Source organism: Rissa tridactyla, chromosome Z (assembly GCF_028500815.1).
Source record: "Rissa tridactyla isolate bRisTri1 chromosome Z, bRisTri1.patW.cur.20221130, whole genome shotgun sequence".
Classification (NCBI taxonomy): Eukaryota; Metazoa; Chordata; class Aves; order Charadriiformes; family Laridae; genus Rissa; species Rissa tridactyla.
Genome location: NC_071497.1, coordinates 34,248,909 through 34,393,087, shown reverse-complemented (window position 1 = coordinate 34,393,087; position 144,179 = coordinate 34,248,909). Strand labels below are relative to the sequence as shown.

The 144,179-nt window shown below is 43.0% G+C and overlaps 1 protein-coding gene across 2 annotated transcripts; it reads right to left on the bottom strand.

Moving 5' to 3' along the window:
* Positions 1 to 30,928: 30,928 nt before the first annotated feature.
* PIGG (phosphatidylinositol glycan anchor biosynthesis class G) lies at positions 30,929 to 122,528 on the bottom strand. Of its 2 annotated transcripts, none has more exons than XM_054186508.1 (13): positions 122,300 to 122,527; positions 117,851 to 118,056; positions 116,494 to 116,703; positions 114,845 to 115,033; positions 113,162 to 113,300; positions 110,873 to 111,085; positions 103,510 to 103,727; positions 100,583 to 100,864; positions 88,606 to 89,063; positions 80,995 to 81,186; positions 77,533 to 77,842; positions 66,405 to 66,568; positions 30,929 to 32,498 (listed from the first exon to the last, which is right to left on the bottom strand). In XM_054186508.1, the coding sequence occupies exons 1-13, from the start codon at positions 122,457 to 122,459 to the stop codon at positions 32,273 to 32,275; spliced, it is 2,967 nt and encodes a 988-aa protein (XP_054042483.1). In that variant the 5' UTR covers positions 122,460 to 122,527; the 3' UTR covers positions 30,929 to 32,272. The 2 variants fall into 2 exon arrangements, with proteins under 2 accessions (XP_054042483.1, XP_054042484.1); XM_054186509.1 differs by lacking the exon at positions 30,929 to 32,498 and adding an exon at positions 63,979 to 64,072 and having other exon boundaries at positions 122,300 to 122,528.
* Positions 122,529 to 144,179: the final 21,651 nt, after the last annotated feature.

Sequence of the window (144,179 nt, the reverse complement as noted above, 5' to 3'; positions counted from 1 at the left end):
GTGGCCATCTACAAGTAGCTAGAAGCACACAAATAATAAGGGTTCATTACTGCTCACTGATTTATATGAGAAGGGCCATGAGATACATATGCCCATTATCCATTATTTTTCTTTTGGTGTTTGTTTGAACCGCTAACTTGCCTGAGTAATAAAAAGCACTAATAGAGGCCACCAAGGGAGGAGGTGCTTAGCATAGGTGCAGGCCAGCAGCACTTCACATTCACTAAGGACAAGACTCCTTCCACTGCTTGTGCATGTCAGAGGAGTCTCTACAGCTCTACATCGCCAGAGAGCAGGCTACCAGGGCGACAGGATTGCAGGCTGGTCTTAGACGTGTTCCTGCTGGTGAAGCAAAGTAGAGCAGCAACATGCAAAACAAGCTCCACTGCTGATTGTACCCTTTCATTTGTATGCTCAACACTCTTCCAGCAATGAATCATCAGCCCAAGTTCTGCTCAGCTCATCATCGTTGCAATGCTGCAATAGCACTGAACTGGGGCGAGGGGGGTGGACAGGGACATGAATTCATCACCAAATGACCAAGAACAGGGAATGCTGGACGCCCGTGAAGCTGGCAAAATTTTACCCTGCTGATGTGGAAAGTGCCATAATACACAGATATCCATAGCAGAGTTGAATAAAGGAGAGATACTTAAACCATGTCAAGGTATCTGCAGTGCAATGTGCACCACAGTGGGAAAGCAAATTTTAGTCAGAAGTTTTTTTAGAGAACAGCAAAATTACCCAGCTACAGCCATGCCACCCGTAGTCAGGAAAACTCTTCATGTCAAGGCAAGGGAAGGCAATGCATTCCGTGGTGGAAAGGAGTGCTCCATCCTTTTCCAATCATCAGGACAATCTAGGGAAAAAACACAATGCTTTAGACAAAAAGCCTCATACATTCCCCAAGCAGAAAGGCAAACTCTGTTCCAGGTGCATGCAGCTCTTACCTGAACAAGATGCCTGGAATTTACATCCCGGTGAGAAACAGAAAGAAGCTACCAGTCCCACAGACACCTGGGACTAGCTGTGAACTCTTTCCCAGCAATCCCATTTCTGGAAGAAGACACTCCTGTGTCTGTCAAGAACAGAGCTTACGTGTGGAGATAAAGTGCATTTTTTTCAAGACTTTATGAGGACAGACTGAGGGGTTTTTTGTTAACAGCTTAGGTTTGGTTACAGGTGTTTATGTGCCAGCCAAGCAAAACACAGCACACTCGTGGAAGAACCGGAGGGACACAACCAACTCTCAGATACTGCCTACATCTGAAGTTAAACACATGCAAAGAGCACCTTGTCATAGTGCCTTTCAGGGGAACTGCATCAGGTGAACAAACCCAAGACGCAGAGGAAACTAAAGATGCACTGATGACCTATACAACAAAGGAGAAATGCACAATTTCAAAATTAAAAATCTAAAATCAAACTTGTAAGATGACATTTACACATGGAGCCTTTTGTCTCCAGTGTCAGTGGTCTTTCAGTTCCTAAAGGACCTTAGCACCTGCTTGTTGCAGAGGGCTGCATTTTGTCTTTGAAAACTTTGCCATCAAGGAAGTTTGGGATCCTTTATAAAGCCAATCCTGAGGGAACCAAGATAGTACAGTTTCCCATTTTCTCATAATGATCCACTTATAGCAGAGTGGTAAGATCAGGCAAGATCAGGTATGCCATCTTCAGAAACAAGGAAACATTAGATTTGGATGAAGCGATGATTAAGTGGAGATAGAAAAGGAGGGAAAGAACTTGAAAAGGTCAATTTTTACAAGAGCAGAGGAAATGGGGAAGCTTTACTCTAAAAGACATACAGACTGGCTGTGCATCTCAGCTAACGACTGGAGAATAATTTCCTCGTGGAGCAACCACATGGTTCCTTAGACCATGACTGCTCTTTTTCCTCTTTGTCAGTTCCAGAAATTGCAGCCTTTGCCAGTTTTGCTGCCTGGAACTACTGTGGAAGGAGGCAGCATCTCTCCATTCCATCACAACTGGGCCAGATAGTGCCCATGGGCCAAAAGCCCTGCACAAACACACTTGCTCTGGGAATTAAGACGCTTCCTTTTCCTGCTGCATTGTTGCTAGGGAGCTCTTGAGGTTCCCCTGGATACTGTGCAAGGGATAATAAAATGCTCTCATCTGCCTGAGCGGAACAGTAACTACTGTCAGCAGCTCCTTTTGCCTCCTCTCCTTTTGGCTTTTTTTGTTTTACCCCAGATTTGTTCCAAAAACAATGGTATTGCCAAGGGTTGGTATAGGCAAAAGAACATTAAACCCATGAGCCTTGTTGAACTGAAGCTGTTGTGCATGTCAGCAGCTTGGTCTGAGCCTGCTGGGAGAGGCAGGGATGTTTTCAAGGCTGTGATCAAAAACTGACACCAAGCTCAGGTCCGCCATGCTTACCTAACATAGCAGCATTTCCAGGGTGCATCCACCACATATCCTTCCCTCTTAGTCACTCTCCTTACTTGCCTGAGGCATCTGCTGCCATGCACCCCAGAATGTGCGCAGCGAATTAGTGTTTGAGATGAAGCAAAAGAGCTAAATACCTTCTTGTGAACCACCGCGACCCACGTGCTGCCTGTGAGGACTGAGGCTGAAATAGGCTCTGGTGAACAGCAGGCCTGAAGCAGAGGGAAAAAGGCCAAATTGTCTGGAATTATGAAGTAATGCCAGAAAATGGAAAGTGCTCCAGATACATCTGTTACTCCTCTGCCAGCAAAATTTGAAGAAGATGGCTTCATCCGTTAGATTTAACCAAATGAGTCAAAACTCAAACATATAGCAGCACTGAAGTCTTGTTCATGTACCTTTCAGCTTCCTGGAAACCTCACTGTTTTTATGTACCCCAATACCTCATGTTCAAATCACACCACAGATCTTATATGCAGAAACTGCACAGTGGAAAAAGCTACAAGACTAGAACACCAGGTACAGACAGCCACTGTATCAGATCTAGATGAGATCAAGTACCAACAGTGATTCAACATGTCAGCTTAAACAATAATAAAAAGATGTCTGTCCAAGGCTGTCAGTGCCCTAACACATCACAGGAATATTAAAGTCTCAGAAATGTTAAAATAATTGTACCAGCCAGCTCAAAAACCTCTTTGATACTCTTCGATTGCTCCTAGGCCCACCCATAACCTTTTCTTGAAGGCAGATAAGCACATCTCCAGACATTCAATGGGAGGAGCCATTCAACTCTTACCCTCAAAGCCTGGCATCCCTGGTGAAAACTAATTTCCTGGCTCCCTTCCAGGAGAAGTGAATTTCCTTGGAGTCCCCAGGATCACCTTGGGAGTGGATGGGGACCAAGGTGGTGTCATCCCTCACTCAATGTGGTTTTCTAAACCAGGACAGAGATGTTGAGTGACTGATACTTGAGCATTGCTTTGTTGAAAAATCCATGACAGGGTTGCCTGTGGTTCTTCTTTTGTAGCAATTTACCCTGCAGAAGAATGGCACCAGCCTCCACCTTCTGACTGCACTGGAGGACAAAGCCCAGACCTTAGAGCAGAGGTGGGATGCAGCAGTATGCTGTGTGCCAGCCTCTGTGTATTTATTAACTGTTGGCCATAACACCCACTGAGCTCCTGCTGGCACTCCAGACAGAGCAGGCTGGTTTGCTTCTGTGCAGTAGGGAAGGAAAGGCCAGGTCACAGCTCCCAGCAGGTGCTGAGCTGTGAGATACCACCTGAAGCCTAGTGGCGTCTCTCAGCAATAAAAGGCAGCTGCTGCAGCAAGATCACCTTTCAGGGGAGCTCAGCAGGGAGCATGGGGTGCTACCCTTTGTCCTCTGGGGCCAGCAGGCAGTCAGCAGCCCTGAGCTCAGCAGGAGCCATCTGTCCACTACGCTCAGGTCCACTTCAGGCTCTGGCAGTGCATTCGCCAGCTGAAAGACCCAGAGGAGGAATGGGGCTAAATTGCCCAAATCCAACCCACAGAGTTCTTCGAAACCCAAGCCTGCCTGAGCTGGCTTTTCCTGCAGCCCCTGTGAAGACTAGGCATATACAAAGAAAGGCAATTTCTTTGCTTCCAAGCTATCCTCTTTTCCTAACAACCTTTTTGTCCAGATCAGCAGCCAGAGCAGTAACAGCAGTGCGAAGGGATGTATGACTCCCAGCCCCATGTGCAAATGAGTTGGGAGAAACATACCAAGAAGTGCACAGAAAGCATCCCAGAAATTGCCCAGGTACGACTCTACTCATTGCACCTCACCTGCCTGATTTCTGACCTCACTCTCTGCTCAAACGACCCATAGCCCTGCCCTGAGAGAGCTGTGCAGACGTTTTGTTTGGGAGGAGAAGGTACTGCCAGCAGCATCCCATCTTGCTGGTGTCTGCTGCAGGAGCTGGGGAAAAGCACGTTCCTCACACATGCTGTGTCCTGGGACAATGACATCAAGAAGCTGAGGAAAAAAGGAGGATGAGACTGCAGATGGAGCTTAATACATGTTGGTGACAATATTCATCAGCCACCCCAGGCCAAGGTAATTAAAGGTGGAAAAGCACTGAGCCATCAATACCTTGCTTCTGCAAGGCACCTTGGGCAGGAAAGGATTCACCACACCTATGCCTCAGTTAGCCAAACATATCATACAAATTGCTGGCTCCTACATGTCAGAGACAAACTAACACTGCGTCCTCCCGCAGTCCCCAATTCCCCAGCTCCTTGATCTGAGACACTTAGACAAACTAGTGACCTGAAGACACTAGCACACGATATCTTTGAAGCGCCTAAACCGACTTCAGAATAGACACAGACTTAACACTAATCTTTGCCAGAGCTTCTCACTTCCACACAGAAGTGGAAGGGAAGAAAGGTGCCCAGAGGATGGCTGCTGCTGCCTGTAACTCAGCACCAGCTCATCCTCCTTCCCTCCAACCATCTTCTTCCCAGAGAGCTTATTCTCCTCACCATAAGCCATACATACCCCCAGGTGTGAACTAAGCAAGGACAGCAGGACAAGATGGCTTATTTTGTGGCCACAGATGCCCTGTGATGCTGATAGGGCCCTTTCTTATTAGGCTCTGTCCCTTAGATTATGGCCACCACATTCACACCACTCTTAAACTGTAGGGGAAGAATCAGGCCTGCCTCTTCCGCTGCTGCTGCCCCAGCAGCGGTACAACAAGCCAAGCATTTGGCCATGCACGCCAGCATTTGTGAAACCACACAGCCCCAGCAAAGCCTGGCTTTTCACCAGCCACAGGCTGAGCTGCAAGGGATTATCTCAATGGACAGACACGAGAACTGCATCCTTTGTGGCCTCCTTGCACCCACCCTTTGTTGATAGTAACTCAAAATCACAAACAAAAAACTAAACCTGATGGCCATGTTCTGCATAAAAGACATGATCCTGGCAGTGGTGAATTACATGCTACATTTCATGTCCTCTTCGCAGACCCCTGGAGGACAAAAAGGTGATGTCAGTTCATTCGTTTCTTCTTCAAACACCATCTTCAGGGTTGTGATGGCAGAAGAAAAGGTTACAGTAAAAATAAAAATGTTAATTAAAAAAAAATGTGCACAATGAACTGATTTTTTGTATTACCCCACAGACAACAACTGATGAAAATTGTTCCTGACAACACATCACCAAGAATTCCCTGTAGAGAAGGAAACCCAGGCAGGTCTTTGTAAGTGTTAGTCACACTCATGTAAGCACACCCTGATCCCCTCTCTTCCTTTATCACCCTCAGCCTTACACATCATCTCCCGTCATATCTACTCAGCTAGGCACACCCTCAATCTGTATTTCCAAGATGATACCTTCCCACAAGGCCAGGAATACATGGTGTTAATTCCTGGACATGGACCAGGGGAAATCAGTCGTATATGTACAGCATCACCTAACTTAAGCAGGTGAGGTGGAAGCATGTACTCTGGAGTCATTAGACAGAGATAAAGGCTCTCTCAATGCACAAAGCAAGGCAGGAACCTAATTTAGCTGCACTGAATTGCATTGTGGAAAAGTACAAGGTGCTTGCTGATAAATTAGGAAGATAATCTCCCTAGATAGATGAGGATTTACCAAAGATACCCAAAATGATGTGGCGTGCAAGCTCCCAGGCACAGGGAATGCACCAAATGCTGAAATGGAGACTGGCTGCTCCGCACAAGGTTGATGGCGAGCTCACCTGCAGGATGGGACTCACGTCTGCCCAGGCATAGCTGTGGTGTCCCAGCACTTGAGAGGGGAGGGCCACTCGCAGCCCTTGATGCCACCAGGTCCCCTGGGACGGCCAGCAGCACACATGTGCCCATCCATGGCTGGATCCCTTAGTGTTTTCATTTTCCTGGCCTTCAGCTGAGGGGAGGTCTGTGCTGCAGCACGTGCCATCGCGCAGCACTTGGCAATCAGCTGTACCTGCAGGCAAAGCACAGCCCTGCTCCTGCGTGGCGGCTGCTCGGAGGGTGGCTTCCATTACCGCCCGACCCCCGTAGGCAGGGAAGTAGAGCAATCCAGGTGCTCGGCTAAAAATAGGAGGAGAGACTTCGCTTTCTCCCTTTGGCCTGTTCAGTGAAAGCTCTCCACACTGATTCAAGCCACTTCAACAGCTGTCTGCTTCTTTCCTTCCCCAGCCTTTCCCAGCTCTGACCTGCCACTCTCTGCCCCTATGTTCCATACCCAGCTTCCCCACCTCTTCTCTGCCGTGCCACTTCAGCTTTTGCTGTCTTCCCTTGCTTCTACAGCTGCATCCTACCCCTGCAATTCCCTTTCCCCATCTAGATTTGTACCAGCATGTTTAGGGCATCACAGATGCAAGTGGAGGGTGCATGAAACCATCATTTTGAGTACAGCCTCCTTGCTACCATGACTTCTGATGGTGAAAGCTGGCAGGAACCTGGGTCTGGTATAGGCATCTGGACCACTGCAAAGCCACAGAGCAAACGAGGCACCAAGGAGCATGTCTCCCTGTGGCCAGCACAATTTGGGGCTATCTTGCTGCCTGAGCCCTGGAGAAGAAGGCTGAGGGGGATGGACCAAGGCACGTGGCAGCTGGGAGCAAACGCATGTTCTGTTAATTCTTGTATTTGCTCCACATTAAAATTAATTCAAATAGGAGCAAAATCTGGCCATATTTTCAGTTTTTTGCCCCATGTGCTATTATGTCATCTCTTCCAAAAGTCTTTAGTTGCACTTGTGAACACAGCACCTGTGATACTAGAAAACTGCAGTGGTGTACCCAGCTAAAATTCTTTGCCCAGAATCAGCTGCTCCATGGAAAGACACGTAAGTCTTGGGCTTTGGGTTATTACCAAGTAACACGCTTGTAGGTTGTTTCTTCCCAGCCTCCACTGAGGCTGCAGGTTGATCCATGCCTGAAAGCATACACACAGCACTGAATGTGCTGATTACTTTCTTATAATTCCTTTTTGTAATTTAAGGTGAATACCCATTTTGGTCCTGTTTGCAAAAGTTGTGGGCTAAATGCTAATGAACATTTGGGAATGCAGTCATCAGCTCAGTATGTTCCCTGCTCGCCAGCTTTGTGCCAGAGTGGCACAAAGGAGTCATCATGGCATTTCACTGCTATTAGAGTTCCTAACATTAAAATTCATAGGTAGAAAGATACCTGCAGGAGCCATTTGTATTCTGGTCCCAAAGCTGCCACATCATGCTTATATAAGAAGTGAAGTGCTGACCACTTCTGTGGAAATCAGTCCACTCTTCTAACGTTTTTCAAAACACAATACTGTCAGAATTGTGCTATAAAAAAAAAAAAAAGGAAAGAAAGACGACAAGTTTATTATAGTAACATTGGCATAATGGAATTGTTCTACTGAAAATATGAATCACTGCATATTTATTCTAGACTAACAGAATCTGTCCCACTCCTCTGCAAAAATTGCAGTGAAAAGCAGAATTTACACTAGCTGAAGCAAAGCATCCCTGGTGTAGGAGATGCATAATTACATTGAAAATGTATCTCCCAAAGGGAAAAAATATCCTACAACTTCTCATTAGGTAATTGCAGATACTGTCATGAGACATGTGTTATCTACCCAGTGACTAAATGGCATTCATCCCTCCCGGAGGTGTGAGGGTAGCGCTGCATCTTAGAGTAGCTTAATAGGTTACCACCTCTCAGGAGAAAATAAAGGGCTACCCCTGTGTGGGCTGTATGGTGCTGACTCATTAAGGCAATTTTCTGGAGTCTCCCATACAAGCTCTCCCTCATGCATAGCCCAATGGCCACCGCACACAGGCTGGTGCCTAGGCTCAGGCTAAACACGTAACTATGCAACCGGGTTTTGCTGATTTTGGAAGGAAGGGGGTTTTCTTAGTGAGGGAGAAGCTGTCGGCTGGCTTGCTTTTAGTTCATGTGAGAACGAAGGTAAATGAAAGCAGCAACTAAAAATTTGGTATCCAAATGCTCCATGCCATTGCGGAAGAAGCACGGTGCTGACAGCAGCAAACGCGGCACAGCTCTCTCGCAGGAATAGCAGTAGTCACAGTCCATCTCCAGGCCCTGTTTTGTCCTCGTTTCTCTAGCAGGCTACCTCGTTTGCATCAGGTGGGACGGTCTGGGCAGCACAGGAAACTAGGCAGGCAGAAGAAGAGTTTTCCTTTTCTAACTGGAAAATCAGTAAAATCCAAACAAGGCTTCTCTTGGACAATGAGAGTTTTAGCAAGCAATCAGGGAGAGGAGTCTCTTCAGCCAGAAAACGACTGCATTAGAAAGCAAAGGAAATAACGAGGAAATGACAGACAACCCAAGCCGAGGCAAAGGAGACTGGAACGGAGTGGTAATGGCACCACAAGCCGGTTTTCTCTCCCACTTTGGTCATGCCTTTGGAGCAGCTCTACAGTTGCAAGCTGGCCATCTACTATCACATCAAGGGCAGCACAGCCTGCAAAACTTCAGGTCTTTGGTGGGTGAAAGCCAGAATTCTGCTTTGGGAAAGTTGTCAAACATCACTCCCAAGCTCTTAGTTTAACAACTGGGAGCCTGAGTAAAAGATTGAATTAATGAACTGTAGGTAATTAACCTGAGGCTTTTTTTAATTTCTTAGTATAAGCCAGACAAAATGTTTGGGGAATTTGCAATATGATACCTACTGTGAAAAAGACACATTTTTACTGGCACCCCTATAAATCCTGGGGTTTAGCAAACGATTAAATGTTTCTTTTGGCAGTTTAAAATTCAGGAATCACACAGGTATAGCTTTTGATCTCCAAGTTTCTAGCCCTTATGCTATACATCAAAACTGGAATAGCTTCATAAATCTTTCCCTCTCCTCTCCCTGTCCCCAACCTCCCACCCCTCCACACACACACACCAAAAAAAAAATGAAAAAAAAGAAGGCCACTATGATTTTTACATCTCTGTCACAGTATTTTGGGCACCACTTTAACAACATTTCTAGATGGAAAATTTATAGAAATTTGTTGCTATTGCTAAACTTACATCCCTTGATAATAATCTAAGCTATTAGAAGAGATTTTTCCTTACATGAAAGAGACTGGAGCATTTAAATTAGCCTTAAAGTATTAGATTGAGATAATTTTCTCTAATTAACCATGCCAATTTCTTTCTAAATGACTTCCCCCAGTAAGTCAAGATATTTCCCCTCTTAATTCTGCTACTACCGTGTCTAAAATAGGTCTACACTCAGTTTTACATTGCGTTTTCCACTACAGTGTTTCTAATAAAGCACCCGATTTACAGAACAGAAGGCACAGCAATTTTGGGCTGCAGGGAGAGGTTGTCCAGCCCCTTGCATTCAGAAAGTAGTTAAAATTCACTCTCTTAACTACAGCTTGTAGCAAATCGGGAGCATTTTGCAAGCTCTCTTCCCCAACATCAGCAAAGAGAGCCACAACTGGAAGTAACAAGAAGATGTTTAAGGTGCCACGCTATGGGATGAAGAGCTGGGAACGCAAGTGGAGACGGTTGCACTTACATGAGGCAACATGCCACCGAGTGCCACACGGTGACCAAAAGGGGCAGAGGGACCACAGGCAGAGAGTGGGGCCAGGGAAAGGACAGGTCCCCTGCACAAGGACAGGTGACACGGACTTTTGCTGAGGAGGGACAGCTGAGGAAGGTGAGGACAGTCATGGAGCGACAGGTATAAAATCACTAGTCTCACATCACAGAACAAGAACCACCATTCAACTCCGCAGCAGCCTGACCCCAAAACAGGAAAAAGTATTTTTCTCCACATAAGTTAGCTGTCAGAGGTGTCAAGACCAGGATTTTAGGTGAATTGCCAGACTGCCACAAAATATTATCTCCTGCTTGTCCAGTAGAGCGTTTGTCGCTCGTCCTAGTCAGAGACTGGGCACTGGAGCTGGGTGGTCTGTTGTCCCACCAAGCATTCCTCCACTTATGTTTATAGACTTCACCTGCAAAAGAGGGGGTCTTAGCTTCAGGGGGAAGATAATCTCCCTCATCTTGCCAAGCAGAGGTTTTCAACCACCTGTTAACCATGCAAGCACTTTAATTATTCAGTCTCCTTACCCCTAAAGAGGGCTGCCACATTTCTCCCCACAGAGGGTTTTGCAGGACAGAAATCATGGACACGCATGTCCAGCTCGCTGCACAGCCTGAGTCCCACCACAGACAAGCCTGTGCAATGATCCCCTGGCATCCTGAGCACACAACCCTCTCTGCATCACGTACAAAAAGTTCAACACATCCATTTCAGTGCGTAGCAAATAAGGCACCTGCACAGGACACACCAGTTCATCTACAGTGCGTGGACTGTAAGTTTCTGCATAACAGCTCTGAGCAGGACATTGAACATCTGGAATTACAGGCAAACATCCAAAGATGGCAGATTTCAGCCAAACATCATTTCCAGAAAAGACGGCATATCTGGAAGAGCTGGAAGCATAACAGTTTTATGAGCCCTGAGCCAGCCCATCCTGTCAGAACTGAAATCTCCTACTCACTCATTATGAAATCAGTTTTCCTTACAACAGAAAACAAGACTTTTTGGCTTTTATTACAGAATTTCATACGGAGGAGGAAAGAAGAGCCATCTCTGCTCTTTCCCTTCACCCTCTCCTGCTGAGATACTAGCTCTCTGCTTTTCGTTGCTTTCACCACTGGCCTATCCTCCCGTGCCTCGTTCAAAGCCAATGGAGTCACTGAAACTTTCTCTGCTGATTCAAGCCCTGAGCACACATGCAGTCTCCAGAGAGTTTGTCAGGGAAGGATTTGCCTCTATCCAGTCCAAAGCCATCTAGATTGCAAACTCAAGAGAGGTCTCTGGAGTCAATAAAAGGAAGCTGGAAGTGTCCCCCGAGGCTCACTTTGAACCAGCACTTGCTGCCTCCTCCCTGCTTGGTGTGGAAGTACAGACACGAGCGGGCACATGGGGAAAGCCAGCTTCCACCATGGGAAATGGCAGGAGTAAGGAAAAAAGAAGGGAAATCACAAAAGCTGCAGCCAGGCTCACCACAGCCCAAACCCCAAGAGAAACCTGGAAAACAGAGAACGTGTTTTCCCCCAAAACACAAAGTTGGCACACACAGCTGGGCGGTCACTGAAGGTGGAACTGTGGAGCACATGCAGAGGGGACATCGCCCAGGTCTGCAGCTTCTAGTCTGAAATGTTCATGACAGAGGGAGAGCCAGTGTTAGACCTCTGGCTAGGAGAGCACTACAGTTTTGGGTAATAAATGGTTATCGTGTTATCTCAGTGGAATGTGGTAAGAAAGGGAACAAACTTGTGTAAAAAAGCAACTTGTATCATGCCATCTTCTCAACTCCCTCCAAGGGAGGAAAGGTTGGATCCAACTGCTTTTTAAACCTTTTCCCTTGCAAGCAGAAAATATCCTCTTCGGAGGACTTCAGTGTTACAGTACCTATTTCACCAAGAAAAGCAGAAAATCCTCTCCTAGGGAGAAGGAGTTCGCTGTGAACAAATACCATGTGTTACTGAGTAGTGTAGCAGAGCAGCTCACAGAAAATCTTTGTGCTTTCCCTTTTCATTCAAGAAGTTATACAGTCTCTCAGAGACAGTATCAGTTACTTCCATAGCTAGGAAAGAAAACTGCATAGCTCTTAGAGCACTAGAGTTAATCCTTGGGATAACAATGAAAATTTGGCCATTCAGCTAGCAAGGAAAACCCTTCTGAGCTTTTGTGCAAGGTCTTCTAAAACATTAATGCAGCCAGGCGTAGCAATAGCAGTGAAGTATTCCTTCAATGCAGCATTAGGCAAAGCCATTCACCAGCCCAAGTCCAGGCTCTGTTTCACTCCCAGATTCTGACCCCAGACTGGTAGCAAAGATTTCATGCAATCTAACTCCTTCTTGGAGGAAACCCAGGCACAGTTGACAGTATAGTTTTTCCATTATCCTCTCCAGAGAGACATACGCTCTTGGGTGCCTTGTGCCCAGGACAGTGACCTGTGATCATCCTATAGTCCTCCACCCCAAAAGGTTATCCTGTTTCAGGATACACAGTGCATAGATTCCAGGGGACATGAGGGTCATCTGCCGCAAAACGTGAATGTGCTAGCCCCAAGCAAGACAGACACAAGTCCGTCTACCTCAGTTAGTTTGAGATGCTATTTTTTTTCTGCAGACCACCTAGAGTGGTGGCAACATAGACCAAACTTCCATGCTACCCAAGCTAGGCTTTGACTTTATGCTGGTAATCATATGTGCCTTGCCAATGCTTCTCATGTCCTTGGCCTTTCTTGCCTAGGCTAAGGAGGTACTGCCTGCATGGCCTTTCTCTCCTTGAGGTAGTGAGGAGGAAAGCAGGGAAATGGCATCCAGTTGTGGCCCCTTTCCCTCCCTTCCTCCCTCCCTCTCTTGCTGCCTCACTCCAAGAAGAGACCATGCTGCTCCCACCAGCCTAAGCCAAAGCAGGACAGACTTGCCTTGCACTTCGATCAGTCAGGCTTGTTGCCCAAGGGGGCGTAACAAAAGATTAGGCAGAGATAAAGGTGTGAAGGGACATGGTGCTAGATCCCTGATCTGCAGGCAGTCCCTTCCCTGCTATCCAAGAGGCTGGGCACCCTTGGGGCCCATCAGCGGACAGGCAGCACCTTCTTCTCGCACCCCTGGCCGAGCAACCCATGCCAGGGCAGCGCTTCCCGCAGCACCAGTGCCATGGAGGGTGCCAGTGGTCCGGGCTGCCCCACACCCCCAGAGAGCTGTAAAGCAAGCCCTGAGCTGAGCCAGCAGAAGAGAGACATTGCTGCTGCATCCCTGGGCAATTCCTCCACTTTGGAGGACACAACTATTGCAAGTGATTGTGAGGAAGAAGACTGAGCCCCCCCCATTGGGGCCATCCACAGAGCTGCACGGCCCTGGGGGTTAAAGTAAGCCCACACCGCCCTGCCAGCCTTCTCCTAGATGAACTGCAAGGCAGGGGTAGCTCCTCGGTTAACTCTCCCGGAGTTAACAGAGGAGCAAGGCAGGAGTGCTGAGGCTCAAGGGCAACACCTGGAGCAAGACTGAGACCCCAACACAGCCCTCAATTGACCCTGCTGGTAAAAGCTACCCTTCACTTCTGCTTTGAATTTGTTCTGTTTTAACCTGCAGCAGCTGGGTCTTGTTATCCATTTGCCTGCTGGCCAAAGAGCCCTCTGTCATCACATGCCCGTTCCCAGCAGGTACTTAAAGCTGTGGATCAAGTCAGCCCCCGGCCTCCTGGGTGATCAGTCAAATGAATTGAACTCCCCACTCTTCCATTACAAAGGCAAGTTTTCTGGTCTCCTAATTGCTCTTCTTAGAGTATCCTCTAAACTAGCAGTGTGTTTCTCAGCTGCAGGCTCAGAGCTGGACAAAACATTTCTGCTGCAGTCATTCCAGTAGCAAGCACAGAGTTAACACCATCGCTCCACTTTTACCCTGATGCTGCTGTTTGTGTCCCTGGGACACACCTCCACCCAAATATCCAGGGTAATCTCTGTTACATTGAATATGGACTGCATTCTTCTCTACCAGCTGAAAGACCTTTGTTTGTCCAAATGCTTTGTCTGCACCCAGCCCAAATAGATTCCAGGTTATTTCATAGAGAAATGACCTGTCTCAGTAATTATTTCCTTTTGCCATATGTGTGTCCCACAACCTTCTAATGCCTCTATCCAATCCAGCAGCATGCCCCCCAGTCATCTGTCTCCTTACGGTGGAGAGCAGGATGCCCTCTCTTCCCAACAACAAGGGCAAGTTCATCCAGCAATGGGTGATGTTTTGGCACACATCCCAGGCCATGTCAGCAAGCTTTGTCCCATTAGCTGTCAAAGAGGGGCCCCTGGGGAAATGTCACCAACAAGCTTATATCATGATTGTCTGAAATACGCTGAACTGTCCAGAAGAACCTACTGGAGGGGACAGGCTTTCCAGTGCGGAGTGGAACTTCAGCCCCCAGCTCTGCACCTTGTTTAGCAAAAGCGGAAAGCAAGGAAGATGGGCAGCACGCCATGGCCATGGCCTCACCACCACAGAGGAGCAGCACTCCAGGTAGGATCCATGCTTCTGTCCCCTTGCCATGTCTGTTGTGCCCTGCCCAACAATTTCAAACCACCCACACAAGGACACAGCATCCCTCAGCTCCTTCCTCGTTTTCTGTAACTGCATCATGGCCAATGTACATTCCTCCTGTCAGCTGCTTGAGCAACTGGGGCAGCCAGGATTTGACCACGGTGGCAGGTTGCCGGTCTCCAAACCTGTGCCATTCCTTCGCCCACCATCCATCTGCAGCAACGCCGCAGTCACTGCTGCAAAGTTCAGGGTGGCTCCTTGCAGAGTGGGGGAAGGAGAAGGTGGATTATCATTCCCTCTCTGTGCCCAATTTGATTTGAATTAATTTTACTGCCTTTACAGCAGATGCCAGTAACCAGTGCTTTTGTTTGTTAACAAATGTCTGCTGTATGAACCTGTCAAACTAGAAAAGTATTTAAACACCCACTAGAAGCTGTTTGGCTTCAGTATTACTCAAGACACTCTGAAAAACCTAGCATTTGCTTTGATAAACATGAAGGCATTGTTGCAGAGCACTGACCACAACACAAAGGAGCTTGAAGGCTGAGGCAATTCTGTGTAAGGAGAAAGCCCCAAGTGCAGACATTACCCTTCGTTTCTAACAGCATAGCTGTTAGCACATTGCATAAGGAAGAGAAATCTTTAATTCAGTAGACTAGGGGGAATTTTTTAGAATAAATGCAGACCAGACATTTTGTTTTGTTGTTTGGGAGAAAATCCATGCAGAACTATCACATTGTGTGTGTGTGTGTGTGTGTGTGTGATGTGTGTTTGTGTTGAATTCCTTGGCTGAGTAGCAGTGACTTCAGTAATAAGGTGGACTTAGAAAGAGCTGCAGCAGCCCAAGAAGTGGATAGAAACCTCTGTCCTTCAGGATTGTGCGGTTACAGAGATATGAATAAACTGCTGGCTCCAAGCAGCAGGACAAGCAAATAGAAAGAGCATGAAAATTTCATCGTGCTGTGGCTTAAGCCAAACTTTCTCTCATGCACCATTTTCCGGTTTTGGGGGGCAAAATATTACAGACAAAGTGCCAGAAACTGGGATGTGCTCATGTAAACAGAGGAAGGTTCACTCTGCAGACCTGCAAGGATGGCCCTAGGACTTAGCAGGGAAAATGGGCACTAGTTTTACCATGCCTACAGTATCTCCCTTCCCTGCAGTACTTTCTTTTTGGAATAGCCCCCAGAAGCCTGCAAAACTACATGTGCGCACTGCTGCAGACTGTAACACAACTACCCGCTGCCTGCCTCCCCACACGGCTTCACCCTGCCTTTCCATGCTGGTCTGAGGTGTGGGTCCTTCCTCCTCCTGCCATCCTCTCCATGCCAGGGACTTGCCCTGGGTGGAGGCAGGCTGCAGTTAATGGCTGCTTTGGCTGCTGGTCCCCGCAGCATCACGGTTCTGCTTTCCACAGGGTCGTGCAATTGCCATCTCCTCATGACTGCAGGCTGAAAAAGCATCTCAAAGCTTGAAGGTGTTACGGCAGCCGCTACCCACAGTTCCCATCCCAGGTTGTCCTGAAACTCCCTGGGGTTTCCAGAGAGAAAAGCATTAATGGTCCCAAAATCATGAGGGTCCCAAGGGGCAGCTTTGGCCATGCCTGACAGAAACTCACTGCGGCATATACCAGTCCAGCATCACATGGCTTTCTCTGGCACGTGTCTCTTCATCCAAAATGAAGACGTGGGCAAAAGGTTGTTCTCTCTGCTGTGGCAGCAGTGCTATTTTTCCATTGAAAAGGAAATTTCTTCCTATGTACAAAAAAAGGAAACAATAAAACCAGCTGTACAATAACAAATAACAACATTATTTGCTTTGAATTGGCTGAGATTAGTGGCTCCATGTGAAGTTCTCAGATCACAGAAACTGACTCTTAGGGTGAATAGCTTTTAAATCAACTATACAGGGATGGATATTAATAATGTTATAGCAATGGGCTGAGAGAGTGCACACATAAACACTTAATCCTAATTCAGGACACATACATGCTGCCAGCTCTCTCTATTTCCTACTACTTATTTCCTTTCAACTGCAGAAGTCACATTATGATCACTTCCAACTCTAGGTATCTTAATTTGGAAATAATCACTTCAAAATATGTTAACGCTTTAAGCATCCCACACAGAACTGATTGCTCTGAGATCTCCATTATTCTTTTTAGCATAGTGAATGCACACTTAATATTTGCTAATAGGTACTAAGAAGCTCAAGGCAGAAAAGGCTTCTAAAATAACTCATGCTATTTTAAGAGGATCCAATTTAAACAAGTGCCAGCTAAAATATTTCTGGATTGAAAAGTTTTCTATAGTAACTTTCAAATGCAAAATCAGTCACCAGGACAGTTCTAGCTGCTGTCTCTTCTTGTCACAGGTCTCTACTTCTGTCCAGTTAAAAATTCCTAGTTTGAAAATAGGAAGGTGTGGGCTGAGTGCTGATTTTCATCTAAACATTTAAAAAAACATATTGATGTTTTTTAACCAAAGCTTACAGGAAATATCAAAGAACTGGTCTATCCAGGAGATAGTAGAAGGCTTGCTCCAGCAGCGGCTGGGAGAAATGAAGCTACAGCTTCTGAACACAGGATTGCTGGTCAGGCTCCTGCCAGTGCAAATACAGGCCTATCATGGTCAAAGACAGCATTCTCCATGGATCTCACAGACCTTGTGTCAGGTTGCAGCATCCCAGATAAGTGCATTTGCAAGATCAAGACCAGAAGACACAATGCACCTACTCTTTTTTCATCCTGGCTCCTCCTTTAAATTCCCACTGCAAATCACTACAAAAGCTTCTTTGTAGTAAAAAAGGAGTAAAATGTGGACTCACACATAACAAGAAGGCAAAAACTTGATGTCAGGCACACAGATGACAAATCTGTTGGGTAGTTTTGTTGTTTTGTTGCCAAATGGTTGTTATAAAACCTTGTGGGAAATGTCATATTCTCTGCCCATTTGATAGCCAGGCGGCAGATCTCAGCCTCAACATGCATTTTTAAGCACCTGCCTTTCAACAAGTGGTTTCCAGACTCCAGGATCTTAGAATCATAGAATTGTCTAGGCTGGAAGGGACCTTTCAGATCATCAAGTCCAGCCATCGACCTAACACTGACAAAAACCATCACCAAATCATGTCACTAAGCACTATGCCTACCTTCCTCCAGGGATGACGATTCCACCACTTCCCTGGGCAGCCTGTTCCAATGCTTGACAACCCTTTCAGCGTAAAAAAATTTCCTAATATCTAATCTAAACCTCCCCTGGCACAACTTGAGGCCATCATACCGCAGCCTTCTATGATTCCGGTTGCCCTTGCCCTCACTGTGTCTATCCAAGTCCACGAGTTCGTTAAAAAAAAGGTATGGATGTCCAGGTATGAAAGATACGAATCATATGCTTCAATGCTCAGGCAGGCAGGGAAACATGGCATATCCCCTTTGCCAAGCAGTATCCGCTGCTGCCAAGGGCTCTCCTGCCCACACTGCTACTGGTCTGGGCCAGGGAGACAGCAGCCGCTGCACTGCATGTCCCGGTCCCCAGCCACGGACACTTGCTTCTGCTCCTCACAGCCTGGGGGGCAGCTCACACAGCAGCTCACCATGTCCCTGCACCACTCCCCAAACTCCTCTGCCCCTTTTTCATAGCTCATTCTTTCTATTTAGGTGCATCACTCCCAGGACCGAAAATTGGTTCCCCTGAAAGTGGAAGCAGCAGATTGAATTGCCTTTGCCAAGAAGCAAAGAGGGAGTAACAGCTGCATTAGCCCCAGAGAGGTGGCTGTCAAGGAGTAACAGTCCCTTCCTGGAGAGGTCAAGGCTGCACAGGTCTCCAATGCTTCAAGCTGTTGCAGAGCAGAGCCCAGCAGACAGGAAGATTTGAAAACCTACATCCCGATGCTGGAAACTCAGAGAGATCAATCCCACCAGGGACGGGGGAGCCAAGACAAAGCAGCAGAGCACTGAACTGCAGGCTTGCACCTGCACGCACCACTTCTTCCTCCAGCTCAGCTGGACAGAGAGAGCACAGGCCATCGAGGAACTTCATACGTTGCTGCTTTAAATAGCAGCTAATCCCCAAAGTCCACACACTCAATAAAAAGCTGACCAAGGAAAAACATTCGACAGCCTGCAAATCACAAATTAATTCATTCTGATCGCTGCTGCCAAATTATCTCAAGTGGATTAATGGCAGCAGATAGCAGACAAGCAGAAAGGTCTGGGTTTGGGTTTGTTGTTCAGTTCACCAGAAGACATCTCAGCACAGGGGCCATGCAGGCACCTCCAGCTGCTCAGGCCCTCAAGCAGCCTTTGTAAGACAGGAGGCCTGGGGGGCTGATTCAGCAACGTGTGAGGGCGTTCCCCCGCGTTCAAGGGCGTTGTGAAAACCCACTGAAATCAGCCCGTGGAGAGACCTCGCTGACCTGGGGCTCTGAGTCCTACACTCCTCTCCAGCAGACACCACAGCTGCTCACCCTCATAGAGTAATAGTGCGGCTGCCTTGGAGTAAGCACTGGAGCCTGACCTCGGCCATCCATGTCTGCAGAGGCTGGTCTTCTCCCAAGGATCTCAGAAGTCCCCATGACCAGCCTGCCGCATCCAAGCTGAACTGCGCAGCGCTGTGTGAGGGCCCCAGGGTAGATCATCGTGAGACAGAAGCAACAGTGACCTGCAGGCAGCGCTAGTGCCCAGCATGGTAGATGTGGGGTTTCTGTCTTCCCTCACAACCCACCTGTGACCAAACTTCACACTCTGAAAAATAAAATCTCCCAAACCAGCACTTACCTGGAAAAACAGCAGTGTCTTTCTGTACAGCAGGAGCCAGTCACAGAAACTGGGAGCTTCCCATCTGCCATTTCAGTTGGGAAGCCTCCTCCCTTGGGACCCCCGGCGTTCTCCAGGCAATGTCCCCAGGGATCTGCACAATCTCGTGTCAGCACATCATCAACCAACTTCTTGCTTTTGCTGTCCGTACTCCAGAGAGCAGCATGCCCAGCAGCACCCTCCCTGCTTGATTGGACGCTGGAGGTCTGTGCACACCTTCGGATAACTTTGTTCCCAACAGGCCACAAGCGCTTTGTAAATCTGTGTTGCTTTTCTGTCAAGCTTTCACTCTGGACCAGGCATAACCCTGCCCACTCCACACAGTTAGAGATAAATTTTTGCCTTCACAAGTTCTGTTTGAGGTCATGAAAACACTTGGTCTTGAGGTCAGGAAATTCTTCAGCAGTTGGAAGTAACCATTGAAATGTGGCCTCACACACCAGAGGAGCAGACACATCAGAGAAATCACTCCTCTCTAGACACTTACATGAATGCGGACATTCACAAGTCTGGATGGGACTGGTGAGCCCTACCTCAAAGGACACCCGTCTCAAAGGACACCAGTCAACAGCTCCCCACAGAGCTGCAGGGATCACGGAGCCCTTCCATCCTGCACGTCAAATGGGAGGGAGATGTTCCCAGGGCTTTGTCCAGCCCATCTGCAGTGAAGCGATCTGGCTTCCACCACAAGCCCTTGCAGAAGGCCACACATCAGCAGACATCATTAGTCAGGGCTTCTGGAAGGTTGCACGTGTTTTCCTTTGGCTTCCCCCCCTGTCTTTTGCCCCTGGTATTCCCCTCACATGCACCTCCTCTGTGTACATGTGCATACAGGAAGAACTTCCCTGATTTTTACCTTAGCTGATAAAACTTGTCCTCTTTCTATGAAAGCTTTGCCACATTTCTCTCAGCCACATTACAAGTCATGCCCTTTCCAGATCCAACCTGCAAAGACTGTCCCTGTGCACATGGACATCGCACCTGGGTCCCTGCAGGTCACGCTGTGAGCTGTATTAAGGGCAGCTCTCCATGATTTCCCATGAAGGTCTCCAGCTTGCCTAAGACATGTAAATATTCACGGCACGCAGAACAAGACAGCTCAGTAACTGGTGGGGGGGAACCTCAGCTCCCATGGGCACTCAGCTGCCTCATACAAAGGAGAACAGAGTCAACAGAAGGGTTAAGAGTACACACCAGTGATACTGGGTAAGTGCTCCTGACTGCCTGGAAGCTGGAGGGATGCAGACAACTGTCCCCTTGTGTTGCCCATGTTGAATGCTCTTATCAGAGGGCTCTGGAGAAAGAGCTGCCACTCCTTATGACTCCTCCTGCACGATCAGACCCCGGACCAGCTACAGATGCCAGGCAGTACAATGCCACTGGCCTCATCAGGTACCAGACTCAAATACTCGTTTTCCTAAAGTGTTGTCTCACATGACAGACAGCAGTTGTGAAGAAGCATGCAGAAGACGATGAGTTTGATCTCTGTCATTTAATTTACTGGAACAGGATCCCAGACACTCGCTCCACTCACCATGTGTGTACGTACCAACAGGGCAGTAATTGCCCTGTGGAGGTAAAGGCACTACCAGATTACTATCCAAAAGAGGTTTTCTCCCTCTTGAAACGTAGCTGGTTTCCTTTCAGCATAGCTATGTGAAATGCAGGAGATGGACAAACACATACGCAAAAAGGCATGGACAAAGTCATGAGATGCACCCTGAAAGAAGGTGTATCATGACAGTGGTGTTCGCACAAGCTGGCTTGTGTGCAGCTGAGTAGTGCAGGGACTCAGCAGCTGCAGTAGATACAGCAAGAGGAAGTAGAAGTTGCCTGGGAGGTAGAAGGGATGTCAAAGAAATAGGCAAAATAAGCAAATACCCATGCTGTCTTCCACTTGCCGTGATCTTGCACGTTCCTGTAAGAGGGCATGTCCAGAAAAGAAGAGATTTCCCAGAAGTAATACCTCTTCATAGAATGCTGTGCTTCTTGTTTCACCAGCAAAAGCCTCTCTCATTATAGCAAAGAAATTCCAGACGCTTTAAAGACTTTTGGCTTGGTCCTTCTTAAAACAAGCTTCCCTCCTTCATTCACAGCTGTGGGAGGGCCTTTCCTCAGACATTACCTTCAGGGAGCAATCATCTCAGCAAAGTAAGAGCCATCAAATGAGTGTTCTGTAAAACATTCATGCATGAAAAAGGAAATTGTTCTGTACTATCAACTCTAGCAATGCTCAGGGTGTAATGTTTATGTATATTTGTGCATTTCCCACAGCTTTCCTAACCCTTCCCTGTTTTTTATAGAAATAAAGTATAGTTTGGGTTGGAAGGGACCTTTAAAGATCATCTAGTCCAACCTCCCTGCAATAAGCAGGGACATCTTCAACTACATCAGGTTGCTCAAAGCCCCGTCCAACCTGACCTTGAATGTTTCCAGTGATGGGACGTCTACCACCACTCTGGGCAACCTGTTCCAGTGTTTCACCACCCTCAGTGTAAAAAATTTATTCGTTATATCTATTCTGAATCTATCCTTTTTCAGTTTAAAACCATTACCCCTTGTCCTATTGCTACAGGCCCTACTAAAAAGTCTGTTCCCATCTTTCTTATAAGCCCCCTTTAAGTATTAAAGGCTGCAACAAGGTCTCCCTGGCGCCTTCTCTTCTCCAGGCTGAACAACCCCAACTCTCCCAGCCTGCCCTCACAGGGGAGGTGCTCCATCCTTCTGATCATTTTTGTGGTCCTCCCCTGGACCCACTCCAACAGGTCCATGTCTTTCTTCTACCGTTTTTCTACCTCCACGACATCAAGACACAGTGCTCTAAACACATCTCTAGCTGACAGGCTGACCATGAAGTGGTGGATAGTCAACAAACCAGGCTAAAGAGTAACAGGCAACACAAAGCACTATGGATTATAAGATATCAGCACCCTAAACTTGTAATGTGGGGCACCGCACATGAGAAATTATGCAATGTAGAACAGAATGAATGTTCCTCAAAATGAAGAGGGAGGGTCCTCAGTAAAAGAAGGCATTTGAATTGGCAACTCTTATAAATGCTGCTGGTCTCCAACTGGTCTAATTTTCCAGCATTGCTTATTCTGTTCTGCCTATCTTTCCAGCCCCCCCCTTTATTTTCTTGGTATTTCAATTCAAGGAAAGAGCAGAGTGAAGCTAGTCACAACAAGCCCTCTACAAATACCTTGAAAACAGATTTCAACCTAACGTTTTCATGTCGCCACCACCAGTAAGTGGAAGAATCACTGCCTGACCCTGGATTCACACATTTCCCAGTCTTCTTTTCTTTTTCCTCTGTGCGTTTGTCTTCCTGGTGTTTTCTATGCCCCATCTGGCTGCTTTAATCTGATTCCAAACACTCCATATGCACTGTTCTTCTCCTACCTGCACCTGTCCTCACTTTCTCCTTCTCTCCTGACAAGCCTCTCCCTCCAATGACCAGTACTGCTCAGGGACGAGATGCTGTGTGCTTCTGCCCCTCTCAGTCTGCTAAATTTGGACCCCAGCCTTGAACACAAAAGTAGCTGTATGCCTGTGTCATCCCTTGAGAGGGCTTTCTCCACATGCTTAAACATTTGCAAGATTTGGATCTTTGATTCTCAGACCCTTGAGTCAGAGAATGCATCATTCTCTTTGCACGATCAACAGCACTTAAGGCAATTAGGCTCAGAAAATAATACTCAATATGCATATGCCTACATAAAAGCAGCATGACACTGACATTTCAAATGCAGAATTAAACTGATTTGGCCTTTATTTTCTAGGAGTACTTAAGACATTTTAAACAATACAGCATCAGGCAAGCAAAAGATTTCAATTATGGGAACTGGAAATGATTTGCAAGTTAGGGCTCTCTTGGCAATGTGAGCAAAACTCCCCTGATGTCAGTGGGAATGGAGCAAGGCCATTAAACAATAATATTAAAAAGCCCATTCGAGGCAAACAGTATCTTTAGAGGGTTTTTGGGGGTGTGTCACATGTAATAATGTAAGAAAAGCTAATCGATCCCATGAAAAGAATCCAATAATTTGAGTTAAGCATCCAACAACAGGTGAAACACTTCTGGAGAAGTTGCACTTGCTCTGTATTTAGCTAAGACATTTTCAAACCATCACATACAAAAATACGAACTAATTATAATCTTTGCATCAAAGAGGAAAACTGCCCAATCTCTGTGCTTTTGTTTCAGCTAATCTACGTTCACTGCACTCTTCATGCAAATGAGCACGTTTGTTGCAAATGGAGTAAAATTACTTTGCTAATCATCTAGTATTTTTTCATCCGAATTTCAGGCTTTAAATAGCTTGTTTGTGCTATACCTGTCTGCTAGCCATGGTATAGCACATGGTATACTTTTGGTATCATCACGTTGGCTCTGTAAAATTCACACCAGGACAAGTGAGCAGGCTCTACACAAGATTTTTCCAGGGAATGCAGAAGTAAAGACTGACTTGTCTTTAACTGTCCGTCTCTGCTGCCCTGCAAGCTAGGAGAGTGCTGTGTGTCCCTTCTGGTAGCAGACAGCCCCCAGGCATGTCCCCACAACACTTTGTGAAGGGAAAAGGCTTTCATCGCCATCTCACAGTCCAAGTCCCAGGCAGGTCGGGTGGCACTTCTGACTCCCTTTCCATTGAGGCGAGAGCCCAGTGCAGACCGTGTCACATACACCGACAGGCAGCAATGCAGAGAAGGATGGAAAGGGTGTCTCATTTCTACCCTGCACTTGTGCTCACCAGCAGAAACAGGCAGCAGCTGTTCAGACTCCACCACAAGGATGCTAAGGCAGAGCTGCAGGTGTTTACCACAGTCTGAGCTAAGAAGCCTACGTCAAAAGCCCAGTAAAATTCTGATACTGAGGCACATTTGCCAGGTGACTCCAGTAGCTACTGTCTCTCTGGAGTGAGTAAGAAGGAACTTCAAGGTGCCTCTTCAGTATACATTTAAAGAAAGCTGTTCCAGGACCAGAGGAACTAGCAAAGCCTAGTTTAAAAATCCACCCTTTGCCCAAAGCATAGCTGCATGGACTGGTCAGACACCTGCTTTTATGTGGACTGGACACTAGCTAAGTCCTGATCGCCCAGTCTTTAGTGGGGGCATGCCCTGAGATCCTTGTCCATGACACGTTGCTAATACTTAGCAGAGAGATACAGGAACTCAAGTTACTGTAAAGACCTCTGCTTTGCTCCAGGTTTGGTTGAGACAGGTCAGCAGTAAGAATAAGGTCACACACATTTTGTTCCCTTATGTCCCCTTTCTCCCCCACCAGTAAAACTCTTTCTCTGAGTAGGATGCTGAGGTGAAAGCATGCTGGAAATCACCTATTGTGAGCTTATGTGTAGGTGAACTCTTGCTCCCAGTCAGACTACTGGCTTCATTTTGTGGTGGTTTTTTTTTCACTGGGGTTTTCCTAAAAATGGCTTCATTTTGTCTCACTCAAAGATACTGCATGTGTTAAAAGGGCCAATGGGGTTTGCAGCACTCTCCCCTGGCCCTGCCCACCCTGCAGAAACTACCCCACTACAGGAAAACTCCTCCCAGTTGCCTCCAGTAACTCTTATCTTGTTTTGCCCCTGTAACTCCCTCACCACAGCTCTGCCTTCCCTGAAGCGCTCTTCCCATCCCACCTGGGGATCATCTCCGCCCTCTACTGAAAGCCTCAGGAAGGAGCCCCAGGGCCCTCCCAGGACTTCCAAGACTCCCCTCCGCACATCCAGACCTGAAGAACATGGTGCTCCTAACCACCCCACAGGGACCTGCTTCTAGCAAGCCAAATCCACAAGCGAGAAGAGGGTATTTCTCCACATATTAATCTTCAACATGCTTCACACATCAGGCTGTGCTTTGTAAGCCAAAGCTGTGTCCCGTGCTGCAGGTCACCAGAGGATCTGTTACATGCCAAGTGCCTACACAAAGTGCTGTGCTGCGGTCTCCGTGGTGGTTCACGCACGTTTACCTCCCATGGAGTATCTCCACGGGCTAGATCAGTAAGTTCATGGGAAAGCAGGAGGGAAGTCTAGGAGGCATACTGCCTCGCAAGATTAAACAGGCAGTGCTGTACACGTTCTGTCAACACATCCAGCAGAACAGAGGTGTTTACATCTTCACAAAAGTGTCAATGGCAGGGCTGCAGACAACAAAAGCCCAGGCATAACTGCATCTCCAGCTGTGACAGAGCTCTCTAACAGGCCTCTGCCTTTTCTCAGCAGCTGTCTCGTGTGTCCCAGTTGTGAAAGGGGAGGACCAAGGACCTTCCTCCATTGACAAGGCACCTCCAACATGGCTTCTGTGGAGGAACGAGGCTTCTGGTGCCACTGCCAAAAGTCCTGCGCAGTGACGTGCAAGGGGAGTTCATGTGCAGACAAAATGCAAGAGGCTGCTCACCCACCCTGACACCGCTTCTCTGGGCTGTTGACTCCAGCCAAGAGAGCTGCACCGGTTGTGGTAGTGCCTTCTTAAGCATTTCTTCAAAATGAAAAGCCACCCACAATACATGCAAATCTTGCCCCAAAACTTCCCTTCTGTCCCCATGCCTTGCATTTCTCATCAGTCAAGCACCTCTGGGAGTCTACAGCCGACTGTAGGAAGTACTACGTGCAGGGACTGAGGCAGAATTGAGGTCAGTGGATGTCTTTGTCACTTTCCCTTTTAAAGGCCACTTTTCGAGAATAAGATGTTGATTTCCATGGCCCTAGGTATGATTCAGCGGCACGTTTTCTTTAATTTGATCCTGTGCCCAGCCACCCAAAGGACCTACAGACTAACTCAGCAACTGTTGTACACAAATGGTGACAAACCAACCTGTGCCAAACCAGCAAGCCTGAACAACTGCAGACACTACACTGATCTCCAGCACCATCTTTGGGACCGTAGACTTGGCTTTTTCAGGGGACCACCCCATACAAACAAGTTTTGCTGCTCAGCTATTTTGACCCACTGGGAAATCCTACAGCCTCCAAACACAACACTCTTCAACCGTCTTTCTTTTTTTTTTTTTTTTTTAATCAGGAAAACTTCAGCTCAAGCCTGCCTACCTCACCAGATATAACCAACTCTGAGGGTAACAGCTGCAGGGTAACAGGGTAACAGCTGCAACTCCTGAGCGTTTTGGACCTCATGTCTTCCTGCTGGTGACCGATGTTCCACCCATGCAGTACTGGGCGCACATTTGCCCTGCGAGCCGTGTCATGTTCTGCATCACTAGTGGTCTTTGCAGTAGACATCACCAAATATAACACACTGCAGTGGCAAAATCAGGGGCATTAGAAAAGACACAGAAGATGAAAGTTTTACCGTGTATAGTCTGTCTTGAAACTAAGCATTCTGTTGAAGCCCATCTCTAGTGGCTAGCACCCTCATTCTTAAGATGACAACAACATCATGCAAAAAAGGGTGGATTGAAAACTTGAGTTACACCTCACGCTGAAAATGTGTTCTCAACACCCTGCTCATGGGGAGGACAACCATGTTACACTGAGTGGGGAAGACAGCTGATGAAGGAACAAGGCTGTTCCTCATAGCAACCCATGCTTTTTATCAAATGTTGGGATGTAACAGGTCCTTTGGGATAAGCCAATGTCCCCCAGCAGGGAAAATGCTGGAATTAATGTTCACCGGCCTAGTTCTCAGTCTGAAGCCAGAAAACCAACTTCAGAAAGTAAGTCACCCCTGCGTATGTGTGTCCTACCAAATGTACCCGGCATGGTCCCATACAGATCATAGCAAGGCCACAACTTTCCCTTCAGGACTGATAGGTAAACTAAACATTTTGGGAAATCATCTGAATCGAAACAGAAGTAATGGCAAAATAGGACCCTTCATCATCGAATCTGGGAATCCTCAACCTACGGAGGCACTGAAGTTGGCATGGTTAAGGGCAGATGGCATTAAACCTCTCTTTCAGTGATGCTTGCTTCTTGTATCTAACATATAAATACACGGCTGCATAAAACAAAACCAAAATTAACATCAGTTTTCAGCTGCAATGTTTATCTCTTAAAAAAAAAGACAGTGACACAGACGTTTTATTTCCTGTTGGTTAAACTTTTTTATTTTCATTACAAAATCAACAGCAAAGCTCTTTGACTTCAGGAAATAGCCTGTGAAATGGCCAGTAAAAAATGGCAGTTAACTTTAAACATAACAAAACCAGAGAGTCCTTGAAAAATGTTCGCTGCAAGAGAACTCTGGAGCTCACCCAATACAACCTCCAGCCCAGACCAGAGCCAACTAAATGAGGCTGCTCCAAGGTGGGAAGATCTCCAAGGGTGGAGGTCCCAGCCCCATCCCGGACAGTAAACACCCAGACGACAAAAGGCTCCTTTGATCTCCTGGCAATGTCCTGTACTGCAACTTCTGCCTGTTGCCTTTGGGGCTGCCTCTGTGAGAAGAGTCTACCTCCATCGTCTCCACGCCCTCCCTCCTGGGAGCTGACCACAGCCAAAAGGGCTCCCCGACCTGATGGTTCCTCATCCCCAGGCTGAAACAAGGCACTAATCACTGCTGATTAAAGACTATTCATGGTTAACACAAAGGTCTGGAGATGGTCAGATGAACAAGGACATGCTGAGGATCTCTACTAACCTAATCGCTTAATCAGTAATTTATAGTAATTTATTTACATTAAAATCTAATCACTCACTAAGCAATTAGAGAATTGTCCCTAGTGTGAAGCTCCCCAGGATTAGTCAACCAAAGAAACTCCTCTCCTGGAAGACCTTGCAGACTGAAGGAGCTTACTGCCCGAAGAAGCACAGGATGGGATGCACAGGGAAGAGCGCTTAGGGATTTTGAAAAAATTACAGGATGTTTTTAAGGGAATTGACGGAACACGTATGACATTATGTAATGCTTAGGGAAAGGACCAAAGTGGGGGGGAAAAAAGGATCCAAATGGCTTGGGGAAGAATAAACATGGGAAAGCAGAGGAAAAAGTGGATTAAAAGGGATGGTTGAGTATAATCAGGTTGCTAGTCAGTGCTTTTCTCTAACGGAGCTCTTCATCATCACTGTGTGCCCCATCCTCTCATTAAATCCTATTCCATCTTTGCGAGTGCAGTCCCTCCTCTTAGTAGGTATGTGTGAACACCAGTGAACTTCAAGCTGGACTCACCAGTAAGATAAGAGGTCTGGATAACAGCAACTGAAGCATGTCTGCAAACCTCTGGTGTTCCCCTGTCTGGGTCTCAGCAGCAGAGGAGGCCACTGGGATTTGGGCCAGATGTTGGATAAACGATCTCCTCCCAGTGTTTACTCAGGCTGTACTCCAGGCTCCCAGTAGACCATTTCTCCAGCCTGCCAAGGTCCCTCCAAAGGGTAGCTGTCCCCTCCAGCATATACACTGCTCCCCCAGTTTGGTACCATCTCCAGACTTGCCCTAGTCTTGCCAGCCCCTCATCCAGCTTAAGAAAGATCTTAAATTGCCTTGCCCTAGCACTGCCCCCCAGGGACACCACTGCTCACCAGCCAGTCACGGGATCTCAGACAACTGAAGTCAACCCTCAAAGAGCTGTGGTGCAGTCCATGTTCAAGCCAACTGATCCACAGCCACTTGGGCACCAAATAGACCAAGCTGAAGGCCTTGCTAAAGTCAAGTTCTCCAACATCCAGTCCTTCTCCCTTCTCCACAGTTATCTGTCATCTCTTCAGAAAAGGCCACCAATGGGCCAGGCACAAGTTCTCCTGGTAGGTCCTTCTTGGTCATTTTCCCTCTATCCAGTTCCTGGGGAAGAGTCTCCCTCTCCATAGCCTGCCTGGGGACTGAGGAGCAGCTGATGGCCAGTCATTCCCCAGACTCTCCTTACATTTCCAGAAGACGGTGCAATGCTAGCCTCATGAATATCCACCAATCACAGCCGTTCACAGAGTGGACAGCCTACAATGAGATCAGCCAGCTCCCTCTCCTGCCCCACTGATCACAGGGACCACACTTTACTTCTCCTCCCTGTCCTGCTGAAGAACTCAAGGAAACCTTGGTTTTTCAGAGGAAGCCCTTCATGGCAACTTGCATCTGTGGCCCCTCCTTCTGTGACTGTGCAGTTGTGGAGATAAATCTTAATTTGCAAATGATTTACATGACAAATTCCAAAAAATTGCCCTGGCAGCACCACACAGGAGCGCGCACTCATCACCTGCTGCAAAGGCTGGGGCGCACGGTGTGGATGTTCTGCTGGCTTACATAGAGCCAAGGAAAATGTGGGGGGTTTTCTACACAGCAGAAATACAGACACATAGTATCTGAAATACTAATAGATTTTTTTTTTTTTTTCTTAGACCTGAATTCATTTACAAGAGTCTCTTCTTAGCTCAAGCTTCATCACGTTCTGGGTCTCTAGGACCATACTGGACATGGTGGTTACAAGCCTTGAGTGGCAGCGAGCTGCACCGACTGACAGTGATGTAGTGAAATCTAGCCGAGGAAGCTACAGACCACTGTACCTGGCCGAACCTGGCTTTGACCAGCAGCGAACATGTTGAGTGGAAAAATTTACCATGTGTGAAAACTTTATCCAAACAGAGAAGTACACAACACCCCTGCTCAGAACATATTTAAGGAGTCTGAGCCTGTGCACAGGGTACTCCTGAGGAAGCTGCAGCCCAGGCTGACGCCACCCTGGAGAAGGGAACTTTGAACACTTGTACAGAAGATAGGGGTAAGCTCAGAACAGCAGAAACCATCCCATGGGCCATTCCTGCTTCCCACATTGCTTGTCCCCTTTTCTGAGGGCTTGGGACACACTGAATGTGACAAAGAGGAGCTGGGATGAGGAAGGAAGAGGAGAAGCTAACGAGTGAGATGAGAATTTGTATTCAGGCATTTGCTTTCTCTGTACATTCACAGCAACTGCCAAAACTTTGTGTTGATTTAAAATAACATTATTTTTACATAATTCCACAGTTCAAGTCTGTTTGCCTGCAGCAAGAACCAACTCATTTCTTCCTTGCCTCAGCTTTGCCTTGCCACAGCCCAAAAGCTGATGAAGTTAAAATAGTATTTCACTTGCTTAGACCCAAAGAGAAAGGGTGGAAAAGAATAAAAATGGCAATTCTGAAGTTGAAAGCACTGTGTTTTCTTGAGGTACCACCCAAACTCATGTGTTAACTCGAGAAAAGATGCAGTCCTCCTTCCTTCCTTTTCTGTCCTCAAAGACCTAAATAACCAGAGTTTTTCCAATCCATTTATTTTCTCCTGGATTCAGTCTGGACATCTTTCAACTTCAGAGGAGAAAGGGACACTATGATTATTTAACTAAGTAATCTGAAGAAATGCAACCTTAATACACGCACAATAGTTTAGATTCCACTATTGGATAAAATGTCCAAGAGAGACACTAAAAGCAAAAAATACCAGAAGGAAGTAATAGATCTTGTGACTGTCACCCCACATTGTTTTAGGATTCTGCACCCCAGAAGCAACTTCCCCTCCACCCCTTCCATCACTTTATTAGCACCCTTTATCTCTGAGTCAAATCTCTTACAAACATACTATGTATGAACGTTAGGGAGGATTGCTTAGGTATTAACCAAGTAAGCAGACCTTATGTCGATAATCCCCATATGGTTGCTAGGCAACAGGTAACCAGAAAAATACTGAGAATGATGAAAGCGGTAAATGTGTACAACATTCACAAATACAAACTGTATTAAATATTTCATAATTTACAGTGAAAAACAATTTATTAAAAGTATTTAATTTTCAAACTTCCAACAGGTCACAGTGAGTTACATTAAGATCCAGTAGTCTCTTCTCCAGGTGAACAGCAATACGTGGCAAGGCCCACTTTTTGAGATTTACTCTATCTGAAACATAAGATGAAAAGTCTATCAGCGATCCCAACAAATGTGCTGTCAGCTACATGGGGCTTAAAAGCTTTTTATTTTCAGACTTATAACAAGAGTTAAAGTTCCCTGTACGCTTTTCTTCTGCTACACCTCTAATACATTTAAATTAAAACCTATTGGCTGCTAACATGGACAAAAATAGGACGCAGAAAAACCCCACATAAAGAATACTAATACTCAGGATAGTCATCAATGTATATCTTCTAGACAGAAGCAAGGAAAATAACATTGTTAGGAATTAATTATAACACGTTCAAGTGAGGTGGCTAGACAGGTCACTAGGGGGAAGGTGACGCAAACACAGCTTTTATTCTGCTGGTAACTTAGCCCATTAAACTGTTTTCCTGCTCATGGCTCATAACTCTCTACCCTAGTGTGGAAAACATGATCAAATGTTCAGCACAGCTGCCACCAACGTGATTTAACACTTATATATTAACAAAAAGAAACATAACATGTTAGCAGTGAATGGACTCCACAGAAGATTCATTACTTTGTTAGCCCATTAGTGTTTCTTATCTAGTGCCTGAAGTGCAGATCGAAATCCATTATAGATAATGACTGCACTCATCTTACAAAGAAAACACTGCCTTTAAACAGAAATGCTGCCTGTGCAAAACAAACAAAAAAATCTCTTACCTGGGATATTTGTACAATAATTCAATAATAATTTCAATGCACACACTAGAAACAAAACAAACAAAAAACACCCCCAAAGCTAACGAATATAAGATCTTGTGAACAGCACCAAGAAGTCCTGCATATTTTTAGGATTCTGTAGTCTAGGAAGGTAAAAAAATTGTATGTGCAAAAGATTTTTTCAGTGCTCATCAGGCACTAGGCCTGTATTTATATTAAGATGTACATTTTTAAATTCAAATCATATAATATTGCCATTCTGTTATTTGGACAGTGCTATAATGACAGCTGTAGAACAAAAGTTATCCATGAAAAAACAGTTTATTTCAACATTTTTAAAGCAAACTCAGTTTTTAAACAGGACAGGCCCTTCAAATCCTCATCTTGACTAAGATAAACAAGGTTACTCTTCAAATTCTGCACAATTTAAAGCCATTATTTTCCTTCTTCCATTCCAGTTACATAATGGACATTGCAATGCAGAACTGCGTACTGCACACTTATTTTCAATCTTGCACTTTGTGAGAGTGGTTCTGATCCATGGCTGTGAAGAACAGGCAGACGGTGGCTGTGATGAACACATGCACTCCCTCATAAAGTAGTTTTGGCGAGAAGACGCTCCATATGAACAGGTGGTAACGCAGACCTGTTACCAAAACAATGTAGATGGCAACTGGAACTGAACGCATTAGAGCGTAGCAGAAACAGCCGTGACCCACTGCCGCTGCATTCCTGGTAACAAAAACAGAGAAGTTCATTCTCAGGCAAACTTAGTAAAGACATCCATTTTCCTCCACTCTTTAGCATTATTTCACAGCACAAAGAATACTCACGGATCTTTCACTATGTGTTAGAAAACTGATTATTGATATGACGATGTAACTAATAAAACTTGTCCTTATCACCTCTTTATATCCTACAATGTGCCTAAGTACGTTAAGTGTAAGCATAGCAACTGTCACTGCAATAAAGGCACCCAGTAGTTCACCTCACACTTAGAAGGTTCTATGCTTTTATGTACTTTGTTCTAATTGTTAAAGTTTCCATCAAGCAGTTTCAAGATAGCTTCATCTCTTGTTGGCCTTCCAGTGCCTTTCCACAGAATCTGGATGGTAAAAGGCAGAGAAGAAAGAGTTCAGTACGCTCCACAAAGCTGCCCAACCCATATTGCGGATAATCAGATGGAGTCCGCTCCCCTTCTAAAGGGCATAAAACTTGCCAGCATACACTGCTGCCCGTAGCCAGTAACTTTGTACAAAGCAACATAAAAACTGTGCTATTAGGAAACTTCGCAAAGCTAGCTAACATAACATTCTCCAGAGAATACTGTATTCTTAGCCTTACACAAGAAATACATTGCATTCCTGTCACAGCAGCTTAGCTCAGCTGGGCCCACTGCATTGCAAGGAACGTCTGCTCCATATGTGACCTACATGGTGCAAATCTGCCACGCTGAGGTATTCTGGTGGGTGACAGCAGTCAGATGAAAATGGAAGTGAAAGGGTTTTCCGCACTTTGATTGTTCTCCCTCCCCTGAGGTGCCAGCTCAAATCAGTGATGCTGGGTCCACTTTCCCCAAACCACATCTGCAAAGACTAATACACACCAAATTCAGATGCTTACCTGTTAATACAAAAGGAAGGAATAAAGCTATTTCACTGGAATAATAAGCAGTGAAATTTCCTCTCCCCATCAAAATCGTTTACATCATCAGTTCCCAAAAGAACGCACTGGCCAAAAGCAGAAATGATTTACACTGAAATCCTGATCTGAGAATCTGTTCTGCTCCTCCTGGTTTTTAATTCTGATCTTATTCCAAGTAATAAAATTTAAGATGACTAGCACTTCTGTGAGATGTAAATTAGTCACTTATGACTAAGTAAGCTACAGAATGCAGTATTTTACATAAACCATTAAACTTATTATTCTTTAAATCAAAATAATTAAGATACAGTCCCGTTTTCCATCGAAGTCAAGAGCAAAATTCCCAACGCTCTCAGTGGAAGGAAGAACCGGTCATGAAAGCAGAACTGAAAAATTCGCTAAGAACAGCCAGTGTGAATCAATGCAAAACATACAATTCAGTTCATACAAAACTATTTCGCTCGCTGCTTAGCCAAGAAAACTGTGACTTGGGAGTGAACTAGGCTGCTCCCTGCTTCTGCATGACTATCTTAGTCTTCAGTGAGCCTGTGTAAATAACCAGCTTTATGTTTAATAACTGATTTTGTTGACAAGGATTAAACAAACTGCAGTTCACTCAGTCTTAGCTGTTTTCAAGATGATACGAGTAAAATCAGTATTTGTAGTAGTTAGATGATACAACTGAATAAACAGTGGAAATAGTTTTTGAGTTAGATAGGCAAACAGGCAATTTTTAAACCATTTTCTAGAGAAAAAAAAAAGCACTTCATAGACCAGCTAGATGAAGGCTATCAATGGCTGTGGCTACCACACCTAAGCTCAATGATGAGATTTTCACGGGAATCCAAAAAGACAAAAGTGAGTGTGTCCACAAACTTATACATCCAGGTCTTTCAAGAGCCCTGCATTTTAAATTTAAATTTCAGTTCATATCTTTTTCCCTAGTTTGTGCTCAGCTAACAACATATTTGGTACCCTATTGTGAGAAAGCTCCTAAAATTTATAAAATGGCTATTTTTTTTATTATGAAGGAACTGGCTGGAAGATTATTTTGAATTGAATTTCTGTGTGTTTACATCTTTGGCTCAAAAATTAGGAAGACATAATGTTTTAGATACTCACATTTTATAGTGGAATGAGAGCACAAAGTAATCTTTACTAGTAACATTTAAATTCTTCATTTTCCCATTATGATTACTAGAAAAGAATCCCCAAATCAATCAGTAAATGGTATAATTCCTTCTGTATTCTGATATAGTAAAAATAATTAACTGCTTTCTGCTTATATAGTACCTTTACTTCCAAAAGGTCTCAGCACTTCTCAACAAAACATAGACACCTACCTGCAGAAGGAAATCTTTTGACAGTTTCACATTATAACGCAGCAGTGCAATTTAGAGAAGGCAACAGAAGCACACTGTATCCACAAAGTTAAACTGTTAGTGGGGTTCAATAGCAGGATAATTTGGTTTATTTTGTAGCTGGTATAAGAGTTCACAGGCGTGTTGTTGCAGAAACAGCACTGGAATGAGTGAGCACAAGCAGTTAGACCTACTCAACTATTCTGATGCCACAGCAACGACAGTCCTTCAAGCACAGCACCATTCTTTCTTCTTGCTTCTGCCAGGCACCTAATTTGCTGAATAACTAATAGTTACTTTGTACACTCTCTCTGCTCATTCTACACACACAGAGTGCCCACAGGGTAGAGGGCTTCACCAGGCCACAGGGAACGCTGTGGCCAGGGACGAGGCTGCTGCTGGTAACACGACCAAGACAATCCAGGTAGTTCAGCTGGTTCCTGAGTTATTCCAAAAGTCACCAGAAGAGCACAGAAAGCTGGCTATGGCATGGCACTCATGTATCCTACTGTTTATGAGCTGGATCAGGCAGTAATGAATAACCTTGCAACCTCTCAGTGCTGTTTCAGTGAAAACAATGAAAGATTACAGAAAACATCTAAAGCATCAACCTGTAACTACTCCATACTGAACTCTCTTTGCAGTAGTTAATGCCTTTTCTAATTCAAAGGAGAAGAGCATAGAGGAATATAAACTGTACATACTATCTTCTGACAGAACTAGCCCAATAGTAAGGGCTCTGCACAACGCAGGACTTAAAAAAAGTAAGCACCAGGCCTCTAATACTGAGCTCATATAGCAAGTTAGGTTCTGGGGACTTTAATAGAAACCAAAACATGTTAAAGATGACATAACATATCCGAACTTCATGGGAGATTGAGACTGAAGACTGCTAGATCCAGAAAAAACAATAGCTTTAAAGATTTTTTGCACCAAAGAACACTACAGATTAACATCACCGAACACACCATATTTAGACTGCAAACATTAAGTATAGTCTACAGCACATATTGCTTTTCAATAAAAATTCTCTCTTAATTGAATATTTAATATGTAGAAAAATATGGCCAAGAAATTGTGCTATTAATAGGTTTTCTGCTTCTTTGGGTCTCCTAAATCCTAGCTGCCAATGTTTTGTCAACAAATCTTTCACCTCTCAATCGGTCTCTAAGGTGCTATTAAAATGGGTAATACAAGGTTTGTAAAATGAAAAAAATATTATGCCAAAAACATGAAAGAAAACCAACTGTTTTCTTGTGAAAGGATGTCTCCCAGTTATATAGAATACTTAGCAGATGGTTGCACAAGTTTTGTACTTTAAAAATCAAGCAAAAAACCTCCACAGACCAACAAATGCTTCCACGAAGAATTTTGAAATACACAGCTTTACATTGTTCCAACCCTTGTTCTAACCCACCAAATTAAATAAACGTTTTAAAAATATTCAAGCATACAAGTGAGGAATACCCTAGGATTGTAACTTTTCTGGGACTGGGGGACGGGGGTCATGTCTGGAGGGTTTCAGTATGAAAACACCCAGCATTTCTGCCCTCCCAGCTCTGCTTTTCTAGCCAAATATCACTGCCTAGACTACCTCTTATTTGGGATACTGAATTTGCATATTTGAAGACAATTTTTACTGCATTAGTGACACACTTCTTTCTAGGCTTTCTGCAGTTTCCGTTTGCAAGATCTCCTGTTTAGTGCTTTCTGAAAAATAGTTGTCACTTTGTTAATCTGTCCTGTATATATTAATAAAGGGCTGCAGTCAGAAACAAACCCTGTAGCACTCTAAGTGTCTGTCTGCGACATCTTAGGGTATCCGCAATCTGTAAGAAATTCCCCAGATCTAAGCAAATATCAATATAGTTAGCAGCAAGAGCAAATTTGTTACATCTCTCCCACATGCCCTACTCTCACCTAATATAATTCTTACAGGGCTATTTTAGATTATAGCACACAATCCTGCATCATCATGGAAAAACACTTTATGTTTTTAACAGATCCAAGGGAACTAAGAGTCCTTTGGAAATTTGCATGATCAACTCTGGTATCGACTATCAATCCAAACAATATTAATTCTATAGAGCCACAATTGTTGACACCAAACCCTACCAATGAACAGATGTCAAAAAGGGCAGTTGCCAGCAAGCTAAAAGGGTTGTCAAGTATATGCGACAACCATGGAAATTAAGAAACTTGGGGATGACAATTGATTTTCCTGTGCATCCTCTTTCCCAGTAAGAAAGATGGAGAAACTACAACTACCTAAGCAAGGTCAAGTGTCGATGGCAGTAAGTTACAGTGGACTGTAGTATGCGTGAACTGTAGTATAGTTCAGAAGGTTCTCGTAAAGACTTATCTATAAAAGGTCATTAAGACATGAAACTTCAATTGTCTTCATTTCAGTATCAAGAGCAGGAAAAGTAGGATCATATCAACAGTTTTGCCTGTTTTCACTGCTGGCATAATCAGTTGTGCTGGGAGCTTCCTGTCAGAAAGAGAAGTAGTCTCAGTCACCCAGCAGAGGTAACTCCTCTGACTGGCATCCACTACTAGCAAACCTGCTCAGAACAGAGCTCTAAAACACAGGGAATATATCAATTAAGTTTCAGATTCCTTTTCTTCAGTCAGGCTTGGCCCTTGAAAATAGCTCCAGAGGAACTTCATAAACTGGATACCTAACAAAGATTTATATTAGATTGCAAATAGAAATCCAATTATGTGGGCATTGAGCCAGAAAGTCCGAACAGCCACTCTGAATGGCTACTATCATCATTTAACCACTAGGGCAAGAAATCAACCCACACTTTTAGTAAAGGCTTCTAAAAATCTTGGCAACCTAACTGAAAGATGCCCACTAGATCCAATTCATCCCCTGCGTGCACTCATTTCCCCAAATACTGATCTTGTGGCAATCAACTTACAAAGGATTGCAAACTCTCTGCTTTTCAGTTTCACTTGATCAGTCCTGACCTTTCCTTATAGAAAAGAGAAAACACTTCATAAACTCAAACATCCACGTCTATTTCAGGATTGCAGGGAAAGAGATAGCTAAACTGCACTCCAGGCAACATAGCCATGTAATCTCTAGATTTCTTCATCACAAAGAAGCTATCCCTTTTCAGTAGGTACCTTTGACTTAGGAAACCAGCTTTCTCCCTATAAGCTACGATGGCTATTGATGAGTTCCAGCCATTCCTCAAAGACAGGATTTGCATGAAATCCCCAGTGCTCTGCTTGAAATGTTTTTCCTCACTACTTCTGTGGCAGGCCACACTGGTATATATGCAGCGACTGTTCCTGCCTGTTATCACTGCCTCAAGCTTTCCCATAAGGATCTGTTCAGGTTAATCCTTAGCATATGTTACCCTTTTCAGCTCTAGGAAAACCAAACAAGTTAAATCAGTCTGCTCCTGTTGACACTGGCCCAGATTTTAAAGTAACAAGCTATAACCAAATCAGTAAAATTCCTAACAAGCAAAACACAAATCATAATTATTTCAAGGCCCAGCATTAGTCAATTTTCTGCAAGTGTTCTTCCAAAATCCACTTAGCACTTCTGAAGACTTCTGGTAGAAAAAAAGCCTGAAGCATTTCACATCAGCATCATACATGCAGGGAATAACAAGGAAACTTGCACCTTAACAGAAAATGAAGCTGTATCTACAGGCTTTCCTGTCCACCTTTGTAAACAAACAGCTCTTCATCATCTTAGCTAAAGGTGTAAAGAAGAATTGTTTCCAACAATTTTTCTGGACAAGCAGGCCATAAAGAGACTTAAAATAGACTATTACGATGTTATTTAATTAAATTCAAACTTACCAGTTTAGAATATACCAGTCTAACAGGACACATGAACAGTGTCACGCAGCATTTCCGGAGACCTGAGGCGCTTATTTAAGTAATGGGTAGGAAATTATTTAAGTATGGGTAGGAAACTGGCCAACAAGGCCACACTCCATGATGGAGGCTTCTACTCAGGCTTTTACTCACCCTTTTACTTAAAGGGTGGGTACAAAGAGGACAGAGGTGCTCTCTTCACCACGTACCACGTGGAGAAGACAAGAGGCAATGGGTACAAGTTGCTCTGGGAGAGGTGTCATCTCAGTGTAAGAAAGACATTTTTTACAGTGAGAACAATCAATCACTGGAACAACCTCCCCAGCGATGTGGTAGAGCCCCCATCACTGGAGGTTTTCAAGATGCAACTGGACAGGATTGCTATACGATCTCATTGAAGCTCGCTTTCCCATGAAAGGTTGGACCAGATGATATTTCGAGGTCCCTTCCAACCTTATCTGTCCTATGGTTCTGTGAAGCAATGCTTGCTCTTCTGCTCTGAGGGCAGAGTCAATTCTTTCTTGTATTTTTCCATTACAGTAACTATTTTTAAACTTGTGACTTAACAGCTCTCTCCTCAAATTACTCCTGCCACCCCAATAACATACACATTTGAGAAGAACTTGTGCACTTCAAGAAAAGGTGCGAGTAAAAAAGATATAAAAATCCTGGATAACTGCATAAGGACAGTATTCCCATCAGTCCTACCCACATCTACCAGAACCAAGACGTCAGTTATGTTGGCTACAGAACAGAGAAGGACAGAAAACTAATTGTGAAAGAGAAACAAACCTGCAAGTTAGAACAGTAAGACAAAGCTATTAACAGGAAAAGGTACAGGTTACATCTAGAAACATTTCAACAATAAACAAATATGAAAGCAAAAGTCTATAAATACGGTCCTCTCTTTCCAGAATTGCCCCTCTGAATGGCTCTGCTCCTGCTTAAGCAGAGAACCCAGCATCATCATGCACCCTTACTAACTACAGAGAAGAAATAAAGTTGGTACTACCTTTCAATCTGAAGATTTCTGTTTCAGAATTAGGAGGAAGGAATATCCGAAGTACTGAAGAGAAAAGGGAAAGAATTCCTTCGGTGCAGTGTATAGTTCATGCAGTGTATCAGAATATTGCCCTTAACTTTCTTCACAGCTTTTTCTGGTGCAATGTGCAATGGATTAATCTTCAGAGATTCATTTTTCCTTGTGGTGCAATGAGATGACTTCTAGGATTATGCAAGGATACTCTTACTAAGGCCAATTATCATACATACTTTTTACTTTGACAAGTTTAGAGGAGTGTTTGACTTATAAATAATTAAAAACAACAATAGTCAATGTTAGCACAAAGATTGTAGAGTCCCACGCGCTTTTTTCTTGCAAGCAAACTAGATTACTGCAGGATCTGTGAACTCATACCCTAGGATCTCTGCAAAGGATGAGACAATGCTAATATCATGAAGCACAAAAGGAACAATAAATAAAAATGGTTTCCCTTGGCAAGCAATTAAGTGCAAGGCCAATTTGATTTCTGAGGAAGATATCCTGGTATCGGTAGACCCTCTTCCTCACTGGACTCTAGCTGAAGAGAATGCAGAAAAAACAGCACAGGATTTTTCATGATGTAGCTTTGGTGATACTGTAACGCTAATCTTGTCTCTGACATAGAAGATGTAATTAAACCGACAGGACACAACTTTCAGAAGATTGCAAATGTTACTTTGCAGCTGGAGTATGCTCAGTGGTCAAGGAACCTAAAAAGGAGGAAAACATGTATATCACCTGTTGGAAAGAGAGAGGGAAGGAGAGAGAAAAGGAGACAGAAAGAATGAGGGTGATAGCAAGGAAAAGAGGGAGACTGAGAGCAAAAAGGGGAGAGAGAGGAGAGCAGAAACAGCTGAAAGTGCAGGAGGGGAGGGCAAGGGAAAGAGAGGACACAGAAGTGAGAAGTAGAAAATAAGCAAAAGTAAGATAAAGGGAGTCTGAGTGAGGAGACAGGGTGTGAGATACAGGAAACAAGCAGGACTGACAGACCTGTAGTTCCTTGGTCCTCCTTCCAGCCCTTCTTGTACACGGGCATCACATTTGCTAACTTCCAGTCAACTGGGACCTCCCCAGTTAGTGAGGACTGCTGATATATGATGGAAAGTGGCCTGGTGAGCACATCCACCAGCTCCCTCAGTAGCCTTGGATGGATCCCATCCAGCCCCATAGAATTGTATGTGTTTAAGTGGTGTAGCAGGTTGCTAACCATTGCCCCTTGGATTATGGGAACTTCATTCAGCTCCCCATCCCTCTCTTCCAGCTCAGGGGGCTGCGTACCCAGAGAACAATGGGTCTTATTATTAAAGACTTAAGCAAAGAAGGCATTACATACGTCAGCCTTCTTGTCATCCTTTGTCACTATGTTTTCCCCCACATCCAATAAAGGATGGAGATTCTCCTTAGCCCTCCTTTTATTACTAATGCCTTTATAGAAACATTTTTTGTTGTCTTTTATGACAGTAGTCAGATTAAGTTCTAGCTGGGCTTTGGCACTTCTAATTTTCTCCCTGCATAATCTCACAACATCCTTGTAGTCCTCCTGAGTTGCTTGCCCTTTCTTCCAAAGGTGATAAACTCTCATTTTTTTCCTGAGTGTTAGACAAAGCTCTCTGTTCAGCCAGCCGGTCTTCTTCCCCACCAGCTCATCTTTGGGCACACAGGGACACCCTGCTCCTGCACCTTTAAGGTTTCCTTCTTGAAGACTGTCCAGTCTTCCTGGACTCCTTTGCATTTCAGGACTGCCTTCCAAGGCAGCCCCTCTCCTTGCCTTCTATCCAGCACTGGTGAGGCCACACCAGGAATAGCGTGTCCAGTTCTGGGTTCTCCACTACAAGAGAGATATGGTGCTACTGGATAGAGGTCAGTGAAGGGCCATTAAGATGACTAAGGGACTGGAACATCTCTCCTATGAGAAAAGGTTGAGAGAGCTGTGATTGTTTAGCCTAGAAAAGAGAAGGCTCAGGGATAATCTTACAAATAACTGAAAGGAGGCTGCAAAGTGGGTGGAGTCAGGCTTGTGGTGCCCAGTGACAGGACAAGAGGCAATGGGCACAAACAAATACAGGAGGTTCCCGCTCAACATCAGGAAACACTTTTTTACTGAAGGATGACTGAGCACTGGCGCAGGTTGCTCAGAGAGTTTGTGCAGTCTCCATCCTTGGAGATATTCAAAGCCATCTGAACATGGTCCTCAGCAAGAGGCTCTAGGTGGTCCTGCTGGACCAGGAGGGTTGTACAACATGACCTCCAGAGGTCCCTTCCAATCTCAACCATTCTGTGAAGTGGGTAGAAGAACAAAAGGAAAGGAGCAAGACAGAAAGAGGTGGGCAGGGCATAGAGGCAGAGGGAAAGAAAGAAATTGAGAAAGACAGACGCAGAAGGAAAGAGCAAGAGGGAAAGAGAGTGAGTGTCAAAAGGAGCAATCAAGATTGAAAGACAGGAATAGGGAAAGGAGGACAAAGAGCAAGCCAGAACGGAAGAGGGCAAAAGTGATCAGGACAGGGAGGAAAAGAGAGACAGAAAGGGAAAGAGAGACAAAACGAAAGAGTGCAAGAGTGGAGGAAAGACAGCAATTGAGAGAGAAAGAGATAATAAGAGAAAGAGGCCAAGCAAGTGGTAAGGTGAAACTGGATGTGAAAGAAAATCAGTGGGAAAGACGGTGAGTGAGAAAGTGAGACAGCAAGAGGGACAGTGACAGAAAAAAGTGAGCACAAGGGAAAGAGCGTGAGAGGTAAACAAAGGCAGCAAGAGAACTAGAAGCAGACAGGAGAGACTGTGCAAGTCAGAGCAATCAGGAGGGACAGTGAAACAGAGAGAGTGAGGGAAGGGCCCTGGGCAAGAAGTGAGCTGAGACAGGAAAAAAAAATGAAAGAGAAAACCAACACGTAAAAGCAAAAGATCAAGCAAGAGGGAAGGAGAGGCAGAGGGGAGGGGGGACAAGATAGCATAACAGAGCAGCAAGGAAGAAAGAAGGGAAGAGTGAAAGAGAGCAAGTAAGTGGGCATAGAAGACAGCAAGAGGCACAAAAGCAGAGTGAAAGAGAGCAGCCAAAACGGAAAGAGAAAGCAAACAAGGAGAGAGGTAAGAGGGGAGATAAGTGAGTGGGAAAAAGAGGGACACAAAGGCAGAAGTAGAGAGATAAAGAAAACAGGAGGGAAAGGGAGTGAGATGGAAAGATTGTGAGAGGGAAAGACAGGAGGACGGAAAGTGAGAGAGAGCAAAGAAAAGCAAGAGGCAAAGACAGTAAACAATAGGGAAAGAGGGAAAACAAATGAAAGAGAGGGGAAAGCAAGCATGAGGCAAAGAGGGATGGAAAAGTAAGCAAAAGGGCAAGAGCAAGAACAAAACAGAATGAGTGAGAGGCAAGGACAGAGAGCCAGAAAGAGGGATGGAACGTGAGAGAAGATGAGGGCAAGTGAGAGGGAAAAGAGGGAGCAAGAGAAAGAAGAGAGAGAGGAAACACACGTTGCAGGAGGTTTTTAGGCAAGAGTAAATAAGAGTGAAAGAGTGAGCATGAGAGAACGAGGGAAAGCAATGAGAAAAAGGAAAGCACAAAAGAGGAGGTAAGATCTGCAAGACAGAGAGCATACTTAAGAGAGAAAGCACACATAAGGAATAAAGACTGAGTAAAATAAAGAAAGTGGGAAAAGCAGAGAGAGAAAGCTCAGGGGATCAAGGAAAAGAGACGAAAAGAGCAAGGGAAAGCGCATGTGCAGGAGAGGGACAGCATGTGACAGAGAGGGTAAGCATTCATGTGAAAAAAAAGGAAAAGCTACGTAAGAGATGGGGCAAGAACACACAAGAGAAGGGAAGAGCACATGCAAGAAACTGTATAAGAAGGAAAGTACAAGAAAGGGAAAGCATGTGAGAAAGGAAAAAAGCACATGCAAGAGGGAGATTTGAACAAGGGGGAAGAGCGCATGGCAATATGCATGAGAAAGACGGAAAGCTCAAGAGATCAAAGAAGGAAAAAGCAAAAGAAAGGAAGCAGGAGAGCAAGATGAAAAGAGTGAAAGAATAAGAGGGAGAGAGTGAGCAAGAGAGAAATTGCAAGAATAATAAAAAGTACATATGAGTGAGAAAGTGTGCATGAGTGTGGAAAACTATGCACACGAGCACAGGGAGGTGCACGCAAGATAGAAAAGGGACACACAAAGAGAGGGAAAGCCCACAAGAGTGAGACGAAAAGCACACACAAGGAGAGAAGAGCATGTGTATAAGGGGAAGCATGCAAGAGGGGAAAACATAACAGAGAGGGAAAGTGTGTGAGATGGAGGGACAGACAACAATTGTGTGTTCACGAGAGAAGGAAAGAACGCTCAGGATAGGACAAAAAAGGGGAAAAGCAAGACAGAGCGGGGAAGCACATCTGCACAGGGGACAGGGAAAACACAAAACAGGGGTAAAGGCCACAACACAGAGAGAGCAAGCATGTGACAGACTGAGAAAGTACAAGCGCACACAAGGAAAAAGAGAAAAGTGGGACGGAACATGCAAGAGAGAGGAGACATGCCTAAGAAGACAGGAACACACATGCAGGGAAGTATGGCAGAAAGAAAGAAAGTCTGTCACAGAGGCAGAGGGAAACCACAACATGGTGGGGGGAAGCTGCAAGAGAGAGAGTACCAGAGAGGGAAGGGGTGTGTGAGACAGAACACAGGCAAGACAGAAAAGGAAAGTGTGCAAGACAGAAAAAGCATTGGGGGGGGGGGGGGAGTGTATGGAGTGGGGTGAAGGGAGAGAAATAGAAAGCACATCAGTGAGAAAGGAAAAGTACAAGAAGCAGAGAAAAGCACAAGACAGAGAGAAGAAACAAGCATGCAAGAGAGGGAAGGAGCGTGTGACAGTAAGAGAGATGGAATATGCCCCCAAAAAAGGGAATGCACACAAAAGAGGAAAACAACACACAAGAAAGGCCAAGACGGGAAAACATGAATGGGTGAGACAAGGAAAGCATGCAATACAGAGTGAAACCATGAGAGAGGGACAGTGGGAGAAAGGAAGAGGCATCATGAGTGGGAAGGGAAGGCAAAGCACACAAGAGGTAAAGCTCAAGACTCCAAAAAAGATGGAAAAGCAAGACAGCAACAGAAGAGTAACAGAGCGAAAAGTGCACAAGACAGAAAGCTTGTGTGAGAAGGAAAGCTAAAGAGAGACATAAGAAAAAAGGTGCATGGGATTAGGAAAATATGCAAGACAAAAAGCATGGCAGAGGGAAAGGTACAAGCACAAGAGTGGAAAAGTATGCAAGAGAAAGCAGGAAAGTTTGAGAAATTAAGATGGGAGAAAGAGCAAAAGAGAGGAGAAATGAGATGGTGAGTGTAAAACAGAGTGAAACTGCAGCAGAGGGGAAATACACGACAGGAAAATCACAAACGGGAGAAGAGAAGCACACAGTAATAAAAAAAGTGTGAGAGCAAGAAAGCCTGCAGAAGCATACAGCAGGAAGGATTGAGAAAAGTGCACAAGAGAGAAAAAGGACACGAAAGAGCAGAAAAACATGGCAGGGCATGCATGCAGGAGAGAAACCACAAGTAAGAGAGAAAGCACGTGTGAGAGAGAGGGAGTGCATGTGTGTATGCAAGAAAGAGGAAAAGCGTGCATGAGAGAGGAAACAGGTTGCTGCATATTCACAACAAAAAGCAAGTGCAAGGAAGATGTAAAGCATGTGAGAGATGGAAAGCCCAAGAAAATGAAACCACATGCAAGATGGAGACAGAAGTGCACAAAAGAGCAGAAGAGAGTGTGTGAGAGAGAAAGCATGAGTGACAGAGGGAGAGAGGGAAGACGTACACATGACAGAAAAAGGCCATATCCTAGAGAGAGAGAAAAGCATGCTAGAGAGAACGGGAGAACATGCAAGACAGAGAGAGAAAGCATGAAACAGATGTAAAGAACAAAAGAGGGGTAGAGAAAAAATGAGCGAGAAACACAAAGAGCATGTCTGCAAGAGAGTATCGAACAGCATTAAGAAGCAAGAGACAGTGAGTGGCAAAGAGTGCTGCAGAAGAGAGGGGAAGAGTGCATGAGAAGGAATGCATGCAAGGAAGAGAAGCCCCAGACCTCAAGAAAAAGACAAAGACAGGGAAGTGAGAGAGCATGAGAGAACAAGCAAGAAAGTAAGAGAGAAAGCATAAGAGGGACTCAAAAAGCATGCAAAAAGCAAAATGGGGGGACTCCCCCCCATTCCATAGGGAAGGAGCATATCAGAATTATTGAGAGCTAAAGCATGAAAGAAAGCGTGTACTGGGTCTGTCTGGGATGGAATCAATTTTCTTCATAGCAGCTCATATGGTGCTGCATTTTGGATTTGTGATGAAAACAGTGTTGGTAACACATCAACATTTTAGTTATTGCTGAACATTGCTTGCATATTCAAGGCCTTCTCAGTTTCTCATGCTGCCTCCCCAGTTCATAGGCTGGGGATGCACAAGAAGTTGGGAATGGACACAGCCAGGACAGCTGACCCCAACTGACCAACGGGATATCCCATAAGTTGTGCTCAGCAATAACAGCTGGGGGGGAAAGGAATATGGGGGGATATTTGTGGTTACAGCGTGTCTTCCCAAGTAACCGTTATGTATGCTGAGGCCCTGCTTTCCAGGAAAGTGGCTAAACACCTGGCTGTCGACGGGAAGAAGTGAATGAATTCCTTATTTTGCTTTGCTTGCACACACAGCTTTGCTTCACTTATTAACCTGTCTCTGTCTCAATCCACGAGTTTTCTCACGTTTGCTCTTCTGATTCTCTCCCCCATCCCACTGGGAGGGGAGCAAGCAAATGGCTGTGTGGTGCTTAACTGTGGACTGGGGTTAACCCACAACAGAGGGAAAGTGCATGAGAGAGGGAAAGCCTATACATAACAGAGAGGAAAAGGATGAGAGAGAACTGAAACATGCAAGAGAGAGAAAGTACAAGCAAGTAAGAAGGAAAGCACACAACAGATATGTAAATTGCACGCACAAGAGAGGAGAAACATGCACCAGTGGGACAGCGTGTGAGAAAGAGAAAGAATGCAAGAAAAAGCATGAGACAGTGATGGAGAGGGAGGGAAAGAGTGCACAAGAAGAAAAATTGCACAAGAGACACAAAAAGCCCAGGACAGCAATAATCAGCATGCAAGAGAGAGAAAGTGCACAAGAGACAGGAAAGACCCTCACATGCAAGAAAGAGGTAAAGAGCATGACAGAAAGAGGAAAGGGGCACAACAGCAGGGGAGCACAAGAAGGAGAAAAAGGAAAACTGAATGCAAGAGAAAGGGACAGTGTGCATATGCAAGAGAGAGCAAATGCCCAAGATTAAGGGAAAGAGCACATAAGACAGAGAAACTATATAGAATCTGTAAGGAAAGCAGAACCATGAGAGAGAGTTAAAGACAGAGCACACATGAGAGAGGGAGAAAGCACATAAGACAGAGAGTACCTGCAAGAGGTAAACATGAGATACAGGGAAAGCCTAAGACAGAGGAAGTGCGTAAGACAAGAGGGAAAAGTGAGAGTGTTAGCAAAGTGCAAGGCAGACAAAGCACAAGAAAAAGAGAAAAGCACATGTAAGATACGTGAAGTCCAGGGGAAACTGCACAAAAGAGGGGAAAGGTGCAACGGAAAGAGCAAGAGAGGGGAAATGCATGCGATGAAAGATATGAGGGAGGGAATGTATGGAAAAAAGAAGAGATGTTCATTAGAGACAGAATGCACACATGAAAGAGGGAAAGCATGTAACAGAACAGGAAAGTTCACAGTGAGATGGAAAAGTATACAAGAGAGCATGAGGGACAGAGGAAAAGGGCTGCATGAGGAAGGGAAAGTGTGCCCAAGAGAGCGAAAGCACTGGAGAGAAGGCAAAAGAAAGGGAAAGTGCATGAGATGGGATACACAAATCAGAGGGATAGCATATGAGAGTGAAAGCACACAAAACAGGGCAAATATGACAGAGGGGTTGCAGAAGTGAGAGAGTTAAAGCGTGAGAGAGGGCAAGTGTGCAAGAGCTCAAGCATGCCAGGTTAAACGTAACAGCACCTGCAAGAGAAGGAAAGCACAAACTGGAGAAACTGATACAGAAAGGATGTAACAGGGTGAATATGAGTCAAAAAGCTTGTAAGGCAGAGGGGGAGAGCTTATTCAAGGGAGGCAAAAAGTGTGCAAGAGAAAAGACTATGCAGTAGAGGCAATGAGCATGCAAGAGACACAAAGTATGTGCAAGACAGGGAGAGCGCTTGTGAGAGAGGCAAAGTGTCCAAGAAGGGAAAATAGAAAGTGGAAATTGTGAGAAAGGGGGAGGGATAGTGAGCATGAAAGAAATGTAGGGGCAGTGAGAGAGAGAGAGATAAAGAGATGTAGGGACAACGAGATAGAGAGATGCACAGAGAGCAAGACAGGGAGAATGAAAGGAACAGTGAGGCAGAGGGAGAGCAGTAGGGACAGTGGAAGGGAAAGAGGGGAAGGTATGGGGTGAGAGGGGAGGTGGGGAGAGAGTGAGGGGCAGTGGTGGGGGGAGAGACCAGGCGGGACAGTGGGAGAGAAGGAGTGAGGGGAATAGACAGCACCAGCAAGGAGGGACGGCAAGTGACAGAGGGGGAGGGACAGACGCTGAGAGGGAGAGAAGAAAGAACACAGAGAGAGGAAGAAGGGACATCACATGAGAGGAAAGAACAGCAAGGGCAGGGAGAGACACAAAGGGACAGGGAGGGGGCAACAGTGAGAAAGATGGGGACCATAAGACAGAGAGATACAGAACAGCAAGAGAGACAGAAGGACAGCGTGTGGGGGGAAGGGCAGTGAGTGAGATAGACAGGGACAGCTAGTGAGAAGAGGGACAGGGAGACATGGGGGGAAAAGGACGGGTGGGGAGGAGATGGGGACAGCAAGGTGGGGGAGCCAAAAAGAGAGACAAAGCCAGAACAGAGGCGGGGACGGGGGGGATAGGGACGACTGATGGGAGGTGCTAGAGGGCCAGTCAGGGTGGAAGGGGAGAGACAGAGTGAGTGACAAGGCAGGTGGGGGGGGGGAGGAAAGAGTGAGGGGCAGACGGCCTGCAAGAGAGAGGGAGGGACCACGAGACAGACAGACAGACGGGTCCGGGGGGGACAACATGTGAGAGTGACAGAAACTATGTTTTCTGTCAGCGAGTGCAAAAGTGTGTGAGAAAGAGAGGGAAAGGCTGTCTGTGAGAGAGTAAAATGGTGGGGAAGCGAGGAGGGGGGGGAGACAGAAGGGAAGCGAGAGAGGGAGCGCTGGGGAGAGAGGAAAAGGGGAGGTGCTTGAGAGCGAAAGTGGGGGGGCCAGCGAGACAAATAAATGAGGGACTGAAAGACAGGTATGCAGAGCGGGGGGGCGACTGGCAAGTAAGACGGTGAGATGAGGACTCAGCAAGAGACACAGAGAAAGCACAAGGAGAGACGAGAAGAACAGGGCAGAGACGGGTTGTGAGCAAGAGACTGAAAGCATGTGCAGGAGGGAAAGCGCAAGCTAGAGAGGAAAGGGGTGTGAGCGATGCAAAAGCATGCAAGAAGGGGAAAGAAATCAAAAGAGAGAGAATGAGAGAGGTAAAAGCATGAGAAAGATGTGAGAGAGGGAAAGTGCGTGAGAGAAGTGACAAGCATGCAGAAGCTGGAAGGCAGAGTCGGGTAGGAGGCTCAGGGAGAGGCTGGAAGAGAGAGAAGGGGGGAAGGACCGAGGGGGCGGGGTGAGAAACCTCATTAGAGAGACGAAGAAAAGCACATTCGAGGGAATTCGCGGGGGCGGGGAGGAAGGCTTGAGAGTGGAGAGAGAGGGTAAGCTTGGAGGAATAAGAAAGACTGAGAGAGCAAGAAAAGGCAATGCTAGAGAACGCATGTGCAAGAGAGGCAAGGCTGTGACAGAGGGACGCAGTATGTGAGGGAGAGAGAAAAAGGTGACAGGAGAGAGGAAAAGCATGTGATTGAGGGGGGAAGTGTGTGAGAAAGGGAAACCGACAGAGAAAATGCGTATCAGAGAGAAAGCAAGGGAAAGGGAGAGGGAAGGCAAGAGAGAGGGACAGAAGCAGGGAAGCAAGAGAGAGAGAGGGAGAAAGGAGGGTAGGTACAGGGAAAGATGGGAATAAGGGGGGGAAGAGAAAGAGGGAGGGGAATAGGAAAAGAGAGAGGGAAAACAAGAGGAAGGGAAAGCAAGAGGCAGGATAACAAGAAATCAAAAGGGACAGCGTAAGAGAGAGAGAGGAAAAGAACACGGAAAACTGACAGCGGGAGTGACAGTGCAAGCATGAGAGAGGAAAACCATGTGCCTGGGAGAGCATGCAAGAGAGGGGGAGAGCAGAAGAGCAAAGGGATACAGAGAGAGGGGGATGTACAAGAGAAAGCTGACACACACAAGACAGTGAAGGCACACAAGGAATCTATCAAAAGCAAGAGAGGGGGCAAAGTGTGTCCGGGAGAGAGGGAATGCACATTGAAGAGAGAGAGCATGAACATCCAAGATGGGCATATGACAGAGAGGAAACATACAGCGAGACTTTGAGGGTGGCAGAGCACTGGAATAGGCTGCCCAGAGAGGTGGTGGAGAGAGAGAGTGGGGCAAGCCACAAAACAGAGAGGCAAAGCAAGTCAAAGAGGCAAACCGTGTAAGACATGGGAGTAGGAAAGTGTGTGAGGGAGAGAAGGAAAGCAGTATGAAAGAAACATGTCTCAGAGAGACAGAAGAAAAGTGTGAGAGAAAAAGTAGGAGAGGTGGAGAAGAAGGAACGAGGCAAAGCAACAGAAAGACAAAGGAAGACAGGGATAGGAGGTGGTGAAGGGAAGAAAAGCACAAGTGAACGTGCAAGGAAGGGGAAAAGTGCAATCAAAAGCGAGGACTGTGTGAGAGAAGCAGAAAGCACATGAGAGAGGGAGAGCAAGATAAAGAAGTTGAAAGCAACAGACATGGAGAGAGAAAAGCACCTGAGAAAGAACAAACATGCAAGACAGAGAAAGCACATGAGAGAGATGGCAAACGAGATAGAGGCAAAGGGAATGTAACAGGGAAGGCATGTCTGAGAAAGAGAACGCGTGTGAGAGATGCAAAGCAGGACATGCAAATGGAATGACAGAGACATAAGCGTGCAAGAGAGAGGGAGTGTAAGGGGGACAGGGAAGGGAGAGAATGGTGGAAAGAAGGAGGGAATGGGAAAGAGATGGAAAGAGCTAGAAAGAGAGAGGGAAACAGAGAGAGGGTGGCAAGAGATACAGAGGGTTAGCATGAGAGGGAGAAGAAAAGCACAAGTAAGATACTGACAGCACGAGCAAAAGGGAAATCACATCAGGGAAGCAGGAGCAAGTAGGAGATCACATCAGAGAGACAGGAAGTACACCATAGAGTGCAACAGCATGTGAGAGAGGCGAGGCAAGGCAAAGCACATGCACAAGAGAGGCAAGGCACATGCAAGAGATGAAGCATGTCAGACCAGGTGACCAAGACAGGGGGAAAGCTTGAGAAAGAAATCTGAGGAGAAGGAGGAGAGGCAAGCACATCAGGGAGAGAGAAAACATGCCTGAGGCAATGGGAAAGCAAGAGACACAAAGAGGAAGGGGTAGCAAGAGAAAGAGAGAGGGATACTGAGAGAGAAGTAGAGACAGTAAGCAATAGAAAGAGAGATAGCAAGCGGCAAAAGTAAGGAAAGCATGAGCAAGAGACTGCAAGCATGAGCAAGAGGGAAAGTGCACGCAAGACCGTAGAAAAATGTGTCAGAGATGGAAAAGCACCCAAGGGAGGGGGAAGCATGAGAGAGAGAGTGCTAGAAAGTGAAAGTGACGATAGGTAAGTGAAAGAGAAAGTAAAAGCACACAAGAGAGGCAAAGCATGTGAGAGAAGGATAAAGGACATGAGAGAAACAGTGTGAGAGGCAAAAAGCATTAAGACAAAAGGGAAAGCATGTGAGAGTGGGAAAGTGAAAGAGGAAAGTGAGAAAGAGCAAAAGCAAGGAGAGTGAAAAAGAGAAAGAAGGGAATTGAGGAAAAAAAGGATAGTGAGAGAGAGAGAGAGCACAAAATAGGGAGCAAAAGTAAAAGAGATGAAGCATGAGTGAGGGAAAGTGCAAGCAGAAGAGAAAGGGACTGTGTGACTGAGAGAAAGCATGCTAGAGAGGGAGGAAGAAAGGGAGAAGCAAGTTGCCCAAACCACGACACGAGTACAAGAGAAAGAAAAAACATGCAAGACTGTGAAACTACAGAGAGATGCAAAGTGCCTATGACAGGGAAAGGGCACTCAAGAGAGGGAAAGCCAAGAGAGAAGAAAGCAGGTGACAAAAAGTATGCAAGAGAGGAAAAATTATACAGTGGAAAAGTGTATCAGAGAAAGAGCAATAAGAGGGCTAGTGAGAAGGAGAGGTGAAAACAAAAAGGGATAGAGAGTGAAAACAGAAGAAAAGTAAATTGAGAGGGAGAGAAAAAGGTTGGGGGCGGAGAGGGAGAGAGTAAGAGAGTGAAGCAGCGGACGCAAGAGAAAGAGACAGATAGCAGGGGCCAGAGCATGAAAGGGAGAAAAAAGAAAAATCACGTGGGACAGGAAACATGAGCAAAAGGAAAAACTGCAAGCAGGAGAGATTAAATTATGCAACAGGAAGAAAGCATGCAAGACGACGAAAGAATGGGAAAGCAAGACAGAGAAGAGGAAAGCAAAAGAGTGAGAGGGAACAAGAGAAAAAAAACACACGAGAGGTAAAGCACACAAGAGACAAAAGGGAAGCATGAGAGTGTGTCTAAGAGTGAAAATGCAAGATAGACAGGGGTAGTGGGGAGCATGCTGTGCAATAGAGAGAGGGATCATGAGCAACAGAGAGGAGAAAGCATGAGAGACAGACTGAAAGCATACATGATGGAAAGTACATGCAAGAAAGGAAATGTTTCAGAGATGGAAAACTATGGAAAGGATGAGGAGAACAAAAGACAGAGTGGCAAAGCAACAGGGGGAGAGGGAAAGTGAGGCAGAACAAGAGAGGGAAGTGCAAAAGAGAGGAAAAACGAGGACGAGGAGAGTATGTTCAGGAGAGAAGACAAGCAAGGGGCGGGGGGTGATAGAAGGGAAGTGCATTGGAGAGAGAGGAGAAAAACCTCTTAGACAAATCACGAGAGAGAGACAAATCAGGTGTGAGGTAAGGCAACACAAAGCAAAGCATGTCAGAGAGAGGTGCAGCACAAGAAAGAGGGAGGAAAAGCGCAAGGAAAAGTGAGCAAGTGGAAAAGTCTCTGTGAAAGTGAGGGAAGAAAGCATGCAAGACAGGGAGAAAGCAAGAGACCATGGGAGAGAAGAAATATGTTAGAGGGTGTGCTAGTGAGCATGACCATGCAAGGGAGACAAGGAAAGCAAGAGGGAGAGAAGCACACACAACAGGGAAAGCTTAACAGAGAGTGGGAATGCATGTCCAAGAGAAAGGCAAAGCACATCCAAGTGAGGGAAAACATGTCTGAGAGAAATGGAAAGCTCAGGAGAGGGAAAGCAAGAGAAGGAGAAGTGAGCAATCAAGAGTGAAATAGTGAACAACAGAGTGACAGCACAAGCAAGAAACCACAAGCATGAGCAGGAAAGTGCACACAAGAAAGAGGAAAACTGTTGGAGATGGAAGAGCATGCGGGAGACAGGCAAAGAGAGTCCATGAGAGAGGGGAAACAGGTTGGGGGGAAGGCAGGTGAAGACAGGAAAGCAGGCAAAACAAGGTGGGTGGGAAGGGCACAGGACAGAGGGAGGGAAAAAGCAAGAGAAAATGGAAACATGAGAAGCAACAGATAGCAAGGAATAGCACAAGAGAGGGAAGAAAAGCAAAAGTAAAAGAAAGCACAAGTGGGAAAGTGCAAGCAAAAGAGGAAAACTGCAAAAGCAAGAACATGTAAAAGAGAAAATGTCTGAGAGAAGGAAAGCACATCTGAGAAAGGAGAATAACTTGGAAGGGAGGAGGAGAGAGAGAAATACATTGGTAAAGTGAGAGCAATAGTAAGAAATAGGGAGATGGGGGTGGGAAGGGGAGTGGGGAACAGAAGAAATAGAAAACACAAAATAAACATGCAAGACCGTGAATGCTCACAAGAACATGAGAGATAAGGAAACCGAGAGAGAGGCAAAACATGTATGAGAGGCAAAGTACATCAGAGAGAGGAAATGTGTGTTTAAGATTGTGAGAGAGGGGAATGGACTGTGAAAGAAAAAGCTGATCAGAATGAGAAGGAAAGCACACCTGAAAGAGAGAGACAATTTCTGTGAGAGGGGAAGAACAGGGCCAAGGAGAGGGACAGAGCAGGGGGACATAACAGAGAGGGACATAGGGATATACCTGGGCAGACAGAGGGAACTAAGACAGTGAGAAAGCACGTAGCAAAGCAGGAAAGCATGTCTGAGGGAGAGAGACAAATGAAAGGACAGAGAGAGGGAGTACTAAGAAAGCCCAAGACAGGCAGGCAGAAGGAATGTCAGAGTAAGACTGGGGTGTAATATGTAAGGGAGAAAGAGAACACATTTGAGACAAAATGGAAAGCCCAAGAGTCAGATGGGGAGATAGAGAGGGATACCAAGAGCAAGGAAGAGGGACAGGGAGTAAACAGAAATAGCAAACAATGGAGAGAAAGCACAAGTGAGGGATTGAAAGCATGAGTGAGAGGGAAAGTGTGTGCAAGAATGTGTCAGAGATGGATGGAAAAGTATATGAGGGATGGAGAAAATGAGAGAGGCAAAGCAAGGGAGAATGAAAAAGACAAGCATAAGAGAAAAACATGTAAGAAGCAAAGTGTGTGAGGGAGAGAGGCAAAACATATCTGGAAGAGAAGGACTGCTAGGGAGCAGGGACATAGAGAGGAAACGCACATCTAAGAGACGGAAAGATGGGAGACAGAGCAAAAGAGACCAAGGAAGCACAGGAGAGGGGACAGAGAGAACTGGAGACAGAGATAGGTGGGGGAGAGGGGAGGCAGGAAGAAAGAGATGAAGAGTGAGACGGAAAGTTCAAAAGAGAGAGGAACAGTTGGAGGGGGTGGTTGAGAGGGAGGGATAGCGAGCAAGAGAGAGATGTATAGCAAGACAGAGTGCAGGATAGCAAGCGAGACAGAGGGGCATAGTGAGAGACTGAAAGCTTGAGTGAGATAAAATGCAAATAAGAGAAAAATTGAGATTGAAATGCATAAGAGGGCAGGAAAGGATGTTAGACAGGAAAGCAAGAGAGAATGAGAGCAAAGTACGTAAACTGAGACACCACCAGCAAAAGACATAAGACAAAGCAGCACGGTGTATATGAGAGAGGGAGAGTGGCAAAGCATGCTCCCAAGAGGCAAAGCTTGCATGCACGAGAGGTAAAGCATGAGCACATGAGCCTGAGAAGTGTGAGAGAGAGAAAGCATACATGCATGCAAGAAAGAAAGGCAAAGTGCACGCGCAAGAGAGAGGCAAAGCACAAATGAGGGAAAGGCAAAGAACATGAAAGGTAACGCACACATGAGAGGCAAAGTGTGCGAGACAATATGCATGCAAGAAAGACAACATGCACAAGGGGGGAAATGCATGTAAGGGAGGAAGTGTGCAAGAGGGGAGAAGTGCACACAAGAAGGGGAAGCACATGAGCAGAGGGAAGTGCACACAAGGGGCAAAGTGACAGAATGAGACAGGGAAGCAGAGAGGTAGAAGAAAAAAACCATGAGAGAAGCACAGCACATAAGACAGTGAAATGCAGGAGAGGCAAAATATGCAGGAGAAAGAAAGCATCGGAGAGCAGGGAAAGCGTAAGACAGGGAAAATACATGCAAGAGGCACGTAGAATCATTTAGGATGGAAAAGGCACTTAAGATCATCGAGTCCAACCATTAACCTAACATTACCAAGTCCACCACTAAACCATGTCCCTAAGCACCACATCTACACATCTTTTAAATACTTCCAGGGATGGTGACTCAACCACTTCCCTGGGCAGCCTATTCCAATGCTTGACAACCCTTTGGGTGAAGAAATTTTTCCTAATATCCAATATAAACTTCCCCTGGTGCAACTTTAGGCCATTTCCTCTTGTCCTATTGCTTGTTAATTGGGAGCAGAGACCAATATCCACCTTGCTACAACCTCCTTTCAGGTGGTTGTAGAAAGTGGTAAGGTCTCCCCTCAGCCTCCTTTTCTCCAGACTAAACAACCCCAGTTCCCTTAGCCGCTCCTCATAAGACTTGTGCTCCAGACCTTTCACCAGCTTCGTTGCTCTTCTTTGGACATGCGCCAGCACCTCAATGTCTTTTTTGTAGTGAGGGACCCAAAATCGAACACAGTATTCAAGATGTGGCCTCACCAATGCTGAGTACATGGGGATGATCACTTCCGGAAGTCCTGCTGTCCACACTATTTCTGTTACAAGCCAGGATGCTGTTGGCCTTCTTGGCCTCCTGGGCACACTGCTGGCTCATATTCAACAGGTTGTCAAGCAATACCCTCAGGTCCTTTTCCGCCAGGCAGCTTCCCAGCCACTCTTCCACAAGTCTGTAGTGTTCCCTGGTGTTGTTGTGACCCAAGAAGAGGACTTGGCACTTGGCCTTGTTGTATCTCATACAACTGGCCTCAGCGCATCAATCCACCCTGTCCAGATCCCTCTGTAGAATCTTCCTACCCTCAAGCAGATCAACACTGCCATCCAACTTGGTGTCATCTGTAGACTTCCTGAGGGTGCACTCGATCCCCTTGTCCAGGTTGTTGATAAAGTTATTAATCAGAACTGGTCCCAATACTGCGCTCAGGGGAACACCACTTGTGACCAGCTGCCAACTGGATTTAACTCCATTCACCACAAATCCTTGGGCCTGGCCACCCAGCCATTTTTTTACCCAGCAAAGTATATGCCCATCCAAGGCATGAGCAGCCAGTTTCTCCACAAGTATGCTGTGGGAAACGGTGTTACAGGCTTTCTAAAGTCTAGGTAGACAACATCCACAGACTTTCCCTTGTCCACTAAGCAGACTACCTTGTCAGACAAGGAGATCAGGTTAGTAAAGCAGGATGCAATCCCCTCACCCAGATCATTGATAAGGATATACATAAGCAGCAGGCAAAGTACATCAGAGAGAAGGGCAAAAGGCACACAGGAAAAGGGTGTCAGAGAGAGGAAAATATGTCTGCAGAGAGAAAGAAACAGAGGAAGCCTCAGAGTGAGACAGAATGTGAGAGAGGGGGGAAAAGGGGGAAAGAGACAACAGAGAGAAGGAAGAGAAAGAAAGGGAAAGAAAGGGGCAGAGAGAGGAGGGCAAGCTAGTGTGTGTGGGGAGGGACTCAAGAAAGCTTAAAAGATGCAGGCAAACTGCATCCACAAGAGGGGAAATGCAAATCTAAGAAGGAGGGAAAGTAGGTCCAAGACAATATGAAAGCAGGGTATAGTTGGAGGGAGCTCTACAAATGAAGAGGAAATACTATCCAGACAGAAGGGACAGAGAGCAAGTGAGAAGGAGAAAGCGTAAGTGAGACTGCAAGCTTAAGAAAGGGAAAGTGCACGCAAGAAAGGAAAATCTGTCAGAGACAGGAAACCATACAAAGCAGAGGGAAAACAAGAGACAAAGAGGCAAAGAGAGAATGAAGGAAGGAAGTGCAAGAGAAAGAAAAGGCACATGAGAGGGAAGGTGTGAGAGAGAAGAGGGACCCAGGTAAGAGGTTGAATGTGCAACAGAGAGGGAAAGTGCAAGCAATTTGAATTTGTAAGAATTTGAGTATGTGTGTGAGAGATGGAAAAAGTGTGAGACACAAGAAAGGAGAAAATCTACAGAAGGGAAAGGAAGACAGAAAAAGGAAAAGCAAGAGGCACAAGGAGGGGCAAGACAAAGAGAACAAAAGCACGCAAGAGAGAAAGAAAGCAAGGGAGAGACAAAGCACATTCAAGTAATAGAGGGAGAGCATGCGTGAGAAGTCTGCGTGCAGGAGGGAGAAAGTGAATGCGCAAGGAGAAGAATGTATGTGTGAGAGGGGGAATCAGGCTGGGGGAGCCTGCAAGAGTAAGGGGGAAGTGTGCAAGAGGGGAAACACACAAAGGAGGGGAAGAATGCACAAAAGAGATGGGAGTGTGCCAACCAGGGGAAGAGCACAAAGGAGGGGGAAGCAGGCAAGACAGAGAGGGGCACACGTGAGAGAAGGTGGAAGTGTGTATGAGCCGGGCAGAAGTGTGTAAGAGAAGGTGGAATTTTGTGTGAGGTGGGGAGAAATTGCACATAAAGCAGGGAGAATGCGTGCCTGTGAGAGAGAAAGCACAACAGGGAGAGGGAGAAAGTATGCATGAGCGAGAGGAAAACCATGAGGGGGTATAACGAGGGGGGAAGTGTGAGGGAGAAAGCGCACAAGGACGAAAGCACATGGAGAAGCACACTTGCAAAGGGGCAGAATCACGAGAAGGACAGATTTGCATCAGGGAGGAGAGTGCGAGAGTGGGGAAGCCCATGAGAGAGAGGTAAGTGCGTGTGAGGAGGGGAAGCATGTGCACAAGAGGAGTGAAGCACAAGCGCAAGAGGTGGAAAAAGCCTGAACACAAAAGAGACGGGGAACATCCACGCATGAGAGATGATGAAAGCCCAGGCATGAGATGGGGAAGGAGCACAAGGAGGGGATGCATCTGTGAGAGGGTGGGAACACAAGAGAGAGAGGAATAGCTTGGGGGCGAGAGGAGAGAAGGGAAAACAGGTGTAAAGCAAGACAGAGACAGCCGGGCTGTGGGGATAAAGGGGGGATAGCAAGAGAGAAGCATGAACAAAGGTACAAGAACACTGTATAAAACCACATTCAGGGTGCCCCAGTTTGGCTGGGACACCTCATGCACATGAATAAACATTTACTCTTGCAAAGTCTACAGTTCGCGTCTTTGTGTCTCTCCTCAGTCAGCACAGGCCAGTTGTGAGTTTTTGTGACAAGACCGAAAATGCGCAAGAGAGAAGGCAAGTGTGAGAGAGAGACAGGCAAAGCATGCACAAGTGAAAGGCAAAGCACATCAAAGAGGTATAAAGTGCCCAAGAGAGAAGGGAAGCCTCGGAGGCAGGGGTTGCTGAGGGGATAGCAAGAGAAAGAGGGGGATGGGGAGGACACCAAGCAAGGTAAAGAGAGAGAAATCAAGTGAGTGAGAGAGAGGGACAGCAAGCAAGAGAGAATGATGGACAATGAGTCAGAGACAGAAGGGAAGCACACAGGAAAGTGTAACTTCACTTTATAGCAGCACCAAGCTTCAGGGTCCTTCCTCTACTAACAGCTGTGTGAACTAATCAAAGAAAACTTCTTAGACGCCAGTATAGACAAACCTAATCCCTTTCATCACAATTTACTAAAATTCCTTTAATTGCATCCCAGCGCCCATGATTTTTGAAAATAACATGCCACATGACCACTTGCTATCCTGCAACTCTGATGCAAGTTAGCTTTCCTCTTAAGCTCCAACAGCCGTGGTTCACTAATAATAGGAAGGGCTACCAGAAGTTTATTTACAGACACAAGACTTAAACAACCTTCTTTTCATTATTTTTTGTTCAGATTTTTAGAGGCTTTTCAAGTCTTTCTAGAGTTCTGCTAAGTCTAGATCCTGTCTAGACTGTCATTATTCTTTGAAGAAATTCTTACCCTTAATGGTAAGATGCTTACCATTAATGGATCACAGAATTTCTGCCTGAAATTGATGTCCCCTAGGCTATTCATGCCCCATGTCATTAATGTTGAGACTTTTAATAAACTTTGGTATGCATTAAATTTAATGAACTCTTTTGTGTAAGCAGCATTTGTAAATCTAGACATACAGGGTTGCAGAAAAATATTGTCTCACAATGCAGAAGTTCCAACCAAAAATAAAGGTCAAATACTGCACGCTTTTGTACGGCAAAGTGGTACTGCATACCTGCACCCTAGGTAGAGTAAGAAGCAGCTTGTAACTCTACAGATGCACTAAGAACTGAGAGGCTGTACAGTCAACTCAGCTATATGCTTCTGAGCATACTTCTATAAGTCAGATGAACACCAAATGAGCAAGAGTAGGAAGACAATGTAACCATAAAACCTCAAATTAGAGCTTGGGCAGGAATGAAAACCAATTTCAGAACCTTTTCCTTTCAAGTCAAGATCACCGACAAAGACAAAGTGACAGACCACTTAAAAATTAAAAAGCATAATGTGCTTAGTTAAAGTGACCCCTACCTAAGCCGGCAGTTCTGTTGATGAGAACAATCTCAAAGTAATGGCAATACACAGCATCAATAAAGCATTTAAAAGCTGTGTGGCCAACTCTACAATGCATTTGGGCAGGAGCTAGCACACTGGAGCACAAGTTCTCAATTAGGGTCATCAGTCATTACCAGAAAAACAAACCTCATGGTGGATATGCCAACTCTACCAAAAATTAGATCATAATTCTTTAAGTTTCTGTTCAGATGCTTAGTTCTATCTAGACAAAGGAAAAATAACCTAACTCATCCCAAATCCATGTATTTATAAATTCTGTGCACACAACTTTCCTTAACATTTACATAGAAAGTGCTTCAGCTCCTAAGACAGCTGCATAGCTGGTCCAAGGAGCAAGAGGATGGCATTTATTTTGAAAATGGCTTTGAAGCAACTTGTCATTTGTTTCTAACATAGAGGCAACTGCAGGCAACCCTACTTTTCTGGATCACTACTAAGAAAACACTTTTCAATACTAAGAGCCATGGCTGCCTGAAGGAAACTCAATAGGAAAAGTCAGTGCCTCACCAGCATCACAAAGAAATGAATGAAGAGGTATCCATCACAGAGCACTAATGACGAGAGAAATTTGCAACCATCAGTGCAATGACAGCATGTCAGGAGATACCTAAGCAAGTAAAATACTCTTGGCTTGTGGCAACAGAACCCCATTCCAATTTTATCAAATCACTCCCAGATCTCCATGCACATCAACGAACAAGTAGATACTTTCTTCTTTAAGTTTTATTTATTTTTTTATTTAGAGAACGGGATTGCTGGCAGACACAACAGATAACAAGTACTGCCATTATAGAGAACATAGCAGCAGTATATTCTTAGTGGCAAGCATTTTTTCAACTTCAATTAAAATAAGGAAGAGAGAATGGAGTGAAACCAGAAGAATTAAAAACTACTTATGTAAAATGCTGAAGGGTTCAGGGATAAATATTTGGATTGTTCCTTTGTCTTTAATGAGGGCTGCACCTCCTACCAGGGACTCAAAAAAAAAAAGTATATTGAAACACTCACTGCATGTTCAGCTTATGTCAGAAAGAAAAAGGATTAATATATTAACATGGATTGTGAATGGGGCACTCAATGAATCAAACATATTAGGCTGAAGTTGGCAGAAGCTGATGTTAACTGCTGAAGTTCCTTTAGCAACCATGCCTTCCTAATTCTGTTTAGATCAGCATTATAAAAGAATTCACAATAAAACTTTGCTGTGCTGGCATTCTACACTAACAAAGTCAAGGCATAACATTAAAAGTTTTGTAACTATTAAAATAGTTACAAAACTATTTTGTAACTATTTGTAACTACTATCCCTCCTGTAAGGCATAACTTGCATTTTCAATACCTGAAAGCCATTTGCTAATATGAAAGCACTGTTATAACTTTTGATCACTAAGGAAGAAAAGCCAATAAGCGTGCAGCTTTCTAATGCTAGGAACCATCCACCAGTTCACCCTCATACCTTACTCATTAAACCAATTAAAACACAGATTCCAATGTACAAGAAATCTGAAAACTACCATGATGCCTAACTAAAGAGTGGTGATTACACAACACTATGACCATCACCCACATGACAATTTTATTTGGGTAGGAGCTTGAAAACTGAATCCATCTGGAGTGTACTGAACAATGACATAGCATAATATAGGTCAGATTACCCAATATGGCCCTTTTTCCAGTCATAAGGATCCCAAAATGCAAAGTTCTACTTCAGATCAGACCAATATAGCGGTCACTATAAAAATTACCCTTTACATAAATCAGGTACTCTCTGGAATTTATGCAAGTCACACACAGCATACTTGGTTAAGTTTAGGTATCAGTTTAATCAGTACTCCCTGTCTCAAAAATAGTTTCAAGAGTTATTGGCTTCAGTCTCCATGGAAACTGTGCAAAGGATTCTTACTATTTCTGTCTATGAAAATCCCATCACATTTAAGCTGCCAAGTTTCTGAGGAGAGCCTGAAGAACTAAAAGTGGCAGTAATATCCATGTTACTGTCTATCACATGCCACTTAGTTATTTACCTTTCCATATGAGGAGAATATTTTATATTTCCACGTGTTTGATCAGATGGAAGCAAATTGTTGAAGGAGTTCCAACTCCATTTCCACAGCAAATGTGTTATTTCAAAACTTCCTTATCTTCTGTTCCATCATACCTTATTGGACAGATACATGGGCTACATGTATCTATCTAATGCACTTTCACCTCACAAGGAGGCTTTTAACACCATCTCCCATAACATCCTCACAGAAAAACTGATGCAGTCCAGGCTAGGAAAGTGGACAGTGAGGTGCACTGAAAACCGCTCAAATTACAGGCTCACACAGTTGCGATCAACAGTCCTCCACCTGGAGGCCAGTAACTAGCAGTCAACCCCAGGGCTTGACACTGGGGCCCATAGTGTTTGACATCTTCATGAATGACCTGGACAATGGGACAGAGTGCCCCCTTGGCAAGTTTGCAAACAATACAGAACTGGGAGGAGTGGTTGATACAGTAGATGGGTCTGCTGCCACTCTGAGGCACCTCAACAGGCTAGAGAAATGAGCTGACAAGAAACTCAAGAAGCTTAGCAAAGGGAGATGCCAAATCCTGCACCTGGGGAAGAAAACCATGCACCAAGACAGACTTGGGGTTGACCATATGGAAAACAGCTTGGCAGAGAAGGACATAGGTTGTTCCTGGCGAACAAGTTAAACATAAGCAAGCAATATTCCCTTGAGCCAACCCAGGGCTTTAGTGGGAAAAGTAGAGCCAGAAGGTTGAGGAAGGTGGTCTTTCTTCTCTGCTTAGCAGTGGCGAGATCCCATTTGGAGTTCTGGATACCGTTCTGGGCTACCCAGTGTAAGACAGACATGGGTGTACTGGAGCAAGTCCACTGAAAGGTGACAAAGATGATGAAGGATTGGAGCACCTGACATAAAATGAGAGGCTGAGAAAGCTGAGGTTGTTTAGCCTTCAGTACAGAAGGCTCAGCAGGGATCTCTCCAATGTTCATAAATATTTGATGGGCAAAAGTAAAGAAGGTGTACCCAGACTGTTCTCAGTGGTGCCCAGTGAAAGGGTGAAAGGCAATGGACACAAACTAGAACATAACAAATTCCCCTGGAACGTCAGAAAACAACTGTTTTACTGTGAGGGTTGTCATACACTGGAACGGGTTGCCCAAGGAGACCTTAGAGTGTCCATCCTTGGAGATACTCAGAAACCAATTAGACATGGCCCTGATGAGCGTGCTCTGGTTGACCCTCCTTTGGACAGGAGGGTCAAGTATTCTGCGACTTCATAAATGCAAAGTGCGGAGAAAGGGAAGGATATGCATGTCTACTTGCCCCTAGGAAGTGACGCGCCAGTGGAGCTCAGCTTCTAAGAACTCCAGCAAGAAGCTCTGGTAAGCCAACCCAACTGATGCAGCTATAAATTACATGGGCTCTGCTAGAATAAACAAAGATCGATAGCACTGAAGTCAGACTTCCCTGGCCAGGTCAACTTCCTCAGATGCAATAGCTCTAAAATGGGCTGCAGGATGCTAGAGACTTTGCACTGCGGAGCAGTCCTGGGCCCATTCATTCCACTAAGACGGTTCTATGATGAGTCAGGAGTCCTGACAACATCCTGGGGCAACCTAACAGGACTCACACAGCATACTCCAAAAAAAAACAGGGCAGCTGGATTCTTTTAGACCTTCCTATCCGGAGAAAGTGGGGAAAGGATCATCTTGCGCTCAGCACCACATTAAAAAAGGAAAAGGTTTGAATTTCACTGACCAAGGCATATTGCTTATAAAACAGTTAATAAGAAGCCTTTATAAAAAACATTCTAATTCATCCAGCATTTCTTCGGAAAGCTCAGTCTCCCATACATTTAAGAAAACACATGAAGCAGATGAACCTCTGCCTTCTGCAGCTTCAGCTTTAGCTCCAAGGAATAACAACAAAATAATGAGACAACCATTTGGCCAGCAACATCAAAACACGAAATAAAAAGTGTGCAGACCAAGTTCTGAGCATCATAACATACCAATTTAAGCAAGTCCCAGCGGTACAGAGATTTCAGTCCAGAGTTATGCACTATTTCATAGAGGAAATGACCTTACCAGTTGACCCAAATGAACCTTAAAATGGCTACGGACACAAGCTGCTTAATGGAATCTACTTACATAAGCGATGTGGGTATTACGGGTCACAGCTACCCACCTGAGAGCAGTTTAAACCAGCACTGTACCTGGCAACACTACTTAGCTGAGCTTTTAATCTGCAAAAATTCAACCAAGAAAACATCAGAACAACAACGAACACTACTAGAGGCACATTATTTGAAACAATACTAAACAAGTACAGATCCTCAAAGATTTTGTTACATAAAGTTTTTTATTATTTTGTTAGAAGAGCTTTCAAAAAACATGCTATATGATATCATTTTCTCTTCATTGTATGTTAGTGTTCATCACAGTCTGCAGTCTCTAGGGTTTAAACAACATTAAAACTTGAGCTCTTTAAAAACATTACAGGAGCTCTTATTCTTTCCCTATCCCTCCCCAGATAATGGCACTGAGGTGGTTTACTCCACTGTGCTCAGAGTCTTCAAAGGACAAGCAAAAAACTCCAGTTCCAAAGCACCTACAGTGTAATAATGAAGAATGAAAAGTGAGACTGCTAAAAAAGCCCACCAACATAAGAACATGGATGTGGCTAGTGAAACTGTCTAGCATTATTTTAAACAAAGCATGGCAGAGGTACAAAGAAATCGGGAAAACCAGTAGATTAATAGAATGTAAATAATACTTAGGGTCATGGGTCACATATTTACTAGAAGACAAGGCAGGGCTTTTTATTTATACATGATAACTCTTTTTAAAGTGAGTTAAAAGAATGGAGAAAACTTGAAGAGCTTGGATACTGGGAAGATGTATTGATGGAACAAAGTAGTAACTAAAGCTAAAGTGAGGAGCATTAGAAGCAGAGAGTTAAAACTGAGTTTGGTGTCAAGACACCAGATAGCCAAGAAAATTCAAGAAAGGATTTTCTGTGGTTATATAAATCCAGACATCAATTATTAGTTTATACCACACCTACTCCTTCTGAAGCAAAAAAATATCAGAATGAACAGAGAAAACGCTGGTTTTCTGAGACATTATACATAAAGACCGGTACTTAGACAGCATCAATCTATGTAAGACGAAAGATGACTTCAAGGTAGCTGGACTCAGACTAAGAGGTAATGTTCTACAGTGAATCTCAATCTCCACTAAGGAGTGCATTACTAGGGCAATGCAATAGCCCAGCACTGGGCTGCATAATTCTACTGCAATAAAGTAGACAGAGCTAGACATCTTTAGAGAGCAATACAGCAGACAGGCAAATCAATGAATAAGGTGAATAACAACTATACCTGTTAAAGGTGCCTGTTAAAACATAGCAGTGGACTGTGCAGGCATTTAGCCTGTTAGAACAGGTCCTTCCTGGTTCAAAAACCTCCATTAGTTTATGCATCTTGGTCAGCTGGGGATCCCATCTCCTCATGCCTTCTATGAACACATATGTGCCAACACAAGCTCACAGTCCAAAACAAACAAGTGAAAGGAGAAGAGAGAAGCCAGAAAACAAAAAGCACTGACAGGATGAGACAAGATGATACTATGTAGATACTGTGATAAACTAAACATCGTCTAAAATCCCACCTGCAAAGCCTGCTGCATAATTTTGTTCCCCATTTAAAAAATAAATAAAAATAAAATGTATATAAATTCCACAGACAATAGAGAAAAGACTCTGGGATGGTAAGAATTTAGTCACTATCAAATGTTATTTCTGTGAAAATATATCAAGTTTTTGCATTTGTGAACTGGTGTTATATGATGCACAATTTACAACTCCTATCTCTATTTTAACATACTGCATCTCTCAGTTTGAATGCCCTGGATGGTGACTGAAATGCAATACTAGAGAGTCCAGTTGGGTTTTACATGCACACTCTAAGTTACATAAGCATTTTCCAACTGTGTCTCCTTAAAATTCTAAAAGCACTAATTCATTTTACATTAGCCCATTCGCTACACAAGATACACAAAAGTACAAATATTTTAGCTACAAATGACTGCAATAACCAGTAACATACAATAAATCTGTTTTATTTATAAAATGTTGTATGTCACTATGCCAAACAAGCACAGACATTCAAAGAACAGCACATTAGTTAACTTTGAATTCTACTCTATTACTTTAAAAAGTCCTTCTCAGGTTTCCTACTTAATACATTCCAAGAAGAATGTTTTCAGGCCACACGTGCTGTTACAACAAAATGTAGTAAAATTTTAAGTAATTTAGCACAGCAAACTGAGAACTCATTAAGAAATAAAATTAGTAAAACATACACGTATATTCCCAGTGCAAAACTTCTGCAGAGAAAATGAAACTGGAAGAGTGAGGTGATACTAACTCATACCAAAAAAAGAACATGTATTTTCTTAATAGAAACCTAACTTCCAAGGAAAACAATGATCGGAACAAAACTGTACACACTATATGGATGGTATTTATATCTGCAGTACATAGCGGAGCATTAATCTAGTTCCAAACATGATTACCTGCCAACTTCAGAACTCAAGTAGCAGAGCAGATGAATGGCCCAAAGCAAAGGTCCTGCATATGTTGCAAATGCTGTAAGGAAGATAGCTGGTATCTCCACATAGCTTTCTAGTCCCACAAAACCTGCTGAAATATCCACAGTAGCAATACCATTTGAATTTCCCTGAAAATAGGAATAAAAAAAGGAAAGATATAAGTATCTCCAAAGAAACGTTTAGGATACATTGGAATAATATTAATTATTGCACCATTTAAAGACTTACTCTTTAAGCCACTTTACAGTACAGCCATATTCTTTACATCCGAATTTCAATAAAGCAGCTTACCAAACAAGAGCTTCTCTTTCGCATTTACAGACTAATGAAGGCATAAACAGCATGATCTTTTGCTTGTCTTATTTTGTCTGCAAATTAACATGTTGTTTAATAGATTACATCAAAAAAATATTTTAAAGCAAGCAGCTACACTTGCAGATTTCAGTCATGGTAATGAAAAAAAAAATGTTTTTTTCATCATGCATGGTTCAAACCCAAGATGTTAGGCCTGGTGCCAAAAACTGCCCTAGGAAATAAATATTTCTTGCCCTTAGAGACAACAGGGCTCTAATTTAGAGCTGTAGTGGAACACTACACTGCCCACCTGCCTGCCCCACAACACAAGGTGCTGCATGTAACCAGATTTAATCTAAGACAGGTATTTAAAACCTATAAAGAGGAAAACACAAGGAACATACAGCAATGAAAGTATCAAGAGCTGTCCAAGACTTGTATGTTTTACCTAGTTTTCTTATTCAGTGACTAACACCACTAAATAACAAGGAATAATATAAAATTGAAGGAAGCATTTTCCACTGAAAATGCCCAAGTATTTAACTTCATTCAAATACCTAAAGCAGCAAACACACCCTTTGATTAAGGCAGAATCTTCTTAGCTTAGCAGGTCACAGACAAGTTTCCTCAGACTACTGTGAAAGCTCTCAGACATTCTTACTCCACCTGGAGAAGCTGATTGGTTTCTACAGCGCTGGTATTCTAACAGCCATCAAACTCTCCTTTCCCCCATACAGAATGCCAGAACAACCCAAATGTAAGGACTGTCACCACCAATAGCCTCAGACCCAGTCCCAGCAGCCCATATGAGGAGCCGTGGCTCCTTCATTCCCTCCAACCTGATCTCCTCTCACCTTAGTGACTGCAGGCTTCTTGAACCGCAAGTTAGCCCAGCTATCACCAAATACATGTCTGGGTTGTCCACGGAATCCAGAACACACAGGAAAGCACGAAAAATAGGTACCTATTTCACATACCTAAGTAACAAGACACCAGGGACAGCAAAAACCCTGTTCCTGAAACAGGTCTAAAATCTAAGGGGGAGAAAAGCCATCTATATTGACAGAATGGTTCAGAGCTCATTATCAGTGGTCGCTGTCTCTGTGATTCCTACCATGAAGATATCCCCAGAACGTAAGGGAAGCCTGAAGCTGTAACAGCGCAGTAAAGTATGAATTTTACCAAGACATCATACAGCAGAAAAATCTTGACTTATGACTGCCCGTCTCTCTCATTTTGACCTTCACCATGGACTACTGTAGTAAATTATCATCACACTGCACCAGTGTAATAAGTTACTGTTATGCATTTAGCGTAATCTTTGGGAATGAAAGGAGCAGAGCAACAAATAACTAATGATGAGCAGTTAAAGGAAAAGCATATCTGTGCCCTAGAACCTATAAGATGAGACTGGAAAAGAAAGCTGTAAAACAAGACTCCTCCTCAGGTTTCAGAAGTATAGACTGAGGACATGGAAAGAGCAGAAAGGCCAGGTGCAGCACTTTGAGAGCAGGGCAGAGTGCTGCACCTCAACAAGCAAAAGTCTGACAGGGTCAGGTAGGGAGAGAAACTGCTCTCTTTTCCCCCAAACCCTGTCCACATCAACACGTCTTTTCCCCATCACATCTGCTTATTTTCTCTCCCCTCTTTCTCCTCTGTATGATGCGTGCAGAGTAGAAAAGCTGAGACGTCAGGCTCATGAAGAGCTGTACGGTGTCTTTACACTGCTTGCTCCACCTGGACATACACATGGTTGATCCTTGGCACCTTGGGGCAACTTCCCATCCCATTTTATGTGAGAAGGAGCAAGATTAAATGCAGCACCTGGGAGTCCATACCACTGGTCCTGCACAACAGGACAAAAAGATGTACTCTCCTCTGGAAGGTAGTGAGGGCAGAGGAAGGAACCAGGAAGTAGGAATAGTGCTTTCAACCTTCTCCCCAACTCCCTGTGGTTCCCTTCACACAGGGATGAATCCACCTATCTTTGACTTTGTTTAAAGTCAAAGTGGGAGGTGTCCCTGCGTGTGGCAGGGCGTTGGAACTAGGTGATCTTTAAGGTCCCTTCCAACCCAAACCATTCTATGATTCTAAAGTAATGTAGCCGTAGAACGAGGAGAGCAAGGATGCACACACTTGGATCCACACACTTAAAACTCCAACCATGCTAGATGTCAAGTGTCCAAACACACCACTCTCACAAGAAAGCTGCTGAGCCTCATAGATGGCTCCACAGCTACTATTGGAAGAGTCCTTCAGAGCAGCAAGAAGCATTTTTTTCTTCATGTTAGATGTCCAAGACTAATTCATATATTTGAACTGAATTTTCGTTGCTTATAACTTCTAATACTCCACAATTCAAAGTGTCTGCTTTTATTTTAAAGTATCGCTCCAGTATTTCAAATACTGCAATAGCTTATTGTGGTAAGGGCAAAAAACAACAGGAAACAATGCACTATTGCACAAAAGCATTCCATGATAATCCACCATGATCTAAATCAACAAAGCGCAAATGTAACAACACTGGCTAGAGAAACTACCCAGCATATTTGCTACAGTAACAGAGGAGAATCCCTCCATAGACAGTAATGAGAACAATCTAAAATCCTCTTCAAAGTTGGCATGATTTTTCTGAAAACTTTTCAGATACTGCATCACTCACTATGAGTTATTACCTGCAGTATGTCAATGACTCTCACTGAACTGAGAAGTATGGAGGTACAAGACAACACTGACATGCACCTGGCTTGTTTAATGACTGATTTAATGCAGCAGACTGTTACCGCACTTCCACTGAGCCCTTCACATCATCATACACCTTTCTAGTAATTTGAATTCTATAAACAAGCATAGAATGAGGAATTTATTTTAATTATTTGAAGCAAAGAATTTAGGTGAAAAAATGAAGTAATTGGAAAAAGTTCACCAGAAAGGTTCTGCTGCCTCCATCCTTGGAGGTTTCAAGACCTTGAGCAACCTGGTCTGACCACACAGCTGACACTGCTCTGGGGTGAACTGTGGATCTTCTGAGGTCCTCTCCAACGTATATTATCCTACAATGCTTTGAAATGTTAATAAGAGAAAGCTATAAGCCACTTTAAAATGTGACTCAGTCCATCTCTCTACCTAAAGGCAAGAAGAATTAGATATAAATGATTCTGAAAATGTACAAACCTATCCTGTTGTCCTCTGTTGATAAAAAAATACCAGAAAGTATAAAAAAGTCTTAAAAGTTTTGAGACAGTATTTTCTTTCTCCTCTTCTGCAGATGTACTGGTCTCAGGCTGGGAACAAAAAAACCACAAGACTAATAAATACATACATGGAATTTTTGTTCATTTATGAGCTTTCATCCAAGGTAACTAAAATATTTTAAGAAATATTTACAGCAACATGAATTTTTTAGGAGCTGCTATAGTTAAGAGAAACAACAAATATTTGTATTCTCTTGAAGGGCAAGTAGCAATGATAAAGATATAGTATACTTCTGGGAATTGACTGGTGACTTACGAGATGTGGACAACTCAGAGCTTAGGAAAAAACAATCAATCATTCAAGCTTGTTGAAAAATTAATCAAGAGGTTCTCAAGCTTGTAATAATATCCTGACAAATAAGTAGCATTCTGACTAGATGTATTAATTTTATATCTGTTTGACAAAACTGAAGTATTTTCAGCTTTGCTTCTCTGCATTGATTTACACAAAGCAATAAATAAAGCAAAGACCCTAACTACTAAAACAAGACTAAAAAACAAAGTAGTTTTACCCAGCTCCACATAAATAACACAAGACTTTATCCAGTCAAGTTCTGAAAACCTCCAAGCATGAAGAAAGCACAACCTGTGTGCGCAATCTTTTCCACTGCTTACTATTCACAACAATCTTGCTAAAAGTCCAGAAAAAGTTAATGTGTAGTCTTCCCATGTAAGTTAAAACTGTTTAATAAATTTGCCTTTTAGGCTTACATTGCCAGAGAGTACCAAGGGCAAGCTGGTTCTGCAAAGGAAGGTGAGCTGTCAGGAGGACTGGGAATGCTCAGTGGTATGTCCAGGTCAGGACTGGATCCAAAGACAGTGATCAGGACCAGATGCAGTCCAGGGATCACACAGCAAGTCTGGAGTGACAAGATAGGTCCAAGATTAGGCCAGGAAGTCCAGGAACCAGGTCCAGGTCCATATCAGGATCAAAAAGGTACAAGAAAGGCATAGACATACCTGCTCACACAGCTGTGACACAGCACAGGCAGTGAAGGATCAGATTAAAAGCAGCTCCCAAAGGAAGGGAGGGCCAGGCCCTTCCTTCTACCTTTTCTCCCAGCAGCTCCTCTTAGTGAAACAGATTACCTTGAACTCCACTTAAACTAAACTCCTAGACAGGAGATACACTCAGGGCCCTGGCACAGATGAAATGTGGAATGCAAAACCAACCATAATCTCAAGGAATTTTTTTTCAACCCACACTTGTTTTTTTTTCTACTTAAGATCAAGTAGATCACTCAGACACTTCATTTTTCCCCCTCTACTTTCATCAACTATACCAAGTGATCAATGAAAAACACTGTCTCTTCCTATAAACCTTGCTTACTCTGTACACTTAGGATTTTCACAGCTATACTTCCATAAAGTCTTTAAGGATCCTACGATGTTTTTTTCAAAAGAATGCTGCCTCATACATTAAATATGCTATCCTGAATGAGGCTATTTTTGCTCACTATCAAATTCAAAAAGGCCATCACTTACATTCCACACTTAGTGACAAAGAGTTACTGCTTTTGTCATTACATACCCTCTTGCCTACCAAGATTCAATAAAGGCTCGGTAACATGGGCAAGAAGTCTCCTTCTCATGATCACACCAAGACATGCAAAAAGTAGTTCTCCAAATGTCTCTCCTATTTCCAGATGGAAGGGTCTCATATTTAGTTGATATTTCTCTTCTCCTGCCTCATTTAGCTAGCACAGTTTAAATTTAGTTCCAATCTGATCTACACCAACAACAAATTTCAGTGTTTTTCAATTTCTGTATTTCAACCATAAACCTGCTATCATTTTTGCATGCTACATTGTATCATCATGCCTGTCTGGAAATTAAAAACCTAGCACCATTCTGAACCCAGACAGTTTAATAGTGGTAGCTCTAGTAACCACAAAAAGGTTACTTGAGGAAAGAAAGTGAGGGAAGATATTTATATGCCAGCAGTGCACATCATGCCTAGTAATACAGTTGTGCTTCCTTCACATCTCTCCCCTAGCATTCAAGCATAGATATTGCTCACTCCAGAGGTAGTAAAAGAATGACTAGCTGGTACCAAGACAGGCTGAACAGAGGTCAATACTGAAGTTGAGAACTTGATGGACTTCTCTGGCAGAAAACAGCCCAGTTGTACCTCCTCAATGTTTATTCAATATTTGAGAACAAACGATGCATACCCTGTCTGAAATAAAACACTTTCCTAAGTCAGTCAAAATGTAAGACTTCAGTGTTGATGGTCATGCCCAAGACAGGTAGTGCTAAATCTGGGACACCTGCAGTTTACTTAGTATGAATGCTGTATCTTCACTGGAAGGCACAGAATGAAGGCAGGGATCTCAAAGCTGACACCAAGCAAAGACCTTCCTGGTTTCCCAACAAGGTAAAGGAAAAAGATTAAATGTTTTATTCAAACAATTAAAATCTAAAACACTAAACCAGAAAGCTACATCATGAAAAGTATGTGTACTTCCAGAGTTACACCTTCCATCACTCAGCTAAGGAAGGGATGGAAAGTGCACACAAAATCATCTATGGCTTCTCCTGAGGTCACTCATCTACAGTAATCTTGACATTTACATAAATACTTAAAGCTTGAGAGCCTGCATCTGTCACAAGAGGTGCACGTAAACAGGGGAACCTGCACTGCCAAGAGAAGAGAGTGTCTGTAACACACCTGAAGGGGAGGTTACCTCTCTGTCTTTGGGAGGAGGGGGGTGGGGATGGGGGAGGGGCGCAAGGGTGGGGGCTAGATCTTTTTCAAATCAGGTATACAAAATGGCATAGAAATTGATGAGTGTTCATATGTTGTATATCTGGTATGGATCCTGCAACTATAGTTCAGTGACTGACAGTTAATTACATGCCATTAATATGACTGCCAGTTAATTACGTGTCACTAATAAGTCTATGAAACACTTCAATCCTGATTTTAAGCTTCCACAAACTGAGCAGGTTTTCCCCTGCAAGAAGTCATTCATGCTCTAGACTCCGAACTCAAAGGAAAGGGAAGGAGAAACGTAAATATATCTGAGAAAAATAACTAAAAAAGAAGTGGGTTTTGTAGGTTGTCAGGTTTTTAATGTTCCCTGGAAATGCAGAGCAGAATGCTACATACTGAGCAAACCAACATACAAGGAGCATAATTTCTGGAAGAAGTTTCTTCCATTGTTGTATCTACAGTCACAGACAGGAAAACCTATTCTCAGAACAAATTGAGAGAAATTTAGCTATTGAAGAGAGAGCATTAATTAGTTTTTGAGAGACTTTTGTAGCCTCTATAATTTTATGAGCAACTAGCTTGATCATTCTACTTTTCTACACTAATATTTTGCACATCAGATAACGCAGATAACTGCTTTCAATTGCAAAGGGAAAAAAAAGCAAAAACCTCTTAGCCTTGTATGATTCAATTTGTTCCTCTCCATGCCTGCAGAACTATTTTTTCATCAGAGAATAAAAGAACAAAGCTAACATCTGAAGAGTGGTATTTTGGTCAAACTCCTAATCTCCATCCTAGAAAGGACATCTAATGTAAATGTACTTACAGCAGTTTTAAAAGAGAACTGAAAACTTGTTCTCTAAGGAGTGGGGGGTGAAAGAAAATTCTATCTGTCTTGACCCTTAAAGGCACTTTTTCCCTTAGCAGAATTGATTTCTATATTTTTGAAACATCTCTAGGATGTTGTGAAAAATAGAAAAAAATAGAGAATCATAGAATGGTTAGAGTTTGGAAGGGACCTTAAAACTCATCTAGTTCCAACCCCCCTGCCATGAGCAGGGACACCTTCCAATAGACCAGGTTGCTCAAAGCCCCATCCAACCTGGCCTTGAACACTTCCAGGGATGGGGCAATATCCAATCTTACTTCCGATAAGAGAAATAGAGATATAGAGGTAAATAGAGTAAAACAGAGAAACAGACCACAATAAAAACTGTTGTTTCTAAAATCCCTCCTGTTTTATTACAATCCTTTTGTCATTTTATTCTGTCTTAGGCATGCTGAATAGGCACACACCTTAGTTTTCCAAGTAGACAGCAAAAAAAAATTTGCAAAAGACTGTTGGCAAGTTCTTCTGAAATGGATAAATTTTTTAAAGGGCCCAGTGTTAAACAGAGTAAGGATTTGTCAAAATTTTTGCTAAGCTGTTGCTAAATTAGAGGAATCTCTTCAAAGTTGGAGTTTACAGACATGTGATGGGACACAAAAAGGCAGCTCCTTATGTGGATCTGCTCTATATCATATCTTGGACTTAATAATAAACAAGCATGGGGAACAAAACGGGGGAAAAAAAGCTTTGTTCTGCTTTTGCCAGAAGCTTTGTTAAGTAACCATCACCATTCGTTCTACAGATCATAGAGTGACAGGAGATACACAAAGACCAATCAAGCAATCTGGCTTACAACAAAGCAATGAAGAGTTTCTCCTTCCTGAGCTTTGGATGCTGTGTTTCAGCAGCATGTCTATATGCAAGAGACTCCCTTGTCAGAGCTAATATTTAAAATATCCTCAAGCTTGCTGAAATCTGTATCATGCTGGAAGTTATTATTTCCAAAGGAAACACATCTAGAAAAAATGTCAAAATTGCCAGCAGGGTGATGAGGCCTGGGTGGATGCCCTGAAAATGGACGATATCCAACAGCACAATTAAAACAGAAATCACCTCTTCTAGGCTTCTAAAACCCCCAAATCTTCTCAATTGCAAAGATCGTTGAAAGTGCAAAAAGTTAGTCATTAAAAAGAAAAATCTTAGAGCATATTTCTATCTTCCCACTAGTATTAGTATAATACCACTTAAAAAACCCAACATGCTATCAGATCTAACTGTTACCTTTTACTGGTCTTGAATAAATACATTTTTATTGGTATAGAAAAAAAACTTCTGGCATGGCATGGTCAAATGGAAAGAGGTATTATGATCTTGGTAGCCTCTGATAGCTTATTTCTGAAGCAGCTAAACACATTTTCCAAAGTTCATGGAAATTCTTCCAGAAAAATTATTCCCCAATTTTTTGCAGCACTCAGATCAGAGATAACATAAAATTTAACCTGGAAAATTACACTTCCACAGCAAATGTTTTATTTCAGAAAGAATTTCCTTATTTTCTATTCCATCATACTGTATTGGCCGAGGATACACGGGCTACATGTATTTAATGCACTTTCACCTCACAAGGAGGCTTTTAGCACCATCTCCCATAACATCCTCACAGGCAAACTGATGCAGTAGAGGCTAGGAAAACGGACAGCAAGGTGCACTGAAAACTGGCTCCCCTGCTGGGCTTACACTGTTGTGATCAGCAGTACAAAGTCCACCCGGAGGCCAACAACTAGCTATCAACCCTAAGGCCTGAAACTGGGGCTGATACTTTTAACATCTTCATTAATGACTGGAAACAGGGCAGAGCGTCCCTCTCAGCAAGTCTGCATACAACACAAAACTGGGAGGAGTGGTTAATAAAGCAGATGGGCCTGCTGACATACAGAGGCACTTCACTAGGCTAGAGAAATGGGCTGCCAAGAAAACTCATGAAGTTCAGGAACCAGAAATGTCAAATCCAACACTTGGGGAGATATAAATCCATGCCCTGGGTCAGGCTGGGCGCTAACCATATTGAAAGCAGCTTGGCAGAGATGGACAAGGTGGGCTTGGTGGACACTGTGTTGTCTACTAGCCAGCCATTTGCCCTTTCTGCAAAGACAAACAGAACCTGGAACTGCATTAGGGAGGGCATCACCAGCCAGTTGAGGGAGCTGCTCCATTACCTCTACTAAGCAGTGGTGAGACCACATCTGGGGTCCTGGGTCCAGTCCTGAGGTCCCCACCACAAGACAGACATGGATATACTGGATAAAGTACACTGAAGCACAACAAAGATGATGACGGGAACGAAGCACCTGTCATACAAACATTGGTCTGAAAGCTCTGGGTCTGTTTACTCTGAAAAGGAGAAAGCTCAGCAGGGATCATAAAAATGTGAGGAGTAATGAAGATGTAGCCAGACTCTGGCACTCTCAGTCAGTCACTCGGTAGTGACTAGTGAAAGGATGAAAAGCAATGCACACAAACTGAAATACATGAAGTTCTGTTTAAACATCAGAAAAAGCATTTTTACTGGCTAGGGTGGTCAAGCGCTTGGACTGACTGCCCAGAGAGGCTGCAGAGTCTTCATCCTGCAGGTATTTAAAATCAGACTGGACACAGTCCAGACCAGCCTGATCTGGTTGACCTGACATTGGACACGGAGAAGCTGGACTGAATGATCTCCAGAGGCGCCTTCCAGCCTCAACTCTTCTGTGAATTGGTGGTTATGTAAAATTCTCAGCCAACTGTACCAAGAATTCATCAACACTGAAAATGGGTGCTTTATGAAAACATTCAAACCATTCTTTATTAGTCCCTTTTCCCTAACTAGGACCTTCCTGCCAGCCTACCCACCATTAAATTTCTGGCAGCTGCTTTTGCTTGGTACCTCAGTATTGAGAGTGCCCTGCCTTCAGCCTCTTGCTAACCCTACTAAGGGCTGCTCTTAAAATGCCATGATCAGAGCTGACTGCTTGAACAGTAACATTCAAGAATGGCAAAACCCATTCAACAAAGAAATGTTACGTCCTCTGAGCATGAAAATTGGGTAGGAAGGGTTGAATCATGATGATATCATCCCCATCAGCAATTCCCTACTCTGGCATGTACTTCCAGAGCAAAGTCAAGCCTCAATCAGTACTAACAGGATCAGAAACACAGTAGTAAGTACCTTAAGCTTGAGCACAGTCATCTTCAGACACACCTCAAAAGTAAAACCAACACAAGTCTCACCTTGAAATTCTGCAACAAATCAGAAAGCCTCTCCTCCTAAACCAGAAACAACCTGATTCCCAACTTAACAAATGCCCTTCTAAGACAGTCTGCTACGTTAAGTTTCCAACATTATTAGAAGTGGAAAGACCCTCTCCACCTTCAATGCTAAAGAAAGTTTTTGTGAAATTACAACCTTATTTACAATGCGGAGAACCGTGTTATTGAAATTAGTAAGGTTCCTCAGGGAAAAAGATACTATTTGATATAAGAATGGTAATTAGTCATGATTCTCATAAGAGACATTATCTTGTCGCAGATATTCCCTTCAGTCTTAAACTGTATGTAGACCTATTGTGATGCTACCAAAGGTTTTGTAAGCCTCAAGAAACAGGGACAAAAATCCATCTGCCTTTTATTGGTAATAATCAACTCAGCTGAAATTTTTAAATTTGTTATCACCAGAACAGTATTTAGGAGGCCCACTTACAGACCGAAATCACCCCTGGTATAGGTATCCAATATTTTTAACACTTTCAGAAATATATATTGAGGATAAGTTATCAAGGTATGCATCTTTCCCTGATTCTGAAAACAAAACATTAATAATACAGTTAGAAACTAAACCCGTCTGAGAACTCAGTAAACTCTTCCACTCTGAGATTTAGTTTGCATTTTACTCACAATGGACAATACTTCTTTCAAAAACTATTCCCCCTCCCACCACTGTAGCAAGGAAAGTATTCAGCTTACCTGAAAGTAGAAGAAAGCTTGGCCAAACCAGTAGTGCATGATAGTAATCTGTGCTGCATCAAATTTCAAAGGTCTCCAGATATATTTTGTCATCATTGTCTGAATCAGCAGACAAAACACCAAGACTGGTAAATTGTGAGGTCTAAATAGAAGGGCTGCTAGTAGAACCAGTCCACTATACACTTCCCATAATCCTGTACTCTTCACGCTGGAGTCTGCAGAAATAACCTGTGACTTTAGTAAATCTTTAGTGCCAGTGAAGATTATGCCAAGAACAAAGACATAAACAAAACGAGCTTCAGTAATCCCCCTAAAGAGGAAATAAAAAAAAAAAGGTATATAATAATTAATAAATAAATAACACAGAAAGATGAGCTACTTACTAATATCTATTTTACAGGTCAAAAAGTCTCTCAAGAGATATGCAAGACCAATGCAGTTCTGCCAAACAGGTTAAATTCAAAGGCTAGTACTAGCCAATTTCATGAGAGAGCTTTCTTAAATACAAAAACTCTAAAAATGGTTCACACTTAAAATTACAACAGCTCCAAATTAAATTTAGCCATTAAAACAGCTTGTGCTAAAAACGAAACTAACCTAAAATATAAAAATAAAATTAACATATTAATTTTAACATTAATTTTAACATTAAAATTAACAATTAACCAAATAAATTTATGTTACTACTATTCAAGGTCTAGATCCATTAGTATATTCATATAAATATGCCATTTACATAGCATACTGAATTTCCCCAAAATACTCCTTAGAGTGATACAAAACTTAATTTCAGTATTTAAATTGACTTAAAAATTACTATTCCCTTTAAGCTGTTAAGTGATTTTTCACAACTTATTCACACAAACATATGTTTCTTTTTAGCCAACCAAAAAGACAGTGATGGTATTTGAAGACCCTTATAACAGTCTGAAATTTCTGCACACTTCAGACATTTTCTTTTTCAGTATCTGTGGTAATTCTGATGTAATTATTACCATAAAATATTCAAACATATTCATGTGACTTAGTGTCTATGACACTTAGAAGTTCAGGAAATAGCTTTGGGTATTTGTCACTATGGAATGAGTTAAGTGAAAACTGAAATTAACTGGTTGATGAAAATTCAAACTAACTAAAAAACCCTGATTTCTCAGCAAATACACTACTATTATTTTGTTTGTGTCAGTATAATATACACTCGTCTTTTCGGTTGCACAATCATTTTTGAAAAGAACTCTGAGGAAAACAAAAAGTCAAATTACTTCCTTGCATTTTTTAATTTAGAGGTTATCTTAGTGTAAGCCATAGAAGATAGCACACATTTCAGCTGCCTCTTCTCCCTCATCCACATTCCAGCAGTTGTCACATTCAGAGAAAACACCTGTCTTCAGTAAAGGGTACAGAGAGGGGGCACTTCAGAGCAAAGATTCTCTATCTTACAGAAGAAAGTATTGCGCGTGAAAAACGCAGTGGCTGCCTACAGCTTTTTTGCTCATATCACACAAAACTACCTTCTACCCTTCACCTGGATCTGGAGCTATTCCATATCACAAATACGCTAAAGATACCTCTAGACGCATTTCAAAGAAATTCCCGGTTTTGTTCCTGGTGGCAGTTTACGTAGGCTTTTACCATTTATCGCATCAGCTATCTAATAAAGATGAAGTAGGATCACTATGTCAACACATCAGCTAACACCTGAAATTTACTAACAAGTGTCTACCATATTTTTTGATATGCTGTATTGGGAGCCTTGCAGAAGATAATGTGTTTGAGGAGTTAAGTGATCTTGGGCAAATAATGTTTGCTCTATTAGGCCTTGTACTTTAGGCTTGAGATCCCAAAACAGCCCTGCTCCACAATTCCCAGCCCGGGTGCAGAACACAGACTGACACAAAGGTCAGAATCTGTGTTTGCTAACCCTACCAGCTTTCACCAAACAGCTTACACAGAGGATCTAAAGGGTATGAAGATTTGAAACATGACAGTAACTTTTAAAGCAGCGTATAATCAGAGATATATAAAGGTCTGATGTCATTTAAGCAAATCACCATGCTCACTATTTATTTAAGGTGAAATAACAAAAAGCCTGTATCTTTCTGGTTATAATTGCAAACAATATGCTAACTATAGAATGAACAAATTCCCAGTAAATGCATTGCCTTTAGTATTTAAGTACTCCACTTAATTCTTTAACCGCATTTTATTTGTGGCTTAATTGCTGTACTTAATGATCTGTCCCACATTGTAGTATTTTCTTCTTATTCCAAGGATAGCAATCTTCTCCAAGGATTCTACTCAAAGATAAAGCAAAACTAGAGGTCATGGTCAGAGATCAGGCATGTTCCAAACACAGAGCAAAGTCCTGCTGACTAAGTAAAGATTACCATTACTTTGGTATCCAGCAGAACTAGCACACAATGTTAACTTAACACTAGTATACAACTAGAATTATCTTCAATATTTGGAGAGATGGAAAGGAATGCATGTAAATATATCTAGATATACGTATACATACAAGTGTTTGTTATAAAACATGCCTCATTAGCAAATCTGATCTTCTATATATCCTAAGATCTTCCCCTGCAGGGTTGTTTCCATCTCTGCCCATCTTGTGAAACTCTGGCCCCTGATTAAGGAGTTTTCAAAATGAGTGCGAGGGAAAGTATACTACACACAGAAGACAATTGTTTTACAAGTTCTCTTCCATGATCCCTTCCTCCTCATCAAATGTCCTAACTGACTCCGGAAGTTTTCCGCAGATCTCTTGATATTTAGAAAAACTTGAGGCTGCAAAGGCTCCAACAGTAAAAAGTATCATAAGAAAACTAAAGTCACTTACCTATGTTCCAAAAGTAGCTACTGGTGAAAAAGCTAATATCTTCCTTACAGTTACAGACTAGTTCTATAAGAAACTTAACATCCACGTAAAAATCCTTAGTATGTGCAGCACACTAGTGCAGCACACTAGTGCAGCACAGCCTATACCTCAAGAGGATTTGGTTACATCTTGAAAGGCCATACATTACAGAACACTCACCTGCAAATGAAAGATATGGAAAAGCAACTCTCCAATTACTGCCTAAGCATTTTTCACAACTAGAAAGTAACTAAATGAGCTTGGCATGCACTCTGCTAAATGTGGCAAGTCCATCTAAAACAAGAGGAGACGGTGCATTTGGAGTTTATTTGTAGCAAAAGCCGAGGATATGACTTTAGATTTTCCTCATATTAATTCTTATCTGACTGGCTTCTGATCCGTCACAATCAAAAGACACTTAACAGGGCTCAAAATTATGCACACGCCACAAAAACTGAGTGCTGGCCCCTTACAAAATAGAGTTTTATTCATAAGAATGTGATCCCAGCCTAGACATAACGTCCCCTCCCACCTCATCCCCTGATATCCAAAGTGTTAACACCTTTCTAGAAATAGATTTACATATCTGTTGATTAACTTACTTTGAAATATCTTTGCTGTCATGTTGCCATGGAAATACGACATTTCCAATAGCTGCCCGGTAACTGTAGACTCCCAGGAGCCCGAGTGCCATAGCAATTTTTGAAACCAGGGAGCATCTTCTTTGAACCAGAAAGAAGATCATAAGCAGGGAGACTGCAGCCAAGAAGGAGAGTTCAGTTTTATGTTCAGAGCTGGGGGAAAAAAAACAAACAAAAAACCCCCTTCAAACCACTGTAATTACTGCTAAACACATTTGACAGAGCCTTAGATACAGTACTGTATTTCCAAATTAATCACTGCACTGACATCTGTTATGAACTTTCCAAGAGGTATGGTAAAATATTCTAGTATTTTTAGAAAAGCAGTTTTATTAATGAGGTTTTCTATTCAAGCATGTTTAAAAGTGTAATTATTGTGTTCTACCATATGCTAGTTATTCTGTTAATTATATAAAAACTGAGCTGCATGTTGCATAATGGAAAAGGGTCTAACACTTTTAATCTAGGGTTTTGTTATTTATACATTTTGAAACAGTGCATTTTGCTTAGATTACAGCATTTCATTTTCCAGCATAATGCAGAAAAGACTTTTGCACTATAGAATTACAACTATTCTGTCTTTTTAAATACCTGCACAAGTATTTAATTTAATTTTAGCCATACAAAATATTACCTAGCCAAAATGACCAGAAATATACTTACATTGTTTAACACACACACACAAACACATTAGCACAATATGATTACCTTATGCAACTACAGCACATTGTACTGGATCAATGAACACAAGAGATAAAATAGACACAAAATTGGCATCATGACCAAGATTACACATACATTTTGTTTGTTCCCCCGCATCCTAAATAGGTAACATTCATTCCAGAATCAAGGGCATTTCATTGAGCATGCTGCCAATGTTAGGTATTTAAATTTACAGTAATACCAATTACACTGCAAAATGTAATGGGGTAAGGTAAAGATCTGCACTCAACCCCTACCATGACTAGCTATGCAACTTCAGAAAGCCCACGGTAATCCAAGAATTGCTAACCCTCGTCTACTGCAAATACTCCCAGTATCCCAAATAACCTAGAACCACTAATTTTGTTAGATTTACTTTCTGTTAAGAACATCGTGTAGAGTGTGAGAGCCAAGAGCTCCATCTTCTGCCTTCCACATTTCAAAATGCCATGATAAAAGATCACTAACTTCAGCAAACTGTCAGTAAGTCTGGGCTGTTATCTGCATTAACTCTGACCGCACTTATGAAACTCTAGTTTTATCTTTGATTTAATCAAAATTATAGTACTTAAACAGGTTTACTTTCCTATTGCCTAGTGCATGTTTTATCAGGAGATCGACCAAGACCTGTTTCAGCTGTTGTGCTTGGGAAGTCACAGAGCAAAGGACATAGAGCAGAAAAATTGTCCTGTTAAGTCCTCCCTGCAGGACCCAGTCAAGCACTTCATGCCACTTAACAGGACTCCCAGGAAATGTACTACTCTCTGCAGGCCAGTAGAGGAAAATGAGACGAATGAAAAAAACTAGAACACTAGAGGAGAGAAAATGTACTCTTGATGTTTCTCCTCACTATTGTTCTTCCTCTACAGGAAGAGACAGTAGAAGCAGTGAATGGATCGCTGCAGCAACCTGTGAAGACAGCGCATGCACCATCTCTTGTAATCAACACATAAAGAACTAATTTAGTAGCCACTGCATCTTTCAAATGAATCTTTGTGAAAAATTTTAAAAGCTTTCAGGCCGCATTCTCCTTGGCTGCTCATTGTATGAGACTGAGATAAAACAAATCAGGGATAAATAACAGCACATGGTCATCATCTTTGTCTTTGTCTCTTTATCTAAAAAAGTAAATGCACTTCTGTTAAGTGACTCTTGCAGGCAAATCTAACATAGGAAGACATAAAAAATTAAAAAAATATTCCTACCTGTAAGAAGTAAATGATGGTGCTCTATCAAGCAAGACACTTACTAACAGCTGCAATTCCCTACAGAGAACATTTGAAATCATACTCTCACACACATGCCCCACAAAAAAAAAGAAAATTCTCAGAGATGGCCCAGTGGACAGCAAGGGTATATTCAAAAGTCATGTGCACAACAGCCGCTAATGGTACATTTTTAACTGCTAGCACAGGGGTTTATATCCAACTCATGTCCAGGTTTTCTGGTAACAGTCCTCTGTGATTTTCTGTTATGGATTTTTTTGAACCATGCAAGTTTGTTGCAAAAAAACGCACTCCAGTGTTTCATAGAGTTTACTGAAGAAACAATAAAAGGATTTCTAGCAAGTGAAGTCAGGTCAGCATAAATCACCTAGTTTCAAGGTTTTCCAGCCAAGGTTCTTACAGTTAGACAGCTAAGTGCATATTAAATTAGCCCGTATTTTGAAAGAAGATTGTAGTTGCTCAATACAGAGTCCAGCCATTTAGCAAAGTTCTAAGTGATTTTGATATTCTACTCAGAAATACAAGCATGAACATGCTACTCTGATCTCAGCTGAAATGTAGTGTGTTTTGCCCAAACCATAACATTGAAAGTTAAGAACCAGTAGTTTCCCAAGAGAGAACCTGAGGAGGGGGGAAGGAAAATGTTCTTACTGTAACAGCTCGTAGCTTACACTTTCTTACTTCTGGTATCAGAATGAAGACTGAAGATAATTCCTTCCACTGCTTTCACTACTGCAAATATAAATACAGTGAAAGGAATTATAAAATATGGATCTTGTGCACATTTATGTGGATAAAGCCCTTTTTGATTGTTTACTTTCATTCTACTATGTACAATAGCATATACAGAAGTCAAATGGTATGCTAGCTTTGGGGGAAAGGACATTTGGGGATGATTAAGTCCATTATTAAAAGAAAATATTATCATCTTCCCATGCTGCTGCTTCTCATCACTTGTCTTCAAGCTGATGCTTCATTGACAGCTTCAACTCAAATTGAAGACACTACAGGTAGACTGATTTTCTGTGGTTTGCTGCTTATGTTTTTCCATGCACAAAACTGAAAAATAGTCTCTTTGTCTCAAATGTTGAGCCCCTTAAGGACTGTCCAGACAAGCAAAATATTAGTCAGAGCATGAGCACGTTGTCTAAAAGGTCAAAAGGGGGGTGGGGGGGTGGAGAGGATAGTTTATTCATTAGTTTATCTTAGAGACAAAATAGAAGGCTGGCTAGAAAAAGCCTGAGTAGCTTTAACTCAAACTAACAAGTTACACGTGATCTCAGTAAGGTTCTAATTTCTTATTACTAAACAATGTGTTATTAAGACATAATTATGCAAATTAAACACACACTAAAAATAGAGTAACAATGAACCCTACAGACTGGCAATGCATTTTAGGAAGACGAATAAGTGGTTTATGCAACTCGGCTTATCATCAGCTTTGAATTTATGCTATAAGGAAAATACATGCTCTCAACCCTGATCAAAACACTATGAAAACAGACATCTCTACCACCCTGTTCTCTTGTGAAAGAGAAGCAACGAAGACATTAAGACCTCCAACCAAAGAAAATGCAAGCATACTTGTCAAATAGGAATTCACAGATGCTGTACAAACCACAGGATGTGCAAAGATTTAGTTGCATCGTTGACTGATCTTTCCAAAGCTTGTCCAGTGAACCATCTCAGACCCAAGAACTCACCTACACCCCATCACTCAAGTCCAAAAACTGTGCACTTGAAACGGTGCTATTTTTTCAACACTGTAAAGCAACTTAAGTATATGTCAGAATGGTTGACATATATTATATACTCCTCTTAGGCTAAAATCTGCTCCATTGACTTAAGTCAGGGTGTAACTCCATGGCAGCCCAAGCCAACCTGTGCCACAGCTGCGAGGGTTCTGCTCTTTCACCTGCTCAATAAACCCAGCAGAAGAAGTTACACCAATGAAAGCGAGAAGGCAGAACTGTGGCACCCCAATGACACACACCCTCTTAGCCTGCCATGGCATGGCACTCCGGACAGTTCCACAATCTTTTTAAAGCCCCCAAAAGTTTGTGAATCATTGCTTCTTTCTCAATAAGATTTGAAAGGCAAGTGGTTTTTTTTAAAGAATGCTTGACAAGGGCAGAAAGAAAAAACTGTTATGTCTGCAGCACTTCAAAAGATGTATAGTTTCACATGTTGTTTCTACAGGAATTTCAACAGCAGCAGTGCCATCTTGCACACTCTTCCCTTCCTGCATTCCTGTGAAGCTGGATGGTAAATCAGAGTAGGAAGTGATCCATCTCAAAGCCAAAAGCTTCCCGCGCTGTCTTGGGTTATTTTTCCAGCCACATCTATACCATGATTTAGTTCACCATACTGACAAAGCAACAGCTGTGCTGGCAAAATACAGGGCCAGTGAGGGGAGGAACAAGACAGCAGGTACCTTGCCTTGTAAGGCAAGAGCTTGTTCAATATACTATTACAGCCAAAAAAAGCAGTTGTAGCCTAAGACTACAGCTGTAGGACTTTTTCTCTTCTAGTTGCTTCAAGACTCAAGCAAATATACCCAATGTGAGGCTATAATTTGGTGAGGAAGCACAGGGAGCAATTTGCCGGTAAAATTCTGAAGTTTTGGTTTTGATATCTAGCTGCTGTACTTCAGCCTTACTGAAGGGAGAGGCAGACAGCTTTTAATAATAGGGTTGTGATGACTTTATGAAGGGGAAGTAATACTTAATCAACATGACAGACTTCTGTGATGAGATGACTAGCTCAGTGGAAGAGCAGAGAGCAGTCAGTGTTGTTTATCTTGGCTTTAACAAGGCTTTTAACACCATCTCGCATAACATCCTTACAGGCAAACTGATGCAGCCCAGGCTAGGAAAGTGGACAGTGAGGTGCACTGAAAACTGGCTCAGCTGTCAGGCTCACACAGCTGTGATGAGCAGTACACAAAGTCTACCTGGAGGCCAGTAACTAGCAATCAACCCCAGGGGTTGACACTGGGGCCCATAGTGTTTGACATCTTCATGAATGACCTAGACAATGGGACAGAGTGCCCCCTTGGCAAGTTTCCAAACAGTACAGAACTGGGAGGAGTGGTTGATACAGCAGATATGTCTGCTGCCACTCTGAGGCACCTCAACAGACTGCAGAAATGGCCCAACAGAAACCTTACGAAGTTCAAGAGGGGAAGAGGCAAGTCCTGCACCTTGGAACAAATAGCTACACACATCAGGACAAACTGACATATCAAGACAAATAAAGAGATGGCTCTGAACGTCCTGGTGGACACTGAGTTGATCATCAGCCAGCAATGTGCCCTTGCCAGCAAAGATGATCAACAGCATTGAGGGCTGCATTATGAAAAACCTTACCAGCAGGCTGAGGAAGGTCTTTCTTCCCCTGTGCTCAGCCCTGGGTCCAGTTATGGGTTATCCAGTACAGAGAAAGGACAAAGTACAGAGAAAATATGGACATATTGGAGCAAGTGTGGTGAAAGACTATGAAAATGATGAGCACTTGTCATACAAGGAGAAGCTCAAAGCACTGTGAGTACTTAGCCTTAAGAAGACAAGGCTCAGTATGGATCTTACCAGCCTGATTTTAGGTGGAAGATGAAGCCATACTCTTATCAGGGGTTCTCAGCAAAAGGACAAGAGACAATGGACACAAAATGAAATAAAAGAAATTCTATTTAAACAGAAGGATTTTTTGTGGGGGGGAAAGAAAACTGGTTGCCCAGAATAGTTGTGGAGTCTCCATGCTTGGAGACACCAAAAGCCCAGCTGGACTAGGATCTGAGCGTTCTGTTCCAGATCACTCTGCTCTGAGTAAGGGCACTGAACCAAACAGTCCTCTCCAACCTCAACCATTCTGTGATTCTGTTGTTTTCAAAGATGGATAGGAATTCTGCAAAACACGCCAATTCCAATTCACAGGAGGAAAAAAATGAAACACAAAAATAGCCTCCTCCATCCCTTCTCCCCTCCCCCCCCAACAAAAAAAACAGACTAAGCCAGAACAGTTGTAAAGAACCTTGGTTTACCTGAGTGAATTACTTGGAAGCTCCTGACAGGCCATAGTGTTAGAGCTGGGCATACAGGATTTACCAGCTTTTGTTATAAATCAGGAAGCCCTAGAAGCACCTGCTCCAGCTGCAGACTATGTTCTCCCTGTGCTATCTCCCTGAGTCCCCCCAGCCCAAGGCTGTAACAGGTTTTGCTACTCTAAAGGCATACCTAGCATCAGGAAATCAGAGATGGAAGAACCCTTACCAAGACAGGATCTTTGGAAGTTACATCCAGGCATGCACACACAATTTTTAGAAGGCTGGTAACATTTTCAAGTGTCAGTAAACATCCCTGGAGGACCATACGAGCAAAACCATATCTCAAACAAATTCAATTTTTCAGCTGCAAGAATATCAAGTCCTTGTTTGTGTACTAGTGCATTGAGGCACTAGTACACTCCAAAGTAATACACTCCAAAGAAAAGGGCTGACAGTCTGAAGACGACATCTGGCTCAGGAAGTTATTGGGCAAATAAATCTTTGGAAGATGCTCAGGATTAATTATAAAAATCCTCTCAGTCACACCAAATCATACCTAATCCTGCTCACACATTGGCTTAGCTCATAATGAAGGAGTTCTCTATCATGTGGACTTAACACTGGGAATACGACATTCCTTCCTCAATCCCTCACCTCATCTCAAGAGGAGGAATGCATGGTGAAAGCTTTGGTATAGAACAACTGCTATAATGCGATAAATTCCCTCATAACTCATGTCTTTCAGCACTCATGCCTGTCACAGCAATTAGCATTTTATCTGTGAGGCTGCCAATAAATAACAAGTCTCATATTAGTTCATTTGCTCATGTCGCTTTTAATGAATGATGAATGACATTTCATCCATGTATTGTAAGATACTGGCAAGAAAACTCTTTATCTTACACAGCACAGCCTCCCTATCTGCTGTCTGCAAAACCTTAACTAGTCAGTCACAAGGTATTGCTTCTTCATCCACCAGCTGAAGTACAGAACACAATTCAAATATTAAGTACTTTTAACCACTGAATAATGACTGTAGCTCTTCACAATATTAGAAGGTAGTAGAAAAAGTAGAAGCCCTTCTGCAATGTACTTCAAGTTGTAAAAAAATCCCCTTTCATGTTTACATACTACACTCGAAAAATTCCTTCCGTTTTCCACCTACGCATTAAAAGTCTGTGATAAACAAGGAAGAATCCTATATGCAGCATCCTCTTCTGCAACTTCATAAAATTTGAAATTGAGCAGAACCTTCTGTCTTAATTTCAAAGGTTTAATTCTGTTAAGTGATTTTTAATTTCCCAAACCAGATACACGGAAAAGAGTTACTTTTTGCCTCTGATAAACCTATCATGTATAATTGGCATTAGATACGTCATGGTGCAGGGCAAAGATTATAAACTATTGATAGTGCACAGGGAATTACTCCTGCATGAAACAGCAGTGAAAAATTCCTTATGTTACTTCACTGTTTACCCGCTTTGCATGTTTAGAGCACTTTCTGAACAGAGACTGTATAGAAATGTATACATATTTCACCAAATGAAACATACATTAATTTTTAAAAAAGACAGAAAGTATGACAATAAATCAGATACTCACCTTGTCAACCAATGTCCAAAGTCTGGCCGATGAGCCCACTGGACACCTGTCTGATTCAATGATCGAAGTAGCCGACAGCAAATAAGAATGATCCATGGACTTGCTAAGCTTATCCACTTATCTGAGCCTTTTATGAATTCAGCTGAAGAGGTGGCCTTGCCCAATTTTGAATTACCTGATGCTGGAATGTCTATATTCTTGCACTCAGAGGCTTCCCCAATACTATCAAAATTTTGTTTCACAGTGGTACTATGTTGAGGGTCACATTCTTTCAGAAGAAAATTGTTTCTACAAAGTTCCTGACATAGCACCAAACAAAGCGTATTGATAAGAAAATACCAGGTTTGATGTTCCTCTTCTATAAAACTGCTTGCCCCCAAACTCAAAACATGGCCAATTGTTCCAGCCAGAATCAGCACATCTATTTCTGACCAGCTGGAACTGGACACAACTGGATTCTGCAAACAGGGAAGAAAAAAAAAAAAAAAAAAAAAAGGTGGTGAAAGCGTATTAAAATTTCACTTGTGAAAATTCATAGCATGCTTACAGCAGTTTCCTCTAAGACAACAAAATAAACAGTGAGACAAATTATTTCTACCTTGACAAATCCACAAAAATTTATAAAAGAATCATTTTAGTGTAGCCTATTTAGCTAGCATTACAACATAATCATACTTTTTAGAATTACATTCTGTTTAAGGGAAAAAACTTCTCCATGAATAATCATCATAACTGTACAGATTGATTCCCTACCATCGTGTAACAGAAGGTTTGAAAAAAGCTTTCCCCCATTGTGCAGCCATAGCAGTAAAAATAGAAATCCTGCAGAAATCAAACTTGAGACGCAGATAACAGGTAATTTTCTAATAGTTTAAATCTGTGCTACCCTCAACTCAGTATAGTTACAGCCTTCACTACTCAAATTAACAAACATTATTTGCATAGTCTGATTAACCTTGCTTAGCTTGAAATGTGCCTTTCATCATAAAACCTGATTTAAACCTTACCCATCTATTTTTCACTTCACATGCTGTGCCCATCTAAAACCATAATATTCTTTGTCTAATGCCTCCATTAGTTTGATTTCCTGTTCACAGCATCTACGTGGAATTGCCGCATCTTCACATCTCTCTGTGATACGGCTAAAAAGAGAGTGTATGGGCATGTGGAAGGTGAGAGCATCTGGTTCACTGACGTTATCAGGTAAGGGACCTTTTCAGCTCACAGGGAATACGAAGTAACTGGGAAAGCCATATAAAGACCACACAGAGACACAAACCTGATAAGTAAGCACTAAGGGAGATGATAAAGACAACCAAAACTTTTCAGTCATTAACTGACAGGCCATTAAGAAAGCACAGGCATAGCTCTGAAAAGCATCAGCCTAGACTTTGTAATAGATAAGGCAGAAGTGACAGAATGTGGGTATTATGGATATCTGATGGTGCCTGTGGATCTACACAGACTCATTAAGCAATGCTTCAGGAAAGCGTCAAAGGTCGGGCAGAGAGGGTAGTGAGGAACAGCCTGGAGGTAGGGTGCAAAGGGAGGGGAGGAAGGACAAAGAGGCCAGAGTCACATATAAGCAGGTGCCAGTCAGTGCACTTCTCTGACTGAGCCCTGTGACCGATCACTGCTGCCTATCCTGTCTTATTAAATCTTCTCCTTCTCTTTCTGTGCTACTCCACCCTCTGTCCCACCGGTGGGTGCTGCAAGGTCTCACTGCAAGTAGTTGGAGACAAGCCTGCATGCCAGCAACTTGAGACCAGAGCAAGGAAAAGCAAATGGCAGCAACTGGAGCAGGATCACGGGTCATTGGACTCACACGCCTGTAGTACCAGGGACTTCAGCGCATGAGGGTTCACATGCCAGAGACTGGAGTGGGGACTGCAGCCCACCAGGACTGTGTGCCTCAGGTGCCAGCAGCTGGAGGGATGACAGTGCAAGAGAGGTCAGGTTTCAGCAATAGGGAAGAGTGACCGTGGATCACCAAGCTTGCAGGTTTGCATCAGCAACTGCAGAGCCCAGAGCGAGCACCTATGTGTGACAGGTGACAGGGCCACCGACTGAAGGGACCGCTGTCTGTTTAACTTCTCAAAGTCTGAGCCAGAGGTGGGAACAAGGGCCCAGGCTGGGCATGTGCAGCCGGGCTCCAGCAGCAAGGCAGGACAAACACCCCAGCCCTGGAGGCCACCAGAGCCAGAAGGGACTTGCTAACATCCCCTAACAAATCAGGTTACATACTTGTGAAGCATTTTGGAAAAGAGACTGTCAAAAATCATCCCTTACCATTTTATTTTCTCATTAATTTTTCCTCTATTACAGAGTATCAGAGTATCTCTTAAACTGGTATTTTAAAGACCTGATAAACAACAACTTAAAAGCCAAATCAAAACTACTGCATGCTTTTTTTTACTTCAAAACAGAGATCACTGAAGCTACTTTCACATTCATTTCTTTAGCTGCACGCTTCAACCTCATCATCCTCCTACATTTGACCTTATGAACTTTAAAAAACAGCCTTCAATATTCATACAGATGAAGCTCACAGAGAACATACTCACATTCAGAGATGCACAGTGTAAACCCTGAACTATTTAAATAATTTGTTAGAAAAATCTAGAAACTCACTAATCTTAGGGCAGGTAACAAGGAAGTGGTATAAGCAATACAAATATCCCTGAGCATCTTAGATGCAAGTCTCGCTTATGCTTAAGATTTACTGACAGCAGCATATGTGTATTTGTTCCATAAACAAGACCATGTAACATGGAGAGAACAACAGACACACTTGATGCAAGAAGTTAGTTAACGCTATCTGGAATTTTGCTTTGAGGAAAACAACTTTTGCAAAATCAAGATTTTATAAGATATATGTGAAAGAATGCAGAAGGTACAGTTAAAGTTATCACCTATTCACATCACCTCCATTTCTCACATTGTTAACAAAATATATTACATCAGTCACTTCACTTAAAAATAAAGAAAAAAAAAATACAACAAAAAAGTCCCCATGAGGTTACGTACAGCAGTAACGGCGGGGGGAGGGAGGGGGGAACCCACTAAAAATTTAGCAGAAGAACAGTCATAATCCGAAAAACTGCCCAGGCCCAATCTAAATTTACTAGTATTTGAGATGTCTTTGGTGCTTTTAAGACCACTTCTTTTTGTTTAGTACTCTACCCTGAAAATCAAATACCATAAACTGGTATTTGGAACAAAAGGACGAGGTAGAGAGGTAGTCTGTGCAGAGACCAAAGATGATGAAATTCACAGAGCTGAGGCGAGAAGAGTACATGACTAAACTACAGAAGGTTTAAACTCCAATAATTCCATCATGCTGACCTTAAAAGATCTTTATAAATAAAGACCATTATTTATGAGCGAGCACATAAGCACCATCTGCTTCCAGAGACAAAGGAATCTGAGATCCTCAACAAATGAGAATGAACCAGTCTTCAATATGTCTTCTTTATAAGCCATAACATAAAATCTATATAAGGATTGTTTTGGCATCTGTTTGCCATCAGTACTGATATGAAAATGGAAGAAATGATGTATTATCAGTGGGAAACATGCAAAAGCCTCATGAAAATGATGGTGTTAGTGTGAAATGTCCCACTGTCAGAAATCTGTATTTATTCCCTGCTTGACTGACTCTCACAACTCCAGTGAAAAGAGAAAAAATGTACTCCTATATTCACATCAAAGGATTAATGTCCAATGGCAATTATTGATAAACCACATTTCAGACCAGAGTTAGCCACTATGCAAAATGAAAAATTATCTTGCAAATTATCATCTCATAAGCCTTGATGTTCTAAGAAATACTGAAAATAGCTTCATCAAGTTTTTCTAAATTTACTGGTAATCCCTCATATATCAACTGTGCCTTATTAGGAATGCCATCATTACAGTTTTTTTTATACAGCCTGACCTTAGATTACTTAGATTGTACTCAGTTTTCAGATCTCGTTTACAGGCACAGAAATGTAGGTCCCGTTCTGATATTCACAGCTCTGTCTTTCTAGCTGCTGAATACCTCCAACCCTCAGGAACTCAGCAGGCACTCCAAATACTAAAACACTCATATGACTCGCACTGATGTCTTGGCAAATAATACAGAATCTTTTGTGTAGAAATTTATAAAAGACAGGCTTTCCATTCAAGCCTATAATCTCCCAAAACAAGCATTTTTGGCATTCGATGTATCAGCATTAGTAACTAAGTAATACAGAAACTGACCTCATTGCCCCATCTTTGAGGGTATCTTGCTAGCTTGTTGCAGAAGTGTGAGTACATAAACAATGGAATATATGCATCTCTGCCCATGAAACTTACATTTTCTTCACTTTAAAATAAAATGTCCGTCAGTCTATCTTTTGTGTCCAATTCTAGTCATTTTGCTTCTGTATGGTTGAGAGTAAAGCTCTTTTTCACAAAAATTAACCATCCATAATTAAGGCCTAGCGAATTTTACCATCACTTTTCAGATGAGAAATGTTTTATTTTTCATGGTCACCATCACCCAAAATTTAAATATTTATCATTCTGGTCCCTTCTGATGTTTGAGCTCCTTGCACCCAGTCTTGATTCCCAGTGATGATAACTTTCCTATGACAGAATATTACTTACTCCTACATTTTCAAAGCACTTTGGGGTCATTTTTGAAAGCTACCCAGTACAGGCAGCATCCAATTACCTTCACCTCACCGCCCAAGTCAAAAAAACACAAAAAAAATTGAGATACAATTGCATAAAAATCCTTTATCATTCAATTAAGTAAAGAATATCATACAGAGGAGGAAAACCAATAATACTTCAAAATGAACACGGTATTTTAAGATAAACAGAAAGAGGGACATTTTGATTACATAATTAAAACCACTATAATTTTGCATTAACAAAAGTTCTCAAAAGCTGTATTTGACAAGCTTTAACTTCTGTGTTATATTTTAAAAAAACTACTGGTTTTGATTTATATCAGAAATAGGAATAAAATACAACTAGAAGTAGTAAACACCATACTTAAGTCAACTACCAAGCAATTAGAGTGAAGCTATGAACAAGAAGTTAAAATTTTGATGATTTTCTGGAATTCGTAAAGGGCTGCAGAACTATTTAAAGCCTGAAGTGTCATTAAAAGAAGTGACTGGTGCTGCTAGAAACACAGTAATCAGAACCCATAAATAACAGTCAGGAAGCAGATGCTAACACTGCCTGCACTGGTCTTCAGAAAATTCATGAACTTAGTAATCAGTTTCTATATTCAGCCACAGTGGGCAAAAAAAAGCATTAGAAATGAGAAGCACTTCAGAGAAATCTTTAGATGTTGAACGGAAACAATTTGAAGGAAAAAAAAAGCTCTGAAACCATTAACAGGAGACCTTATCTTAATTACTTTTAAAATACCTACATTTTATTGTATAGCACGAGCTTAGAAAAGGCTTTTAGCTTTTTTAACTGGCATGACACTGATTCAGCATTCTACTCTTGCCATCAGAAGAGCAGGGCTTCAGAGCTCTTTCAAAAGTGAAGCCCATATGCAGACTTGCACTGTAGAGACACACAGGATGCAGACACCTGGATTCAGAGATACTCCCAAGTCACACAGAAGGTCCCTTCAAGATCAACACACAACACATATAGACAACCAGTTTCTCCCCTAAAGTCTTGGTATTCTATTGGAAAAGGGGATAGAAGGCGGGACATGAATGTTTGTGAACTACACTGTTTGTGCCCCAGTTCCCAGTAAAAACCCTCTCATGTCCACACTGCAAGCGACACCAGATTATCCACTGCTCCTCTCACAGTCTCCAGGCTCTGTCTTTGTATAAGCAGCTACCTGCAAAAGCATGACCATATTATTCTGCAACAGCCCTGAGACTGGTAAAAATGTAAATCAAATCCACGTCACTGTTTTTATACATTCTAATATGGAGGAACTTACTAACTAAATCTACAAAATATTTCAAGCTTGCTTTGGAACTTGAACAGAGACAGCAAAGCCTATCTGACTGATGAAATATACATCTAGCAATCCAGCCACCAATGGAATAGACTGAATACGGGATGACAAAAATGGATTTCTACATGTCTGGATACAAAGTCATGTCTGCCTCGACCAGAATTACTACTGCCTATACCTCATTAGATATACTTCAGCTTCACACATTTTCAGATATATCTCAGATACCAATATGATCACAGACAAACTTGGGATGGAGAATCCAGTATTTTTTATATTTATCTGCCCCAGCCTTGGAAAAACAAACACACACACAAACCTTCTGGAAAACATTGCTGAAAACCTCCTTGCTCATGTATTATCCACTGGAAGCAGATGATCCAATCATCTGCTGGTATGTCCTGAGGTCCCAGCTATTTAAACTCCAGAAAACATGTATGCACCAATTTCAGATATTCCTTCGTCTTTCTAGTTCAAACAAGAAATGCCTGAATCGATTAACTGTTCCATTACAGGCAAATGGAGATATTTTCAAAGGTGACATGAAAATAAGCATCTTCATGTCCAACAGATGCTAACTGCAGTTCAAGATCTTTAGGGCAGTGAGAAGGGCACACAGCAAGTTCACCACCCTGGACTTCAGGAAAGCAGACTTTGGCCTCTTTGGCAAGATGCTTGGTAGAGTACCACGGGATAACGCCCTAGAGGGAAGAGGGACCCAGGAAAGCTGGTTAATATGCACAGATCATGTCCTCCATGCTCAGGCGCGATGCATCCTGACAAACAGGAAGCCAGGCAAAACCACAAGGAGGCCTACATGGATGAACAAGAAGTTCCAGGAGAAACTCAAACTGAAAAAGGAAGCCTAAGAAGGGTGGAAGCAAGGACAGGTAGCCTGGGAGGAACACAGAGAAATTGGCTGAGCAGCCAGGGATCAGGTTAAGCTAAAGCCCAGACAGAGTTAAATCTGGCCAGGGATGTCAAGGACAACAAGCAAAGCTTCTAAAGGTACATCAGTGATAAAAGGAAGACTAGGAAAAATGTGGGCCCTCTCCAGAAGGAAACAGGAAACCTGGTTACCTGGGATACGGAGAAGGCTGAGGTACTCAACAACTTTTTGGCCTCGGTCTTCACCGGCAAGGGCTCTAACCACACCAACAAAGTCACAGAAGTCAAAGGCAGGGACTGGGAGAATGAAGAACCAGCCACTGTAGGATAAGATCACGTTCCAGACCATCTGAGGAACGTGAAGGTGCATAAATCCATGGGACTTGATCAGATGCATCCAAGGGTCCTGAAGGAACTGCTGGATGAAATTGCTAAGCCACTATCCATCATATTTGAAAAGTCATGGCAGTCTGCTGAAGTTCCTGCTGACTGGTAAAGGGGAAACATTTTTAAAAAGGGAAAAAAGGAAGAGCCGGGGAACTACAGACCAGTCAGTCTCACCTCTGTGCCAGACAAGATTATAGAGCAGATCCTCCTGGAAACCATGCTAAGGCACATGGGAAATAAGGAGATGATAGGTGACAGCCAACATGGCTTCACTAAGGGCAAATCATGTCTGACAAATTTGCTGGCCTTCTATGATGGTGTTACAGCATTGGTGGATAAGGGAAGAACTACTGATATAATCTACCCAGACCTGTGCAAAGCATTTGACACCACCCCACAGGAGATCCTTGCCTCTTAATTAGAGGGATGTGGATTTGAAAGTAGAGCACTCAGTGAATAAGAATGGTCATACTGGCTGGATGGTCATACTCAAAGAGTTGCAGTCAACAGCTCAATGTCCAAGTGGCAAGCAGTGACGAGTGGTGTTCCTCGCAGGTTGGTACTGGGACTGGTGCTATTTAACATCTTTGTTCACAACATGGACAGTGGGACTGAGTGCACCCTCAGCAAGTTTGCCAACAACGCCAAGCTGTGTGGCGTGCTCGACACGCTGAAGGGAAGGGATGTCATCAGAGCGATATGGGCAGGCTTGAGAGGTAGGCCCGTGTAAACCTCATGAAGTTCAACAAGGCCAAGTTGCAAGGTCCTGCACATGCGTTGGGGCAATCCCAAGCACAAATGCAGGCTATGTGGAGAATGGCTTGAGAGCAGTCCAGAGAAGAAGGACTTGGGTTGATGTGAAGCTTAACATGAGCCAGCAATGTGTACTCAAAGCCCAGAAAGCCAACTGTATCCTGGGCTGCATCAAAAGAAGCGTGCCCAGCAGGTCAAGGGAGGTCATTCTCCCCCTCTACTCCGCTCTGGTGAGACCCCACCTGGAGTACTGAGTCCAACTCTGTGGCTCCTAAAATAAGAAGGATGTGGACCTGTTGAAGCAAGTCCAGAGGAGGGCCACGAAGATGATCAGAGGGCTGACGCACCTCTCCTATGAAGACAGGTTGAGAGAGTTGAGGTTGTCCAGTCTGGAGAAGAGAAGGCTCTGGAGGACTGTGTAGCAGCCTTCCAGTACCTAAACGGGGCCCACAGGAAAGAAGGAGAAGAACCTTTTATCAGGGAGTGTATTGATGAGGGGTGATGGTTTCAAACTTAAAGAGTAGATATCGGGAAAAAATTCTTTACTGTGAAGGTGGTGAGGCAGTGGAACAGGTTGCCCAGGGAAGCTGAGGATGCCCCATCTGTGGAAGTGTTCAAGACCAGGTTGGATGGGGCTTTAAGTAACCTGATCTAGTGGACCGTGTTCCTGCTTATGGCAGGGGAGTTGGTACTAGATGATCTTTAAGGTCCCTTACAACCGCAACCATTCTATGATTCTATGATCCCTGTCCTAAAATGACAGAAGTGTAATTGCCAGTGACATCAAATTTCACTTGTCAATAAAGGGGTTTTAATAATAAATAATAAAAGGGTTCTCGAATGCCAGATGGTCTCATAATTGGTACCAAAGACAAAAAGTAGAAAAGCTGCTGCTGAAACATCCTTCTTCAAGCAATAGGCGATTGGATCTAAAACCCCAACATCAACCGGAGAAAAAGTTCCAGCTGCAGTGATCTGTCATATGCAGAATGCGAAGTGCTGCAGGGAAAGATATCAAACTTGGATATAGTATCCTGGATATAATTTCTAATCAGTTTGTCTGATTTTGCTCAGTTTGTCCTCAAAGGCAGATGTACAGACAAAGCTGATCTGAGGAAGAAAGATAACGGAAATAGAAGGGATAGGTAAAGACTTGTTACACATACTACTGTCTATGCTACCTAGGCATAGCTGACTAGGTGGAATCATCAGAAATGGCCAACAGATTATGGGTATGGAAGTGGCACTTCCTTCTCTAAAGTTACGCAGAAAGATTCAATCTAAAAGTGGAACAACGTGGATTATATGTGTGCTCATTCCATGTGTTCCTTGAGAAATTATTTGCCTCTATTAAGGAGTTATCAATTAAATCCTTTAATAAGGAAAGCCTTTCCATCCAACTCAAGTTTTGAATGTCAGGAGACATTTTGCAATTGCTGTTGTGATTGTTGACAAAGTAGCTGTATTAGCAATGTGTAAGCCACCTGCAGGAAGCTGTTCGCACCAGCAGCTGTCTCTCACCAACAAGGATGAAAACATGCCAAGAACAGATAAGAATGAAACCCTAAGACTCAGGGCCAAATTAAAAAGTCAAAGCTCATACCTGTCAACAAATACTTGGTAACAGCCCATTCTAAATTTAGTAATAGCCAAGGAATAGCAGCATCTTACCAGATTCCATTCTTTGATCTAGTCGGAAAGCATTTTTCCTGAGTCATATAAAGTTACTTTAAAGTTACTCCTACAGTAGTGAGTTTCACAAGGAATTAACTTATCTCTACCCACATAAGAAAGATTTCTGGTCACAGGCAAACTGAATTGCTTTGCGACTATCAACCTCAAAGAGAAAGCTATCATCTGTTGTCATTGCTCTCAACTATATTGAAGTGGAACGTCTGTAATTTTTACATAGGTCTAGACAGTCATAATCTTTAGGTTCCTAGTGTTTGCTAAAATTAGAAAAACTGGTAACAATTAAGATGAAAAATGAGCTTGCCTCCCATAGTTGTGTTTGTTTATCATTGTACAGCAAGTAAACATTAAGTTTCTACAGCAGTGGATCATTAGTTATTATTTCAAGACCATAATCTTTTACTTTTTCTAAGAAAAATTTCTACCTCTTTTACAATAAAATACAGAAAGCTAATAAAGGCTTTAAGTCGAACAACTCAGAAAGGGCAGAAGTGAACTGAGTCCATTTAAAGACCAACACACCCCTAAGTACCAACAGTGTTAGCAAACTGTACAACTAGACATCTCATTCAGCAGATTTCTCCATTCACATTGACCAATTTTACTTTCTTCATTTTATTTGCCTTTAAAAGAGACCCACACAAGCATCATTAGCTTTGGCAGCAAAACATTAACACTACTTTGACAAAAAAATTTTCAGCACGAAAAGCAAACTGTGATTTGTGCTTACAAAGACTGTTCTGTTAGCAGCTATACTTCCTTCCCTGATTTCATTATGCAGATGTTGTTAGCTGGTTTGTTACTCTATTTTAGTCTATCTAAACGATCAACAGACACACCTAAATATTATGTGGCCAATAAAGAGAAACATAGGAATGAAATACCATGTTCTATCAACTACTCACTTTTTAATCACTTTCAATACATTGAAATGAATTGCACTGAAGAAAACTGAGAAAGGGAAAAAAAAAAAAAGCTGTCTTCAGGACAGAATGCTTCTTCAGGAGTCCAAGACTCTTCTCAGAAAAGTAGGATTTCCAAGAAGGAATAATACAAATTCAGAAATTACAGAAAAAAATTTATAAACTTGTATAGTTTGAATAATAAAAATCAGCAGTCTTACTTTTAAGAATTTAGATTTATAATTAAGCTCGGGAATTACAACCTATAGCTGCAGAGAGTGCTATATTAACCTCCACTCATGAGTAGTGAATTCTCTGAATTACATGAAATATAGCAGTTTCTCTAAGTCAGGAAGTTTGCTTTTTAGCTTGAAGGACTATGTAATCATATCATGAAAGCAATGTACTTGCCAGATGTTGTCACACACTAGAAAAAGAGGTCCTAAAACTCCAAACGTGACTCAAAGAAACCCAGACTGACAAAGGACTGTATTGCGCAGAGGTTGCATCATCGAGTTGCATCATCGAGTAGAGTACTATGAGCATTAAAGTTACTGAATTTCAGAGACCTTTGAAATATATGACTAACAAGCACCAGAGAAACCAGCTAGAAGCTGATTTTATGGTGTGACTGAGAGTTCTTGGCATATTAAGTTCCACAGTGAAAGCAGAGTAAGACATTGCAAATTCTATTTCCTTGAAATTACCTGAATACAACAAGAAAACTCATTAAGTACCTTACAGAAGGTAACTACTGACACACATCTGAGAATATCTCTGAGCATGCCAGAGATTGTAACAAGCTCGATTTCTTAAACTTAAAAAACATAAAAAGTTTAACTTAAAAAGTAGAAGAGACAGATTAATTTTGCTCCCTCTGTTACAGTTTCAAAACTATTTTTTAAAAGAGCATTAAGAATACCAATATAAGAAAGAGTACTGGCAAAGTATTTTCTCATTAGTCTTAGAGCATTAATGTCTGTGGTATTTGGGAAATACCGGATCATCACCGGTGCATGTTGTTGCAAAATATCATACATAGAATCATCGAATGGTTTGGGTTGAAAGCAATTGTGAAACATCACTGTGTAACAGCATAAAATTTGTAGACAGCGTCACTGTTTCTGATCTCATAAAATCAACTGCTAAATAATTTACACTAATTAAAACATTTCTTAAAGTAATGTGAAAATAGGCACTTCTATAATCTTCATTATAGCAATCGGTATCATGGCACTACATTTCAACTACAGTTTTAAATTATTCAAATTACACTACAAATAACAATTTCTTTAAGTACACACAGAGAAAACCTTCATAACACTTTATCTGAAAGTATGCGATAAAGAGCAAAACGTTTTGAACCATAATTAATGCATGCTCTCACCTTCAGTGGAACTCTGGAATTCTCAAAGATCTTTGTAACAGCAGATAAAATACCACACATGAGTGCGGAAATCAGCATCATCACTCCAACTGCTGTTAACCAGGACATACTGCAGAAATAGCATAAACTTTGTGCTGATGTGCATACAATGACGTGAACTGCACACAGCACCAGGCACATCAAGTAAAACAGCAGAGAGAATAGTGGAGGGGAGAGGGGAACTTCAAATTCTGCCCGGCTGCTCAGGGCCTTTGGAACACTGAGCAAAAGCAGCAGCAGAACCTAGAAAAAAATAGGGAATTAATACTTAAAAGAATGGGTGTTAGATAAAACATACAGTGAGAATTCACACAAAAAATCATACTGTTTTCATCCATGTCACTCTGATAGTTTACATACTTCATCAAAAAAACACTGTGAAGAATTATGCTGGATGTTTTGTCTTTAGTAAGATACTACCACATAAATGGGAGAATCAAGGATTTCATTTATTAAGGCTTTGGACACACAAGTTACTGATCACATGCATGATCTTCATTCCCTGCAAAGTAAGAGCTTTAACTCCCAGTATCAAAATAGTTTTAAGCAAACAAATTTGAACCGTTGTCACCTGTAACTGCCTAAAGTTACATAGACACTTTGCCAAAGGCCATTTATCTCACTTACAATGTGCGAGATACAAATACACAAAGATCCTGCTGAGGTCAATAGCTTTCCAGACCAAGTAAAGTTACACTATCACATAAGCGTATGCTGTGTTCCAAGCTTCTGAATTTTCCCAGTATTTGTTTTTTGTACCTCTTCTCATCTTAATTTGATTTATTGGTTTTACTTTCGCTTAGATCTAACCTGCATACAAATCAGGCAGAATTCCAAGTTTCCTCTCAGGTAATTGCAGCAGTGGAGAATAATTTCTGCTACTCATGTACATACCCTTACAAGTAAAGGGAAAACTCAGGCACATGCTAAAATGCTTTACAAGGGGCACAGATGGAGCTAGGACTAGACTGTACTCAATCAGCTTGTGCTAGGGCAACATTAAAACAAATTATGATCAAAACAACTATATCACACCATTGCCAACCTGTAATCTTTCACTGTCACTTGTGAGGACTTCTACCTAAAATTTTTCTCACAACACAGTAAGGTACACTAAAGAAGATAAAAAAAAAAAATCCAATGCTTGGCAGTAGTCTTCCTTCTTCTTCATATTCTACTTCACACAGTTCATTTGGTTATGAAAATATGAGGTTTCACAGTATCAAACTGGCTTAGGTCCTACCTTTTAACACAGCACTTACAATTAAAACAAAGACAGCACTCATGATAGGAAAATGCTCAAATTGCAGTTATCTACAAATCTAAGTTTAGTTCTTTTGAGCAAATGCACTGTTATCAATTCATGTCTTGGAGATGTTATCCTCATCTGAAATAAAGGATAAATGGCGTTTATAGCATGGCATAGTTTGAAGTCACCTGTGAGATTCCCTACCCTTATTTTTTCAGTGACAGTGGAAAATACATATCAAGACAAAATGATTTTCAAAAGCAAGGCAGTTTCTTGAGTACTGCACTGGACAAAAGAAAAAACTCCAGCAGCTTTGCACCAAGTCTTACAGTGATGCTGAGCAAGCTCTTCTCAACCAAAATTTTCATCATTAGTAGCTGCATGTTTCTTTTGATTCAGGCCCATTGAGTAAAATACCCAAGATCTGTTTGCAGAGCCACTAAGCGCCTACAACTGCATTCCAGGAAAAAAAAGAAATCCAATGCTTCAGGTCTAAAGTAACTGCCAAGAGCTTGAATACATAGGTTTCCAAAACAAATGAATAAAAAAGAAATACAAGCATTTCAGCTCTGTGCTATGCTTTGTTCACCTCCAGATTTGCCATCTGTAGTGTGGGAACAGAACCTACCATCTCATCTCCCAAGGGCACTGTAGAACTAATTCCTGTGAAGCGGCTGGAGTGGTAAACCCCGCTAGGCAGTCTACCAGAAAGCCATTTCAGATATACTCTGTACACAGAGAACAGTGCATATGAGACAAGGCACAGAGCCCTTCCAGGGCAAAGGAGACTCAAATACTAAATAGCTGTTCATGTACTGTTCCAGGCACTGAACAGGGCCAGTGCTACAGCAATTACACAGTCTCGTACAGTGCCGCACACATGCAAGGACTGAATTAAGCCTGTAGTAGGTATTTCCATCCTAGAGAACAACGCTTATTCTTATAAAAGTTGACACTCATGTCATCTAAAAGGTCAGTGCAAGCTTCTGTTCAGTATGCGCGCATGGTATCCTTTCAGCATGGTTCTCAAAGCATTACCACAGAGGATATTTCCAGCATCTGAGATTTGGCCAAAATACCAATTGCAGAGAACCACTTAAAATTCCAGACATGGGATATCTTATCTTTATTCCTGCACAAGATATAAAGTGGAAACCCAGCACCTTACAGCAAGCATTTATTTCAGGACTCACCTATTACTACAAAGAGCAATTCCTGGAATTGTGAAAATTGTACAAATAAGGTACTGCCTATTCTGAGCAGCTACTCTCACTGTTAGATAAAGAGGAACAGGTAGGAACTTACTTGCCAGACTTTTTGGTTTGTTTTTTTTTTTTAATGCAGTAAGGCTATTTTAAAAGTAGAAGTCTAACTAATATGGGAGTAATTTAAGTTGTATCGCATCTGCACATTTACCGTAACTAGTTACACCAAAACATAAGTATCTCATATCAAAAAGCTCTCTTAAATCATTTTAAAGGCCAAGTTATACTTTAGAATGAATTCTAACCTCATCCAAGCATAGAGTTCATACTCAGTAATTCTAAAGACCAGTAAGAGTATACACTAAGTAGTCAAAACCCAGAAACTTCTATATTTGTGCACTTAGCTTTTTCACAGAAAGACGTTATTTTCATACCTCCATAATGATCACAGTCCCCACCATCATCGAATACATGTCATATTGTGCCACTTGTTTGCTTAGTGAAGAACTCAGAGTCTTCAGGGCCTCCAAATACTGTTTCAGGACCTTTTTGCCAAGATTTAAGAGTATTTCTGAGTTATTCCCCTCTAAATACAATTTTATCCAGTTACCATGGGACTTTTCTGCTATCTTAAAGTGTTCATATCCAGGATCTAAGGGGGGGAAAAAAAAAAGAAAAAAAAAAAAAAGAAGTAAGAGGATCCGTGCACAAAGGAAGATTAGAGAGATGGTTGTATTTTTATATTTCCTTGTATAAAAATAAATTGCTATGAGGGTTGAAACTTTTTTTACACCTAGAAAGTTACATTATCTTCCTGCAGCAATATCATAATGACCCAGTTACTCAGAATAAATGCAATTAATCCCTAACCTGATAAAATGTCAAGACCTCTAAAAGCGCCAAATGTATTAAAACATCCGTTTACTCTTACAAAAGGTTTCCAGGACAAACTTATTCAAATGCTTTAAATCCTGAAAAAAAAGTCATGTTTCCCATTGGAGCCTCTCATTATCCAGGCCACATTGTATAAGCCAAGTGCAAAATGATCAAATAGCTGATCTCTGGAGGAAACATCAAAGGACACATACACACCATATTAGGGACCTCAATTTTGCTGCAAAGATAGTGAGAGTCAGTTGGTAACACGAATCCACAAGGGGATTTTGAAGCAGTAATAGAAAAGCTAGTAGCTGAAGTGCACAGTTTGTCTTCAAGTATTTGGACTATGAAGTTGGTGCAAAGCAATCCTCAGCAGCAAAACTTAGCAACTCTGCTTTAGTGTAAAGATGGCCCGCAGTCTAAGTCGATTAAAAAAGAGAAAACTTGATACTGAGATCAAGTTACGGAAGTAAGACTCTTGTGGCAGGAAGTGATTTCATGATGGCCTATCTACATCTAAAGAAATTCTGACCTGAAGAAAAATAAACAAAACCCAAAACCAAACTAATAATAAATTAATAAAAATTAAAAAAACCAAACCAACCTCCAGGACACATATCTGTTCTCTAGATGTAGGTAGTATTTTCTTGTAGAAATGTAGTTTTGATTAAGTCTTCTGATAAATACACGTGCAAACAGGACTGCAGGTGAACACTAACAACATATATGATGACTGTGGTCTGCTTTCAGAACTGGGGATGAGGACAAGACTAGCAATAACGTCTGTCCCTGAAGGAAGTGATTTTAAATCAACTATTGAATTCTGTCAGTTTCAGGTTTTAATGCAAATGTATCTTTTTAATATAGGTACAGAGACATTACATTTTCTTTTCTTTCTCTCTCATACTGTAAAAACATATCTGAATTAGTCTATTCTCTCTAAATTTCTTTTAAAAGCTTGAGTGAGGACAACAAAAGACACAGGAAAGAAGCAAATAGCCAAATCCTACATTTTAGAAGTCCTCTGCAAGTACAGCAGCAGTAGCTTTTCTCCTAGATGAATTTCCCCTTACTGGTTATTCCACAGAATTCTTATTTTACAACAACTGTTCTGGTTCATACACGCCAAAGTGCAAGTATAGAGAGAACATGATTCAAGTCGATTTAAAGGACACAAGAAACTACTCTACTATTTTATTCTCTCATCAACTACCATTGATTTTCATCATCAACTCTACCACTACTAAACATTTACACAAAAAGCTGCAGCACAAACTTGATAGCCTTTTTACCTCCCAAAAAGATACATTCAACAGTGACAATAACCATATTCCACAGGCAAAAACAGAAGAGCATCATTTTGCTTACACATGGAAAAAAAAAAAAAGTAAACACTCACTAAAAGCATGAAAATAAAAAAAAATTAAAATAATTTCTGCCAAAATCATTATAGTGGGTCCTACATGCACCTGAAGAGCATTCCATTCACTTCATATAAGTTTAATTTCAAGAGTATTTACCTAAAATAGAAAAATTAGGTCAGCTTCTGTGTTTTATTGTAAATGTAGAAAACAGTGTTGTTCCTGAAAGCACTTAAGACATGTTTTCCCTCTTTATTTCATAGGTGCATAACCCCATACTCCTACATGCCATGTAACATTTAAAATGTTGGTCATTGAGTATAGTATGCAACCACAACATAAATTCAATCAACAACACAAGGAAAGCAAGGGAGTAACTTTCAGAAACTTGTATCTCACTGGAAATTATGCTATGTGTGAACATTCACATATATCCATTTTTTGCAAGAAATAAATATTTAATTTCACTTCACATCAATAATCCTTGCAATTTCCCTGCAATTTCACTTGAAAGTTAATGGAAATTTAAGGGCAAAAAGGTGATTTGGAAATTTTTATGTAACAAGCCTATCATTATCTTCCCATCTTGCAATCCTTACCTTCTTAGCTAACAGTAGGGGAAAACATTTGCGGTACACTTTCAGACAAAGGTTAAAGCAATGACTGAAGTAAGTTTGGTGTCACAAAGACTTAAGTTACACATCATTTTTACTCCTGGTAGATCAATAGTATATCAGACTTGGAAAAAACCCACCATGTTCTTTGTTAAGCCTTTTCAGCAAGAGTACATTATTAAATCCAGAAACATTTTTAATTTTATTTCAAGTGAATGAAGACGAATGAAGTACTTCTGTTCACAATTCTTGTACAGTTATATAAGAATTGTGCTCACTATTTCTAAGTCTCTTATCACTATAAGACACTTTGTGATCTACTACAGGCTGAATTCAAAGTGCGAATTTTAGAAAGCAATGTTTAACCCAGAATGTCCAATCTGGTGTCACAGGACTTCTAACAGACTCCAAAGCATGCTGATCCTGCTATGTAGGAGGCTTGCAGGTATCTGTTAGAAAGTACAATTCAGCCATCAGCAAATATGTGTATATTGAGATAGCTGCCAGTGCACATGGAGACTTTCATTTCCCTACCGTAGTTTTTTGAACAGTGAATTCCCTAGAAATTTCCTCTTCCAGTATATTTGAAATAAGAGTTAAATATTCATACTTTTGAGGAAGTCCAGAAATCTAAAAAGAATCATCTAAAATAAGCTTTAATCAAACCGAGATTTGATATGACGCTATTTCATTAAACAGAACATTGAAATGAGTTCAAGTTATATTTTGAAAACTCAATAAATTCTCTCCACATCTTCTGCTCGTGTTCTGCTCCCTCTTCATGCTTTTTGCCTAGTGTCCCTCTTCATTCCTTTCAGCATTTTTATTTCGTTCTCATCGACCTCTTTCCATGCAACCGCCCACCAAACATAGTCTGTCCACATTACCAAAGATGACCGTCAAACCCCACATTTACATCTTTGATATATATCAAGTGAATGATACAAAGATCCTGCAGAAAGGAACAAAGGCCCTATCTCTGTGCTGTAAATTACAATACTTTCTGCAGGAATTCCATGTTTTGCCCTTCAGAAGAACCTAGTCTTTTTGAGCTGAAGAGCTGAAAATAATAATTATTTTTTTAAAAGCAGCTAAGCTTAGACTATTCCTGCAAGTATCTTCACTTTAAACTGAAGGTCCAGTCATAGGCATTTCTCTTAGCATTCAACTGAAATGTCATGATCCACCCGTTGCTACTGGCCAAGAATCTGCATTGGAAAGCTTGAATGTGCAGCAGCAAATATGAGGGAGATGTCTAATTGGGTTATCTTCTGGGGTTTCTTTCCCTCAAAAAACCTGGCAACACACCTCGTCTGTGGAATTCAGAAAACATATGGTCCCAGACTTGTGAGCACAACTCTGATGAGTATCCAGATAGTCCACAAATAAAAACCAAAGCTTCAGAGCAGGATGAGCTAGAGCAGATTGCTCAAGAACTGTGTCCAGTCAGGTCCTGAATGTCCCCACAACCATTCTGGGCAACTCATTCCAGTGTGAAACAAGATTTCCTGTATATCAATTTTTGCCCACTGCCTTCTGTCTATTCACTGGACATCACCAAGCAGACCTTAGTGCAATCTTCTTTATTCCCTCCCATCATGTATTTCCTACATCGATAACATCGCTGCTGAGTCTTCTATCCAAGCTGAACAGTCCTAGCACCCTCAGCTTCTCCTTGTATGACAGATGTTCCAATCCATTCATCAACTTGATAGCCGTTCCCTACACTCATTACATTACATCCGTGCCTTTCTTGTACTGGGGAGACCATAATTGGCACAGGACCACAGATGTGGTCTCCAACAGCTAAGGAAAGAGGAAGGATTGACCCGCTGATGAATGACCTCCTAATGCAGGCTTGGATGTTATTGGCCCTCCTTCCACAAGGGTGTATTGCTGGCTGATGTTCAACTTGGTGTCCCCAAGGACCCCTTGCTCTTCTCCAACAAGCTGCCTTCCAGCCAGTCAGTACCTGATCTGCACGGGTGCATGGAATTATTTCCTCCCAGGTATAGGATTTGGCTTTTCCCTTTGCTGACTCTTAAGAGGTTCCTGTCAGCTATTTCTCTAGTCTGTCAAGATGCCTCTGAGTAGCAGCACACCCACTTACTGTATCAACCACTCCTCCCAGTTCTGTACTGTATGCAGACTTGCTGAGGGGGCGCTCTCATCACCCAGGTCACTAATAAAGATGTTAAACAATATCAGTCTGTGTCAAGCCCTGGCATTGATCACTAGTGACTGGCCTCTACATGGACTTTGTGTTGCCAATCACAACCATGTGAGCCCAGCAGCTGTGCCACTTTTCAGTCCACCTCACTGTCCAGTTATCTAGCCTGAGCTGCAACAGGATGGCTGAAGCACCATGAGCACCACAGATGGTGAACTTGGGGCTTCCTCAAGTTTTCTGAAGACCTACTAATTCTTCCCAATCAGACTGTCTGTAGCAGACACCCATGTTGGTCTGTCCACTAATCCTGACCCAGAAGTTCTCAACTGTTTCATCATCCACGCCCAAGCAGAGCTCCATGCACTGCCACTGCTCTCTCACATAAAGCGCAACTCTCCCTCTTCACCTTCCCAACTTACAGTCACAGAACTATAGAAAGGTTCGGGCTGGAAGGGAAGGTACCTTTAAAGATCATCTAGTTCACCCCTGCCAGCATCGGCAGGGACAACTTTCACTAGATCACCACTCGTTACTGGTTTCCACTTGGACATAGAGCCATTGATTATAACTCTTTGGATGTGGCCATCCAGCCAACTTCTTATTCATCCAAGTGTGCATTCATCAAAGACATATCTCTCTAATACAGCAGCAAGAATGTTGTGGGAGGCTGTATCACAGGCCTTAGAGAAGTCTAGGTAGATGACAACCGTAGTTTTTCTCTTGTCCACCGATGCAGTTACTCCATCGTGTAAGACCACTAGATTAGTCAGGCACAATTTGCCCTTGGTGAAGCAATGTTGGCTGTCTCAAATCACCTCCTCATCTTCCATGTGTTTTGCCTTCTCTTCCGGGAGGATCTGTTCCATGACCTTACTCGGCACGGAGGTGAGGCTGACTGGTCAGTATCTCCCAGGGTTCTCCTTTTCACCCTTTTTGAAAATGAGCATCCTTCCTGAAGCTGAATCTGATTACTGAATATAATGACTTCTTTGCAAGATAATCCCTTTCCTACAGGAATCATGACAGATATGCCTATACGTATATGTACCTGTAGTGAGATAGGTGGGATGGTATTTATCTTCACTTAGAAGCCACCCAAAATAAAGGGCCATTCATGCATGCTTTCAAACTACATGCAGCATTAAGCACTGAGTTAGTGACATTTTAGTCTTTCTAGGGCCTGAAGTACCCACATCAATCAAACAACACTAAACAAACTGCACATCTCTTTTTCCTGCCAATCTTAATCATCCTAACCAAAGTGTTAAGCACAGCCTTGCACATCTAGGGTGCTCTAAGAAAAACAAGACCCTGTAAGAAGTTTACAGCAACAGGGAGAATTCACCTTAAGACTCTACAAAAAAAGCTACCATGACTTGGATCTAGTTCCATGTTACTGAAATTTTCCGTTACAGAAAGGAGAGAAGCTCATCATGGATGTTTTGCCCTCAGTCCCTTTCCAGTAGGGTAGAACCTCTAATAGTAGTTTGCATTCACAAGTAGCATCAAAATTTCTCACATTTCCATCCTCAGCAATTTTGATTTAATTTCTCAGATGAAAGCTACAGCTGAAATTAAGCTGTTCCTGGACAAAAATAAAATGAAAGTGAAGATATAAACCAGAAGCTGATAGAAACTTCAGTCTGTTTCACCAGTACTTGCAGAAATACTGTCAGATGGAGCTTTGTGTTGGAATTTTCAGTAACACAGCCATATCCTGAACTCCACCAACACAGCAAGTTTCCTCACTTGACACAAATGGGTTAAGTGAGGAAATCTGTGCAGAAAAAAAAATATCAGAATAGATGGAGCATGGGTCCTGCTATTGGCATGTTGCTACCATAAATGGCATTTGTTTTGTTAGACTCTGAATGGGATTTAATTATGATTAGAAGCCGTGATGTTGAAAGATAATTAATTCTTGACATACAATGATCACCTTGCTAAACTTTACGTTGTTATCCACTTTAATTATTCATAGCTTTAACACAGCTCTGCATTCTCATCCAGTTATTTTAATGATTCAACAGATTATAAATCAAGAGATAAGGACTTCTAGCTTCACAGTCACTTTAAGACAACAATAACTTCTAACATCCATGGTAAAATATTCTCCTTCATCCTCTGACTCAATTTTTTTTCACATAGTTATCATATTAACTTGCTTGCTTATATTGCAGTTTGTATCATGCTTCCTAGCAAAATACTATATATTGCTAGGTTTGGTTTATGTTTTCGACTTGTTTTTTATTCTTTCCTCCAAATACACACACACACATATTTTTAGTAACCAACTTTGCAGTTCTCTAGGTTCTCATTCCAAGCAAATGCATACATAGGAAGGAAATAAAAAGATAACTTACCATAAATTATTTCCCAGCTTTACTTGAAGTATCTTTTTATTTAAACAATAAATGCACTCCATTGTGCTATTCCTCCAAATAGCTCAGAACCAGTGCCCTATGTACGATACCTCACAAATGGCAGATACGAAACCACTGAGATTTAACTACACAGGCAGTTTTACTTCAAACATTATTTCTGCTCTTTTGCCTACTAGGAGTAGTACAGGGTATTAAAAAAACTTTACTCAGAGGCAGTGTGCCAGAGTAGGTTACAGTAAAGACTGAACTCAGTGTTATTCCTCTGACCATTGCTCTCAACTGAATGGCTAATTTGCAGTGCCATGCTATACCCTTGAACCTAAAAGCCCAGACCATGTTATAAACGCTCTCCTTTTGTATATGTAACTTTTTTTTTTCAGGTGATCTACCTTTTTCATACGCAGGTGTATTCTCTTGCAGCAGTGTGCTAAGCTGGAACCCATTCAAGTGCACAAAACGTAGTTGTTCTCTCATTGTCTTGCCTCCCACAACTGGCAATATAAGGTTCCCAACACTGTTTCTTGAAATTGGTAGACCAAGACCTACTGCCAGTGTGCTAGCTAAATCAGTTTGTTGCACAAGTTCAGGTTGGGTTACAGGACCTAGGATCAACAAAAAAAGGGCGAAAAAAAAAAAAAGAGAGGATTTAAGTAACAGGCCCATTGTATTTCTCCAGAGACATCTGGGATCTTGTTAGTTTCAAAATTTTTTTTTAGTGTTAGATCAGCTATTTCAAGTGATATACAGAGAGCTGAGTGATCTTTTTCAGCTGCTGTCCTCTACTGTTGCAAGACCAACATTTATTAAATTCTCAGCAAATATCACTCTTCAACACTAGCAACTACTGTAAACACAACATGAATGTTATACAGTACAAGTAAGAAAAGAGATGGTCCAGGAGATAACCTTAATATCAAGTTGCAGCCTACATCTTAAGAGGGTTCGATAACTTTTGCATTAGAAAGTATAAAAAGACTACAACAGACTAATTTAATGTATGCATGTAGAATGAGAATCTAAAATAATGCTGATAGAACTCTAGAAGCTTCTCGACATAATGACAACAGCTCAAGATTTAATTAATATCAGGTTGCTAGGCAAACAGAATTAGAGCTCAGGTAAAGAATGTTAAGGCTCAAATCCATGGCTCCATGCAGGCAAATCTAGTGATTTTTAAAGGGTTCTGTGCAGGTTCCCATTACCTTACTGCAGTTAGCAGGATTAGCCTTCAGTCCTACAGACACCTACAGGCATGAATGATTTCACTAATGTAAGTAACCTTTTGTTTAAGATTGTCTTGCCAATTGCTTGTGTGCTTTACTAGTTACATAACAGTGTTTTTCTACTATGCTTTTACTTCATTCTCTTTATAACTCTAGGCATTGAGTGTTTTGACCTAAGTACAGTATCAAAAGAATTCTATATAGTCTTTATTATTCTCAAGGCTCCCTTTAAGAGCATTAGAACTTCTCTCATTTTTCATCTAGCTCTGATTAATCCCATACTTGTACAGAATGCCACCTATAATTCCTAAAGCCTCTTTTGCATGAGTGCCTGTATGTCAGCAGTTTTCAGATTTCATCTTTAAAGGCAGGTTAAAGAAAAACCAAAAAAACTTACAAATGCATCTAGCAGTCATGGGTGACATATATCTGTAGAAGGCTACACAAGTAATATTCTGACAGCATACTAAATGCAAAAGCCCACAGGATTACTATTTTGAGGTCTACCAAATTAACCACAGTACATTTTGTTTACAGTAGGATGGATCATAAGGAGCAGTTACTAGAATTCTGATAATGGTACCAATGAGAAACAAGCTACTGGATATTTACATGGGCATCATTAAAAACCACAAACTCAATCCCAAAATAAAGGTAAATAGATATACTCCACTATACTGTAAAAATTGCTCGTTCGGTTAAAACCTAACAGAAAGTAATCTCAATGAACAAGAGATGGCATTTACAGAATCTACACTTCTACACTCATGTGGCCTGGTTGTCAACATATACAGGTGAAATTTACAAAGCAAGAACTTACTTGAGAGCTTTGGTCAGCTCTTGACTTTGTTTTGTTTTTATATCTGAAAAGAGTTCAATGACTCCTCAAGCAATGCTTTCTGTTGCACCTGGATAACAGCTTTATGAATAACAGCCAGATAAATGTACTTCCACTGTGCTGCAGAAACCTCCACTAAGATAAAGAAGGCAGGGTTCTGCAAACAGGCTTTAAAAGCCAGGAAATCAGATGGAAATGAGCAAGAAGCAGAATGAAAGGTGGAGGGAAGTATTATTTTGAAGAAAATATTCACTCCTGGTATAACTACATTTCACCAATTCACTCAGTCAAGGAGTTTACTTAAACAAGACTCTAGAAATTACAGAATCACAGAATGGTAAGGGTTGGAAGGGACCTCTGGAGATCATCTAGTCCAACCCACCTGCCAGAGCAGGTTGCACAGGAACACATCCAGGTGGATTTTGAATGTCTCCAGAGACGGAGACTCCACCACCTCTCTGGGCAACAAACTCTGCCAGAGTTTCAGGTCACACAGAATGGGCCTTGCCACATATCTGTAGAACAAACCAAAGCACTTTTCAGGAAGAATTCTAGAGCTAATATAAACTAGAGATGACAATGTGTTCTAGAAAAGGTCAAGCTTCTTTGATCCTTACCACTTCTTTTTTCAAAAGCGGAGCTGATAAACAGCAGTGGTGTGTGCACTTCTCCTTCTGAAGAACCACCATGACTACCTGTTTCAGACATCCCATGATCCCCACAAACAACTAGCAGATTGGGCAGAGAAGCTTCTTCCTGCAAGTCACAGAAATAAATATAAGTTACTGCACAAACAAGATGCATATATATAATGCTTCACTGCCTTTACCATGTTCATACATGAATATTTCTCAAAATAAATTCCATTTTTTAATTGGCTCACAACACCTGGGGCAGATTACAAGAGATGTCTGCAACTAAGTGTTATGCAATAATATTCATTTTTAACATTTGAAGCACACATACATATCTAAAATATTTATCAGTATGTTAAAAAAAAAACACACAAAAAAGCTGTAAAAAAAACCCCAAACCTCATTTACAGTGTCACAAGAAACTTACTGAAAGATTAAATAAAGGTCATCATACTGTGGGAAGAAAATCAGGAGTCCAGGACCAGTAGCATGAACAAAGAAGTATTCCCCTCCTCCATTTCTTTAGCTTCATTGAGTTAATATAATATAAATGTTAAATTACTAATATTGTAAATATTAGTATAATATAAAAAGATAATCCTATTTCTAGTAGTCTCTAACCTCTCAAGTGTTTTTGGAGTAGAAATCTGACATGACTGATATTAAATTATGTTTATTTTTCTGAGGAAAGAGAAACAGAAGCATAAAATGAGTCCCATTCAACAATTTTGAGCTAACAAATCAAAGACAGCAGAAATAATAAATAATAATAAATATTGTCATTCCCTAACAAAGCAGCTTTGTGCCATCTCTAGTTATTACCAGTACCTGTTGTATCCAAAAGCAAAGTGCTTTTATTATTTCTGTATTCTAAAACTCAGATAAAGGCTTGCATATAGTTGGCAAAAGCAAAACATACTAACAAACTGCAGCAAAACCACTGCAACGTTCATGAGATTCTAACTTCCACAAGCATGATTTAACCTCTTTTCATACAATAGTATCCATTTGTCTAAAAATACTACTGAAATTTTATGAGCAGCTATTCTCAATTGCAATTGCCAAAAACAAACAAGAGAAAAGCTTTAGGCCACCCGGAATTAGGACATGGTAGTTCAACATCCAGACTATTTAGATAAGTGACATTCTATATTTCCAAATCTAAAAACAGATTCAGATTTGGTAATTTATGTGCTACATTTAGATTAAGAAAAATGCTGTTTACAACCACCATTTCCATTTTAGTGTTTTCAATATCTAAGAATTTGGTATGCCTTCACAACTGTAGAAATCAGAGTCACTAGCTCTACAAGCCCATTATTCTTTCTGCTGAATCTCATTACCAGGAAGCACACCAACCATCATTTTAATTCATGAGTGATAAGAGAATTTTGGCATGCATTCCTCTCCTCTTCCCACACATCAAGGGGGAATTATTTCCCGCAGCTGTTCAGAAGAGACTGTTAGCAGACATTACTAAGGTCAGCCAGTAAATCCTTAAAAATGTTGCACTGTACTGCTAACTGGGAAATGGCCAGAGAAGGAAAAGAACAGAAGAATATTCACTTTGGTCTAGGAAAAAATAAGTTACCACCCGCAAACAAGCAAGCATTTTAAAGTTAGTCCACAACTAACAGACATCGACCCAAGAAGGAGCTATATTACCTTTGAAAGAAGAGAAATATGAATCTTCTTCAGAATGTTATCCATTTCACGAAGTTTTGGTCCCACTAATGGGCTGTTTGGCCCAGTTACATGTCCAATATGGTCCAGTCCCAGGTAATGTAGTATTAGGAGATCCCAGTCTTCTCTCTTCAACACTCTATCCAAATGCCTGGTAACATTATCATCAACCTCAGAAATTAAAGGAAAACAATAAAAAGGTAAAAATAATTTCCCTCTTGTAAAAGCATCAAAAAATTAGATTGCATCACCCATTAAAATTCTGTAGAAGCTGATGAGAATTACAGTCTCTCACAATTTTAACAAGAAAAAGAAAAAAATCAGATTGATTAGTTCAATGCCAGGCAGTCAAAAAATTTTGTCTTACAAAACAGATTCTTCACCCTATTTCAGTCTTTCCTGATTACAAGGCATCACATTACATACAAACAGAGAAAATGGGTTGCCATGCTTCCACAGATACTTTGAAAAACTGTTTCGAGAAATTTTCAGTCACTTTCATCCTTCACACTCCTGATTTATCATTTCACAAGAAGCAGGTACTGGGAAAAGCTTCTCTTTGGTGCTTGGAAGCACAGCAGAAAAAAACCACTCCTGCTCTTTCAACTCAATTTTTGCTACTGTGCAAACACAAGAAGATTATTCCTGCTGTGAGAAAAAGAACTGACAACATAGCAAGTAAGAAAAATTATTTGAAAAGTGCTATTTTGGGCCTAACTCACATGTTCTCCTGCTTAGGTTGACAATATATTTTCAGTTGCATATATTTCTCCCTTGATATTAAAAACCCTTAAAAATTTCACATGCAACACTGCTTTGTTGACTCTGGATATAACTATCTAAAAAACTATTAAAAGCTTTCTGTTCAATGGACTATATTCAAAAAGCATAAAGACTGCATAAAGAGCTTGAGAGACACATAATTGCAGATCCGGCAGCATGTTTGGATTTTTCCACTCCATGTTGAAGCTTCTGCATGACATCTTAAGAGTAACCAATTAAAAGTGCCTTCCAATTCACAGGTTAGACCTATCTAACTTTCTTATAACACGATAATAAAATCCTTAAGTCAGTAGTAGCAGGTCAATGGCCTAAAGTTTTGCAAATCATAAGAATTCAAAATATAAATTAAAATTGCTGAACCATTTACTCTTTAAGTATGCCCAGAATAAGAATTTTCACAATTTATTAACTTTCTATGCTCCCTCTTTGATAACATACTGAAACACTACTCATATTGCAACTACAAAATTATTACAACACTAAAGAAAGTATGCCTCTAAGAGACCAAGATTATATATTAATAGGCCTTTTAAAGATGGCACATACGAATATCATTATGATAGCAAAGTGGAAACATGGATAGGAGAATTTTTAAACACAGCAAGTGGTCTAACTCCCTACCACAACAATACTTCTAGGAAAGTTATACAGTAACACACTGTTTGTTACTATATCATCCAAACAATTCCCACAGCATACGCATGACGGACTGAAATGCTTAGCTCCACATTGCCAATACTGAAAACATACATAAATCCAATTTCTATTTAATTGACAGGTTTGTGTTTCAGAACCACTACACGTCTGTACTCACATTATTTAACTTGGGATTATGCAAAGCCTCTCACCTCTGTAAAGTCCGAAACAAAAAAGGATGTTGTTCCATCATATTCCACAAAATGCTTTGGAAACAATTTAACCCAAGTATCATCACCATAAAATATTATTCTCTTCCCAGCTGTTTTTGCCTGCCATATCAGATTGTCATCCAACAGAGCTGGAGAATTGAGGTTCACAATAACATCAATGAAACCAGGTATGCTACCTGTCATCAAAGCCTATATAAAAGAAAAAAAATAGAAGAGACATACTGATAAAAACTAAAAAGTTTACAGTACTCAGAAGACAGTATTAGTGTAAGAGGAAGCAATGAAGCAGAGGGCAGAGAAATTATAGTTTCAATAAAGAAACATAATAAATTAAAAGAACACATGAGCTGCCATGCCGCATCACATCACCTGCCAGAACACAGTGCTAGCTGATATCAGAGATAATAACTGCTTTAAAGAAAGATATAAATAATATTTTATTAATTAGTGAACAGTAAAACGATTTTATATGCCAGTTAAAATTCATTAAATCAACAAAAAGATAGTTTAGAAGGCCTAAGTAAACTGACTTAAAACAGTAGTAACAATGGTAGCACATTCAAAATAGTAATTAATAATCTTCTGGAAAATGCAATGAAGTCCACCCATCAAGAGTTAGCAGACTATAACCCTCTTGCTCTCTCGCTGGCCTTCTAGCTGACCTACCATAGCTCACTCCCTCAGCTTCTTCAACATAAGAAATGTCACTCAGATCCATTACTGAGAAGCCTGGATGACCAAGTATTTTGAAGACACAGGCACAATTCATCGTTTAGTTACCTGGAACTTGGCACAATTTATTTTTTTTTAAGCTCTGCAAAAACACCCCTATGACAAAACAAATTTACACTAAACTGGATTTCCTATTAGAAGTTACAAGAACACAGAGAAATACCAACAAAAAATCTTGTTGGATAGAAGGCAACTGGAAAATTTGAGGCCTTCCCATGATTACAAATGAAAAGATTATGCTAATCATTTAAGGCTGTACTAGGGCCTTAACTGCCCTCAACTGATTCTCACAGACCTTCCCACCACAGAGCTACCAAATAAAGGAACAAAGCAAGGCAAAGGGACTTAAGTAGAAGCTGACACCTCTTCCTCTTACTCAGCCTCTTTTGTTCGATCCCTGACCTGACCTTTCCTACAGGAAGCACCTCTGAGCCATGGCAAATCAGGACTCTACCACATGCACTGCTACAGAAAAAGAGACTTTGAGCCACATATCGCAATAACACAAACCTGCCCTTTATGCCAACTCTGAGCACATGAAACAAAACAGCCTTCAAAATTTTCTCAAATGAAACAACCCTAAGTGGAAAAAGAAACCACTTACTTTAATTCGAGGCATAGTCACAGTGGGTGGCTTTGCTTCAGCAATGAAGCTGTAGGATGTCCCTTTTTCAACAACTTGTGTAGTATACGGCATAAACTGTTTACCTTTTGATCCAAACACAAAGTCATCTCTCAAAGCATCTATCAGCACAATTACAACCTTTTTGAAAAGTGGTGGCGGAATTTTGGTCCAGTTAGAAACCATTCCTAAACAATAAAAAAGGGTATATAAAAGTCATCAACAAATTTTAACAATAACTAGACAGAAGTTAAAGGATAACTTCACCACAGAAACGAGTGCTTCCAACTTCTTTATTAACTTTACATTCCGTAGCAAAAAATTGCAAACAATAGCACACATGAGAAGTAACCAGAGGAAGCTGAGTTTTCAGGCCATCCAGCACAGGAATGACAAAACAAGAACAAAAAAATCCAATACAGCACCCAGGAAGGAAAACAAAACACGAATGGAATACACGATGTGAAATTAGGAGAAATAAGGAAAAGCTATGAAATGGAGAATGTTCAAATGAATAAGAACCTTCTGCTACTTCTCTCTCAGGTTAATTTAGTAAAGCTGAACTACGTATATCCAACAGAGAGCTTTTGTTAGAAAAAAGATGCAGCCCATTCACCTGTGCTAAGACCTATTCTCAAGCAATGCTTTTCAATCGAATCCCACCATAAGGGAACAGGAAAATTAAAAGGAAACAGGTAGTTTCACTGAAATTTAAAGGGAAAAGATTTGTGCACACTTGTGCCCTTCAAGGTAAAAATCTCTATGCCAGGATAGTTGGGTTATAGCAGCTGCAGGGCCAAAATCCAATTCCAGAATCCCCTGAACATTCTGTGTGGGCCGGCACAGCAAACTGCTGCTGTGCACCAGCTAGCAGGCCTTCAAGCCCCCCTTGCTCTTGTATGGACTCAAGGCAGGCTGCAGCAACTCTTCATTTGCATTGAGCTTGGTCCACACAGTGACATTTAGCTTTTACAGCGGCAGCTTTTGGCCCAACCTCTACAGGAAGGTTTCCCGCATCTCTACCAGGAAAAAACACAGAAGGATAAAATGGAAGCAGAATGGATCCTACACACAGACCTCTACTCAAACAATATTGTGGTAAATCAACTTGTCATTACATGCATTATGTGAAGTTAGGGTTTTTACACTCCTTTAGAGTAAAACATGTTTCTGAATAAGTGGCTGATGACTTGGAAAGGTCACAGATAATGTTGTGTCTAACAAGAGAAGCTCAAAAAGCAACCTCAGAAACTGTATTTTTGAGTACATAGATAAGCATCAATATATTGACACATACAAACTCGTTACTGCTAGTGATTTTTCCAGATAATGAAACTGGGGAGGGGGACACAGCAGGGGGAAGAAGGAAATCTCAACAACAAAATGTTAACTGCCAGCAGCCTTGATTAAAATCATAGAACAGCTTAGGTTGGAAGGGACCTTAAAGAATACCTAGTTCCAATCCCCCTGCCATAGGCAGGGACACCTCCCACTAGACCAGGATGCTCAAAGCCCCATCCAGCCTGGCCTTGAACACTTCCAGGGATGGGGCCTCTACAACTTTCCTGAGCAACCTGTTCCAGTGTCTCACCACCTTCACAGTAAAGAATTTCTTCCTAATATCTAATCTAAATCTAGCTTCTTCCTTACCCCTCGTCCTATCACTACATGCCTTTGTAAAAATCACCTCTCCAGCTTTCTTGTAGGTCCCCTTCAGATACTGGAAAGCTGCTATAAAGTCTCCGTGGCACCTCCTTTTCTCCGGGCTGTACAACCCCAACTCTCTCAGCTGTCTTCACAGGAGAGGTGCTCCAGTCCTCGGATCATCTTCACTGCCCCTGTCTGGACTTGCCCCAACAGGTCCATGTCCTTCTTTTGTTTGGGGGCTCCAGAGCTGGACACAGTACTCGAGGTGGGGTCTCATGAGAGCAGAATAACCTCCCTTGACCTGCTGGCCACACTTTTGAAGCAGCCCAGGATACGGTTGGCTTTCTGGTCTGTGAGTACACATTGCCAGCTCATGTTGAGCTTCTCATCCACCAACAGCCCCAAGTCCCTCTCCTCAGGGCTGCTCTCATATGTTATCTCAAATGATAACGTCTCTCCAGGATTTAAATTATCAGCTTCGCAGGCATACTTTGCTCTCAATGAAAAACAAGAAAGCACAACTGGACGTACTGTATTGTTAGTTAAATCCTTCTCATAATCTATTCCTATCCATTTGTTTGGGCAAACAAAACTTGCTGGACACCAAAAATGTTCAGATCACAAACACATACACCCTACTCACAACTCCCTCCTGCAGTGTTATTCATCAGGAGGTCAAACTATTGAGAAGAAACTAGGAGTCGATTACCACCCATCTGAAAATACTTAATTATAAGATAACTAAAGCAATATCTCGTGCAACTCTTGGCATACAGCATGCTTATTTATGCCTGATGTGTTTATTTAGAAAAAAATTACTTCAAATGAAGCTGAACTTCTGTAAGCAGTGAACAAGACCATAGGTTCTACCAAAAACTTACCAAAATCTGTACTGCAAGTATTCACTATTATACAAGCAATTACAGAATTTTATCAGTAATCCCACAAGCAAGACAGCATGGATTGAATAGCAGTCAGGGTTCACAAAGTGAAACATTCACAAAATACAGAAGCACTGAAGAAATACGATTTTCTGAACAGATCTAAAGTAGGCTGAAAGCCTTCTGTATCACGGTTTCGTTAGCAATCCCCTGCCTTTAGAGCATATCATCCAGACCAAGAGATCACTCTGCAAGCAAATTGTAACCCAAGAACTACAGAAAGGAAAGACTCTTCCACTGTTGCTCCATTTCTGCCTACCTATACCTAGGTTTACTAGTGACATGCCTAAATTTAAACTGTTTGTAGAGCCCCTGTGGTACGCATTTATACTCTTCAAATCAAACCAGTCTTTTCAAAAGACAGTTGTCTGACACTTCCCTCCCATCCAAACAGTCTCCCTCCATGTTAGTCTCCTGTTAATAATCACACGTGAATGCAATCGTTTACACACAGCAGCCCACCAAACACTTCTCACAGTCTTGGTAATCTCCAGCTAAAAAGCAGCTTGCCATTTGGCAGCATCCACTCAGGTTTGTTACCAGATTAGATTCTTTCAATGTTCCTGCTTAAACCAATATCAGCAACACCACACTCTAAATTACACAACCTTCTCTTCCCTCCACTATTTCTTGCAATTTAAGTAAGCCTGTTCCAACATGCATAATGTCATATACTTATAAAAAGTAGATAAAGACCCAGTTTGACAGTTACAGTCCTGTTCCACCAAGGAATGGTGATCCACCAAGGAATTAGATTTCCTGAGCCAGAGCTTTGTATGAGCAAAATACTACTCAATTCAGCTGTCCAGTGAACCTGAAGTTTCACCCCACGAGCTCCAAACACTAGCAAAGAACACTCCTTCAAGTACACGTTATTCTTCTTCACATTATTTTAATACAATTCGTGACTGGACATATAAAACACCTACGTATCAGCACATTCTCTACCAATTCCTCCTTAAAAAGATGCTTGGAAACTTTGGTTTCACAATGTCAGCTAAGGAATACAGCAGGACCTGTAGAGACCGTGATTCCAGAAAAAAGTAATATCATGCATTTTGCAATCTGACCAGAATAGGAAGGAAACCTGTATTACTACAGCTGCTTTTCTCACTACCGAAGTGTTACGAGTGTCACTAAAGTGGCATTAAGACACTCACACACCACAGTAAGCATCAAGGAAACAATGATTCTCAAGCACAACACAACCAATAAGTTAACAGAGCAAGTACATGAAGCATTGTAACTGAAATGGTATTATTTAATGCAACCAGCTTACTATTAAAGAGTAAGGGGACAACAGCTGCCTCAGAGATAGGGAAACGGTAATCAAATGACAGAAAAGCACACTCTCCAAATATTGTGACAGCTGATGCTTAAGGCTTTTTGCAACCGTGAGCAGGTACTGCTGGCTGCGATCGATAACCACATGCAAAATTACTTAAGTTCTAAACTACTTCGGGAACAGGTCTGGAAACACGATGGCGCCACAGACAGCTGTCCGGCAGCACCGAGGGGCCTCACAGCACCGGGCTCGCACCGGCTGGTCCTGCCTCTGCAGCCTCACAACCCGAAAGACCCAATGCAAACCGCCGGCGTTAGACGCAACCTGAGCTGCAAGACCCTCAGCCCCGCCGGGGCTCCGCCACCCCGTTCCTCAACCCGCCGGGCTCTGGCCGAAGAGCGGGGCACAGCCGAGACCAGACAGGCCGGGCCGGGCAAGGGGGTGGGCTGCGGGCGGGGAGGGGGACGAGGGAGAAGCGGGGGTCGGTTGCCGTGGTAACCAGGAGCCGCCCGTCCTGGGCGGCGGGCGAGGCGGGGAGGGACAGGCTGTTCGGCTTACCTGGGCCTGGAGGGGACGGTTCGGCGGGAGGGTCCCCGCGGGCCTCTCTGCGAGGCAGGGACCTGACGGCCACCGGGAAAAAACCGCGGAGGAACAGCGCAACCCCCAGGGCCTCCACCAGTAGGCAGGAGGAGGCGAAGGCACCCGAGCGCAGCCGCATCCTCCCCCACTGGCACCGACCTCCGCCGGGCCCCGCTCCACCGCCTCTCTGAGGCGGCAGCCGCGCGCTCCGGCCCTTCCCCCTCTCCCTCCTGTCTACCAACCAGCGGCCACTCCACCTGCCCGCCGAGCCCTGCTATTGGCTGGCGGCCAGCCAACCCCCACCCCCCCTTCCGCGAGAGGTGTGACCCCCGAACCGGAAGCAGGCCCCCGCACTCACACCGATGGGAGGCCGGCGGGGGAGAGGGCGCCCGGGAGGCGCCGCGCCGCGGGGCTGAGGGAGGGATCGATGGATGGAGGGCATCGGTACGCTGTCTCGGGACAGCGGCTGGCAGCGTGCTGCAGAGCCTCGAGACGCGAGGCCCTGGAGAGTATGCCGCCTGCGGCCCTGCGGCGGCGGGATGAGGCCGTCCCGCCTCGGAGCCGCCATGCTTGAGGTGCCCCGCCGGCTGCCGTGGTGTCAGGGCCTCAGCTTCCCCAGGATAATCTGCGCTGCGGCGATCTGCTTGTGCAGCCTCGTGCTGAGAGCTGATGTTTGCTCCAGAAGCTGCTTCCTCAAAAACACAGAATTGAAGCCTGCGGTGTGATGACAGGAAGAGTTTATGTAGAGTTGCAATAAGGGATGCGTGGCAGGTGAGGAAGGAAACTGAAGTCAGTGACTGTTGCAGGTGTTTGGCAAGTAGAATCTTAGCCACCCACTGGCAAGTTGAATATTCCCCACCAGCCTTTTTAATAATACTGAGGAGCACTTTTCTTTTCCTTTGGAAGGGAAACAGACTGTAGCAGGTGGGTAGATGAAAGAGGAGGAATAAGTTTTTAAAAGGCTTTAATTTTTTAAAAAGAAAGACATTCTGCATAGTGAATCAGCATTGATACTGGTCTCACTATGTTCATGGATACAGGAAGATAGCCTCAAAGCTCAAAATTTCATTCACCCAAGCAAAACCCAAGGAGTTGCTGTATGTCCCACTTCTTTGCTAGAAAGAGAAGAAATCGAGGAGCCTGTGTCCTGTGGGCTTATGCAGATTTGGTAATATATCCCTGAGCACTCTGCTACGTGTAGACCACATAGTAAGTGCTTTTTCTGGTCCCTCTTACCACTTCATGTTTCTACTCAGACTGCTTCTAACATTTCAATTTCCTAAGAAGATGCAAAGCCATTATGTTAAAAAGAAATTGCATTTTTGTAGATAAGGTTCAGTTGTTTCTTTGCAGAAGTGTGGCTTTCAAGGCCCGTGAAAGTTAGTATTGAGTAATTAACTGCAGCTGACTATGGGCAGTGCAATGAAATTCAGAGAGAACGTGCAAGGTTTTAAATCAGTAGGAAGGACCAAAAGGAAACTTCTGGCTTTTACTGCAGGCCGTTGTAAGCGTGCTTCAAGCTCTGAAATGTCTTCAGGTAACATGCCTCAAAGTTACATTACTTCTATGTCCAGAAAAGCTGTATTTATTACTTTTTATGGGCATTTTCTGCTTTCTTTTAAAACTTGAACTAATGAGTGACACTCTCCAAGCAGAAAATAAGAAACTCCACTAACAAATGTAAAGCACCCTAATGTAGGCAGTGTTTATAAATCACAAAACATCAGCTAAGAAAGGTCTGTAATCTTTTTTGGGGGGGCAAATATTACAGCACTTTCAGGAATAAGGTGGAAATTCCCCAAACGCTGCCTCTTTCTCTATGGTTTCTCCATGGCTTCAAATTCCCACATAAAGTCATAATTTCTGTGTTCAGGCAAAGGGATTTCTCCACAGACGTACACATACACTATACACCAGCTGGCATGTGGCTCACGCTCCCCAGGACCTATCTATCTATGGGCATTTACTGAGTAGCATCACCATTTCACCCCCATCGCTATTTGGCCAGTTATTGCAGCAAAATGGTTTCGAGTTCATTATCGCACTTAACTGCAGGCATCAAGTATCTAGGAAAACATCTGACTGCTACGCAAGATTTTAGATCTGACTGATTGTCTGTGAGTATGTTATAGCATAACATACAATCACTGCTCTGTATTTCTGTGGCTCTTTTACAAGTTGTTTGTCGCTGTTGTGAAGAACCATTCAAGCAAACTTACCTCTCTGTCTCTTGAGGGAGAAGAAGGAATTTAAGGTTCTGTGCCAAGTCCTCACTAGAGACATTGCCCCAAATCTGCTGAGAAATCAGCAGATAGAAAGCCAACTAAGCCTTGTCTTCACCAGGCCTACCACTGGTTCCACTGAACCAGTAGTAACACATTTTGGTGAAGCTCTTTGCAACCAACACTTAAATCGGCCAGGTGAAGTTGTTAATCTCTCTGGCATCCCGCAAGGCTTTTTTTTACTAGGGCAACAATTAAAGAGCACGTAAGACAAAAAGTTGGTATGTCTCACAAGGGAGCAGCACACCACCTTCCAACAGTCTCTGTCTTGTGCCAGCACTTAATGAAATGCTGCACGTGTTAATACCCAGCATGTCTGATTCCTCAGCTCCTTTTCTCCTGATTCTTTCACTTCTTAGGTTTCACATTTTGACTGGAAAGAAAGGCCCAAGCTTCCCTTCTCTTCTAGTTTCAAATACAGCTAGCATGCAGCCATTTTCCTCAGTTTCTTCTTTCCCCTTCCCTTACTTAACCTTATTTTGACTGATTCCCTTGTAGTCTTGCTCTCAGGTCTCTTTACCTGCTGTTAACAACTTCTGGGGATCTGCAGGTTACTACCTTGCTTTTTGAACTGCCTCAGGTATTCTCCCTCTCTGATCCCAATTTAACAGGATTTCAAGTGTGAGTTTGTGTTTATGTGAAACCTGCACATTTCTTCTGAACTTGACAAGGTCAGGTATGTGAACATCTTATGCTGGTGGTTTAAACAAGCATTGCTTTTCTGTAATCAGAGTGATACCCCTTAAACTTGTCCCTAATACATTCAATACTGTATTGGGGAACACACGAGAGGAGCAGGAATGGGGACAGCAGCGAAATTGATCAGTATAGGTAAAAGCCACCACTTTTACATACAAGGAGTGTGTAGCATATCAGTTAAGTGAAGCTGTAATAAAAAAAAAATAATTAAAGACTTTCCAGAGTGATGCGACATGCTGAAAGCACTACTGTATAGTTAGAAATCCAGAAGGACATAGTAATTTTTTCTCTCCTAGCATTTCTCTATTCTTCAGTACCTGGCAATTTGAATGTATGTCAGGTCTCTGCTGGTTTTAAGCCATGTAAAACATCAGAAAAGGTTATCAAAGACTGTCTACTGAAGTGTGAATCTCCTTCCTCTGTTGTGGTGCAGTGCAGTCTCCAGAGGTTTGTAGTTGCTGAGGCAAAAGACAATGCGGAAGCACTGTCATTGTAAACCCTGCTTCTCAAATCTGAGACTGAATGGAGATTTCTGCACATACAGGAGAACTAAACAGCAAAAATATATTAAAAAATAATTCAATAGCATTCTCCACATCAAATAATTGATTGTCTTTCTTTACATACGTGCAGGTTCGCATACACACACAGAGTCTGCCTTCAGGTTTAGATTCTTTGGAAACCATGCTTGCAGAGTTTATGGGATTTGAGATTGAGGCAGCCAGGGATCACTGCAGAAGATAACCCCTGATAACCCCTGAGGCAGTGAGCTGTAGGAAGCCAAAGTCTGGTTTGTTTCCGTAGACTGCAGACTTGCTCCTTGCTGCAGTAGGAAATTACTTGCTTTCAAATGGGAAGCAAAGCTGCAGAGCAAGAACTAATTGAAGAAAGAGGCTGCTCGTTAGTTTCCCCCAGAGCCCTGCACTCAAAGCTTATACTGCTTAGTAGCAGTATCTCTATCCCCCTTTCTCTACAGAAGATTGTACAGAAATGTAAACAGTCATTCCTGCTTAAGAAAGTGCTGCCTTTAGAACTGCATTTGTGCTCCCATCCAGGCAGGTTCATGAGAGCCGCAAACATAGGCTGACATCACTGAGCCTTATCCCCACGTGTGCTGCTGGTTGGAACAGATCTCGGGATGCTCTGACCCAATGTTAGTTTTTCATCCAGTCTAAACAGACTGGATAAAACATGAATGAAAAAGAAGGCAGCCTCAAGGAAAACTTCCAAAACCACTTCCATAGATGGACTGATTCTGGCAGTATAAATGTTTGAAACCCCCCAGATGTCAGCAGACTCCACCATCTAGAGTAATGCCAGCCATCTAGCCTTCAGGGCAGGCACTGAGAGGAGCCAAATCAAGGCACAGCTGAAGCAACAGCTTTGCTTTAAACATGAAAACTGACCAAAATCCCTCCTCCCTCTAGTTTTGCCCTTATTGCCTCCTACTCTATTTCCATTTCATTTCCTACTCTGCTTCTTATTCCTAAGGGAAAAGCTTGTGCAGCCATGCTCTATGTTTGGCAGTCTCTCTCCTGCTCTTCCTGACAGGTTTAATGAGAACCTGGAAGCAGCAAAGAGATTCTATCAGTACCCCCACCAAGAAAACCCTCTGTGGTGTAAGCTGACTCCTTAGCAGGTGCCAAAGAATCCACAGGGCAGTGAGAGAAAAGGAGCATGATATGAACATCCCAACTAGAACACATGCAACAGCCACATTTGCAACTTGGTCACCGGGAAATCTAGCAACTGCACCCTGCACCCTGCAACAGGACGACTGCCCCGCTTCCTGCTTAACTACTACCTCTCCATGACCTTAGTACGTTGGTCCCTAGCATGCAAGTGACAACTTTGGCACCCTCCAGCCCTCTGTGTTTGCCTGATCTGCCTGGTGCTATAGGGCTTTCTTTAGTCACGTGGTCTTTGTCCTACTGAGAATTTCTCATGGTGCAAAAACCCTCTTTTCCTGTGTTCCTATGAACGATGGTGATAAACAATTACAATGCTGAAATATGCAGTTACATTGTTCCATGACATGAATTTACTGAAAAAAACCTTCCTAAATAAGAAATCCTAGCCGAGCTTTTTTTTTTTTGTCTTTATAGCCTTCTTGCCTCACATCTCTCCCTCCTCTGTGCCCAAGTCTTCATTTTAAAAGGAACTAAATTCAAAATTCAGCTGCAGGTGCCAGAATTCAGTAACACTGTCTTTGATTTACTTTAAGCCTTGATATTTATTAATAGCTAAACACCACATTCTTTATGTTAAAAAAATACCAACATGTCATGTAAGCACTTCTTGTTCTAGAAACCATTTCTCCTCTGACACTTCTTACCACAAATACTGGTTTCCAGGAGAGATGTCTTTATGTGTTACTTTTCACTGCTGGGAAAGGCCATCCTGAACCAAGTAGCATCATAAACCTGCTGATCTTAATGCTCAGGCGCTATTCAACGGTTTAGCTTAAGAAAGACAGTAAAGGCTAGCAGGCATTAGAGTGCAGGCTGTTTGCACATTGTTAACTGAAGTGGGCACTGTGTCAAATTTGATGCTGAATAGCCATGCCATCACTAAGGGAGAAGCTGAACCTATATATGGGTCCTTAATTAGAAGTGTCAGTGGCTGCAGAGGTCAGGAAGTGCTGCTTGTTACCGTGCAGGCACAGGAAACAAGAACGTGTTGGCAGGCAAATTATTAAAAGCAAAAGTATTTGTAGGGGGCGGGGGGAAGAAACAGTAACTTAGCTGTCTTTAGTCACCTAAGGTGATGAATCAGCTTGGTCAAGCTGTGGCATCAGTAAATTCTCAAAGAGGTTTTCAAGTGTTTGTATTTTCAGGACAAATCTCCCCCAGTACCCTGTAGCTAGAACTTCTTGCTTTGAAAGCTTTGTCACCAATTAACAGCCTGCCAGGCAGACATACCCACCTCCTCCCCTGTGGGGAAGGGCTAGCTGCTTCTGACCAGGCCAGAGTCATTCTGCATCATACCTGGGCCCACTTTCCTCCATACCCCGAATCAGCTGGGGCTCCAAGACCATTGCTTTGAAGGTTTTCCCAACTTGCTTCTGCAATGGCAGAGTGCAGCGTTTTCTGTGGGGTGAAGCTGAGAGTCAGTGGTTGCGTGCCCTGGAAAGGAGCATAGGGTGGCAGAGGGAACTCAGCCTGCCTGGATGGTCGCAGGGAGCCAAGCCCGGTGCAGTGTCACCCCATGGAAGCTGGTCCCTGAAACAGACTATCTGCATCACTGCATTGGAGTTGCCTGTCCCTGTGTTCTCACCTGCCCACTGCAGCTGGGCCAAGAAAACGGTGATTTGCCAAGCAGAAAAAAAAAAAAAACAAAAACAAAAAAAAAACCCCAAAAAATCTAGATTTTCTACAGCTTCATTTCTTAAGAAGGCTGGACCTCTTGCTTCCCCTGCCATTGAGGCATTCATGAAGTCTCATGGATTCCTGAAGTCTAATAGGACAGAAGTTTGCTTTACTGCTTGCAGCCTTTCGTAAAGTCCTCCCCACTTTACTCAGCCACATGTTTCCTCAAGTCATGCAGCATTGCTGCTTCTCTGCCATGTTTTTTTGTACTTGACAAGGGGATTAAATCATTGAGATGAACTGTCACTGACATATAGAGACACTATGAGCCTGTAAGTCCTATTTCTAGAGGAAACCAGGCAAGGAATCCTTACATCCAATTGCAGGCTGTTAAGCTTATCTGCACTAGTAAACTGACAAAGTTTCCATGTCTGAGCTTTCTTCTCATTTCCAAAACAGCTTCTGGCACATCCATCAAGTGAAATGAGGCTTAAGCAAGATCTCTCTCTTACTTTAGCTATTCTCAGTGCCTATTTTCTCAAAGCGTATATGGGGAACGAGGCTTGGGTCACAGCAACACTGAAATTGACTGAGCTTTTGGAAGATTTTCGAAGGTGACCAGTGTTCCTGATAGCAGGAAAAAAAAAAAAAAAGAAAAAATAAGTTAGGACTATTTTGTGTCCGTTTTAATGACTTTTGAAAGCTTTCAATGAGCACAAGAATTACTGTAACTAAGAATCAAGAACTATCAAGATCTGTCAAGAACATGAGATTTCTACATAGCCCTCAGTAAGAATGGTTTTCTGTTACTTGAATGTCTCCACTATTAGGATAGGTATCTGAGTATTCTCTTTTGCTGAAACAGAAGTCTTCCATTACCTACTCCATTTTAAACTGCAGCAGACTGAACTGCGAGTTTATTTATCAGCATACCCAGAACCAAACCCACACAGTATAATAGCTACAACAGGAGGTCAAGGGTTTTTTTCTGTGTTTTTCCCTCTGTTTTGTGTGGGTTTTTACTTTTCACTGTGATTAAGCTCAGTTTCAAAAAGTTGTCTGATACAACTCTACAAGAACTAATTGTGACAAATCACATCTCTTTTTTCAAGCAAAATGGCACAGGAAAGTAGATGAAGGCGACTCCTCACCCACTGAAACCATCCCTTTTCCACCATGTTATATGCTTGCTATGGTTTGAGAAAACCCATAACAATATGTTGTCGTTTAGACAATTATTCTATCACCCGATGAGCCCCCTCTCCACCTGGAGAGGGGAACTGGGGAAAGCAAAGAAACACAAGGGCTGAAATATAAATAGATTTAATTGGATAATACTAAATAATTAACAGTAACACTAACAAACCAGTATTAATCCCGATGCTAATATAAGATATACAAGAATTACACTCAGCCAATTCTGTCAGCAGGCAGCTGTGCACTCCCAGCAGTGGACAGCAAATGTCAGACACTGCGAGCACAACGGATTTGGGAGGAAGGGAAGCACTCAGGGGTCCGGCACCAGGGTGAGGAGTTTCTCTGGACCATTGCCATCAAGGGAGAGAGAAGAAAAACCTACACAGCAAACTTTCTGCTTTATATAGAATGTGACACTCATGTTGGCTAGCCTAGGTCAAACGCCCAGGCCTCGCTCCTCCTCATCCCTGCACCTGGCAAGGCTTGAAAACACTGAGATCTTGAATCCCACATAGCCTAGCTGGCTATAAAGTAAATATTTTCACAAATTCAGACACTATAGTCTTCCAAAAGTGGAGTTTTCCACAGGATTAGAAGAAAAATTAGTCCTGTGTTGGTCAACCCAGGACAATGCTGTCCTCCATAAACCTGTCGCACTCCATCTTGCTGTTATTCAGGCTTCTTAGGCTGTTCCAAAAAGATGACTTGCAGTTGCTAGAAAGCTGCTAATTTCCACCCTTAACATATTGGTGATCCCTTGTTCATGTGCCACCACTGTGTGTCATCCAGCTTAGCTCCTCTCACTCCCAGCTGGTTTTCCGTTAGCTGATTTTCCATCCTCCTGCCCTGATGACTTTGTAGAGGACACTGTCATTGCACCTCGGCCCCTTTCGGCTGTGCTGCACCTGCCAAGATTATAATTTGTCACACTGTGCCTCATTTCAATATGGCAAGTGACCAGCGGTGCACACAGCATTTCAAAGGAGGCCTCAACAGGTCACTTGTGACTCTGAGAATCTCTCTCCTCTCTGCTGGCAATGTCCATGACATAGCTGAGGAGCTTCACAGTTGTGTCCCAGCAGTACGCTGATCACCTTGTAACTGGCGTGCCCTCACATGTTTCATTTCTCCTGATGTATTTCCAGCTGATAACAACGATTCTGGCTGCTGGTTCTCAAAACCATAATCTTACCACTTTAGGTTATTGAGACTCATGCTGCATCATCACTCTCATCTCCTTAAATAATCCAGCTCTATTTCTTTTGCCAAAAATCATTAGTAAAAATGTAAACAAATTACGACCCATATGTCATCACAGGTTAGTCCTGTCTCTGAATGGGCTATTGCAGTCAGCACCTACCACCTCTGTCCTTCCTTCTCTAAATCAGCTATTCCTCAGCATCCCAAACTGAGTTACAGTAAGTCCATCTTCCTCATTTCCTTGTTTAAATGTGAGTTTACTGAACAGACATTTTCTTTCTTTCTGAACCTCGCTGTTTACCTTACTAGATGAGGAACGTAATCCTCTCTACCTGAGAACAGGTTTCATCACCACTATGCTTCTCTTTCTGAACATTTCTGTCCATTGTGTTACCCTGTTTTATCTGGTCCTCTGTCCCTTCCTGAGTATCGAATACAACAACCAAAATTATTCTTTGGCTTTTCCTCAAAGTATAGTCATAGCAATCTTAGTCATTATTAACAGCTTAGAAGTCACTTATTAGGTGATGATTCTGTCTGGAGAAAAAATGTATCAAAGTTGTCTTGGTTTTTTTAGGTAGTTGAGTACGAGTTAACAATGGAAGCAGTCAAAAAAGACATCAAAAAAGAGAAAGAAACACAAACACTCTTAACAGTAGAAGTATGGAAGTTTAGAGCTGCAAAAAAAGATACCAGTTTGTGAGTATGATGCTTCAGGATATACCATCTATCCAGGTACAGCAGCATCTTGCTATCAGCTTCTTGCTGCCTGCAATACTTGAAGAATATTCAAAGGTGAGAGAGGAGAAGGTGTGTCATGGGAGGAAGGGGTTTGGGGAGAGCAGAGCATTGTGAAGCACTGACAGTCAAAAAGAACGAAGCCATTTCTATAGGGGAGGCTCTAAAAACATGAAAAAATAATCAATCCTGTCACCAAACCATGGTTCCTAGGAAGCAGCTCTTCATTCTATATGGAAGAATATATAGCATTTCTTCAAAGACTGTACACTGCTTAAGAACTTAAAAAAAAAGAAGGCATACAAGAAAAAAACACATAAAATGGCCAAACAGTGCCATCTGGGGACTGCTGCTGTAAGAATAAGTTGAGAAAAAAGCAGTAAAGTTAACCAAGGACCCACTTTTCCCACTCAGAATGAGCAGAGCTTTATTCTGTGCAAAGTTTTGATTATTTGCATGGGGCCAGTTTCAGGGTCGGGCACTGACCGTCACACACTGCTGCATTAACAGCCGGACTGCTCCAGGAAAGGAATACCAGCACACCTCTAAATGCAAGAGCCAAAGCCAAGCAGCAGCTTTGTTAAATTTTCTCAATACAAAGAATTTTTCCATCTGAAGTTTGTAGGGAACAGGAGACTTCATGGAGATCAAGGAAAGGACAATATGACATAGGACCAAGGGAGGAATACTTTCAGACCTTCCCGTTTTATTATGCTGCAAAACAGGAGTTTATTTTACAAAGCCTTCAGAGCACAGTGTTTCTCTGTTTAAACCAAATATTTTCAGGTGGCTCCCTGAGATTTTGCAGATTTTGAAATGGAAGCAGCTGACAGGTACCTTTTTTGATGAAAGCAAGATTCTGCTAGAAATCCTGCGCTGCTGGGAATCTTTGCAATGGAGGTGGTCCACTTCTTGGACAAGACACAGGTGTTTACATAGGTATCTCACCCTATATAGAGTTGGCACGCAGCGAGCATCACCATGTAGCTGTTTATACAAGAGGTGGGAATGTGCTTGTTTTCCAGGCTGGCGCAGCTGATAGGAATGGGAGCGGAGATCTCTTGGAAGGACGTGTGTGTTTTTTCAGAACTGGTGTAGGGCAAAGGAGACTGCAGGAGTAAAGCATCTGGTAGTGCCTTCAGTCAGCCAGAGATCCAGCCTAGGCTCTGCAGGAACACAGGCTTGATGGATGCCTGGAGAACACAGGGAAGGTTTGCAGGCTTTTCATCAGAACATAGAAAACCCCAGAGATGACCAGATCTGCTGAGCTGGCTGTTGTGCAAACGCAACACAGGGTGGGTGCTCTTATCCCAAAGTGGTATATACAAAAACAAGTAGGAAAGTAACAGAGGCAATAATTTATTGCATTTTTCTCAAAGGCCTTAGATTCCTTTGAAGGATTATGAGTATTATTTTAAGACTTTCAGCTTAAGCTGGATCAAAGAAAAATGAAGAACGAGTGTGTGGTCTTCAGTGAGAAGCTATAGAAGTAGCGCAGACTTTCTTTAGTTTCACTCTCTAGTAGCTCAAACTGACTACAAGATAGAGCACCAGACGAGTTCTTGTAAAACTGAGAAGTTTATGCAATTTTTGGCTACCCATCTGTCGTATTTTAATATCTTCAAGCTTTCAAAATGTTCGGTACAAGTATTCCCCTCTGTTGTATTTATAGAATGTATATCACATGATATTTATCCTGTTTAATATTTATAGTGTATTCATTTCAATTAACCTGCTGCAATACACAGTTCGTTTTCAGTTCCTTTGCAAAGTCTGCATTCTCTTGAGCTAATCCCTAGAACTCAGTTCTCGTCTAGAGACCAGGGGCTGGGTTAGCTGCTTCAACAACAGCAGATGCTCTGCATCCCCATGAACCTGCCTGACATTTAGGGTCACCACAGAGCTGATGTTATGGCTGCTGAGTCTGGAGGGAGAGCAGTAGGCACCAACCTCCTTCCCCCTTACCTATGCAAGGAAAGCAGAACAAGTCACCCAACAAGAACCCCATTTCTCCACTTTCCCACTCAGTCTGAATAAACAAACATAAGCAGTGTTTTGGCCATCTCTCTGTTGTGGTCGCACTGGCCATGGTGCAGCCCTGAAGATACCATCAGCCTCGGTGGGGACAGCTTTTTGTCCAAACAGGCACTAGGCAACCTGGTCTTGAGGAAACTCACCATCAGTGAAACTGAAATAAAAACATAGTAAATGAACTCCCTCCAGCTCGGGGTACTTTTCAGGCAGGGCAGGCAGTTCCCAGCAGGCACACATGACCTCCCAGCACTCGGTAATTCCCCTCAGCTGCAGCCAGAGCCTCTCTAGGTCCTTGGGGAAGTTTCTCAGCATCCTTGCTAAGGCACAGCTGTGGGTTTGTTCACGGGTGCTCTCAAGCCCACACCTGAGCTCTCTTGCAGACTCCATTGCTCTCCCTTCTTCCACCCAGGTCCCTGGACGGTTTGACTCCCCAGGCAGCGCATTTGGCTGTTGTGACATACAGGTGCCGCATACTCTGTTTTCACAAAACTGTGTTCTTTAAAAGGTCTGTTACCACAGATAAGATAGGTGCTGTATACCAATTGGCAAAGGATGCCTTTTGCTGGTAAAGCTTCTTTGCTTGCTGGAATTGCAAAGTCCATGTAATGCAGGTATACCAGGGGAACAAGACTCGACAAGAATGTTTTAAGTGGGGCCTAATATAGAGTGTCAAAAAAATCACCATCACTTATTCAGTTCTTCAGATACAAAAGAAATATGTATTCACCTCCTTTAGGAATTAAACCACTGACCTTTCTGAATGCCAGAGAACCTAGAAGTAAGGCAGAGGGAGAACGGTTATCGTCTCATTAAAACATATATCCCAAATGTAATTACTGTTGGACCTGACGCTAGCTGGGGAGAAGGAGGACGACAGGATGCCGTTGTTAGAGCAGAATCTGTTTGGAGGGGTGGGGGTTGGTTGCACAGAGGATGCAGGCTGGCACAGGTGTCTCCAACTTTCCGTGAGGCATTTGACTTATTTCTGCATGACAGCTGACACAAGTGGCATCCTTGCTAAGGTTGTTTGTGAAACGCAGGAAGCAGCAGTGACCCAAATCAGGAGGTTTTTCTCCTTGGAAGAACCCCCAGAAACGTGTTTCTGTGAGAGGCACTCAGGCATGGTGCATTTTCTCCTGGGCGGGTGAGCTCCCCATGGTGGTGGGATGCCAGGTGGCACATACACATCTGCCAAAGGGGTTTGTCTCAGAGAGCTCCCTCAGCTCCAGGGCAGGCCATGCAGAGCCCCGCACCTGCAAGGGGCTTATCCCGACCCCCCTGCAACTCCCTTGGAAGAGCACGTGGAGACCCACCTCGTGATTCATAGCAGGTACACAGGCACCCCATGACGAGACACCCACAGGTCCCGCTCCCAGCCCACTGCTCAGAAGAAGGTGCAGCAGGCACTGCTCGAGGACACTGCTTGTGCTAACTGCTTGGCAGCCTTTGATCACTTGTTTAAAGCCAATTTCCTCTACAGGGCCTACAGAGGTAAGAGAGTTCGGTCCATGCTTGGGTTTCAGGTGGTACAAGAACATCACTTTTAACTGTGTAGGTGTGGACAGCCCTCACTGAAGATGACACAGGGCTGCCAGTTGCTGCCTTAGCCTGCAACCCAGATGCATGGTTCACTGGTGGGACTTGATGCCAGGTTGGGGCTCGGTAGCTGGAAGTGCCGAGTTTCTACACAGTGTGGAAGGGTTGTGTGTGGTGGTGGTGGAAGTGGGTTTGGAGCCCAAATATACAAGGGGCTGAGACTCTTCAGAAATTTGGCTTCCCCAGATGGCCTACGGGTCAGTGGAGGGAAACATGGGAGGAAAGGTGGGGAGAAGGCAGCATTTCTGGGAGTCCACTGCTAAGGGACTTCATGTCCAAGCCAATAGCTCCGTGCGCTACTCACTAGATTGCAGAATTACAGCTGAAAACCAAGCAGACGCCTCTGAGACGCACACTACCTGGAAATGTGGAGCCCAGGCTGTATCAGCAGGAACAAGATTTTCCAGTTTTCAGCTGAGTCTGGCTGCCTAATTCACCCACACATTGGGAGCAGCAAGGACAGGACAGGACAGGTGCTTCGATGCAGCAAACAGAACCAGCTGTAGCTTTCTTCAGAGTGCAGTGGCAGACCAGGAGATGAGGACCTGTGTCATTTTCATGTTGATAGTACCCCACATGCTGGCAGTAAGCGTCCTCCCGGGACTGAATTGGAGCCGTTATTGGGAGCCGTCCCAACTGCAGTGATAAGGCAGGTATTTCCTTCCACTCGCCAAGTGCTAGTCATCATTTATTTATAGGTGGCTTCTGTTCGCTGGTAACCAGATAACAATTATTACAGCAACTTGGCCCTTATGATTTTTCAAACAAACAATCAAAAAAAGTTTCTTTCTGCCTTTACCTGTCACCTGTACCGTGTGAGAAGGCATGTCCTGGACAGGCTGGGACAGCAAAAAAAATCACCTATTTTTACAGGAAGATTTGGCCATCATACATTTCATGAAAAACTAAAATTATTTTGAAAATCAAGAACTGCTAAAGAATTTTTGTTTCTGCTTCCAAAAAAAAAAACAACCTGTGTTTATATCCACTGAGGCAACCAGATTCCTTCACCAACAGTAGTTGCATGTATTTCCTTTAGAAGAAAGAGTGTACAGACACTGGCAGATACATCCCTGCCCATTTCTAGGCTGCCAAGAAGCAGAGCACACCATTTCCAGCATTGGGAAAGCAGCTTCCCAGATTTTCTGTGACCAACTCCCAGTCCAAGCCGCAGTCCTGCTGGCTTGATGGCAGCGGGGTGTTCGCGACAGGGAGCTGCTGCATCACACTCAAAGGGGCAGAGCTAAGGCTAAATAAATATTCAGACTCCCCTGTGCCTTGTTTAGCAACTGACTCTTGATTTGAAGGGAATTCTCTGAAATACTTAGAGGATCCCTCTGAGAGGCCCCTCCAGGCGAGAGCTCCTGAGTGGCAGGGTTCAAAATGCCTGAACTCCTTGGTCGGGGGAAAATTCTGCATCCAAATTTATTGTCAAGCAGTTCCTCTGTTTTTGAAAGTTACTTTATTTGATTGGTGTTCAGTGACTCTTGCAGTGTCTCATATGCTAAGCGCTCAAACACCAGCATGAACCAGAAATCCGAGAATAGCTTTTGCAGTCCTAGGACAGTCTCTGTGACTCTTCTGAGGAACCACTGTGTCTCACAGCACTGCAGTTGGTCTTTATCTCATCTTCTCACTGCCCTGTATTTCCAAGGAAAAAACACAAACCAACCCTAACAAAAAAACAAACCCAAAGAAAGCCTGTGATGTGGTCACAAGGGGAAAATTGTCCAGATTATAAGTAATGTTGCATTTGTGTTGCCAAAGCTGAGGGAACGATGTCCCCACATCCTGGGGAGCACCATTTGGTAGTTGTCGTTCACATGCTTCTATGCACTGTAACAGAGGTGCTTAAGGAAGGACTGGTGGTTACCCTGGAGGTCAGTTTCCTAAATGAATATCCTTCTGAGATCATGCGGTAGCGATAACTGTAGGTAACCAACTGCCAAGGCATATTTCAAGGCAGGTTTGTGGTTTTCTGCAGCTATACTGCCTGGGGATGCACAGGGAGCCTTTGCATCTCCCTCCCATCTGCTGTTTGCTGATCAGCTCTCCGTTGCAGGTATACCCTGGGTACGAGAGCACCATGTAGGGTACTGTCTTCCTACATGAAGATCAGGCCAGGAATTCGTGTAATTTTTGGTTTTGTGCAGCTAACTCCTGCCCAGAAACCTACTGAAATGAGGGAGAAATAAGTCTCTTTTTTCCCATCACAAGAAAACAGATTTTGTAAGTTACTAGGTAACAGGTGTGAGGGGGTGGTGAGGAGTTAGTGAGTATTAGCTCTGCTCCATGGGGCTCTCCGTGATTAATCCACATACGGGGATCCAGAGCAGAGCTAAAGACTTGTCTAACAGCTTTAAGCTTTTCCTATATGATGAATAGGAACTACATCTCAGGCACTATTGTGCTACCAGTACAGCCATAGACCACAGCAGTGCTTAGCAGGAGCTCGGAAGAAAGCTGCCATGTTGAAAAGGGGCGAGCCCCTGCAGGTGTGTTTGTTGGTCCATGCTGTCCAGCTCTCCACTGCTCTCATTTAGAGCACCCCTTCCCAAGAAGAACCTGGTTGGGTTTGATGGGTGCAGCAGCTTCCCACGCCTCAAGCACCACCTCGGACACTGCATTTGTGCCTGCTCCCCTCCCATCCCGCCGCAGCATTTTAAGGCATGTGGTGAGAAACATGCTGCCCTGGGTTAGCCGAAGGAAACAGTCTTCTGTTCAGTGGTAAAGCAAATTTGAATCCCTTGGTCAAACACTCTCATCAAGCAGGGAGGAGAAGTAAGCAGTGGGTTTCCCTGGAGGTTTTTGCTCCACCAGCCAGGAGAAAAGTCCGCCAGCAGGAACCAGTTCCCAGCGGTGGAGGAGCAGGGTCAAATGCACCTGAGAGAGAAATGCCGCTCTGCAATGTTAATTATCGTAATACCCACAAACGACTCTGTGCCCTCCTCCCCAGCTAAGCTGGATTGAGATGGAGCTCATGGAGGAAGGATATACAGGTCCCAGTGAAGCTCTTGGCAGAGGCCCCACCACATCCAAGGCCCACCAGCTCCTTCAGGTGTGGTGGGACTTGAAGAGCCACAGCTCCGAAGGCCACAGCTCCAATCCAGAGGCTGGCAGTGGAGCACTTTGGAGGCTGGACCAGGTGGGAGAGGGCCCTTTTCCTAACTCTGAGAGCATTTGAAAGAGGAGAACTGACCCCCATATCAGGGAGGTTTTCCTCAGAAGACTTTCTTAGTGCTGAAGTCAGTTGCTTCGCTTTCCCAGCAACACCCCTGCAGGCTGCCCCAGCAGATGACTCCCTGGGCAGTTTCCAGGGTGGGAGGAAGCCATTGCCCACCCACAGTGCGAGGCCACCGTCTGGGACTCGCACGAGTAGGGCCATACCTCAGCTCCATCCCAGCTCCGGGTTGTCCAAGGAGGGGAAGATCGAGTTGAAGCCTACCTGGCATCCTCCCATCTCCACCCAACCCGCAGGACATGTGAGGGAAGGAGGTGCTGTGCCCATTCTCCAGAGGAGTCTCACAGGATGAACTGGGGACATCAGGATGCTACAGGAGCTTCAATTAAAAGTCAGTCACAAGGCACTGAGTTGTGCCTGTTTCTCACAAGTCGCACCCTCCCCTGTCCTTCCTGCCCTCGCTGCAAGGCAATGGCAGGAATGACTTGGATGGCTGCCCCCTGCATCTCCTCTCTCCCTGCTGTGATGAAAAGGAGTGGAGATGGAGTATTGATAACCGATGGATGGTGCTGTGACATGGCCTTGCAGGGGACTCTGGACAGAATGCAGTGGAGGAAGAAGACTGAAATTTCCAGGCCACCTTGAGGGCTGTCTGGGTTTCACAGGCCCGTCAGAGATGAGAGAGGTGGCTGAACTTCACAGGGCAGGGAGTTTTGTGGACCTTCAGGGGAAGGACTCTTGGCATACCAGCAGTGACCCAGGAACGGCATTAGTAATAGCATAGGGACAGAGATTGTATGGATAACCATATCAGAAATACCAAACTTGAGTATGGATGTAGCAAAATGGGAGCCAGTGGAGAAGCAGTAATTTGGAGGCAGTTCGGGAGGGGACTGAGCTGAGAAAGGGAAGGACCAGGGCAGAAAAGAGATCAAGTAACAGGATGCTAAGGTATGCATTCAGGGCTGCCCAAGGACAACCGCCACACAGCCTGCACTTGACCACCACACCTGGGGCAGAAAAATAAACCAAACCTTCTTTCTGATCATACCACATGTGACTGACTGCAGCCAGCAGGGTGAGGAGAAGAGCAGGGAGCACAGGCTGGCTAGCAAGGGAGCACTCAGGACTGACAGACCAAGCATCCCCATGCCCAGATGCATTCCAGACCTGATGGCCTCAACATCTTCCTAACACCTACCAGAATCCTAATATCATGTGGACATCCGCATAGGAGTGCGTGCGTGCTTCCCACCTCCCTGTGCACACATAACCCCTCGGCAGTTTTAAATGCGTGTGCAGGGAAGCAGGGAGACCTTTACAGTGTGAGATGCTCTTCAAAGATCTCTGGTTAGGTTGATCATGTCAAATGTTGCAATGAGATAAAACAATCCGTCTCAGGTGCAGCTTCAAACTGAAACTTTAAATATGGATTAGAATAAAAACAGTTGCTGTCATCAAACTCATCAAGCAAGCTGAAACACAGAGGGAAGAGGTCTGCTTGCATTAGCCAGGAACAGAAAGACCAGGTGACCGAAAAGAAACCTGGAGTCAAAGCCAGTTGATGAGAGAGGAGACTGATTATAAAGTCTTTCTTGGATCAAAATGCAAAGTGAAGTGTGAGCAGCAGTAAGCACCTCTTTAAGTCAGCCTTCAAATGTTCCTATTTTCACACACAATTAGCTTCACTAGAGCAGTAAGAGCTGCCTGAAGTCCCCTTAATGTAATCATTGCTTGTGGAAAATTTCCTCTTGCATCTTTGTTATGGTTTCTCCCACATTTCGTTCTGAATAGGTGATCATTTCAGTCAGAGAGTGGGAGGAAACATCTGGGCCCATCTGACTCGATTAAAGTGCCTTGTTTCAAAACCCATCATTTTCTGTTCATCTTGTTGTATTTTCACTTTTGTCTGAAATTAGGACACACTTGGAAACGCTAATTATTTCATGAACCATCTAACATCAGACTTAATACATCTTTTGTTGTTGTTATGCAGAGCCCTTACTTTCAATTCTTTTGTCCGCCGATACCAACGTAACACTGTTTGGCTTATCTCATTTCACAGCCACGAAAGCTGTCCTAGCCAGTAGAAGCGGCGATGCGTGTGGCAATGTGCTCTGCATACCCAACGTGTCTGCTGGCTGGTCCCCGTGCCCTCCAGCACGCAGAGGGAGAGGGAGGAGGAGGCAGATGGTGCTGTGCGGATGACAGAGAGGAGATGCTGTCAGCCGGTTCCCACCGCCCAGACCCCCTGGCTGACGGGGTGCGCCACCCCAGGGCTCTGCATCCTCTGCAACCCAGTGGGCCCTGCACCCAGATGTGCAGCAGGATTACAAAGTGCATCGGTAAAACCCCTTCTGGGGCCAAAGGACACTCAGCACGAGGTGCAGACCTGACGGTCTCAGACCCAGCTGTTGGGCACCTCCTCGGACAGAGGGTGGGAAGCTTTAAAAGGTGCTGTGCCCCATGGCTTAGAGCAATTGTCAAACACAGGAGGGGCGGGAGGGGAGCCTGCAGGGAGCACCAGCCCCTCCGCAGCAGTGAGGAAGGATGGGTCTGAACAGCAGAGATGTGTCTGTTGCAGAAGCGCGTGCTAGAAGACTTAAGAAGCACAACTTGGGGCCTTAAGGAAGACATTGTGTCCCACGCTTTGTAGCTGCTGTGAGAGGAAGAGGAGCAGGGGCAGGGCATCACCTCCCTCTCCGAGACATTTGGAACGGGATTTACAGGATGCAGTAAGTGTCCGGTTCCTCTGGTCTCCTGCCCTGGCATGAGTTGTGTCAGGGGGAAGCAGCAGGAGCAGGAAAGTGTGTGTCTCCAGAGGCCTGGCTCAGAGCTCCCGATGCCTTTTACTCAGGCCATTGCCCCATGGCACAAAAGAGTACGTTGCCATAACATGAGCCACTGGAGAAGGGCAGATCCTTTCTCTGATGCTGAAATATTAAACCTGCGTTTGCAAGGTCGGCCGTTCCAATGCTTCAGGCTCACACCATCACAGACACTGTGCCAGGGAGCTTTCCAAAAACTCCACGGTCTGATCTGCCCTGGACTTACAAGAGCAAATGCACCAAGATGCTGTTGCAGAGGCCCAGAGCGCACAAGGCAGGTAAATCTAGGACTGGGTCTTTGGGGAAGAAGCGTGCAGATTCCCAGGTGCCATATGCCATGTTTCCAAAACGTCTGCCCTGAAGTCAGGTGTTGAAGCCTGCAGCAAGTGGTTCAACTGAAGGGCAATTCTGCCCTTCAACCGGCCACTCAGCATCCCAGAGCGCAGCAGCCCCTGCAAGCCCTAGAACAAGCTCCTGCAAACAATTCTCCCTGCAGCGATGCTTAGCCAGCTCCCTTGGCAGATTTCCACATCAAGCCTGCAGCGGCAGGAGCAGAATCAGTTCTGCCTGGCGAGGTATTTCTGCCGGCCAGTGCAACACAAACACAAGTCTGTGCAGCCGTGGGCTGCTCATGGCTCAATTGGCCAGTGGTGGCCCACTGCACTGGATGCACCTAATCCTGATAACTATGCAAACCATGGCATTGCAAGTAGGGAGGAGGGAAGCAGCTCATGCTGCCTCATCCTCCAAGTCCCTAGGGCTGAAAGGTCCATATTGGCATGTCTGAAAGCAGGAAAGATGCTAAGTGGATGTGTTATTTGCTAGACATCAATTACAGACCAGCGTAAACAGCTGATCTCCTACTGAATTCACTTCTTTATTATGCAGTTTGTTAGAGGATTATTCAGACAGCTCAGCTGGATCTCACTAGCACTTCAATATTTATTCTGCCCTTTAGCAAAATGCAGAACTGCAAAGCCTAACTTTCTCGCTAAACTCTCCTGCCGGGAAGACAGCACGCTGCTAATGTTGCAGAGACTCACTCTCTCCTCCACAAAGGCTGATGGCCTCCCATAGGGGCACCCAGGCATCACCAAGGAGGCACGTCTGCCCAAGCCAGGTACCCACCTGCACAGGCTGGTCTTCCCTGCAGAAACCTGAGTCGTAGCTAAAAAGATAAGTGGAGGTGTGACTGCAATTATACTTACTGCCAAGGGAAGCACTTCAGCTTTCCAAAAATGCCGTAGCGAGAAAAATGGAAGATTAACCGCTATTTCAGATTACTCCAACAATGGAGCTGCAGAGAGGTCGATAAGCAGATATGTGAAAGCCACATATCTGAAAACAAGGCTCTGCTTTGGCACATGTTTGCCAAGAGCGCCAGGCTGCTTTCTTGTTCCTGCTCATTGCTCCAAAACTGAATGGCTTCAGTATTGATAAATGACATGTAAAACAAGGGCAAACATTAGCTCAGACAGTCAAACATCTGAATATAGGAAACACACGGGCCTGTAGGACCCATATCAAACTTGAGATTTTTTTTTAGAAGCTATCTAAATAATTGGAAGTATTGACGTCCCATTGTGAAGTCCATGGTATTGTAGGTTGTTTGAAGGATCTCACTGCTCCTAAGTCTTGGAAATTCCTTACAGGGGAAGGTGGGTGTTTGCTTGCCACAAATGTATCACTGGCACACAAGAATTTATGAAATTTCAGGTCTTAAGGTGCCCTGGACCTTCACACCTAGAAATTGTAACCTTGTAGTTCAGCCATAGCTTTAGAACATTAATCCCTTATTTGTCAGGCCTTGAATCTATCTTTGCTCTGTTTCAGCCATCCCTGCACAATTAGTTAATGTGTCACCTGCACCTGCAATTTACCATAGGATTAGACACATATTGTCGAGCTTGTCCTAGCTGCAGCAGCAAAATTGTCTAATGGCCAGTGTCTGACCTTGTCTTGTGGTTTAGAGCTTTTTTTTTTTTTGCCGTTGCCCAAATCTTTTAGCATAAATTTTGCTTAGCTTGTGCAGTGGGGTGGGGTTCTCCCTAAGAAATCATGTCATATATAAACAAACAGCAAACCCGAGTAATCATGGTATAATTAACCCTTTGGACCCACAGGAGAGGAGAAAGTATAACCTATTAGCAAGTGTGGGTTGAAACACACAAAGACATCCTAAATGTACCTAAGAACAAGAAGGAAGAAGCTTCCCACTATCAACAGAGCATTTCTCCTGGCAAAGGACACAGGTTGCCAATGAGCAACGCACAGGAAAGGCGAAGGCAAGACGCTGTTGAAGGAACTAGCGCTAGAAGTAAAGAATTGTACTTTTTAGGGGAAACATTTTACTCTTTTCCTCTTCTCACGTTGGAGGAGCCAGGTAAGAAGCACAGCTGTGCCCACAGGTGAAGCCAGGACACGTCCAGGCTCTCGGACTCTGAGCGAACATGTTTCTTTGGGTTCACACGGGGACTGGTGGCAGCACTGCTCTGTGCAAACACCCCCCGGCACCCTTCATGATGCATTCCTCCCAGCCACGTGCACCTTCCCCAAGCTGCCCTATAGAGGCTTCAGGAAATTTCATTTGTAAGACTCTAGCTGTTTCCAAGAGAAGGGTAGAAGAAAAATGCTTGATTTTGCTCACATTGAACTCCAGCGACTGGGAGAAAGTGCAGGGGTGGGTCTGGCAGGAGGACACTGGTTGGAGCAGCACGTGGACCTGTGCCTTCTCCTGTGCCTTGGCCAGTGAGGATCATTAAAAATGATGCAGCCTTTGTCCAGTTAAGGGATACA

Bases quoted from the DNA above. Each gene is read 5' to 3' on its own strand.
- PIGG (XM_054186508.1), bottom strand. From the start codon at position 122,459: ATGCGGCTGCGCTCGGGTGCCTTCGCCTCCTCCTGCCTACTGGTGGAG. The intron at 115,034-116,493 runs GTGAGAGGCTTT...TTAATTTCTGAG, and splicing joins TTGTTTCGGACTTTACAGAG to GTTGATGATAATGTTACCAG. The intron at 77,843-80,994 runs GTAAGTTAATCA...TTTCCTCTTTAG, and splicing joins GACAGCAAAGATATTTCAAA to GGGGATTACTGAAGCTCGTT.